General features: G+C 39.3%; 2 protein-coding genes and 1 long non-coding RNA gene across 8 annotated transcripts; 2 read left to right on the plus strand and 1 right to left on the minus strand.

Annotated features, from left to right (window-relative positions):
* Positions 1 to 6221: 6221 nt before the first annotated feature.
* DSE (dermatan sulfate epimerase) lies at positions 6222 to 81454 on the plus strand. 5 transcript variants are annotated; one of them, XM_044757130.2, is made up of 7 exons: positions 10636 to 10764; positions 11995 to 12178; positions 34794 to 35262; positions 70170 to 70423; positions 73327 to 73566; positions 76427 to 76634; positions 78756 to 81454. In XM_044757130.2, exons 3-7 carry the CDS (start codon positions 34847 to 34849, stop codon positions 80515 to 80517), a joined length of 2880 nt encoding a protein of 959 aa, XP_044613065.2. In that variant the 5' UTR covers positions 10636 to 10764; positions 11995 to 12178; positions 34794 to 34846; the 3' UTR covers positions 80518 to 81454. The 5 variants fall into 5 exon arrangements, with proteins under 5 accessions (XP_044613067.2, XP_014721630.3, XP_044613068.2 ...); XM_044757132.2 differs by lacking the exons at positions 10636 to 10764; positions 11995 to 12178 and adding an exon at positions 6222 to 6308; XM_014866144.3 differs by lacking the exons at positions 10636 to 10764; positions 11995 to 12178 and adding an exon at positions 9355 to 9859.
* A 3141-nt stretch (positions 81455 to 84595) lies between these two features.
* On the minus strand, positions 84596 to 104952 carry LOC123280335 (uncharacterized). 2 transcript variants are annotated; one of them, XR_011497840.1, is made up of 5 exons: positions 104814 to 104952; positions 101145 to 102176; positions 99462 to 99635; positions 95471 to 95602; positions 84596 to 93079 (listed from the first exon to the last, which is right to left on the minus strand). It is a non-coding gene; the product is annotated as an uncharacterized lncRNA (long non-coding RNA). The 2 variants fall into 2 exon arrangements; XR_011497839.1 differs by having other exon boundaries at positions 99462 to 99746.
* On the plus strand, positions 104553 to 107126 carry LOC106847033 (calcium homeostasis modulator protein 6). Its single transcript, XM_014866146.3, has 2 exons — positions 104553 to 105302; positions 105995 to 107126. Exons 1-2 carry the CDS (start codon positions 104754 to 104756, stop codon positions 106490 to 106492), a joined length of 1047 nt encoding a protein of 348 aa, XP_014721632.2. The 5' UTR covers positions 104553 to 104753; the 3' UTR covers positions 106493 to 107126.
* Positions 107127 to 108900: the final 1774 nt, after the last annotated feature.

Here is a 108900-nt window from a genome sequence, read left to right on the forward strand (position 1 = left end):
AGGCCAAAAATAATTTATATTTTCTGATTTGTCCTTCATTAGAACTATTCTGCTCATTGGGGAAAGGAAGACACGGACACATTCTGCTATCAGTTCCTGGTAAAGCTGGCAAATAAGACTTTCTTATATATTGCTGAACTAAGAAAATACTTACAGTTCTAACTGACAATGTTTCTTTCAATAAAAACAAAAAAAATTATATTTAGAATGGTATTTTAGCAATTTCTTCACTGAAAGTGAACAGTATATTTTACCCAGTTTCTCAGTAATAAAACACAATTTAACAATAACCATTTTTATCAGAATTTTATGGATTTCAGTAGTTGTTGTCAACCATCATGATCAAATTTGAAAGTATTTTTCTTCCTATTTGTAATTTTAGCTCAGCTACTATAGTTTTATGTCTTATTTCCTACAGATAGCAAATACCATTTTAATATTAGTGACGTTCAGAAGCTTCTTGGCTTTCAGAGAATGACATCTGACAGATTGGGGACATATGAAGGTTAGTACTATTCTGTCACACTCAGAATAGAAACTCTGTAATACAAATCTTTCGTTTCAATACAGCATATATAACAGGTGATGTGGTTAAGTGGTAACAGCTGGGAGTTTCACAATATTATTACAAATCAGAATTCCATAATACTTCCTTTTCTCTTCCAGCATTTGTTAATCTCAGTTCACCTATGGTTCGAAGTGTTATGTAGCTCACTTTTCTTGTCAAATGAGATCCGTTGACTTCTGAGGCAACATCTCTTAGGTTAACTTGCTAGGCCGTGGTCATTCTTAGTGGCATCCAAGAAAAGCAAAATTCATATGGGAGCATTGTTTTGAAACAATTCCCCACCAAATTATGTTTTACTTATTAACTTGCTTACAGAGAAAGAATATTGATCAGAGAAGGAAGTCAGATCTTGACATGTGTTCTAATGTTTCATTTGCAATTTGCCTGGTAATGGTTACTTGCTGAAAATGTGGAAAATATCTGAAAGCTAGTTTTTGGACTTGTTAATAAAGGTGACACCATTATCCCCCTTTTTAATAGAGCATAGATTTTTTGAGTGGATGTACCAATTTGATGTTAACTCCTCAGTCACTTTGTGACCGTTAGTATAGATATTTAACAAGTCCACATGTTTGAAAACGTTGCCACCTTGGCCTCATCAGAACAGTTCTAATTAAACCAAGTGCTCGAATACCATTCTTAAGAACTCTCCCAGGACTATTAAGAAGATTGTTAGTTTTGATTCATTAGTTACTTGTTCCTCTCTGACAAGTTTGAAGTTTTCAAATGTTCATGTGCCTGAGAGAAAAAAGAAAAAATATCAGGGGATTGTGTTTTCCACTTTCATGTGCTAACTTCTGTGCTGATAGTATTACAATTAAATTTGCTTGTCAGAGCTCTGATAATTTATTTTAAAAATGCCATTTTTCTACAATTATTATTGTAAATTTTGGGGAAAATGGCCTCTACAATTTTTATCCTAGAGTCATTTACACGCTGGTATCGAAAGAGATTTTAAAGTTATATAATTCTGAATGTAAGTTTTAATACTGAGAAATACTCATGATTCCTTTATTTATTTGGAAGAATGAACATTTTGGGGATTTACAAAATAATCACATTATGTTTGTTTTTTAGAATTATCCCTGGACTCCACATTTGCTCAATTCTTTTAAAATATCTTGTGAGCCTCTGGCTACTATCCAAACACTCGTTCAGATTTATATGGTGGAAAGACACTAACGATCAAATAAATCATTGATTTTTATGAAGAATAAAGCACCATATATCTAGCAAATGTACCATCAAAATTGTAGTTCTCAAAAAAATTCTGTTTAATGTATTGTACCATCTAGTGATTAATGAAAAGGGACTAACAAATGTGTTTGTATCTGAAACTACAAACTAGAAAGAGCTATCTTATCACTTTCCTTTTGATATATATCTAGATTATGTATATTATATTACATACATTATATATATGCCATTATATTAAAATATATACCATATTAGGACTGAAAAAACTCTTAGAGATCTTCTACCCCGGTGGTTCTCAGATTGGATGCCCTTGCAGAGCTTTAAAACTTGCTTAGAGTGAGCATCTTGTAACAAATAGAAATCTCTGGGATTGGGCCTTAGCCATCCAAGGTTTGAAAATCCCCCAGTGATGCAGTGTGTGACCTAGCATAAGAAGAAGTGCCTAGGCCAGTGATCTTCAAACTTGACTATGCATAAGAACCACGTGTAGAGTTTGTTAAAACATAGATTCCTGGTCCTTACTGCCAGAGAATCTAATTCAATAGATCTGGGCTTGGGTCTGAAATTTTTCAGAATACCAAGTGCTGTGGACTTAATTGTGTCCCCCACTGACAACGCTCCCACCCCACAAATTCATATGTGAAGCTTTAACCCGCAGTGTGACTGTATTTGGAAATGGGGCTTTTAGGAGGGAAAGTTACATGAGGTCATAAGGTGGGTTCATAATTCGATAGGACTGGTGGCCTTATAAGAAGAGGAAGAGAGAGAGAGGGAGAGATTTATTTCTTTATGTGTACATGCACCAAGGAAAGGCCATGTGAGGATGCAATGAGAAAACAGGAAGAGAGCTCTCACCAGACACTGAATCAGCCAGCACCTTGATCTTGGACTTTCCAGCCTCTAGAACCATGAGAAATAAATTTCTGTTGTTTAAACCTCCCAGTCTATGGTATTTTGTTGTGGCAGTCCGAGCTGACTAATATACCAAGTAATGCTGATGCTGGTGGTCCATGAACCGCATTTTGAGTACCACTAGTCTAGGCCACATCCTCCAGAAACTCTGTTTTAATTTGTCTGAGGGTAATGCAGAGCATTATTATTTCTTCACATTTCCTGGGTGATTCTAATGTATAACCAGGATTGAGAACCACAGATCAAGGCCAGTTTCTTCAACTTATATCCAAGAATGCTGAGATTCAAAGAGGGTAAGTGGTTTGCCCTAGTTATCATGTATGCTATTGTTGAATTTTCCAAATTCATAGGAGAAAAAAAGGAAACAATTTCTTCTGGGGTCACACTGCTGGTATGAAAGACTTAGTCCTAGAACCCAGCACTCTGTATTTCTGGTACTAACTCATTCATTTCCTCCCAAACAACATTAAAATTTGTTTAATTCAGACAGATGCATTTTAAGTGACTTTTCTATTATGCTGCAATCCAAGAATGTTGATTCCGTGTTCTGTCTGCTTCATAATGGTTGCTATTTGTTGCAACATGCTTAATGACTGATCAGAAAGTGAGCTTTTATCTATATATGTGGCTGATCTTCACATTGTAATATTAATCTGCCTACAATGAACACAAGCACTGCTATCCAGCATTATCCTTCTTGTTTAACAGCAGAAAACTTAGGAAATTGATTCATGCAATAAAAAGATGAGAATTTGTTAAGACTTTTGAATGCCTTAAAAATCCCAGCTATAGTAAGGATAAATGACTCAAGATGGATAAAAGTTTATGAAGATTTCACCTCAAGGACAGGAGATTGGTTAGGTAGCACTTGTAAGTACATGGTGATGAGCTTTCTTTGCTCATAGGCCATTTGAAAATTATAGATAACACACACTATCAAGTTTAACAGTGCTAAACAAAAGCTGCCATCCCATTTACATTTTGAGTAGATAGTTGATTTCCTCCAAAAATAAAGTTTGTTTCTTCTACGCATTGATGTTTTGTTAATGAAAAGAACACATCTTTATATTTTTTTATGAATTGCCACCACAGTTCATATAAAAGATGTAAACCTCAAAAGGAGAAGTTAGCGGCACATCCTTGGCCAATGATGCAGCATGGGGAAGTGGGAAAAAGGAAGTTTGGCTAGGAACTGGGAAGCTTGACTTCTCTTACCTCTACCAGTAATTAGCAGCAGGAACGGAAACAATCACCACCTATGTTAAACTTGGTTTCTTTGTAAAAAGAAAGGGTTGGCAAATAATTATTCTAAATTTCCGTCTACCTTTCTTGCATAGATGATAGGTGCTTCTAAGGAGTGTTGTTTTTCTGTTAGACTGTAGCTGGGCTTTTAAATTGTTATTTTAGCATTTTTTAAAAACAACAGTGTTTTCCATTTGGCCACAAAGAGTAAAAATGGCCACCAAAAATGGCATTATTTTTAAAAAATCATAAAAATTAAAACACTGAAGACGAAACAGTATGTATTCTTTGGAATTAGGTTAGAAAAAGATATAGAACAATGTCATTGGATTACGTACTTAGGTTAACACCCCAGCAAACTGTCAATTATTTCTCATATAAAAGACACTGTAAATGCAAAACAGCGAAGATTTTCTCTGCTTGATACAGTTAATCTCATCAGCAGCAGAAGAAATGTGAATAGCCTGGTTGTTAAATGTTTTATGGGAATTCATTATTTATAATACTTAGGCAGAAGAAATTTGAAGTGAAATATTAGCTACAGTCTAAAAGCAACTTTTGAGCTCAGCTCATACCGAAATCAAGTATTACCTCCCCAAACTGCATATTCAACAAAAATACTTATAAATAAATATATTAGTGAACTGGTGTAAATGAAAACCAATCTTCACAATATTTTATATAATATTAAACAAGTACAAACGTGGCAAATAAACATATTGTCTAAGTCAAATGCATCATTTGGTTCCAGTGCCGGTTTAGTAAGATTCCTGTAGAACGCTGGTTCCCAAACAGTCTGTATTGGCATCACAGGGATTTAAACACCCTCATCATTATTCTTTGTTTGGTGCAGGCTACAACCTGGGCATCAGAAGTTTTAAAGGCTCTTCAGATTGTTTGAGTGTGTGGGAAAGTTTGGGAACCACTGCAACGGAGCATTGGTTCTAACTCAGGCTGCAGCCTGGAACCATCTGGTAACTCTAAAAGCATATGGAGCACCTGGGCTTCATCCTAGAAAGAACTGAATGAGAATTTCTGAGAGTGGGCCTGAGCATTGGTGTGTTTTAGGTCTCCCCCAGCTAATGCTAACATGCAGCCAGGGGTCAGCATTACTGCTACAGAACATTGCCGGAGCAGCTCCTTATAGCCTCCTGAATGTGTTACCATAACATCCCATAAGGCTAGGCTTCCAAACTAGTGCACACCTGGTGTAATCTCAACTACTTTTAGCGGGGTTGTGAGTGAGCGGGGTGCATGAAGAAAGAGGTTGGGCTATCTCTCGGAATAACAGAGCATTACAGCACATCGACATTGGGTGGATAACTGGGCCATGAACCGGTCCTCAGAACCTTCTTAACACAATTCTTCCCTAACTGCACTTTTATGGAAAAAGCCAGAATTTGGTAAAGAGAGGAGGATTAAGTACTATCCAAGCACCTGTTACAAGGACTCACCAAATTAAAACAAGCTTCAACAAACATTCATTTTCTGAACTCCTCAGTGATGTCCACAGTTTCTTACAGTTCTCAAAAGCCATGTTTAAGAAAAATATTAAATGCTTAAACTCCTTTTGGTCCATTTTGTAACTCTGAGAAAAAGAGCAAACTCCTAATTTCATTCATTTATGTGGCAAATATCAATAATCATTTTTGTAATTTCACAGAATAGTGCTGTAATTTGGTAGGTGTATGGGACATCTTGGATGGTTTAAAATAAATCAGGAGGTGATATAAAAATCAGCCACTTCAAAAGTCAATCGAGAGTGAATGGAGAATAACTTTTGTCTGAGGCCAGGACACTCAGCCTATAAGTGGGGCTAAATTTAAATATGAAAAGGCTGAGTGGTTCAGTGCAAAGGGCCTAGATTTGATATCAGAAAACTTAATCATATGTAGTCTGAGCCATGTGTATCTTGGGGAAATTCACTTCAACTTTCTGAGCCTGTTTCCTCCTGAGTCAAATGAGCATGCTAATGCCGACATGAGTGCCTGTGAGATAAAATGAGACATATGGAAGTGCCTGGCCTACTTAATGGTCTGCTGGAAGACTGAGAGGCCAGGAAATATGTACCTCAAGAAGAATTACGTATAAAAGCCTCCAGCGGTGACGGAGGGCAGAGGGAGTGCAATTCAGTTACGAAGAAGGTAGGTAAGTGTTTCTTTTTGTTTTAATGATGAAAACTACATTCAGGAAGCTTGAGTCATCTGGAGATGAAGCAGTAGCAGCAGAACAGTCTAGATAATGGGGGGGAGGAGCAGGCTGCTGCTAGAAAAGCCAGGGAGGTGGCGGGCCTGGGTGAGGGAGGTTGGAGAAACATGCGGTGGATGTGTGGTCAGGACTGAACGCTCAGGAGTGGAGGAGGAGGCTGAAGGAGTTTATCACTGAATAAGTAAGTACAAGTCTAGGGCATCGGGCTTGAGCAAGCCCAAATGATCATACTTCTTCAGTAACTCAAGGATGAATCTTTTCGGTGTAGGATAAGGCAGTTTTACAAATAGACTAATTTGGCCTGAGAGAGGAAAAAAAAGCACTTGATCAAATTAAATTGTACAATTGTACAATTAAATTGCACAATTGGATTGAAGTAATTGTACAGTCATGGACCCACTGGCTGGGTAGTAAAATCTAAAAGGGAAATTTGAGTTTAATTTAATGAATTAAACTAAACAAGAGAATAGAAACCATGAACGTATAACAGCCCTATGAGATTGGGGTCTGTTAAGCTAGAGCCAAGGATAAACTAAAGACAGCAAAAAACCTATACATTTTTGTTTTGTTTTGTTCACACAAGAAGAACATAAAAGGGATGCTCCTACTTGAGACAAACCAGAACTAATTCTCTTTTATTCTTCTCTATCATGAAAAAATATCCATTCAACTGAAAGAGTAAAACGAACTTTGCAAGAGTTCATTGAAAACTAAGATAGGTGAAGCGCTTGTGTAAGAAAATACCCTAGCTCTCTAAGACTTAACGTCTCTTGCCTAGAAAAATTACATCTCAGCAAGGAAAATTTACACATAAGGACTTTCATCTGAAATCAGCACACAGGGAGAGGAACACTAAGGGGCTGGAGATGGACAAAGGGAGTTCCAGTTTTCAAAAAAGAATCAGCTGGATTCCTGAAACCAAGACAAGGGGATTTTCACAGATCCTGAGCAAAATTCATAAACCTATTGTTAAAGTACTATCTGTGTACTTAGAAAAGGAAGAAATTCAGAAGTTAAGAATCCACAAAGCAGTCATTTACACTTTTTGGACAATGTTGCTACACTGGTAGGGCAAGGACATCAAACAGACAAGGCACATCTGGTGTTTAGGGCTGTATCTGGGAGGAGGGGGTCACCTTTTCCTAAGCCCTCAGACTGGGTTAGGGTGGTGTACCTTTTTCCAATTTCTACAAAGATGCCTGCATCCAGGCATATTAGCTGCTGCTCTGGGACAAGGAAAGAAAATATGACTAAGTGACACGTGGGTCCTCAAGTGATGAGAATATTCATCAACAGTGTGCTAATTCAGTGTCAGTTGGCAGTGGAAGGCACCTGAGAATGAGAACTTGAACGACGACATGGCATACAGACCAAATTAGCAGAAGACATGAACTTGGGAGGTAGAACTACTCAGTTACATCAATGATATCCAACATGTTGACAAGCTAAAAGAAGAGGCCTAACTTAGCACAATAAAATTCAATAGAGGGGCCGACCCAGTGGCACAGCAAAGTGTGCACATTCCATTTCAGCGGCCTGGGGTTTGCCAGTTCAGATCCTGGGTGCAGACATGGCACTGCTTGGCAAGCCATGCTGTGGCAGGTGTCCCACATATAAAGTAGAGGAAGATGGGCACAGATGTTAGCTCAGGGCCTGTCTTCCTCAGCAAAAAGAGGAGGATTGGCAGCAGATGTTAGCTCAGCATTAATCTTCCTCAAAAAAAAAATCCAATAGAATCACATGTTAAATGCTGAACACCAACTGTAATGAAGGTAGGTTGGGAAGGCGTGTTTGGGAGCAGTTGTTAAAAAGACTTTACTGCTTCCGAGTTTCAATAGATTCTAACACAGGAGTCAGTAGGGTAGTATTGCTGCCATAATAGCTCCCAGGATTTACTTGGGAAATACTGTAATTAGAACAAAGCCAGTGAACATCTTTTTACTCTGTGTTATTTGGATGAAACCTTGAATTCAATTACTGTGATCAGATTTCGAGAGGGATGATGGCAAAGTAAACCACCTTCCAAGGACTTTCAGAAAGGATGAGGAAAAGCTGATGGAACAGGTAGGTATCCAGCAAACTGAAGCACTCTTCTGTGGAATCAAGGCTAGATGCATACTGGAAGACTCCAGAGGTCAGAACTGCAGATCTTTCTTCTTTTTCTTTTGCTGAGGAAGATTAGCCCTGAGCTAGCATCTGTTGCCAGTCTTCCTTTTTCTTTTTTTTTTTTGCTTGAGGAAGATTAGCCCTGAGCTGCTAACATCTGTGCCAAACTTCCTCTATTTTATCTGTGGTCACTGCCACAGCATGGTTGATGAACGCTGCAGGTCTGAGCACCTGGGATATGAACCTGCAAACCCAGGCCGCATAAGCAGAGTGTGCCAAACTGAACCACTGGGCCAAGGGGCCAGCCCCTAGAACTGCAGATCTTTGAGGCTTACTGTATGGGGGCCCTTAGCAAGAGGTGGATGTTATCCAGAAGCAGATTTCTAGGTTGGTTGAAGCCAAAACTGAGGGTGAAGGGAAGCAAATGACAATGGGTACTGTCTCTTTTGAAGAGCTTTCAGTCCTGGTTGCACATTATGATCCCCCAGGAAGAAACTGTAAAATGCTGATGCTTAGACTCTAGCCCAGAGATTCTGATTTATTGATCCTGTGTGGGGCCCCTATTAAAAAAGTATTTTTTCAAAGTTCCCCTGCTGATGTAATGTTCTAGGTTGGAGAATCACTGAGCTAGATGACTACTTGTTGGGAGGTAAAATAAATCAAACCAGGTGCTCTTTCTAAAGTCTCTTCCAAATTTGAGAAGATAAATGGAAATTAATACTTACGGGTTACATACTACAGGAAGGCACTTTTACAAGTAATCCTCTCTAGTAATTGAATTAATACATGTAAATCCCTTAGCACAGTGTCTGGCATGCAGTAACTCTCAAATATTAGCTATTTTTATTGTATCCTCTATAACTGTTCAATGGAGGTATTGCATTTCTACATTATAGATGGGGAAACTGAGGCTCTAAAGCTAGTTTTCCAAGGCCCCTAGCAGTAAATTGCAAAATAAGGATTTAAAGCGGATTAAAGGGAGTTCTAAACTCTAGAGCCCCCGCCCCTCTCCTCCACAGGCCACCTCTAAAACATCTGGAATTTTACGCAATCAGTGGTTTACCTGAGTGAGCATTAAAAAAAATTAACAAAACCACTTCCTCTTGACTTGTGAGAATCTTCTCTTCAAATGCAATATCTCAAAAAGAGAAGCAAAAAAGTAGACATCCACATTTTTTTCTAACGCTGTCTGATGGAAACTCCTCTGCAGGTCTTGAGAACCTCTGAGGACAAGGGGAAATGGATGGAGGGGGGCCTTTAGAACTCAGACAAGGCACTTTGAAGGAAATGGAGAAATGCCCTGCTCTCAGGTAAAACATCTCCACTTCCAAGGAGTGGGTAAACATCTGTCACTGCTGTACCAGCGAGCTTTGGTAGATTAATTACACGCTAACACGGAGGGTGGCCAAGTTAGCCCTCAGATGATGGCCCTGGTCACATCCAACACCTCCCTGGAGCCAGGTTGGACCCGGCTGTGTGCAGTGGCTGCTTTAAGAGAATGGCGGGAACTTTTCCAAGGCGGCTGTGACTACTAAGGTTGCAGATTCTCCACCTGAAGAGCTCAAACGGATGAGGGTTCTCTTCCCTCCCCGTCTCCAGCCCATCCACACAGACCTAGGAGATAAGGTAAATGAAATTTCTTCTTGTAAACTGCATACATCAAATGCTCTGCTCCCGACTCTTTCCCTTTGATGATTAAAATACATTCAGTTTTCAGGATTTGGTGCCTTTGTATTTCGTTAGTACAGCTGAGGCTAGAACTGCTTCTAAATAGGTGATTTCCTCCTTTCTCTCTGAGAAGAGAGTAAAACCGAATGTGGGAGAAAAGGAGGAGTAACTACTTTGGAGAAGACGAGGGGAGAGGGTAACAGCCTCGCTACTAAGGTTCTCCACGTTTTCCTCGATTTCCTTTCCCGGGCTATCCCAAAGCATCAGCTCCTCCCCCTTGGCCTCTAAAAGTATCTTTCGGTTGGGGGCGATTCCAGAGTCGACCCCGAAGCGTGTGGGTCACCAGAAACTAGAGCGAGCTAGAGCTAAAGAGGCCTGGCAGGACAGGGGTGCATGGAGTCGGGGCCCGAGGGGAGGCTAGGGCCGAACGCAGCTCCGAGCCGCGAGTCCCGGGAGAGGAGGAGGGGAGACAGCGGGGCGGGCCAGAGGTCGGGGTCCGGCAGCGGGAGAGGGTCCCCGTTTCCCCCTCCCCATCCTCGCCTCCCCGGGCTCTGGTGACGTTGCGGTTTCCTCCTCCCTCCAGCCGAGCCTCAGCGCCCGCCGCGTCCCGCCCTCCTCCGGTTGCCCACACCCCACCCGCCCGCGCCGGCCCGGCTCGCAGTAGCGCCGCCCGAGGCTGCAGCGCGCGTCCCGCGGCGCGGCGCCCACCGGCACCCATGGCGCGGGGGGCGCGCGGAGGGCTCGGCTCCGAGGGCGCCGGGGGCCCGGGCGCCCTGCAGTGAGGGGGGCCGGGAAGGGGCTCCAGAGCCTGGGCCGAGGCTGGGGAGGCAACGCCCGAGAGGACGAAGGCGCGGCGGGGAGCGGTAAGCGGCGGGGCGCGCGGTGGGCGCCGCTCTGGGCCCCACGCGGCGCAACTTTCTTCCGGAGACTCGGCCGGGTCGCCGGCCCGGCGCGGGCGGGAGGCGGAGAGCCACGTCCCCGCCGGGTGCCGCGCCCGGGCCGGCTCGGCTGGGCTCCTGGAGGGCGCAAGGCGTGCAGCGGGACCGTGGGGGCCAGCTTTTCGTCCCTGCGCAGCCCCGGAGCGCCCAGCGAGGAGCCCGGCGCAGCGCGGGGACCCGGAGGGAGCTTTCGGGGCGTCAGGTCTGGCCGCGATTTCCCGGACAGCCCGGGGGGCTCCGGCTTCCCTCTGCCCAGCTGGGTGGAACGGCCTCACCCCCTCCTTTCCCTGCGTGTCCCCGCTGATTGCGGGGGTGGGGGTCGTGGGTGCCGATCCCGGCGCTGGCAGCCAGCCTCTGCGGCTGCGGAAGCCCGGGAAGCACATCCCGAGCGAGCCTCCCCCAGCGCCGGATTCCAGCGCCGCCTGGCTCGGCCGACGCTCGGAGAAAGTGTTGGTAAACCTCACAGCGAGGCAGCCCCTGGGGGGGTGGGGGGCGCCTGACTCACAGGCTGGGAAGCTCTGTCAGCAATGCCACATGGATGGGCTCAAGATCTGTCGCGGCTGGAATCTGGGCTAAGTTTGTGACCCGAGAACTTTCTCATTTTCATCGCTCATTTAAGGCAGCAGCCCCCACTTAGGCCGGCAGGCACTAAAGATTAAAGCCAAATCCATTGCGTAAAAGCAGGAGATGAACCTCATTTACCTGCAATTCCTTAGATCAGGAAATGACACTTTTAGTTCCTAGGGATCTTCTTGTAATAAAGTTCTTCAAAAATTTTTTCCGTTAGTCATGATTTAGAAAGTTATGCTTTATTTAATGCTACATTAAATTTGAAAGTGGACATTCTCACTTAGAAATAGTTTCAAAACAGTTTTCAATATTTTAGATTTCACATTATAGAATTTAATCTTTCAGGCATTTTCTTTTCTTCAGCTTTTTAAAATTTCACAATAAGTGATAACCTCTATGAAATATGATAAGCAGTATTTTGTAGAATATTCAGACAGTACTGCTAAAATGAGACCCCTAAAATGTTTGTAATGTGCATGGAAGAAATAAAAATACAGGATTATCTATGTGAGTATTTTTCTGTCATGTACTACTTTTTGTTTTAAGGTCACCATACAGATATAAGTTCTTTTATGAAATGTGTAGGTAAGAAGTGTTCTAGTAAAAACAGAGGAGAGTGAAGACGGAATCTGATGTCGCCATCATCTAGTGCCCCCTCTGTGTGGGTTCAGCAAAAGGAGAAAGTGCTGGTTACTTCGGAGAGATGTAGATGTGTGAGCAACTGCCCTGGCTCCTTGGAGCTGCTGAGATTGAAAGGGAGAAAACACAAGTAAGCAGCACCTGAGGGTTTGAGTTTGGGAAGCGTCCTATGTCGTTGATTGAGATATGCTGTTAGTGTCAGTTTCATCAAGTTTAGTTAATTCAATAAAAACAGTGGCCTCAAGGACATTTTTACATTCAGGTTAAAGAAATGTTGATAGTACAGTCACCACGTAAAAGGGAGTACTTGGATAAAAGAACGTGGACAAAGAAGGAAATCTGAACAGAAGATGGTATAGGCCTTTGCCCCCGAGGGGATTGCCTCCTTTCTGATCCTGCTGGGCAGAGGCTGTTGTAAATTCCTCCCTCTGAGGTTAGGAGCCTGGTTGCGGGAAGACACCTTGTCAGAGGTCAGCTAGGTTGGCCACGTGTGGTCAGGACCATCATTTGTGTGTGCATCTCCTTCAGTATTTATAGAATTAGTCCACAAATTAGCTAATACAGGGTTTCAGTGAGATTTGTGGCCTTTCCAGTCCAATGTCCTACAGCCCTGCTTTGAGAGGACTGGTGGTTATCTTCACAGATGTTGCCCTGCCTTTCCCAAGGCCTCGTTATAAAGATTTTTTAATCTCCGAAAAAGTGTTTTAAAATCATGGATGAAAATGCACTCTGCAATTAAACAATAAAGTATTTGTTTACACATTTTAATATGTTATTTGTGATAGATCAGTTTGGTGTTTATTTCTACTGCCTTGGATCACACTGTGTTGCGTGAAAGAAAATTCCATATTATGATTTCAACAAATGATTGGAGAGGAGTAAAGGAAGATAAAATATTTAAATTTGGGTTTTAATAGGTCAGTAATCTTTGTTTTCAAAAGGGGTAAAGAAACTAGTAATAAAAGACTAGCATTTTGTAGGTGTAGCATATATTGAATAGTACTTAATGATTAGCATTTTTGAGTTTTAAATGCAGTAAATATTCTTATCCTTTTTCACCCTCCCATGCCCAATAAAAAGAGAAATGTTGTTGCTATCCTGGGATGTGCTTGTGGCAGGTGTTTGAGGAGATCCAGGAACTATGTAGAGGGAACTTCATCATCATAGTGGATATTGTTATTCCATTTACTGAGAGGGTCTGGATCCTTATTCTGAAGGAGTGGATCAGGCAGCTGATGAGATTTGATGAAGAGCAGGCTTCTGAAAGAATGTGTCTAAGCAGAGGACAGGACAGACCTTATTGCCTTAGAGTTTTCTCATCTTGGAATAACATTACCTTCTCTTATAGTGATTTACAGGATAAAACTCTTTGGGGGTTCAGCAAATTGCCAGCAGATGCCTGGATGACACAATAAAATCCTCTAAACCCAGAGTCAGTGCCCAAAGTGGGAAATAGGCAACTGTATAAACCCAGAGTACTGAAAAGAGAAATTATTTTCCCATGGAATTCATATAGTGAATTCGTGGCAGAATGGAAAGTAAAGATCAAAATGCCAGATTCTTGAGTCACTGATCCATGCTTCCATTTGGTGATAGCAATATGTAGAAGTGGATGACTTTCATAAAGTCTTGCCAAGTCTAAGGCCCAATTCTAATAGGAAATTCCCTTTTAAAAATTAAACTTTGCATGAAGTGGATACTATTTTTAATTGAAATAATTGTTTGTTAAAGAAAATCTTTTTATATATGTTAGTAAATAAATATAGGCCCACATTCTGATCCATCTAGACTTAGTGCTTCACAACTTCTAGTTATGTATAGAAGAGTGGCTTGGTTAGCTGATGGTGGAAAAGTGTTGCAGGAAAGAATCAAGCTAGAAAGACAAATGGGAAATACTGTGGATGGATGAAGGGGGGTCATTAGGATTAATAAGATCTTGCTTACAAATTTATATGTGTTTAGACAATTGAAGGAAAGGAAAAGTCCCTGAGAGATCATTCAGCTACATGAATACTTGCATTTTAAAATTGCCTGGTACTTTTAAAATTTTTTTCAAGTAATTCTATTTTCATATTGTAGCCTAGTGGAAATGGAGCGTGATATAGGGCAGGTGTCTTATGCTCATTTTAGGGCTGTGGAAATGGAACTACTGTGAAGGTAAGAGACATCATTTTACAAGTAAGTAGGGCCTACCTTAAATATGAGGTTAACCTAAATTACACATTTAATTCTACTTTTCTCCTGCATGGCTCCAAATTCATGTTTATTAAAGACTCTTACATTTCGTTTTCCTACAGATCTAGTGTATTATCCCTTTTACTACTCACAACTGTCTGTGAACTGTCAGCTCCCTGGCACACTTATGTGCTTCCCAACCTTCTGGAAACTGGCCTCTTATCGACCCCCTTCTCCCAGCTCCCTCCTCGTCCACTCTGCTGTATCTCTTCCTGGCCCTGGAAGGATTCCACTGTGGGGCCTCTTCTAATGCTTGCAGAGTCCTGGGCTCGTCACTCAGTTTTCATTAGCTGGCTTCAGGTCTTTGGGTGCTGTAGCTTACTTCTGCCTATGTAGGCAAGCTCCAGCCTGTTGAGGGTGTGGATTCCAGATTCTCTTTCAGATGCCCAGAAGAGTAGGAACCTGTAGGAGGCAGAGTGTTCAGAGACCCTGTTGGAAGTCACAAAGAAAAAAAGGGAACGATTTTAATTTGGAAAGGGAAGAAAAGATTGTTGAGCCATCTGTTTATTTCTTGAATGGAGTAGTTTGTTCAGTCCTTAATTCCGAATAATACTGTGAATTTTAATGTGCATTAAGATTACCCCTGTATTTCCTTCTATTTATTTCAACTTCCTTGGAATATTCCATAAACTTGATCTTGGTAAGTGTGGCGTCAAAGTTTAGTAAACAATTCCTGAAAGAACAGAATTTGCCTCTTGGGTAATATGTAGACGCTATAACATATTGATAGTAAGCATGATTTGTTTTGGCATTTTATATTTGGGCATAGTTATGACCATCTGGTAAGTGTAGTCCTGTTTTTGAAAATGTAACAAAAGACATATATGCAGTTAACTCTCAGTTATGTGTAACATATCCATTGTAGGTTATTTGTGTCCATTTGGTTTGTCCTAGACAGAGTCAGAGAGAATTTGCAACCAAGTATAAGTGTCTGCATGCTAAAAATTTTTGGGGGTATCATTTATGGAATAAGCAATGCCTCTCTTCTCCCCAGTTAATGTGAAAAATAGCAGGATAAACATAGTAAAATTCCCTGTCTGAGTTTAAATTAGTGTACATGCTCTTTTAGTAGAAATGGAATAGGTCCATAGTCAGTTAAAGAGCTGTCATTTAAATCTTTCCATTTGAAATATTTGTTGCATACACAGATGCCATCAAGTTGTAAATTTGCATTTGTTGATTAAATCAAGGCTTTTGCATTTTTCTCATGTGTAGCAAACTGAGCTACTAAGCAATAGGCATTTAATGCTTGCGGATGTTACACCACAACAAAGTTGAATCAGCGTTTCATAACTCTTAAGAGGAATTTGTAGAGGAAATGGGCTTACCAAGCTTGTGGGTCTATAATGGTTTTATTGACGAAGTACACACGCAATATACTGGCTTTACTGTTGGAGTCTAATGGCTATTGCAAGAAAAATGAGAATATTTGTTAGCAATTCCTGAAGTGGGAGGTAACAACATTAGGTTGGTTGTATAAATTTTGGTGTAAAATACAGTAATCTGCAGGTTATGCTGTGAATCTAGTAGAGATTACTCATTTATGGAAATAACAGTACGAATTGACACTTTCACTTCAAGCAGTCTTTTTAGATTGAAGTATTGAAAGGGTTATTGCATTTCTAAAGTTAGCTTACATCCAGAAAGTTGCGTCAGTGACAAGAAACTCAAGAACTGCTTGATAAAAATCACCAAGTAGTTTAAAAATGTTTCATGCCGAGATGCACTCACCATGCTGACGTACAGCGTAGTGTAGGAGTGAAGACCAAGATGGCCTGGCTGCAAGACAACACCACTTACCTTCTTTCCAGTTCTGACTGTAAACTTTTCTTCTTGAAACTGCACTATTTTTGTTATTTGAATGTGTCTGAGGACAGACTATAAGCAATGGATTTCTAGAATTCCACAAATACTGGTAAAGAAGTTTTCTTGGAGCCTTTGCAGTTTAATGATATCATTCTAGGAGGTAGGAATGGGGCCAGGCTCACCAGCCCCGTGGAGAGTCAGCATGGGACAGCTGGATTTTGGAATCACCTGCAGTGTTTACACTTCTCCCATGGGGGGAGTGGGCCTGGCAGGAAGGAAAAAGTAGCCTGAAAGGGAATGTTGAACAGCTGTTTTCCATCTTCCCTGAAGAAAAAGAAGAGGAAATGGACTTAGAGCAAGCATCAAGGGGGATTTATACTAAATACGGGGAAGTTTCTCTGAATGTTTTAACCTTTAGAATGGATTTCTGAAGGAGGCCTTTGAGTTCTTCTCTGTTTAGAAAGGTTTAAGTGAGGATGTCTTGAAGGGATGTTAGCATTTGACTTCTGGGGTTTGAATTTTATGACTTCTGCTCCTCTGTATTTGAAAGTCTTAGAAATTAAAAATGATTTAATTATATGGATATAGAAGAAATGACCAGTTTTAGTGTTTGTAACACAAGTTGCCTTTACAGCTTCTACTTAGCATTTTAATATATTACAACAATGTATTTGCTAACTGGTTAAATATTGATCATATATAGGATTCCTCCAGACTTTCATTCAGGTACACATTGCAGTATCTGAAAACTCCTCTCCTCTATGCTTAATCTGTTTTCTCCCCAAACAAGTCACTTTTCTCCACTTTTTTTTTTATTCTAGAAAATCTTAAAGAAAAAGTCTTGGCACCAGACGATCATGTTCCATTGGACTTTGAATAATATCTTTTACATTTCTCTGCTCCATTTTTTATAGTAGAACTAGACTGGCAACAGTGGTCACATGAACATATGGGGCATTCATCAACCATGTGGTCAAAATATAGAGGTCGCCCATGTCAGAAAGAGTCTGGAAATTTCTCTCATATACCAAACTTCTTGTAACAGTATTTATGGCTAATAATGGTGTTTATAGAAACAGAATGTGAACTTTGTTTCATTTTTGTTTAGAAAGAGAGAATCTCCAGGAGAATTGATTGTTTGGTTTCAGGCCAGTGGTTCTGTTTTTTCTCAATATTAAAATTAGGCAGTACTCATGATATAATTATCTTAAAAGCAGGTTTATTTTGATGCAGCAAAAGACGTTGGAAACTTCACTTTCAGCCAATAGTATTGGGTCAGTGGGCTTAGAGAATGCCAAGAAGTGGAGCCCAACAAAGTAAATGACTTAGGCAATTGGAATTAAGTGTTTCAACATAGTTTTAAATTTTTTGTTTAGCTTAGTTTTACAGCCCACAGTTTTAAAGCAATTTTGAAATGCTTTTCACAATTACCTTTCTCAAAGGAAACTGATTCTTGGAAGCACTGAAAAACCTGCAGTTATCTTGGGTAAGAGTGTCTTTGGCTGGCCCCTTTAGTTGTGAGGTTAATTTCTTCTTTTCTTCCTCTATCTTTACCATAAGTTTTCTACAAGTTAGAGCCCATTGGTTCTAATGAAAACCCAGGAGAAGTAGAGAGCAAAATGGGAATCAATCTGTTGCTTTTATGCAATACTTCAATTTATCCTTTCTTAAATACTAGTGTGAAACTTTAAGATACACCGTTTTGTTCTAAGGAAACCAATATTGTTCAGATCAGATTTATCCTGTTGACTGTGTGTTATGTTAGAGTTCTAAGATTTTCACCATTAAAACTTTTAGACTTACTGTGACTTGTGTAGAATTCTTCCATACAAAATTCAAATTAGCAAATGGTATTTGAGTATCTGCTGTGGGAACTTTAAAAATTCAATTTCAGCTTTACTTGTTAAATTTCATCTTAGAAGTTTTAGGTTAAGTTGGACCACTTCCAATATCTCTTTCTTGGGGAAGAAATGTGTGGCAGTATTTATGCTACTAAATTGCCATAAAATGATAAATCTTGTGCCTAAAGAAGTTGAATTGAGCTAGCAGTGGTAGGGTGGTTATATAACAGATCCTTCTTTGTATGCTTACACCTTTTTTTCTTGTTGGTGAAGCCATTGCAGTTTGGTTCAGTGATTGCAAGTTTTAGGAAAGATAAATCTGTGTTACTTGGGAATTAAAGCTTTGATGTGTAACTTTTTCCAGTGTACTTTTGAACCTGGAGAGTCAGATGAAAGAACGTTATACTTCAGCAATACAAATACTGAAAGGATTTAGTCATTCAGCAAGTATTTGCCAGGTACTTCTGTGTTTGAGGGGGTGTCTGAGTGGAGGCGAAGAGGGGAGGCATGCAAAATAAATATGACATGGTTTCTACCTCTGGGGAGCCATGAAATCTGGTTGGAGGAGGATAACTGAGTATGGAACTTTATGAGAACAATTAAGTGCTGAACAGAGACCAATGCATGTGGTGGGACTGCAGGAAGGAAGAGATCTGTGAGGGTTGCATGGGCAGAGAAAACTCAGCTAGGAGGGGAGAATGGATTGGACCTCAGAGGATATTATGCCAAAAAGGGAAGGGGAAAAAGCATTGCAAGCAAGTGGCCAGCTGAGCAAAGGCACAGGAAGAGGCACAAGCAGAGAAATAGAGCGACTGCCAGGTGGAGGAGAACTTCTTGGAAAAATCCTAGGAATTCACATACCTCCTTTTATGATATTCTCTTCTTTCTTTCTTCCCTTCTTTATATATTCTTTCATATTTTTCACAAATATTTTTTGAAGCCCTATAATTGCATGTAATTGGTGATGCCTGACGCTGTAGGAAAGACAAGGCTAAGACCTCGTCCTCCCAGCAGCTTATACCCGAGGAGGTGAAACAAGTGTCAAAAAGTCAGATAACATGTACCTTCAAGTAACTCATGTGTTAATTAGCACTAAATGCCAATTAGTACTAAATTAGTAGAGACAGTTAAAGCTGTAAACATTTCTGTTGACCCCTTTCTAAGGCCCAATTCAGATACCGCTTCCTCAGTGCGTCCTTCCTTCTTCACTGCAGCCAGAAGTGTTGACTTCTGTAAATTTCAGTAGTACTTTGCCATTCTCATGCAAACTTCCTTTTATTTTGGTAAATATTTTATTTCTTCTGCCATCTTATAAGATGCTATAAGCACCTTCTTGGCTGATGTCTTCCCTGTGTTCTCAAAGAAAACTGAGCATATATGTGGCCACAGAGAGACTACTTATGGATGGAATTGCCAGGGAAGGCTTCATAAAGAGCATTGTAGTTTTTGAGAAAGGTAAGAGGTTGGATGTGGAGTAGGTAGAGGGAACCCCAAGGAAGAGAGTAACCATGGGAAGGAAGGACAGAGTTGTGCTCAGGCAAGGATGAGCATGTAAATGTGAAGGGGGACTTTGTATAGGGAGGAAGTAAGTGATAAAATTGAAAAGGTAGGCCAGAGCTTAGATCGCGAAAGCTCTTGGATGTGGAAAGTTATCCATTTATGTGGGAAATAGAGCTCTTGAGTAAGAAAGTGATATGATGATGGTGATTTCTTTATTTTGAGGAATTTATGATCTATAAAGATATTTATTTCATGGATAGTATTAGTTAGACTGCTAGGTTTGTATCTTGGCTCCTTCACTTTCTATGTGACTTTGGGTAATGTGCTTAATCCTTCTATGACTCAGTTTCCTCAGTTGTGAAAAGGATATGAGATTAGTATCTATATTATGAAGCTGTGGTAAAGATTAAATGAGTCAGTCCATGTAAAGTACTTAGCATAGTTCCTGGCATTTTATAAGCACTATATTTATTGTTTACAGCAGCCTCTGGTGTATATATAATAAGAACCAATCCCTACTTTAGAAATGAGAAAATAGTAGAAGGAGGACTCTGTATTAGTTTGCTAGGGCTGCTGTAACGAAGTGCCTTAAACTGGGTGGGTTAAACAACAGAAATTTATTATCCCACAGTTCTGAAGGCGAAGTCCAACATCAAGGTGTCAGCAGGGTTGATTTCTTCTAAGGCCATGAAGAAGAATCTATTCCATGCCATTCACCTAGCTTCTGATGGTTTCTGTCAATCTTTGGCATTCCTTGCCTTGTAGATAGTTCACTCTGATCTCTACCTTCATCTTCATAGGCATTCTCCCTGGGTGTGTTTGTCTGTGTCCAAATTTCCCCTTTTTATAAGGACATCAGTCATATTGGATTAGGGGCCCATCCTACTCCATTCTGACCTCATCTTAATTAACTATATCTGCAATGACTCCGTTTCTAAATAAGTTCACATTCTGAGGTATTGAGGATTAGGACCTCAGTGTATAAAGGTTTGCAGGACACAATTCAACTCAAAACAGATTCCAGGTCAGACCTTTTGAGTCTACAACACTATGGCCATGGTGTGCCAAAAGGATTTTAGAAAAGAGGAGGAATCTGTAGGTTTATATGAGAAACGTTAATGAGCTGTCCTTGGCTCTTCTTTCTCCTGTTTGCTTGGACCTGCACCATTCTCTGAAAAGCCACAGCGATGGCCATGTCACGGAGGGCCTTGGGATATTGGTGTGCTCCCTGTCTCCTGAAAGGCTCTTTGGCCTTTTTTCCTTCTTTCCTGCATGGCACTCTGGGTGACTTCTTGCTACTTGGGATTGGAGATAAAGATACGAAGATAGGTTTAGGACATTATACCTTCACTGAATAATTTGTCTTCTCTGTAAATTTGGATGATATATCACTCTTCCTATGTATAAGTAATAAAGGAAGGATTCAATGCTTTTGGAAAGAAAGAAAAATCTAAAGTGTCAATAGTAAGGATTTTACTGGGGAGTCAGTTGGAGACGAGTAAGTGGGCAGATGTGCAGCTGTGAGGTAAGATAGAAGTTGATGTCTCCCAGGTTTATAGTAGGGATTGAGGTAGATGGGCAAATATGATTGAGGTTCCTAAATCACAGAGGAAGTTGGAAATATCCCCAAAGCAATAGAAATTACCTGCGAAGATTAAAAAGAGTACATAGACATATGTGATGAAAATTCCAGGAGAATCACTCCTAGAGAGCCACTGAGAGAATGGAAGTGGCCACGGAATTGAAGAGCTGGCTCCATCTTGCTTGTGGGTTGGGGAGAATGTGAGGTTCAGCCTCCATGGAGAACACAAGAAGAGCTAAGGTGTCACTAAAGGAGTCAAAGTTCCTTCATGAAATCTTTAATCTTAAGCGACGTCTGGTCTCTCTGCCCTACCCCATTTAACTCAGGAATCACCTGACAGGTGTTCGAGTCTCCACATCCATTTAGAACAAAATATGGGAAGAAAGTTTAAAAATAAGGTTACTACAAAAGGAGTTTTCTCCAGCATGGATGAAGCAGCATTCCATCAGTTTTGACCAAAAGAAGTAGCTAGAGGGAATCTGGCTGTGAGCAGAGACGGGGTGAAATGGGTAGGGTAGATGTGAGAGGTGTATGCCTAGATGGAAAGAGGCAAAGACTGGGGCCAACACTCCCAGAGTAGGACTGACATATAGACATGGATTCACCAAGACAAGGATATAGACACTAATTAAACACTTAGGACCTTGAACAGATACACAAACATGCAGTATCTGGCCATGTTTCAGGCCCTGAATTGGAGTATTTCTTGCAGGAACATGTTCTTTGTCCTGTGGATCTGTGGCCATCAATTCAGAAATTCTTCTCTTATTTCTGCACAGCATGCATAGTCCCCAGCAGTCTAGTAAAACTTTTCCTCAAAAATTGTTTCCCGACCAGTAACACTTTATAGATGGATCTGTAAAAACCCACCATAATAAGTTTTTTTAGCACAAAATAACAGGAATGGTATAGATATAAAAGAAAATAATAAATTCATTAGAAAGCATCCTTATTGCTTTGAATTCTCTAGGTAAAAGAAATCCTAGCAGCATAGAAAGATTTTTTTAAAATTTGCAAATAATAATGCCTTTAAAATCCTTAACCAAACCATTAAATAATAATAGTAATCCTTGGGAATGTGGATAACAGTGGGGACATGAAGGGAATCACTATACATTTCAAAAAAGAGCAACCTCAATAAAAAATCTTAGCATTGAAACAATCACCCAGCAGAAAGGGAGGCTGGGCTGGTCTGGGCATGAGTAGACGAGAAGAGTGGCGAGACATCTAATCCCATGCAAAATGGGCTGAAGGGTGTGAGGTGGCGTTTAGGGAAAGCCCTTGAGAAAATCTGTGAAAACTAACCGTGGAATGTTGGGAAACAACAACGGATGTTCAGAGAGTGGACTGCGGTCGGAGGCAGACCAGGCACGTCAACAAGGGAGGCTTGGGGTAGAGCAGCCAGCCAGCACCCTGGGGCAGACACAGGGAGAGCTTTGTGTCTACGGGGGATGGGAGGACGCTGGGTATGGCGGCATCTCTCAGTAACAGTCAACTCTAATAATCATCCTGGGCAGCCTTGAAAGTTTCAAGCATTGAAGCACACTTTACTCCAGATGGTTTATCTTGGTACACAGAGACTTTTCTTGCTTTTATGTAGTTAAATTTATATTGCTATATAATTAGACGTATAGTTATCTCTGAGTTTTTGAAGATTTACATCTTGACAATTAGTTAAATTAATCTATTCAATAAATATTCTCTGAGTGTTTATTCAGTGCTGGGCACTCTTCTGGGTGCTGGGGAGATAGCAGAAAGCAAGGTGCCCTCATGGAGCTTATGTTCTAGAGTGGGGAGCCAGGCACATGAAAGATAAGTAAATTACGTAGTAGATTAGAAAGTTGTAAGTGCCATGAAGAAAAATAAAACCTAGAAGAGAGTTAAGGAATGGTGGTGGTTGTGTGTGGTAAGGATGTAGTTTAAATAAGACACATGGACACGGCCAGCCTCACTGAGAGTGACATTTGAGCAAACACTTAAAGAGGATGAGGGGGCAAGCTATGTGGATGTCTAGGGGGAAGCATTCTAGGCAGAAAGAGCAAGGATCCAGGCTCTGAGGAGTGAGCACACCCTGTGTGTACAGGAATAGTAAGGAGGCCACCCGGCTCGAATGGAGAAAAGAGTCAGGCGAGTTGTAGGACATGAAGGCGGAGGTAACATGACCAGGCCCTGTAGTGCCTTTGGAGCTATTGTCGGCACTTTGGTTTTTACTCTGAATGAGATGAGAAGCCATTGGAGGGTTTTAAACAGAGTGGTGATATAATGTGATTTATGATTGAACAGGATGGCTTAGCTCCTCTGTTGAGAATGACCATCAGGAGGTAAGGGTGAAGATAGGGAGACTAGGTGAAAGGCTATTGCAGTAATTCAGGCAAGACGTGGTGTGGCTTAGGCCGTTGGGGTGGTGGTGAAAGTGGCTGGATTCTGGATGGATTTTGAGGATGGAACCAACAGAGTTTGCTGATGGTTTGAGTGTGGAGACAGAGCCGGGCAGGGAAGGAGGGGGAGTTTGGGCCTGAATTGCTAGTGGGATTGGCTGCCAGTAACTGAGCTGGGGGAGTCTGGGAAGGCGGTGCCTGCGTCTTTGGGTTAGTTACATCTCTGCATCATTGTTTTACAAACCCAGTCTGTGGTATTCTGAGTTTTGATTATGATTCATAGGAGGACATTTGGAAAGTAGTCAGGGATTTTGTTGCCAAAGAACTGTGATCTGTGAAACAAAAATGAGAATCAAAAAAAGTACATATAAAATGTTTGAGAAAGTGAAAGTCAGCAAAAAAAAGTAAATTTTATCATTGGTGAGTATTTGAAGATTGAACAAATGGAAGAATACTTGGATATACGTAAGGAATAAAAAAGAACTGGATGTTTGGTGGTAAAAACATCATTCTGTATATATTCATCCAATAAATGAAATTTTCATTTCAGTCGAATGAACTGGAATTGTAGGTTTAATGCCAGCAAATTACTTTCCCATGAAATTCTTGTAAGCCTTTTGCCTAACATCTGTATATTTCATTTTTAGACAAAATCTAAAGCTTTTAAACAGTCTGTAAGTTCAGTATATTCAGCTGTGTCCTTTGCTTCAGCAGTAGCATCCTTGGACAAAATCACTTTTTCTGAGTATAAGAGAAAAATAACAAAAGTTAAGCTAAGAGAAAGATTTGGTGAAAAGTATCACAACATTTGTTCTAATGGGACAAAGTGTTATGGCAAGACTCTCATAATTCTAACAGGAACTTAGATGATTGGACTAAAATGAAGGTCAGGGATCCTCACGACCATTGTCAGTCTCAGTGATTCTCTAGAAGGCCTTAAAAAAAGCTGGTATAATCATGGTTATGGTTTAGTACAGCCAAAGGATACAGATTAAAATTAGCAAAGGGAAAAGGTGCAAGGAGCAAAGTCCAGGAGAAACCAGACACAGGCGTCCAGGAGTCCTTTCCTAGTGAAGTTGCACTCCTGCAATGATACGCGACAATGCGTGCAAAGTTGTCAGCCAGAGAAGCTCACCAGAGCCTTGGTGTGCAGGGCTTCCTCTGGGGTTCAGTCATTTAGACATGCATGACTGACTTCAGCTATTCAGACTGGCCCCTGGAGCCAAGACAGAAGTTCATCATAAATCACATTGGTACTGTAAACTGATCAAACTGGTACCACATTGGCCCAAGGCCTCAGGCATATGAACAACTCTTTTCAGGCAGAATATTACAAGGGCTCAGAGCTCATCTTCCATGAGTCAGAGAAGGGCCAGTCCTGAAGACAGGCCTTTCTTGGAAATGTGTATGGTTTGAGCAATCAGCTTGCTGAGTTAACCCTTTCCTGTGTAGGGTGGCAGGGCCTTGAATGTGGTATTAGTGCTTCTTAGAGTCATTATCATTAGAGGGTAAACTTATAGGACCTCATGCTGAAGGAGATGATATAAGGACATACTCAAAATGTACGTAGTTTTAGCTAAATTTGTAAGTGAGAGAATGATGGTAGATTACATACAAGAGTTGACATGTTTTGTGGTGGTTTACCTGAAAATCTATAATTGATGTCAGGACTCATCTCATAGAAGTTTGTAGATACTGGGCTAGAAGAACAGAGAAACCGACCTGTAAGTGTATGTGATATTGACTGGAATCAGGAAAGAGGTAGAAAGGAGGAAAGGTGGCCTGGAAGTTGGTGGTGAGCCAGAGGAATTGGCTCATGGGACTCTGGAGGCTGAGAAGTCCCATGATCTGTTGTCTGCAAGCTGGAGCCCAGGAAAGCCGGTGGTGTTAGTCCCAGTCCTAGGGCAGGAGAAGACTGTGCCCTAGCTCGTGCAGTGAGGCAGAGAGAGAGCCTGAGAGCGAAAGAATGAGTTCTCCCTTTCTCTGCCTTCTTGTTCTATTCAGACCCTCAACAGGTTGAATAAGGCTCACCCACATCAGGGAGAGCAATCTGCTACTGATTCAAATGCTAATCTCTTCTGGAAACTCATCCAGAAATAATGTTTAACCAAATATCTGGACACCCAGTGGCCAATCAGGTTGACACATAAAATTACCATCACCACTGGTAAGAAAAGAAGTCATGTATCTAAAAATCAAAGGGAGAGAGTTGGTTACAGAATTAAAGATAGTTTTATCCACAAATTCAAGGAGTTGCATTACCGACTGAAAGTTAATGTATATTGCCATTTATGGGAAGTAGAAAATGTATTTTGATCAAATGTCAGATTTTTTAAAAATTATATTTAAGTTCAGAAGTAATTTTTTCATCTTTTAAATTTCATCTTTCTACTGATCTTTCTACGTTTAGGATGTTTTTCTGTGTAAGCAGATATATATCAGTATGGTGTATCAGTAAGTTTCCTCTCTCTATATAAATTTTGGTTGATGAAGAAATAGTGCTAGATTTAAAGACTTCTCTTCTCCCCAGATGTGTTCAGTTACTTGGACCCTGTAGCCTAAAAGTTACAAATGTGTAGTTGAGCAGGAAGGAGGAGAAATCTCTTGGCATCAAATACTTTATATTTGTCAAAATATTTGATATTTTTAGATTCTTGAAGAGTCTGCAAGGTCATGAACACACAGTGCATTGTCCCTATTTTAAAAATAACTTTCCGTGAGTGATAGTTTTGTGAACACTCCCTCCTGATGTCATGGTGCACTTCCTCTCCGTTGGGCTGACCTTGGTGTTCTCATGGAGAAGATGATGATGCGTGCGAGCGTTTATTGAACACCTTTTAAAACCTAGACACTCTTTTAGTGCTTTATGTATATTGGCTAATTAAAGATCACTGAAACCCCGTGAGGAAGGTATTATTATTTTATCCATTTTACAGAAGAGGAAGCAGGGACATAGCTAAGGATGTGGCGGCACTGGGATTCAGACTCAGGAAGTCTGGCTTCAGCTTGTGCCCTCAAGCACTAATCGTGTTCTGAGTGAACGATGATAACTAGCATTTTTGGGGACACTTACCAGGAAGTGGTAAGTGCTTTATAGGTGTTATCTCACTTAATCTCCCAACTAGACTATGAGACAGACACCATTTTGTCTCCTTTTAAATGAGAGACTGAGTTCAGATAGTTTGTCCAAAGACACAGAGTGTTGAAAAAAGCCACTCTGTCCCCAGTGCCAGCTCCTAAACCACCTCACTGGTCTGCCCTCGTGAATCTATGGCAAGAAGGAAAATTTTACTTTAGTTTTCATGAACATTTCATGGTTTAGTTTAACTGTTATTTGAAGCTGTATGGGGTTATATTTAGCTATTGGCTTCATTATCTTTATTCATCTTCTTTTCTATGCTTTATTTTTTTAGCTAGTAATGCCAGACAAGAGTATTTTCATGGTGAAAGCTATTGCTGAGAAAGCCATAGCTGGTTTTTCAGACCTTTTCAGAAAATCTTTGGTTACTTACTGTGGAAAAAAATGTTGAAAGAAAAGATTGCTAATTTTCTTTTGGGACCAGGTGCAGTAAGTTAAATAAATTGCTTCGAACTAAGGGAGAATTCCTATTTATCTTTATGGTCAGACAAAGTAATACAAGTACTGCAATTAAAAAAAGAAAAAAACAACCTCAGAAACTCCAGTTTCTTAGATTTTCACCGTATAGTTGTTTAGGGCAGAGCATAGTTTTTCTTGTTTACTTTATATTCTCATGCCTAGCATGGTCCCTAGATTTACTAGCTGCTCAATATGTAGCTGAATTAATTAATTAATATTTATAAGAAATTCTTCCCCCCCACCTGGATAGGGAATTGATACTCCAATTCTGGAAAACAATGCATTGGAAAACTAAATACACATAAATTTCTACTTTTTAAAAGATTTGGAATACAAAAAAAAATACACTTAATTATACTCAGCATTCAGTTATTCTGAAAATAATATCAGAATAAAAAGTTCTGAATATACTTTAGAATATTGTATTCCAAAGCCATCATTAAGAAAATCAACTAAAATTGCAATAGAGAAGTGCCAATCAGAAGATATCCAATTGTTGGATTGGTAGATACACCAGAATTTACTTATAGCTTGTCTTAGTATAACCATTTCATTTTATCTTTTAACCTTTGTGTAAAGAAAATTAAGTACTCCAGTGTCTCCTCAGTGACTTTGTAGACCCACCACTCCTGACCTGCTTTTTTTGCCTCCATGAAAATGATACAGATTTTACTTCCTTTCTACGTTATGTAAGACAACCACTTTCTCAAATCTGGATCTTAATGGTTCTTAGTTTTGTAGTAATGTGCACCAGGCAGAACACTACTACTAAATTATGCCTTCGGTTTGAAAGCCACTAAATTTCTCATTTAAGTAGTCTCTGGTGAACAGGAGATGGAGCCTTCAGACTTGACATCAGAAAATATCTACGTCCATTTGAAACATAATTTAGATTAATTCTTCTCATATAAGGAAGTTATACAATTATCATTGTTGGTGTAGGAAAGAAGTGATCTTCAGATTATATTAGGAGAAAATGTAGTATCTTCACAGAAACTTTTCTGGGGACGATGAAGAAATGTTCTTTGCACAGAGCTGCGCTTGACATATAAACCTAACCTAGAGTTTTTCCAATGTTGAATGTGAAGGTGGTGAACACCATTATTATACACAGTGTGGTTTTGCTCTGTGGGTTCAGAGCTACAATTACTCCCTCAGTAGTGTCTGTAAATTCTTGGGGGTTCAATATGCTGTAATTTTGTATTGTGGATTTCTGTTTGGAAATGACTTTTTGGGGAGATATTTTTCATTTCACCCTTAAATAAGGAAATAATAAGCCCTCAGTAAAAGGAGCTTTCATTTTGATTAAGAGCCCTTGGTTTTTAAAATTTTCTTTTTTGGCTGAGTCCACAGGCTTTACACATCAGGCAGTATAATTTTAGGGAATCATTGTATAGTACCAAAACCATATGTTTTCTTAGGATTTGATGTATTTAAGAATAATGTTAGATTTGTTTCACTACAAAAATTTACTAAGGATATATAAAATTTTAATTTGATATTAAGAAACATTTATTTTAAAAAAAATCATCCTAATTATACATTTAATAAAGTTGAAATAGAAAAGTAAGGAGAACTCTAAAAATATGTACATTCCGTTAGTTAAAATATGTGGAAACAGTGAAGTAGTATGTGTGAGACCATGGCAAGATGTTTCTCAAATACTTGGAAATAGGTTTCTTTGAGAGTTAAGTCCTAAAATAGTCAGAGAAGGAAATGTGCAGCTTTCTTAGGATGTATTAGTGCTCTCAAGGCGTCAGAATTTGCCTAAAACCTGATTGGAGGCCTAAAGAGGGAGGGTAGTTGGGTTTCAATGGAAGCATGAACAAGAAAGAGTCATAGTTGCTTGCTCTTGCAGTGTGTTCATACTTTTCCAGAGAGAGGGTGTGACGTCAGTGACATCCAGTTGTCTGGTCTACTGGACTGTTTTAGCCCTTCATGAATATGGGCACATCCATTTATGGTGTGGGGACTATTTAACCACCCTAATCATGTAACTAACTACTAGGCCCATCCTTTGGGTTAGGCAAACTGAAACAGCTACTCTTGGGCTGAGCTTGGTGGGGTCGGTGGCAGGAGCTGTAGGGGGTGTACATTTTGCTCTTCTTTCCTAAATAATATTACAATTTAATTTTTAAAATTTTTGTTTTTAATGACATCCCAGGGGCATCTGTGACAAATGCTGATAGCACAGCCTGCTCTCAAGTACAATTATGGCGGTGATCTTGACTGGTTGAGTTGCCCCAAGCTCAGGCCCTTCCCCTTCCCTTTGTTCTGATTCCTTGTGCACCGGGCAATTATCTAATAATTTTAATTCCTGTGCAGTTTTTTGATGAAGACAGAAAATATTTCCCAATCTGCTTGATAGTTGTATTTCTCATAAATGAATGCACTGACATTCTGGTTTTATATATGTTGGAGAAGGAGGGTTTTAGTTTTATTTACATCAGATAGTATCTCCTAGGATGATCAGCTGAGATACTGATGACATTGACTGAGCCAAGGCCAGACCCTGGACTGAGGTTAACTTATCAACTCTGGCAATGGCAGCAGATGTCCCCCGAGTACTCATGTATCTCTTCCATAACATAAATTTGTTACTAGGAAACAGCTCCCAAGTCAGAGATTGTACTTCCCAGCCATTAGTGGGAAATACACCGAGCCTTTCTTTTGAAAGAAGACAGTAAGAAGCAGTTACCATTTGGACACCAAGAATTACCAGCCTTGGGAAGCCACCAAATTCAGATAATAGTTTATTTAATCATTATTCTTTTCTTTGGGAGCAAAATACCCAACAAATACTTGAAAAATTTTGAGAGTCATATGTTTTCCATTCCAGTGAGTGTTGAACTTACTATGAATGATGTGTCAAGAATCAGGAGCATTATGTTCAAGGTTCAGCTAAGTCTCCAACAAGTGGCATGATCATGCCCTGGTCAGTTAGTCTCTGGTTCTCATTATTTTGCTTATAATATTTAGTTTTGTTCAAATAAAATATTTTATGGATAGATTAATATAATCTTGCATGTCAAACTTTTTCACTTTTATTAAAAATAAATGTTTAAGGGGCTGGCCCCGTGGCCAAGTGGTTAAGTTCGCGCGCTCCGCTGCAGGCGGCCCAGTGTTTCGTTAGTTAGAATCCTGGGCGCGGACATGGCACTGCTCATCAGACCACGCTGAGGCAGCGTCCCACATGCCACAACTAGAAGAACCCACAACGAAGAATACACAACTATGTACCGGGGGGCTTTGGGGAGAAAAAGGAAAAAATAAAATCTTTAAAAAAAAAAAAAATAAATGTTTAATGAGTTCTTAACTCATCTCAGGTTCTGTGCTAAGTGCGTCGCATAATATTTAGTCACCCCATGAAGTTGGGACCATTTTATGGATGAGAGAATGAAGGCTTTGAGAGCAGAAGTCAGTTGATCAAGGCAGAGCTGGAATTTATAGTCATGTCTGCCCAACTCCACATCCATAATGTTAATCATTATTCTGTGCTCCTTAGACTTGGCACATATTCTAAGAGGGTTTTTAATCCATCTTAATTTGGGACATGTTTTACTTTCTACAGAGTGATTTCTCTCTTCCAGACTTATACTTTCTATATTTTCTAAAGCCAGAGGAATTGAAAGAACTTTTGTACGACCTTGTATTTCATTTATAAACAGTCTCAGACCATTTGGAAACCCACTTCATTTTTGAACCTCGATGTGCTAGTCTAGTTTTCAATTCTTTTCCTTCCCAGCCAGCATACTCTTTCTGTGCTTTCTTTGTGTAAGGACGGCAAAAATGGGACCTTTAATGTTAAAAATTTGGTTAAAGGAAAGAAGCTTGGCTTAGGATTTAGGAGATTCGTGTTCTAGTTCTGCCTCTGAAGTTTACTCTAAGATACTGTGAGAGTAACAGTATCAGTAAGTCTTAATACTCTTTTGCCACATTAAGTTATTGTAAATAAAAGATCAAAACATGTGAAAAGCATGTCATACAAAATATCTCCGTGTGTCAGCAATCATAATAACTGGAGTGGATTATTGAAATCAGAATGAAAGCAAAATAACTTTAGGCTTATTATTGCTTTGTGAGAACCTACTTAAGATAATTAGAATTCAGGCATCTTATTAAACACTTTTTTGTATAATTTGGCTTGGCCTAAGCATAATGCCAAACTTGGGCTGCTGCAGATGTACGTAGGGCATAGAGGAGAGAGATGATCAAATTGCTGTTTGAATTATCTCGTAGTGACAAGTTGTATCTTGTAGTGACAAGTTAATTCTTAAATGACTGTAGCGTATTCATTGATTAGGTCAAAATTTAGGAATGTTTTCTCTCTGAGCTGTGCAGAGTGAGACAAAAGAATGAGAAGAAAAACTGGATTAGGCAAGTCAGTGTATTACAGCAGAGGAGAAAAGGCAAGAAAGACTTTTAGGAGAAATGGGGGGCTCAGTAGAGTCATTCAGAAACGTCCTGAGAATTGAATTATGGGTAAACTGTGTATTATTTGAGGCAGCTGCTGAGGGTAGCCCGTGATTTTGCCATATTGAAAATGCCATACTCTTGAACTGGGCCAAGTGCAACTTAAAGATTTAAGGAAGCTGGCAGTGCTCTGCTGTGTCTGCAACACAGTGACCTAGGGGGAGAATGGCTTGAGAGACCATCCACAGATGGGGGAAATTACTGACTTGTTTGTCTAAGGTGCATGTGTGTTTTGTGATAGGGGAGTGGGAGAGTCAGAGATGTCCATTCTGGTAAACTCATTAGCCTTTAATGGCCGTTGTTTCACTGAGCATTTTAGCATCTCCCAAACTTCAGTCATTTAGGCACTGCCTTCAACAATTTTTGCATTATCCATTTACTTTTTTTTTACTTACTTTTAAACTTGAATGTATTTTAACCAGGAACTTTATGTACTTTTGGAAATCTCGGGTTTGATGTGCTAGTTATATTTTTTCCTAATGTACGTTGAAATAAATACATAAAATTAGCATCAAATCTGTATCTGTGGTCTACCTAAAACTATTTTAAGAAATACTCCTTTCATCTAATTTTAGACCTTCTCTTTATAGAGTGGGTACGCAGAATGCCAAGGGTAGAAAGTTAAAGGGGAAACTCAAAGACTGGAAATAGAGGCTTTTTGGTGAAATTTTCTAGACAGATTTAAGATGGTAGGTGGAATTAGGTCTCCCTGTAGATTATCAGCCTTAAGCAAAGTTGGGTTGACTTCAGTTAAATTTAATTTCTTTCTTTTTTTTGGAAAAACTACTGAACAGGTTTTAGGCTACAGGAGTTTCTAGGCCTTTTGAGTGTTTTGTGCCACTGTGAATGCCATGCTCCTCTCCCCTCAGGCAGTTCAAGTAGATGATTGTTCTGAAGAATTTCTGTGGGTTCTGCATTGGTCCACATGGTATTCCAACAAGAATTAATGTTATAAATGTGTGGTAACTCACAGCCTTGCTACCCTGACACCGTTACGTGAATTTGAAGCAATAACTAGGGAGCCTTCAATAACAGTTGGCATGCTGGGGTGGCATCATTCCCAAAACAACATCCTAATGAGGTTCCGTGCTTCAGGAGCAACCCTTCTTATTTAAATACACTCAGGCACATCCTACGCAACTGGAAGCAATTTGGCAGAAGTGGCTGGGATCATAGTATGAGTGCCACATTGTGAGGGACTCTCTGGAGCAGCCCTGACTATCTCAGTGGCTCTGGCCCTGGGTAGGAGGATGGGATGTGTAAGGGAAGAGAAAGAGACTAACGCAGATCAGCCTTGGCCGCCTTTAGGGAATGTTTGCACAGAACCTGAGGTGGAGAAATTCTAGTCTCCACTTAGCTTTTTACCCATCCCCCCATAATGCAAGTCACCCCCTATTCACCTAGAACTTGAGCTACATATTAAAAAGCCAGTAGTTAAGAGAAGATCCTTAATTCTATGCATGTAGGGGTCACTTAAGGGAGAAACTTCCCACCCACCCTCACCATGGGTACCTGAAACTCCCTCACTGTTAATTGTATTGATGGCTGCATCCTTCTTAGACTTTTGGGGATTTAATATATGCAGACTTTTTTTTTTTTAATTGTTAGCATGATTGTTCTCTGAAAAGAGCAAGAAATAAACCCGGGGGGTTGGGAGAGACTGAGCATTACTTCAGACCCAGCCATATCTCTATGTTGCCAGAGACCACACCCCTCCTCAGACAACCTCAGAAGACTATTTGTTTTGGCTGGGTCTCTGACCTTGAAGGATGCAGCCAGCCGCCTTGAAGCTTTGGGTGCTAGACATAATATGGGTACAGTCCAAGAGTTATTTCTATTTTATTTAGCATAGCTACACTAATTATCTTTATTCATCATAAGTTCTACCCTTGAAGTAAATGTAAAATGCTTGAAAAGTGGCTGCCATGGAGTTTCATATATATAGTCTAAAGCACATTCAGAAAGCTAAAGAATACAAGAATTTATGGCAGCATCCACAGTGACGCCATATTGCCTTTTTCTTGGAGATCCCACAAGTTGAGAATGGATTGATCTCCAATGTGTGTTACATCCTTAGTTTTCTTTCTTCTGAATGTGATGAGACAGTTTTTTCCTTGGAAAAATAGTTCGTGTTCAGCTGGGGAGGTTGATTTTTCTCCTTTATTTCTCCCTTTAATAATTGAAAACTACTGTTCATTATTTACATAAAACTGTCTTTTTCTGGTCTGCTTTCTATAACCTTTCCCCTCTGAAGAATTTTAAGAATTCCCTGACTTCCCTCTGGGGGATTTTATGCCTGCTTTATCCCAGATGTGGGACATAGACTAGGCTGTGGTTTTTGTTTTTTTTTTAATGTTCCTACATTTGAAAGACGTTCTTTTTAACCTGTGAGCAAAGCTGCCACTGAAAAAAGGATTTTTGAGAAAGTTAAGTAGTTAAGAAAATATGTGAGGTTGGTTTGAATGTCTGACTTACTGAGTGACACCAAAATCCCTTATGCAAAATGAAAAACTAGACAGTAGTTTCAAATAATAAGGGGAAAATGCACATGTGTTATTTCAGCCTTTTGATTCGGGGATTTTATTTTCTGAATGAAGGCATGTCAGTTTCTCGTTCCAGCAGCCGTGGCTGATCTTTCACTGGACACTTGCTGATGTCAGCCCAGGGAACCCATGGGCTTGGCAGATGTTTATTCTGCTTTTTGTCTTCTCTGCCCCACCTTCTGCTGACACAAAGAGGATGTTTAGCCTTATTCATAGTATTTTGTTCGCTTAATTTCTTATGGATGTATTGATCCTAACCTCTGGGTCAGAATGTAGAATGCTAGGAAGCAGCGAACAGTTAGTTGTTTAAAAGACAGGATTTTCTTTTTTTCCCCTAATATCCATTCAGATTCCCGGATGACATTTCACCACCAGCTTTTGGTTATTGTGGTTTTTATAGTAATGTCTAAAAAAATACCTAACGACTAAAAAGTCAAAAAAAATAAAATCTAAACATTTTTGCATGATAAAAATGTGAGAAGGCAGCCCAGGGCCTACTTGAGCAAATGTTACACTGTTTCCCCAAGTCTGAAGTTCTGTTTTCTACAATGAGTTTGTGTCTGATGTATGATGTTTACTTAATCAGTCAATTAATTAAATTTTGAGGTTTTAGTAAGTTTCTTCCTAGTTCAAATTTTTGTTGTATTTTGAAAAAATCTAAGTTCATAAGCTGTATTTTTCAATATTTAAGCCTTTTCCTATAAGGGAGGTCACTGCCTACCATATGTTTTCTACTTTTGCACGTTCCCTTGGTTGACATATCCTCCTCCTTTTTTTTTCCTCCTATAGGATCTTTCGAAGATGGTTTGGCTGCCTTGGAGATTTGGAGATCTGATGCCACGATGAAGACTCACACACGGGGGGCTCCCAGTGTGTTTTTCATATATTTGTTTTGCTTTGTATCAGCCTACATCTCCGACGAGAACCCAGAAGTCATGATTCCCTTCACCAACGCCAACTATGACAGCCACCCGATGCTGTACTTCTCCAGGGCGGAGGTGGCGGAGCTCCAGCTCAGGGCCGCCAGCTCGCACGAGCACATTGCTGCCCGGCTCACGGAGGCGGTGCACACCATGCTGTCCAGCCCCTTGGAGTACCTCCCTCCCTGGGATCCCAAGGAGTACAGCGCCCGCTGGAATGAAATTTACGGCAACAACTTGGGTGCCTTGGCGATGTTCTGTGTGCTGTATCCTGAGAACATTGAAGCCCGAGACATGGCCAAAGACTACATGGAGAGGATGGCAGCTCAGCCTAGTTGGTAGATTTTTGTCTTTTTCTTCTTATTGTATTAACTCTGTAATTTATAGAAACGAATTTGCATCCAGACGAAATCTCAGGCCAGTTTTTCATATACTTGTATGTGTGCGCGCGCAAGTGCCGGCGAGAGTGAAGGAGAGGGGTTGCTATTTGCCTTACCGCTGGCTTATGAATGGTCCGTAGTTTCAAAAGACGTAGTAACTTCCTTGTTTAAAGTTAGAAGGAAAATATTTAGATACAGCTTAACCAAAGAAAAAGTAATTTGCTGAACTGAGTAAATAGTATCATTTTAATTGTTGAGAATTCTTCTCCCCTTAAGAATCATATATTACCATCACCTGGAGTTAGGTTCTGATTGAGCTCCAAGTGGCTAAAACCTTTTTCTAGGAAGAGATTTCAATCAGTTGATTTATTTGTGTTTTATGACAATAAGGAGCTAAAAGTAAATGATATGATTAACTTGCAATTTATAAACAAAAGCCTAGCCAATAACCAGCAAATTGCCCAAACCTATTGGAAAACCAGTGTTGTAATTGTGTGAGGAATTCTAATTGTGTAATAATTTACTTTCAGAAGTTCAAGATTTGAGAACAAATTTCCTGTCTTTTTTTTTTTGCTTAGTTTAAATTTATTTTGTTTATAATGAATGTGTCTACCTGCTTCCAAAAACATATGGGATGCATTGATTAAACTAGAGATCCCATGGGTATTCTTACTTAAATGTGTTTTAATACACATTCATGGTTCTGTTGCACTAAAAACAATTACAAACTATATGAAATATCCTTTTAAAATTACGTATGCTGCTACATGTCATAGGGCTAGAGGGAACTCATTTTTAAATGCTTAGAAAAATCAGTGAATGCATTTAATGCTATGACGAATCACATCTTGCATGAATTACATGTCACGTATCATGGGGGTGAAGAATGGTAGTTTATAAGCTTCCTGAATTCTGCCAATATGGTAAAGAAATTTAATTCTTCCTAAATTTCTGCTGATATGGTAAAGAATACTGTTTGCTTATAGAGTTTGAAGGATTTTCTGGAATTTCTTTATGAAAAAGTTGACATTGAGTCCATATCGGAGCTGATTTTTAAGGCTTGTTGTTAGGTATGTATAACCATTTTGAAGCTTACAATATTTTAGGCTGAAAAAAGCCTTTTTATTTTGTTTGTTTCAAAGCCGAAACATGTATGCAGTAGTTTCTGACTGACTCTAATTGATCTTATTTTATTCCTGACACTAAGAAAGAAAAGATGGATGGAAAATTTCTTTGATATTTAAACTACTAGACTCTCTTATCAAGTGTTACAATTGCTCATTTGACATTGTGCAACTAGTTAAAAATGGCAACCATATTTACTTTATTTAGAAAAAAATCTTTGTTGTCTATAAGAGTACTTTTTCTTTTAAAGTCCTTTCTGTTTTAGGTAGATAAGTGAAATTTGACAGGTTAAGACACTGATGAAAATGTTCCAGAGTGATAGTTACTGTAAAAAGCCATCTATTTCACCTCATAAAAGAGTTGCTGACTGTGAAGTACCATTTTTTCAGGAAGATTTTTTAAGCGCAAATACAATGACATTAAGAGAATTGCATAGGACTAGTATAATTGTATTGTTACAGTATAAAACATTCAGGCATATAAATACCAACTTGAATAATGCTGTCATTAGAGAGAATTAGACTCCTATAATAAAAGAAGGAAAATAAATAACTTCAAATAAAAATGATTAATTTTCATATAGTTTCTACAAGTTTATATTTACTGGTTATTGGAGATGTTTATAAATTTATGGGAGGACTAGTGCTTTATTCATGGCAATATTGGTGAAAATAGGTATAACTCTATGTCATTATCCAGTAACCCAAAAGCCAGTTTGTGACATCATAGAGCTGAACAGTAACTTCTTTCTCTTGACCTTCTAGAAGGTTGAAGGTCAGAAATTAAGAGTTTACCTTTACATCTGGTTTCTAGTTCCAGAAGTGATCCCAGCATAAAAAGTTGAGCTTCTAGAACATTTTGTCTTGGCAAGTACTGTTTCTGGGCTGTGCTTTTTAATGATTTTATGGAAATTTTAGCTTTTTAAAAGCTACCACACCCAACTCCTAGACTCTTAATTTTCATTTAGATTTGTAGTTGAACATAATCACTTTTTGACAACTTAAAATACTGTTAAATGTCATTATAGTTCAACCATCTCTGTTTAAATTAGCTAAATTGTATGTCCCCACTACGCACAAGGAAGTATATTGTGGGTGTTGTCATTGTCTTAGGATATAGTTCACCTATATTTGGTTTCAGAGGAAAAAAAAGACTAACTTTTATTTACAAAAGAGGTCAATAATTAATATGATGGAATTTTTAAAAAAAAGCTCCCCTTAGTGGCTTCATTAGACTGATACATTTGCTATTTTCCTTGAAGAGTATTTCTACTCTTTTGAAAACCAATGACTAGATTGTGTTCATTCACTTATTCAATCAACAAACATTTATTGAGCATCTATTGTGTGTCATGCACTGTGCTTGGAATTCAAAGATGAAATAGCCCAGTAATTTTATAATTTGCACCTGGGGTAAGGGGTGCAAACATTGGATGTTTGAGACCTCAGCTAGAGATATGTCCTCAGCTCAGAAATGAGTGTAAGGATTGCTTAACGAGGAGTTTCATTAGTTTTTGTTTATGACTAACTTAAAGGTTTGTATCATGCTCCTCTCTGGTGCACTAGAAAAGCGCCACCTCTGGAGTCACACTGTGTGGATTTGACTCCCTCCTCCCCACTGTTCATATGTGTTACTTCAGGCTAATTTACTTAACTTGTCTGAGCCTTAGCATCTTGAAGTGTAAAGAGGCAATCACAGCAGGATCTACCACATGGGGTTGTTAGGAGGATCCCATGAGATTATGTAAAGTGCTTAGCACAGTTCCTGTTACACAGTCAGTCTTCAATAAGTAAGAATAATGATAGTTACCATTACTACTTACCTAGTACTTTAACTCTGCTTTATAATTTCGTATATGTAGGCTCTAAGGAAATAGTATTTGTTTGGAATTTATTTGGAGGTTTTACTCATCTTTGTTCAAGTTGTTCTGAAAAGTAGAGCATCTGTTTAACTCGTAAAATTTTACTTTCGTCTTTGTTCCAAACTTTCAGTGACGCTCCCTGGGCCCTTTTTTATGCATTCAAGAATCTGATGATAACACCAGTGGAGAATCCTTAGGGGAAAGTAAAAGTGATGTGCCTTTTGTCTGGTGTTAAAAAGATGTACTCTGAGATATAGATGCATACAAATTTATTAATGTGGTTCATTTCATTTGAGTACTTTATAAACAAATAACTAAAAGATCACATCTATAGGTTCACTTATTTAAGAATCTTGAGCCGTTGTAAAAGAAAAGTTAATTTGAAAATATTATCTAATTCTACTGATCTTGTAATGTGTCTGTCTGATAAAACATACTACAAAGTAGAAAGGGGATGTGATAGATAATGTTGATGGTGGTGATTGAAAAACAGTGACATGCAAAGCTCCTTTCTGCTTTTTGCGTTGTAATTGTGTGTTTCCTAGTGCCTAGACGGTTGGGTACCACAGACAGATGAGACATCTCTATGTGCTGTATCTGCCTTTGCAGAAATGCCGCATCCTCTCTCAGAAGCTCTCTCTCCTTTGTTCTTCTCCTTTCTGTTAATGCTCATACATTCTTCATGACAGTAAAAGTAACAGAGTCATTTAAGCTTCTTTCGTAACTTAGTTCTAAAAATCAAATTTAAAAAGATGTTTTTTAATCTATATGTATAAAATGGTAAATTATTTTTAACATCACCAATAGTGTTTTTGACCTTTGAATTAAGCCTTTTTTCCCCTATGGAGCTCATTTTCCAAATGAGCTAGGATTTGGGTTGCAGTTGGCTCTCTGGTGTATAAAAGCTTGATTAGAACCTAATATACAACCACTTTAAGAAGGTTTAATGAGCTGAGAGCATCAATCTAGGGCTCGTAACAATAGCAAATGCATTTTATTGCACTTAAAGTGTATTCATTTTTTATATAACATCACCTAGTCACTAGAGCAGTTTCCCTGTATACCAGTTGGCACACGGGAGTATTCTCATTTATAAATGGTTGCTTTCTGCATTGAATCCTTACATAGTTAAGAAAAAATAAAAGAACACAATTGGAACTCAAATAACTAAAAGTTCATCAGTTTTTTTTTTTCCTCAAGAGCTTAAACTTTAAGGTAGGAAAATAACAAAAGCAGTTCTTAGTAGAGATTTAAAAGATTTCCAAAAAGTCAACTTTTAGGATGAGTTTTTGGTGTCAGCACATATTACTCTACTTTCCTAAAATTTTCATAATACATATGTATATTTTTATTTATTTATACTTAATTCTACTATACCTTTCCCCCAAAAGGTTAAGGAAACATAAAATACAAGATTCAAATTAGAATTAGTTGAGAAAGTAAAGACTGGAAGAAAAGGTTGGGGGCACCACCTGGTCTAGGAATGGGACAGCTGCTGAAATGCATCTTCCATGAGCCGGCCACAAGTGGGCCTGGGCTTTTTTCATAGCAAAGAAAGTAGTCTCAGTCCATTTGGAAGTATACCATGTCCATGTGATTAATACAGATCAGTTACTCTGTCAAGCTACTACTCTTGACCCAAGGATCAGAAAGAAATTTCTCCTGGAGTTTTCATGAAGAACCTTCACGATACTCATGAACAGCCTTACAGTGAATGTGTGAGGAGTTGCACAGTGCTGTTTTTTTTATCCAGACTAGACTGAGAGCTGGACCATGTCTGTTTCGCTCATGTGTGTATCCAACCAGCACTTAGCACAGCATCAAGTACGTTTCTGTGGAATGAGTGAATGAATACTGGAGCATCCCTGGATGCAGGAACTCCAAAGTGAGGTTCACTAAAACTGGGGTGGAGGTAGAGGGGACGCACATATGGCTTAGCCCCAGGCCACATGTTTTTTCCTAGTCTAGCTTAATCTTTCAGTAGAATTTTGTATATGTAGAAAAATGAGATGACTGCTTATCTATCAGGCGGCCTCCCCATACATGTGTAGCTCACTGGAGCTCGGGATAGATGGGTTGGTGACCTTGGCATTACACTCCTCTGCAAGTTCTTACAGTGATCTTCTGTAGCTCAAAGAAAATGAAAAACTCATTCAATGATTATTGGAAACATTGAAGAAAGATGCAGTTGACTATATTTTACTTAATAATATGAAGAGATAAATGCACTTAAAAGAGACTTAAGACAGGATTGTAACAGAAAGGATTTGTTATTCAAGCTCTCGTTGATGGCATGTAGTTATCCCATGCGCCTTTCTGAGCAACGGGCTTTTTGAGGCTTTTGTCTAAGCGTTGTAAACCCTGGGGAACGGGCCTGGCATAGCGGTCTTCAGAGGCAGAGCTGCGCCTGCATCTTGACTGTGCTGTTGTATTAGCTATGTGTCCTTTGGCAGGTTCCTTAGCCTCTGTAAACCTCAGTTTCTTCATCTTTAAATTGTGGACAGTTCTTCCCATGCAAGCAAGCTTGTTCCAATGATTAAATGAGATAAGGCATGTGAAGCTCTTAGCATTGTGTACCTGATGCATAGTTTTACTAAAAAGTTTACTATTATTACACAGAAATAGTTATGAATATGTAGCTTTATTCTTAACTTTCTTGATACACAGTACTCCATTTTACCTACTCTGTCACTCTGGAGGTGTGTTTTTGAGAAGTATTCCTTGCGAATCATTCTTTCCTCCTTTCTTTATAGGATTTTTTGCTTACTTATCGTCAGAAAATAAATCACAGAGGAAAGAAATTACTTCACTCTTGCTTTGGAGCCAGTTAGCTACAGGAAATCAGAACTGGTGAGGGAAACAAAGAAAGTTGAACTTTTGGACAGAGAAGTAATTGTAATTCTATTCACAACAGAATGTATTAAATCCTTGCCTGTAGATTGCAAACTTCTGGAGAGTGACATCTGAGGAAGTATTTGCAAAATAAAATATAATAAAATAATAAAGTAAAATAAAGAGGAAAAAAAGGAAAAGGAAAGAAAAGCCTGTGGCATATTGAAATGAACCGATCAGTTTCATTCCTGTACATTCCAAAATGAAGACAGGGGGTGCCTGTCTCTCTCAGCAAAGCCTGCTATGCTCCAAATGCAATTCCCTACAGCTGTTTCACAGGCTTTTTACTTTTCTACCTTGCATGTTAAGGCTGGGGATCAAAGTGGGGAAGGATATAGCTGGGCCCCAACATGTGGAGCCACAGCATTGTGAGTAAAAAGATCAGGTTTTCCTCATGACCTTACAGTGGTAAAGACTGGCAAGCTTAGCCCAGAATGCACCTGGAATCCATTGGATTCAAGGAAACAAATCCAGTGGACTCAAGGAAACAACGGCTGGGCTCTCAAAAAACCCAGCCCCAAATTTCTGGGTTTTTTTCTCATTCATGTTTTTTCTTCCTTTTGCTCTTTCCCTTCCCTCTCTCTTTCTGCTTGTCTTTTTCTCTGTTCCTTTCATTCTATAACTGAAAGAAAATTATCCCCCTTTACCCATTTCAGATCCTTGGAAATAGAAGGCTAAAATTGATGACTACAAGGAACCTGGCCATTGGGAATTCCCTTCTTGAGCATCATTTAATTAGCAGGTTGTTGCCAGCATTGTTCCAAATGAAGATGTTAGGCAAGAATCAAGGTCAGATGACCGTGGCAAGAGGAAGCATGTGAAGATTTGCTCAGAGAGAGGCGAGGTCAGATGTGCAGGTTAGCTGAGCATCTCATTTGGAATGTGATTTTTCAATACATGACAAGTAAATGGTTCTCCATCTATTTCAAATGCAAGTGAGGATAAGATAGTTTTAATAATGCTTCTTTCTAACAACAAATTTAGGATATTTTATAACAGCTGTCATCATACACAATTAAAAGAAATCCAGAGTTAGTTTTCTTTGTGGGATCTGTTTGTTGTTTGACTCTAGGATTTAGTATTGGTACAGCCCTCAACTTATCTCCATGATGAGTAAGACCTTCAGCTTGTCTCCACGGTGAGTGAGGCCCTCAACTGTCTCCATGATAAGTGACTTGCTGTCTCCTACCTCCCACCCTTTTAATGTCCTTTGTTGCCTTTTTAAATGCAACATGGGCTTTGGAATTGCCAGAGGGAGCTGAGCTTAAGGCCAGAGGAATCCTCACCCTACTTTTGATGGGGCTCTAAGTCACTGCCCTGCACCCCATATATACAAACAAAGAACATGAATGTATTAAGTTCCACACAGTTTTACAATCTGGCTCTTAAATTTTTCTATTAAAAACTTGCCAAGCATGATCTTTAAATTTTGTGCATTCCTTGCTCCATGTCTTGAGGGAAAATGTTAGTTGGCAAGTGCTACATATATATCCTGTATCCTATTTCAATAATGCTTCAAAAATCATTGTTTATAAGTTGGCTTTATCTATTACGTGAAATAACTATTCAGTTCTAACGCCTCTTAAGATGTAGGGTCTTGTGGACATTAAGTTCTTACTAATGCTCTATAGAGATTTATAACTAGTAGAGAGCAATAATGACATGAGTATGCTTGTGGAGTCTTCCATAAAGCTGGATAGCTCACTTTACCTCAGTTACCGTCAGAATGGCTTTTTACTTCTTCATCTCCTTCTGCCATATCCATGAAAGGAGCACATCTTAGCCATACTTAACACAGTCTCTCTCATCTCTCTTTCCTTTTCCTTTCCAGTGTCAACAAGCTGGCTTAGGACAGCAGGAGGAGACAGAGTCAGGGGCCAGATCATTGCTTATCCCACATAAGCCTGGGGTTTAGAAACTTTGTGTGTGGGACGGCTTGGCGGGGAGAAATCAGGAGGAGGGGGGCTAGGTAGAAGTTTATAATAGTAGTCTAGGAAGGAAGTGAGACCACAGCTAAGACAGTGAGGGTGCCGAGAAGAAGGAATGGATTTAAGAGACCTTTAGGACAGAGAATCTACGCCGACATTGATTAGATATGGGACACTTTCTCAAGGTGTGATTTTTTTCATCAAAATCATATAGGTATTCTTAAAAAGCTAGAGTTCTGGGCCCTAGCCAGACTCAGTGAATCACCTTTCTTGGAGTAGGCCAAAGAACCTGCCCTTTTAACAAGTTACTGTGTGATCTGGAAGCATGCTGAAATTTAATAGTACGGGAAAGGGGGGTGTAAAGAATGGTGCTTGGTTTTCGTCTTGGATGAATGGCTGCACAGTGATGCCCAGCTGAGATAGGGAATATAGGAGAGAGAGGATAGTTCACGTTTTTACTTGTCATTTTGTGTCACTGTTTCTTCCCTCCACTTTATCTGTCTCACTTTGTCTCTGTTGAGATCACCAGCTGTGTGGACAGATGACTTTCAAAGCCCTCTGCCCCTGTTATCATTACAAGGGCTTGTAGATACCCTTGGCAAATCTCTTGGTGTATATTTATTATGATCATTTTTAGGACCTCCTGAGCATTTCTGTTCATTCTTACATGTTCCCCCTCTTTCACTTTCACCTGTTCTGTGGCTTTTGCACTGCTGCTGCCACACTCTTCACCCCTAGCCATTTTTCTCCTCCTTCCCTGATCTTCAGGTCTTCACTCTTGCTACTCTGTGAATGCATTTTGCTGCTGTTTGTGTCATTGTTGAATGTGGGTGAGCACTTCAGGAAAACGTATCTTTAGGTGGTAAAAAAAAAATAAAATAACGTCAGCCTGTCATCCCTGTCACCATAAAACGTGTCCCTATCCAGAGCTTACAGATTTTTTAATGTCTTTATTTTCCAAGACTGTTGTGATTTTAGTCTTTTAAGCTTTTCAGTGACAGGCATTGACGTGTATCTCCCCAGTGGTCCACTTGGGCCATGTGTACTGGCATTTTCAACTCTGCCCTGAGTCTGGTGGCAGTAAGTTAAAGAGCAGCTCTGAGCTGGCCTTTCTACCTGCAAGGATCCTGGACTGATTCATCTCTTTTCTTCCTCCTTTTCCTCCAACACTACCCAGACTTAGGATCAGTTTAACTTCTCCTATAACACCTTCTCTAGCTCCTCATCCCTGTCAAGTCCCATAGTTATTATTTTTCTTGGGACTCACTGGTTTGCAGTAGTACCAGAGTTACTTACCTGGTTCTCTGATCAGAAGTGTGTCTTCAAGATGCAGCCCCAAAGAAACTTCTTTGTAGAACCCTCCTGGACTCCAGCCTGTACCCCTGCCCTGGCCAATGTGATTCAGACACACCAAGGAACCCAAGCAAAACTCTTACAAGATGTTTGGCCTCCACTGTAATTCTTGGTTTATTTGTTTGCCTCTCCCACTGGCACATAAGCTTACTGAGGGTAGCACCATCATCATGTTTAATTTTGTGTCCTGAGAGCCAAATATGGTGTACAGGCCACCAAGTCACTCATAAGTCATACTGAATGAATGAATGGTCTTATTTTGACTGAGAGGTTAAGCTTACAAAGAGTGGAAGTCCTGGATCTGTATACAACTTTGAATCCAATGAGTTCCTTGTACACTGTGGATGCTCACTTTGACTCTGAAGACCTGCCTGTTTCAGCCTGTAATCGCATTGGTATTATACCTTTGGCCCACTTGGAGGCTGGGAGGAGGTATGTCAGGATTTGACATCTCCATGCCTAGTTTACCAGAGGTTCTTGGATTACCCGCTCTTTGAAGTGCTCCTCCTGCACCTGGTAGTTTCTCCTCCCTAATCCCTTGAATTTTGGCATCCATCATCTCAACATGTATGTAATATTCATGGGTGCTCCTTCTCAGGTAACTTCCATAGAATTTTGTTTTTATTCACTTTAAAGCCACCTGCTTCAGTCTTTAAAATGAATGATAGCGATGTTAGGTGGTGGGAGGTGATACTTCATTGGAACTAAGAGCAAGGACTATGGAGCCAGAATGCCTGTGTTCTAACCCCATTTATGAGCTGTGTGACCTGGAACATGTTACTTGCCTTCTCCATGACTCAGTTTCTTCATCCGTAAATTGGTGATAAATATAATACCTGCCTCATAATGTTTGGAGGATTAAGTGAGTTAATGAAACAGTGACTGGCATAAGATATTAGCTCTTATGGTTATCTTTATTACTTTTCTTATATTTTGTGTTCATATAAATTGATGCAACAAAGGCGATTTTTCATTTACAAATAAATGTATGCTCTTTTTTTGTGTGTGTGAGGAAGATTGACGCTGAGCTAACATCTGTGCCAATCTTCCTCCATTTTATGTGGAATGCTGCCACAGCATGGCTTGAAGAGGAGTGCAAGGTCTGCACCCAGGATCTGAACCTGTGAACCCTGGGCTGCCGAAGCACAGCACACGAGCCACCAGGCCGGCCCCATCCACCTATTTGTTTTATGTAAATTTATTGTGTACTCACTCTGTCCTAGGCATTTTGCTAGGTATTGGGGATATGAAAATTCGAGGACAAGTTATACTTCTTGGCTGGAGTTGTTGATACATGGAACATATGAACTAATAGACAATGCCAACAATAAATGCTGTGATTGGGAAAGCACAGTGTGTAATGGGAAGGCAGAGGGGTAGGGTACTTTGCCCAACACTGGAGCATCAGAGAGGGCTATCCCTATTGAGGCCTGAAGGACAAATAGGAATCAGCCAAGCGAAGGGGAAAGAGTGTGTTTGATTGTTCCGAGCAGAAGTAACTGATTTTCAGAGGCTGTGACATAAGAAAGCAGAGTGCTTTTGAGGAACTGAAAATTTAGCGTAGGGAGGAGACTAGCAAGCGTTGAGGCTTTGAGTAGAGATCCCAGTGCTGCAAGGCCTTGTCCACCATGTGAAGGAGCTTGGACTTTTATCACAAGCATTGGGAGGCTGTTGAAGGGTTTTAACAGGGCGGTGACATGGTCAGATTTGTGTGTGTGTGGCTTTTTAACTTTTGCATTGTAAAATAAAAGTAGAACACTATATGAAGAAATGTGTAGCCTAGTAGAGTATTTTAAAGCAAATGCCCTGGTAACCACAGCACAGATCAAGAAATAGAACTTTGCCAGCCACCACCCTGAGTAGCCCCTCCGCGGGCCCTGTCCCAATCACAGCTCCCTCTGTCCCCACAAAGAATACCCTGGCTTCCACAGTCATCACATTCTTGTGTTTCTTTATAGTTCATTCAGGTGTGCTTCCCAGGCACAAGTTTAGTTTTGCTCATTTTTTAAAATATCTTTTAAGTCTTTTTTATCTGTGGTTTCCCCTCCATCTCTGTATTTTCGTTACAATTTATCTATGGAAGAAACTGGGCCCTTTGACCTGTGCAGCTTCCCACAGTCTGGATGTTGCTGATTGCGTGTTCAAGGTACAGCCCTGTGAGTTCCTCCGTCCTTAGTGTTTCCTGCAGACTGACAGCTGGATGCCAAGGCTTTATCCAACTCTGTTTTGATCACTTTGACACAAGCGTAGGTGGTGGCTATTCTCTCATCAGGAGACATAAAATGGCTGCTGGTTTCTCCATGTGACAGATTTGTGTGTTTGGAAGAATCTCTGACCACATGTGGAGAGTAGACTGTGAAGGTCAAACTAGGAAGACCAGTTAGACCTTTTGTGTTTATCCAGATGAGAGCCTGGAATAGGGGCTCTGAGAGTGGAAAGAAATGATAGGTTCCAAAAAGGTTTAAGAATTAGCATGTATTAAGACTTGACCATTGTATTTGAAGAAAAGAGGACAAAGAAATTTCATTATGGGATGCTGAGAGGGTGGTGGGAACTTTCAGTGAGACTGTTAACACTTGAAACTGTTAGAAACGCTAATAAAGGTTTTGGTTTGGGATATACCTAGTTTGAAGTGCCTGTGGACCCAAGAGGAGATGTCACGTTCACATCTCAAGCATTATTTATAGCTACTTCCTATTTGGCAGTAGTGTGTTGTGACTTTAAAAAAAAACTGTTATCTCCAGAAGAAAAATGTTTAGCCAATATAAAATATGCGTTCAAGTACAACATGCACAGTTTCTGTTGATGATAGAAAATTGTAGAAGGAGAGTTCAAGGAAGGTCAGCTTTAATTAAAGTAGGCCTACTACAATAAATAAATGAATAACAACCAGAAGAATGAAAAGTTAAGATGCTGGTAGAGCATTACAGCCAATGGGTGTCCTTAAATCACTTTCTGGAGTTGAAGCCAAAAATGAAACATTGCACAGGTGGCATTCCCGGAGAAAAGCATCAACTTGAGTGAATTTTTCTGTTTCTTCTGAAATGAAAAAAAAGGAAAAGGAAAAAGATTCTGGATGAAACATGGATAGCGATTTGGGCTTGTAACAATGTAGTGAGCAATTTTAGTTCATTTCTGTGATTTGTGTACAGTAAATTCACTATTACAAGAAAAAATCTGAGGAAAGGAAGAGATAAGAATAAATCCACATGTATTGCTACAACCTTATATTAACTTAGTATCATCCTGCCCTAAACTTCTGGCCATAATTTTGAAAAATGACATGGAATTTACTATTTTGCTTTCTTTGGAGAGGCTGCTGTCATGGGAAAGATTTTGAAGTATTCCTGAATCCAGTTTGAATCTGTTGCTCTCTGCTTTTCTACTGTGGCTTGTCACTTGGTCCAAGAAGAGGGAAAGAATGTGGTCACATTCAGCCTTTGGGGTGGGGTCAACTTCTATTTTCAATGTGACAGATAACTCTAGATCTGAAACTTGGGAGTGCTTAAAGCCCACGGCATGTTGAAGATAGCTAACACGTTTGGCTCATGATTTAGTTTATTCACTAGTTCTGTTTTGTGGCAACATATGAGATAGCACATCCTCCAAATTTTTGGTGATTCACAAAGAATAATCGTAAAATGACTTTTTCCATTTTCCTGCCAAATTACTTTTTAAAAAGTACTCTATGAAACTGTGACCCCAGGACATGAAGTAAGATAAACATTACCGGTACAGGGTGCCATTCATAGGCATTATTTCATTATCTCTCTTGAATGTAATTGGCCTCAAAGCCAAACAAAATGGTTTTGAGGGGGCATGAGAGATGTTTTCTTGTTTTTCTGCACAGTGATAAATTACTTTTCGCCCCTGACTTGACTGCCTGGGCCCATTTGATGTCCCACATCTGCCTCCGTCATACCGTACCTTCTGCCCTCTACTTTGAACATTCTGAACTTCTCTGGTGTGCTGGGTTCCTTCCTGATGACCTCACAGTGGGAGTTTCCCTCAGTGCTGGCTCCAGACCCTGTGTGGGAAAGTGCTCGGGGCAGCCTGGGTCTCAACCCTGTTCCATGCACTGAAGCAGGCCCTGGACCTGGCTCCTCTCTGCCTGCAGGATGTATCCGATGGGCTGCTTGTTTGGTGTCACATTTACCCTCTAAAACAGTGGTTTTCAACTCTCTTTGACTGTGACCCACAGTAAGAAACAAAGTGTACATCACAACCCTATATATACCCACAACTTTAACGCTACATGTGTAAATATATAAGTAAAAGTTGCACGAATCAGCCCTTGTATTTAAGTCGTGCTTTGCACTCTATTATTTTCTATTCTAGTTCATTCCATTAAATTCCACTAAAAATATGCTGGTTGTAACCTGCTCTGTTCATTTCACAATCTATTAATACTTGTGATTTATAATTTGAGAACTCTGCCTAACATTGTGATAAACACGTGATTCCCTTTCAGCGAATCCCTTCTTAATATGCCCCTTCTTGAACATCACCAGTTACGGGACTGCTTCTCTTTGAGGTGGCCTCTTTATTCCATAATTCTAATGTTTAGAGTACTTGGTCCTAAAATATATTAGGACGCATCTTTTTTTCATTAGGAAACAGTGCAAGTCTGTGATTAACGATTGCATTTCAGGTTTCCAGGGCTGAGTGGAATGAATTCTTCAGCACATTATTTCCTATTGGTCCCCAGGACAAAATCAGCCACAGTTCATTCACTGCTTTAAACAGGCAATATCAGCAAAACCTTTAAAAGGTGGGCTGGCCCAATGGCACAGCAGTTAAGTTTGCACGTTCCGCTTCCTGGCGGCCCAGGGTTTGCCGGTTTGGATCCTGGGTGTGGACACGGCACTGCTTGGCAAAAAGCCATGCTGTGGTAGGCATCCCACTTATAAAAAATAGAGGAAGATGGGCATGGATGTTAGCTCAGGGCCAGGCTTCCTCAGCAAAAAGAGGAAGATTGGCAGTAGTTAGCTCAGGGCTAATCTTTCTCAAAAAAAAAAAAAAAGGCATATTGTAGAAGAGAAAAATTTTGATAAAGCATTAAAAAGTGGGAATCTTGGGTAAATATAAACCTGACTGAGGAGACCATAAGAGAAAGTAAAATATTGTTTCATGTATCCTAGTCTCATTTTGGTTTCCATATTTTTCTACCATTAGGGCAGCAAGATTTAGCAATTTGAGTACAATTTTTGCCATTGTTAAAGTGCCTTTCACTTTTTAAACTTTTTATCACAGATAATTCTTTGCCCTTTTGCATGTTGTATTGTCAGAATATTAAGAGATTGCCCTTTAAAATAAATGGGAGTAGGGGCTGGCCCAGTGGTGTAGCGGTTAAGTTTGCACATTCCGCTTTGGCGGCCTTGGGTTCGCCAGTGCAGATCCCCGGTGTGGATCTACACACTGCTTATCAAGCCATGCTGAGGCAGGAGTCCCACATATAAAGTAGAGGAAGATGGGCACGGATGTTAGCTCAGGGCCAGTCTTCCTCAGCAAAAAGAGGAGGATTGGCAGCAGATGTTAGCTCAGGGTTAATCTTCCTCAAAAAATAAATAAAATAAATGGGAGTAACTGCATGTTCAGGCAGTGGCAGGAAGAGGGAGGGTACAAGATGGCAACGATGGCAGGTCAGATTCTTTAAGGTCAGAGTATTCATTCCTAGGGCAGCCATAACAAAGCACCACAGACTGGGTGGCTTAAAACACACAGAAATTGATTTTCTCACAGTTCTGGAGGCTGAAAGTCTGAAATCAAGGTGTCAGCAGGGTTGGTTCCTTCTGGAGACTCTGAGGGAGAAGCTGCCCCATACCGCTCTCCTAGCTTTGAGTGGCTGTAGGCACACCTTGGCATTCCTTGGCTTGTAGATGCAGCCTTCATTCTCGCACATACCATCCACTACCAACATGTGTATGCTTCTTATCCCTCCATCCTTCCAAAGTAGACATGCCGTAATTTTCATTAGATGAATGTTGTGTTTGCCTATTTTAACAAGGCAAAAGCTATTGACAGCTGGACCATATCGTATACTATGATCACTTTTCAATTTGTATACAACTTTCACTTTCTTTAGGATTAATAACAGCTTTCTTGTTTTATTTGCTTAGTCTCCTATATATTTGTCAGTAATTACCAACCAGACTCTCACTGTTATGTAAGTCTTCACTCAACCCACTCATAGAAGTTCTTAATAAGACGTTATTCTTAACAATTCATCTTCTTGAGGAAGTCACCGCCAGAGCCTTGTGACGTGCTGTGATCTAGATCTGCGGTACGGCTGCTGACTGGTTCTCCTTCTCTGTCTTGTATTGGATCCCCTGTGCTACAAGTCTCATGTTGTTTTCTTTTTTGGTCTATATCCTAATTTGGGTGGAGAAATTCTCCACTGGTTTCCAGAGAAAGTGTTCTTGAGAGGTAAATTTTGAAAACTTGGATGTCTCTGTGCGTTTATTCTGCCCTTGTGCTTAAATGGTAGCTTGGCTGGGTATGGAATTCTAGTCTGGGAATCATCTCTCTGAGTGTTGGAGGCATTGCTCCGTTGTCTTCCGGATTCTTGTGCTGTTGAGACGTCTGATCCCACTCTAATTCTTGATGCTCTGAATGACATCTGATTTTTCTCTCAGAAGCCTTCAGAGTCTTTTCTGTGCCACCAGTGTTAGGAAATTCTGGGCTGACATGTCTTGGTTTGGGACGGTCTGTTTTCATTCATGTCTTATCTTACTCACTTGATGGACTCTTTCAGTCTGGAAACTCGTGCCTTGTAGTTCTCTGAAATTTTCTTGATATATTGGATTTCTTCCCCTTTTTTGTTTTTCTTTTGGTTCTCTTCTTGTTCAGATTTTCAATCTCTTGGGCCAGTCCTCTAATTTTCTTTTCCTTTCTCTCCTATTTTCTATTTCATTGTCTCATTCCTCTCCTTTCTTGAGATTTCTTCAGTTTTCCTTCAGCCCTTCCATTGAGCTTGTCTTCTTGCTATTTTGTTTTTCATTTTCAAGACATCCTTTTTGTTTTGAAATTTTTTTCTAACTGCAAGATTTAATTTCTCGGGGCTGGCCCCGTGGCCGAGTGGTTAAGTTCGCGCGCTCCGCTGCAGGCGGCCCAGTGTTTCGTTAGTTCGAATCCTGGGCGCGGACATGGCACTGCTCATCAGACCACGCTGAGGCAGCGTCCCACATGCCACAACTAGAAGAACCCACAACGAAGAATATACAACTATGTACCGGGGGGCTTTGGGGAGAAAAAGGAAAAAATAAAATCTTTAAAAAAAAAAAAAAAAGATTTAATTTCTCCCAAGCTGCATTTATCATTTTGTTAATTTGGGCCTCTTTTTGCTTACTGTGGGATTTCCTTAAATGTCCGATAGTCGTTGACTGCCTACTCATACATAAGAGTGGGGTTTTATTTAGTTTCCTATTGTTTTTCTAACAAATTACCAGAAGCGTAGTGACTTAAAACAACACAGACTTACCTTACACATCTGTAGGTTAGCAGTCTAACATGAATCTCACTGGGCTAAAATTAAGATATCAGTAGGACTGCATTCCTTTCAGGAGCCTCTAGGACAGAGCTTATTTCCTTGACTTTTTGCCACTTCTAGAGGCCACATAAATTCTTTTACTTTGGGCTCCTTTCCTCTGTCTTCAAAGTCAGCAATGTTGTCTCTCTCTAATTTTTGCTCTGTAGTCACATCTCCCTCTGACCACAGTAAGGAGAGATTCTTTGCTCTTAAGGACACATGTGATTAGCTTGGGTTCACCCAGATAATCTAGGATAACCCCCCACCACAAGGTCCTTAATTTAATTACCTCTGCAAAGTCCCTTTTGCCATGGAAGTTAATATATTCATAGATTCTGGGAATTATGACGTGGACATGTTTGAGGGGACCATTATTCTGCCTACCACAGATTCTAAACAGCTGATTGTCCACTCTGTGTGTGTGTGTGTGTGTGTATTGGGGGGTTCTGTGCACTGTAAGGTTGATAACAATCTGGCTAAACCTTTTTCCTTGGGAAACCCTTGATGTCAGAATCTTTAGAACTTTATTCTTGGTCCTAGAGTACTTACTCTTTATGTATCATGTTATGTTTGAAATAGCATGTTTTATTTTTTTTGAGGAAGATTAGCCCTGAGTTAACATCTGCTGCCAATCCTCCTCTTTTTGCTGAGGAAGACAAGGCCTGAGCTAACATCCATGCCCATCTTCTTCTACTTTATATGTGGGACACCTACCACAGCCTAGCTTGCCAACTGGTGCCACGTCCGCACCCAGGATCCGAACCAGCGAACCCCAGGCCGCCGAAGTGGAATGTGCACACTTGACCCTGCACTACCAGGCCGGCCCCAGATAGCATGTTTTTAATGTCACATGTTATAAAATTTATATTGAATTTTAGGAAATAAATATATAAAGGTACAAATAATTATTATAACTGGTCAGTTACTGTCAGAGCCAACATTTATAAATTGTCATTTTTTCCTGAAATTTTTAATTTGAAAAATTTCAAACGTGAATATAAGTTAAAGAACTATGTAGTTAATATCTATGTATGTACTCAATTCCTAGATTCAAACATTATTTGTATTTTCAGAGAAACAATTTTGCATTTGTTGATTTTCTCTTACTATTTGTCTGTTTTGTATTTCATAGATTTTTGTCTTTATTTGTTTCCTACTATTGACATTGGATTTAATTTGCTCTTCTTTTTCTAGCTTCTTAAGGTGGAAACTTAGATCGTTGATTTTATACCTTTTTCTTTTCTGATATAAAACTTGTTGTGCCGTAAAATTTCCTCTAAGGACTGCATTAACTGCCTCCCACAAATTTAGACATATTATGTTTTCACTATTACTTGCAGTAATTTATAATTTTGCTGTGATTTCTTTTTTGACCCATGATTACTTAGAAGTGTGTTGCTTTTATATATATTTGACTTTTCTAGCTATGTTGTTATTGAGTACTAATTTAATGTCCTTGTTGCAAAAGCATACTAAAAAGATTTCAGTCCTTTGACATTTATTGAGACTTGTTTTATAGCCCAGCATTAAGTAGATTTTGGTGGATATTCCATGTGCCCTTAAAAAACATATATTCTTTCTACAGTTGTTAGATGTAGTGTTTTATAAAGGTCAGTTAAGTCAAGTTGGTTGATAGTGCTGTTCAGATTGTTTATATCCTTACTAATTTTTTGTCTTCTTGTTCGATCAGGTTAGAGGACAAGAGTATTAAAATCTCCAATCAGAATTGCAGAGCTGTCTTTTCCTCCCTTTAGTGCTAATGATTTTAACTTTATATGTTTTTGAAGCTCAATTTAGTAGGGTGCATAAACTTTTAGGATTGTTATATTTTCTTGGTGAATTGACACATTTTCATTATAAAATATGTTTTTCTGGTAATACCCCATCTTGAAGCCAACTTTGATGTTAATTTAACCATTTGATTTGACATTAATATAACCATTCTTGCATTTTTATTCTTAAAGTTTTGCATGGTTTATCTTTTCTCATCCTTTACTTAAAACCTGTTTGTGTCTATATGTTTAAAGTATGTCTCTGTAAACATATTTCCATTTTCCTTTTATTTAAAAATCCAGTCTGGCAATCTCTTTAGGTGGTAGGTTTGTCCATTTACATTTATTGTAATTATTGATGATTGGGTTTAAATGTACTATCTTGGTATTTGTTTTCTAGTTATCCCTTCTGTTTTTGTTCTTTTTTCCCCCCTCGTGTCCTCTTTTGTGTTAATCAAGTATTTTTTTTTAGTATTTCATTCTATTGTTTCTCTTGGCTTTTATCTACACTTTGAGTTATTCTAGCAGTTGCTATGAATCACAATATTTACAATATAAAATCATATTATACTACTTCAGAAAAGATGTAGAAATCTTATAAGAGTATAATTCTGTTTACTACTCCTCAGTTTTTCTTTCTTGCTCCTGTCATATATTATACTTCTACGTTTGTTATAGACCTCACAATACATTGTTATTGTATTTGCTTTAAGGAGACATTAAACTTTCTAAAAAGTTTGGAATGAGTGAATATGCACACACATGTGTAAATATAAATATTGAAGGAAAAAAGCCTATTATATTTGCCCGCATAGTTATCCTTTTTTGGTATTCTTGATTCTTTGTATAGAGTCTGGCTTTCATTTGGTATCATTTCCATCAGCCTAAAGGAATTCTTTTAGCATTTCCTGTAGCACAAGTTTGCTGATAACAGATTTTCCCTGCTTTTATTTATCTGAAAATTAAAGCTTTATTTCACATTCAACTTTTTTCAGCTTTACTGAGGTATAGTTGACAAGATTGTAATATATTTAAAGTGTACAACATGACAGTTTGATATACAAAAACATTGTAAAAGGATTCGTGGCATCAAGTTAATTAACACATTCTTCACCTCATGCTTTTTTTTTTTTGATGAGAACACTTCAGTTCTTAGCAAATCTCAATTATACAATACACTATTATTAACTATAGTCACCATGTTATACATTAGATCCTCAGACCTTATTCATCTTATAACTGAAAGTTTGTATCCTTTTACCAGCCTCTCCCTATTTCGCCCACCCTGTACACCCTGGCAACAACCATTCTACTCTGTTTCTGTGAGTTTGACCTTTTTCTTTTTTAGATTCCACATGTAAGTGATACCATGCAGTATTTGTCTTTCTTTGTCTGACTTATTTCACTTGGCGTAATGCCCTCCAGGTTCATCCAGGATGTTGCAAATGACAGGATTTCCTTCTTTTTATGACTGAATAATATTCCATTGTGTATGTGTGTGTGTATTTTCTTTATCTACTCATCTGTTGACAGATGCTTAGGTTTGTCCCATACTTTGGCTATTGTAGTCAATGCTGCAAAGAACATGGGAGTAGAGATGTCTCTTCAAGATCCTGGTTTAGTTTCCTTTGCATATATACCAAGAAGTGAGATTGCTGGCTCATTTGGTAGTTCTGTTTTGTATTTTCTTGAGGAAACTCCATACTGTTTTCCATGATGGCTGTACCAGTTTACATTCCCACCAACAGGGTAAAGGGTTCCCTTTGCTTCACATCCTCTCCAGCGTTTATCTCTTGTCTTTTTGATAATAGGCATCTAACAGGTGTGAGGTGATAACTCACTGTGGTTTTTACTTGCATTTCCCTGATGATTACTGAGTTGAGTACCTTTTTATTTACCTATTGACTGTTTGTATGTCTTCTTTGGAAAAATGTCTATTCAGATCCTCTGCTCATTTTTTAATTGGGTTATTTTTTTTCTATTGAGTTGTGTGAGTTCCTCGTATATTTTAGATATTAACCTATTATCAGATATGCGGTTTGCAAATATTTTTTCCCATTCCATTGGTTGCCTTTCATTTTGCTGATGGTTTCCTTTGCTGTGCTTTTTTTTTTTTTTTGGCTGAAGCTTTTTAGTTTGATGTAGTCCCGCTTGTTTATTTTCGTTTCTGTTACCTGTGCTTTTTGTGTCAAATCAAAAAAATCCTTGCCAAGATCAATATCAAGGAGCTTTTTTCCCTGTTTTCTTCTGGGAGTTTTATGGATTCAGGTCTTATGTTCAAGTCTGAGCCATTTTGAGTTGATTTTTGTGTATGGTATAAGATAGTTGTCCAGTTTCATTCTTTTTCATGTGGCTATCCAATTTTCCCAATACCATTTATTGAAGACACTATCTTTTTTCCATTGTATATTCTTGGCTCCTATGTCAGAAATTAATTGGCCCTATAAGAGTGGTTTTATTTCTGGGCCCTCTGTTCTGTTCTATTAATCTATATATCTTTTTTTATGCCAATACCATACTATAGCTTTGTAATGTTTGGAATCTGGAAATGTGATGCCTCCAGATTTGTTCTTATTGCTCGAGATTGCTTTGACTATTCTGGGACTTTTGTGGTTCCATACAGATTTTAGGACTATTTTTTTTTCTATTTCTGTGGAAAAATGCCATTGGAATTTTGATAGAGCTTGCATTGATTCTATAGATGGCTTTGGGAAGTATGGACATCTTAACAATATTAGTTCTTCAAATTCATGAGCACGGAATATCTCTCCATTTGTGTCTTCTTCAATTTCTTTCATAAATGTTTTATAATTTTTAGCGTATAGATCTTTCACCTCCTTGGTTAAATTTATTCCAAAGTATTTTATTCCTTTTGATACTATTGTAAATGGGATTTTTTCTTAATTTCTTTTTCCAATAGTTCATTGTTAGTGTATAGAAACACAACGGAATTTTGTATATTGGTTTTTTGTCCTGCAACTTTACTGAATTCATTTATTAGTTCTAACAGTTCTTTGTGGAGTCTTTAGGTTTTTCTGTATGTAGTATCATATCATCTGCAAATAGAGACAACTTTACTTCTTCCTTTCTGATTTGGATACCTTTTCTTTCTTCCTTCCTTCCCTTTTCTTTTTTTTGCCTAATTTATCTGGCTATGATTTATAGCACGATGTTTCATAAAAGTGGTGAGAGTGGACATCCTTGTTTTGTTCCTGATCTTAGAGAAAAAGCTTTCAGCTTTTCCCTGTTGAGTATGATGTTAGCTGTGGGCTTGTCATATATGGCCCTTATTATGTTGAGGTATGTTCCTTCTGTGCCTTCTTCGTTGAGAGTTTTTATCATGAAAGGATGTTGAATTTTGTCACATACTTTTTCTGCATCTATTGAGATGATCATATGATTTTTATTCTTCATTTTATCACATTTATTGATTTGTGCATGTTGAGCAATCCTTGCATCCCTGGAATAAATCCTACTTGATCATGGTGTATGATCCTTTTAATGTATTACTGAATTCAGTTTGCCAATATTTTGTTGAGGAGCTCTGAATCTGTGTTCATCAGGGATATTGCCTGTAATTTTCTTTTCTTGTAGTGTCCTTTGTCTGCCTTTGATATCAGGGTAATAGTGGCCTCATAAAATGAATTTGGAAGTTTCCCCTCATTTTATGTTTTTTGAAAGAGTTGAGAAGGATTGGTTTTAATTCATCTTTAAATGTTTGGTGGCATTCACCAGTGAAGCCATCTAGTCCTGGACTTTTCTTTGCTGGAAGTTTTTTGATTACTGATTACATTTCCTTGCTAGTATTTAGTCTGTTCAGATTTTCTATTTCTTCATGATTCATTCTTGGTAGGTTGTATAATTCTAGGAATTTATCCATTTCTTCTAATTTATTTAATTTGTTGGTGTATAATAGTTCATAATATTTTCTTATGATCCTCAGTATTTCTGTGTTGTCAGTTGAAGTGTCTCCTCTTTCATTTCTTATTTATTAGAGTCTTTCTCTTTTTTCTTAGTTAGTCTAGCTAAAAGTTTGCCAATTTTGTTTTTCTTTTCAAAAAACCAGCTCTTAGTTTCATTGATCTTTTCTATTGCCTTTTTAGTTTCTATTTTATTTATTCCTGTCTTTCTTTGTTATTTTCTTACTTCTACTAACTTTGGTGTGTGTTAGTTCTTATTTTTCTAGTTCTTTGAAGTGTAAAGTTAGCTTATTCGAAATCTTTCTTTTTTCTTAATGTACGTATTTGTTACTATGAAATTCCCTTTTAGAACAGCTTTTGCTGCATCCCATTGGTTTTGGTCTGTTGTGTTTCCATTTTCATTTCTCTCAAGATATTTTTTTATTTTCCTTTTGGTTTCATCTTTGACCCATTGATTGCTTAGAAGCATGTTGTTTAATCTCCACATTTTTGTGAATGTTCAGTTTTCTTCTTATAATTGATTTCTAGTTTCATACCATTGTGGTTGGGAAAGATGCTTGCTAGGATTTCAATCTTCTTAAATTTATTATAACTTATTTTGTGACCTAACACATGATATATGCTAGAGAAGGTTCTGCATGGACTTGAGAAGGATGTGTATTCTGCTGCTGTTGGATGGAATGTTCTGTATATGTCTGTTAGGTCTATCTGGTCTGATGTGTACTTTAAGTCCGATGTTTCCTTATTGATTTACTGCCTGGATGATCTATCCATTGTTGAAAGTGAGATACTGAAGTCTCCAACTATTATTTTATAGCTATTTATTCCTTCAGATCTGTTAATATTTTCTTTATATATTTAGGTGCTCTTATGTTGGGTGCATAAATATTTATAAATGTCATATCCTCTTGATAAGTTGACCCCTTTATCCTTATGTAATGACTTTCTTTGTCTCTTGTTACCATTTTTGGCTTAAAGTTTATTTTGTGTTATATAAGTATAACTACCCCTGTTTTCTTTTGGTTTCCATTTGCATGGAATGTCTTTTTCTCTACCTTCACATTCAGTCTATGTGTGTTCTTAAAGCTGAAGTGAGTCTCTTGTAGGTAGCGTATAGATGGGTCTGTTTTTTAAATCCATTCAGCCTCTCTATGTCTTTTGATTGGAGAATTTAATCTATTTACACTTAAAGTAATTATTGATAGTTATGAACTTGCTATTGCCATTTTATTAATTGTTTTCTAGCTATTCTGTAGTTCTTTTGTTTCTTTCATCCTCTCTTACTTTCTGATTTGATGATTTTCTGTACCAATATGCTTTGATTTCTTTTACTTTACTTTTGCATACCTAACTATAGATGTTTTGCTTTGTGGTTACCATGATGCTTACATAGAACATTTTATAGTTATAACAGTCTATTTTAAGCTAATAACTTAACTTCTAACACATATAAAAGCTCTATTTTTACACTCCTTCCCATCACGTTTTATGTTTTTATGTCACAATTTACATATTTTATATTGTGTATTCATTAACAAATTATTGTAGTTATAGTTATTTTAAATATTTTCTTCCTTTAAAATTTGTACTAGAGTTATAAGTGATTCATTCACCGCCTTAAAATATTAGAGTATTTTGAATTTAAGTATATATTTTACCAGTGAGTTTTAGACTTTCGTATGTCTTCATGTTACTAATTAGTGTTTTTCTGTTTCAGGTTGAAGAACTCCCTTTAACATTTCTTGTAAGGCTGGTTAGTGCTGATGAACTCCTTCAGCTTTTTGTCTGGAAAACTCTTTATCTCTCTCTCAATTCTGAAGCACAGCTTTGCTGGGTAGAATATTCTTTTTTTTTTTTTTTTTTTGAGGAAGATTAGCCCTGAGCTAACATCTGCTGCCTATCCTCCTCATTTTGCTGAGGAAGACTGGCCCTGAGCTAACATCTGTGCCCATCTTCCTCTGCTTTATACATGGGATACCTGCCACAGCATGGCTTGCCAAGCAGTGCCATGTACACACCCGGGATCCAAACTGGCAAATCCCGGGCCGCCAAAGCGGAACATGTGAACTTAACCACTGCACCACCGGGCAAGCCCCCTGGGTAGAATATTCTTGATTGGCAGTTTTTTCTTCCAGCACTTTGAATATATCATCCCACTCCCTTCTGGCCTACAAGGTTTCTGCTAAAATATCTGCTCAGAGACTTATGGAGTTCCCTTGTATGTTACAAGTTGCTTTTCTTTTGCTACTTTTAAGATTCTCTCTTTATCTTTAGTTTTTAACAATTTAATTATGTTTCTTGTTGTGGGTCTCTTTAGATTCATCTTTTTTGATACTCTTTGGGCAACCTGTATCTGGATGTCTGTTTCTTTTCCCCTAGTTTAGGGAAGTTTTCAGCCATTATTTCTTTGAGTAAATTTCTACCCATTTCTCTCTCTTTTCCTTCTAAGACCCCTATAATAGGTATATTTATGCTCTTGATAGTGTCCTATAAGTCCTGTAACCTATCTTCACTCTTTTTCATTCTTTTTCCTTTTTGCTTCTCTGATTGGGTGAATTCCACTGCCCTGTCTTTAAGTTTGGTGGTTTCTTTTTCCTACTTGATCTGGTCTGCTGTTGAATGCCTCTGTTGAATTTTTGAGATTGTTATTGAATTGTTCAGCTCTATGGTTCCTGTTTGGCACTTTTTTAATATTTTCTGTCCTTTTGTTGAAATGCTCACTTTGTTCCTTCATTGCCCTCCTGACTTTGGTAAGCACTTTATGACCGTTATTTTGAACTCTCTATCAGGTAAATCACTCATCTCCATTTTATTAAGATTGGTTTCTAGAGATTTATTTTGTTCTTTTGTTGGGAACATTTTCCTTTATTCATTTTATTTTGAATCAAATCCCAAGTCATTTTATGTCACTATTTATTTCTGACATACTTAAGATTAAATATTTGAAACATTTGCGTAGTTTACAATATGCCATGTCACAATCATATTACAAATAATGCCATGATAACCTTATGCACATGTGGTTCTGTATTTATGGAGGTATATCTTTGGGGTATAAGTATTGTAAGTTATATTACTGGTCAAAAGATGATATGTTTACATAGTTTTGTTAAATTTTGCCAAACTCCACAGGATTTTTACTATTTTACACCTGTAACAGCATTTTAAGAGTGTGCCTGGTTATCCACAGCTTTTGCTAGAGTGTTTGTGATACTTTGATGTTTTTATTAATCTGGATGTTACCTGTTGTAGATTTAATTTACATTTCTTTTATTATAAGTAGAGATGAGAATTTGGGGGGAGTATTTACCTTTCTTTTTTGTTAACGGTCTTGTTTATCCTTTGTTCATTCTTTCTAATGAGATTTTCATGATTTTTATTAAATTTTAAGAGCCTTTTGTATATTAGGATAAGTATAGCTGTATTTGAGATAAATGATGCAAATATTTTTCCCAGTTTGTTATTTGTGTTTGACTTTGCTTGTGGTGTCTTTTTCCCCATGCAAAAGTTGTTTTTAAAGTCTCATATGGCCAAAATGATCAGTCTTTTCTTCTAGTGCTTCTTGTTTTTCAGTCATAGTTGGAATTCACAAAGGAATTCATCTATATTTTCTTTTAATAATTGTATTCATATTTTAATAATTGACTTCATATTTTATATTTAGATGCCTAATTTATGTAGAGTTTATTTTATTGTATTCTGTGAGGTTTGGATTCAATTTTATGTTTTTTCAAATGACTATCCAGTTGTTCCAATATAACTTGTTATTGATTCTTGATGCTGCCTTTATCACATATCAAATTTCCAGGATTTGCACCTCTTTCTGTTTTGCTCCATTGGTGTTTCCTTCTGTTCATACATCATACCAGTCTGTTTTGATTAGTGAAGTTTTACAGTATGTTTTCTTCTCTGGCAGAGCTAGCCACTCTCCATCATTGTTCTTCTTTTCATTGACTTCCCTGGCTGTTGTTGCATGTTTAATTTTTTTCTTGCAATCAGATTGACTAGTTCCAGGCATTGCTTCTCACATGATCACTGGATGCTTGTAAAGTCATTGACTGAAGCGATGGCATCAATAAGTTGTCCAATTGAACTTTTTGAAACATATTTTATATTTTACACATATAAACATAAAGCATGTTAAACATATAAAATACCAAGCCACTTTTTTAAATGGCCAAAAATAATGTGATTAAGCTTTTTGAACAGTAGAGGCAAGTCTGCATTATTTTCTCCTAGCACCTTTCCAGCTTTCAGAATTTCTCCATTATAACAGATTCTTTCATAATTTGTCATAAACATTTGGTAGGTAAGCCTGTTTTTAACCCTAGTCCTTTGAGCTCTGCCATTCTGACAAAACAGAGATCCTGTTATCAAATTTGAATCATCTTACCTATCATGTTTCTCCCTGTTACCTTTTAAGGCTGGACACTAGCCCAAAGCACCCTTGGTCAGCTAAAAGGGATAACAATTATAAATGCTGTTTGATTCCATTTAAATGGATTGTACTTGGATTGCTGTTTGATTCCATTTAAATGGATGCCAATACTTGGATATTTGGGTAAGACTTGGTGTCAGTGAATTAAACATTGGAATAATGACATGGCTGTGCCTTCGCATTTAATAACACTGCTCCACATTTTATTCACATTAGCTTGCTTTGACATTCAGATAATTCATTTTCTCTGAAAATCATCTAGAACATTTTAATTTAAAAGGAATATTTTCTTTAGTTTCTGCTTTTGCATAATTGACTCCTCAATATTCTGCTTGAGTGGGGCCAAACTGACCTAAATTTTTATATATTAGAATTTAATACTTGGGATATTGAATTCTTAGCTTTAAAATGAAATTAAATGGTAGTGTTCTGCTATCTTGAAGCCAATGATTTAATGAATATAGAAATCTAGATTGTGGGAGAAATTGGTCTTTTACATTTCAGGGCTGGTATGTTGTTTTCCCTGAAGGTATCTTAATATACAGTCAGTTCTTATTCTATCTTACTGTTATCCTTCTAGCAATTGTTGCCAAGTAGGGAGCAAAGTAGATGTTGAAAAAGGAAAGCTCATTCATTATCCATTTCCCTGTCTTCTAGCCAGCTAGCTTAAGGGCTAAAGTTTCTGAGCATCCAGGTTCAGGTCCACAGCTCCTGGACCCACTCTTCATAGAGCAGTACATTAGGAGCCCCGGGCTCATTAGAAGTCCGTGGGGAGAGGAAGAGTTGTTTCAGGAATTCTACATAACTGGTATCCCATGTTCCTTGGGTGGACCCTAAGCAACCATCTGAACACAGAAACGTGTATCTCTTCTGATATCTGCCCCTTTTCTCACATCTCTTGCCTTTTATCTGTCTTGGTGTCATGAAAATGGCAGAGCTTGGAACCCTGTGTTGTATTTCAGCGTAAGTGTCCTTCTGCCTAGCTCTTGGTACGTCTGCTACCCCTAGCACTTTCTTCTGGTTGGGTTCTTATTCCAAACTTCGTGACTTTCTTTGAAAGCACAGTGCATTTCCTCACCAGGAAGAAGTAAAAACAATGCTAGATTCAGATAGTCCTGGATTCCATTCTTGGCTTCACCATTTACTTAACTAGGTGACCTTGAACAAGTAATTTTCTTATCTGAATAGCACTTTTACAGTCTGGAAAATGGGCATGCGATACCTAAGGTGAGTCTTGAAGATTGAATGAAATCACGTATGTAAAGGACTTGGCACATACTATGTACTTAATTAATATGAAGTATAACTTCTCTCTTTCCTCCCAGCTATAAATAGTGAATTTTGCTTGACACATCAATTCAAATGCCACCCATTCGCTACCTGATCAAACATGTAGAATATGGACAACAAGCCAGGCCAGAGTTTAGTTGCATATGCCCCTTGGATAGCTGGCCACCCACTCAGAGGCCCCTAGATCAAGTTTCTCTGTATTCCAGGCTTACTCTGCTCTTCTTGGCAAATCAGTATCAAGGCCCCAGGGCACTTCACAGGCGGGGCTACATGGGTTAGAAATCCACTTCCTTTGGTTAAATTTTATAGGAATTACTTACAAAGTTTAGCATATTACTGACATTTAACATTCATGGCTAGTTTTCCCATTTAACTTAACGGAGGGAAAAAAGATGAATCACAGCGCCATTAGTCATCTTTTTAAAAGCAGTGGTAATATATGACTCCGAACTTTCTGGAGGTTGTTTCCAAGCACACAAAGGCATTTGGTTGAAAATTGAATGACTCTCCGTCAGGTTAATGTCTTCAGGAGACTTTTAGAATGAATAGGCTAATTTACATTTTAAAAATTGAATTGACCTTATTTTGGCATATTTGGATAGTGTGACAAGTACACCCTGTAGGCAGAGGTGTGGCTTGTGTCTGGTAGACACAGCAGGAGGGAAGCTGGCAAAGGGAAAGTTGTCTGTTCTACCCTGTAAAGTCTAAACTTGGGGATTTCTAAAGAGTTCATTGCTGTGTTCTACATTTAAATTCATAATTCTTTTAAAGCTTGTTTCATTTTCTCTTAAATTTGCATTTACATAAATATCTAGTGTCTAAAGTAAACCAGATTTTTAAACATGAATCTTCTACTTTATGAATTTACTAAGTAAATAATTTATAGGTTTATAAAACCATATGTTAGCTCAAAATGAGAAAAAGAAGGATTGATTTGAGTTCTGCTGCTTTTTGGAAAAGGTTTAATAAGCAGCAGAGCCTCATTTAAATGTACTTTTTTAAATACATAGATTTGTCTATACCATGGATCAAATTATGACCTTCAAAATATAGTTACATATGGAAAAGTCTGGTATAAAATTGTTAGGCTGTAAAAAGTGCTAGGAAACAGGACTAATAATCATAATAACATGATAAAGAGAGTTATGAGTTGTCTCATTTTTCCTAGTATTTAGTTTTTGTATATTGCTGGTTCATTTAAATAAGTATCAGTGATCTCTTGACACCTCTTAAATTTTAAATACACAACTTCTCTTCTTCCAAGTATATATTTTAACAGTATTTGTGTAAATGAAACAGTATGAAACTTTAAATAGTACTATGCAGAGTATTCTGTGAACTTTATAATACTAAGTATTAATCTTTCCCCAGATAATGATTTTCTGCAGACTATATATCTTTTAAAACTATATGAAAAAATTTAAATATAGTCATTGGATCTCTTTTTAAAAGTTTATTTTATTTTTATTTTTTGGTGAGAAAGATTGGCCCTGAGCTAGCATCTGTTGCCAATCTTTGCCTTTTTGCTCAAAGACTATCATTGAGCTAACATCTGTGCCAGTCTTCCTCTATTTTTTGTGTGGGATATTGCCACAGCATGGCTTGATGAGCAGTGTAGGTCCACACCCAGGATCCAAACCCGTGAACCCCGGGCCACTGAAGCAGAACACTCGAACTTAACCACTATGCCACCAGGCTGGCCCCCATTTGATCCTCTTAAACTCAAAACTATACAAATAAAAACAGATGCCAACATTGTTATCAGATTTTTTTTTATGATTTCATCAAGTAAGCTGTGAAATATTGACTAATACAGACTTCTTAGATTGCCTGCCGTTGTACTCTGTACATAGTTCAAAAAGCCTTTGTGATAATGGAAGTAGTCTGTCCATATAAAATTGTTATAAAAATTCAGATTAATGAAGCTACTAAACTTTGGAAAGATTTTTATGCCTCTTTTCTTCCTTTTACAGTCACAACTTGATTCATGGAAGCAGCACATTATGATAAAATCTATGTCTTTCCCCACCAACACCCTACCCCTCAACCAGTCAATTAATAATTTGTTTCTTTGTTCAGTTCATTCTGTTTCACATAAATTCACCTTTGAAAATATTCTAGGGGCTGGCCCCGTGGCCGAGTGGTTAAGTTCATGCGCTCCACTGCAGGCGGTCCAGTGTTTCATTGGTTCGAATCCTGGGCGCGGACATGGCACTGCTCATCAAACCACGCTGAGGCGGCGTCCCATATGCCACAACTAGAAGGACCCACAACAAAGAATACACAACTATGTACTGGGGGACTTTGGGGAGAAAAAGGGAAAAATAAAATCTTAAAAAAGAATAGTCTAGACAGCACTTTTTAAACTTTTTGGCCTCTGACCTCTTTTACATTCTTTACAGTTAATGAGGACATCAAGGAACTTTGTTTATGTGGGCTATACCTATCAATATTTACCACACTAGAAATGAAAACTTGGAAATTTTAAAAATATTTATGCATTCATTTGAAAAATAAGTCCATTTCATAGTAACAGATAATATATCTTTAGAAAAAAATAACTATATTTTTGAAAACAAAAAGTATTTAGTGTGAAGAAGGTCATTGTTTTGCATTTTTGCAGATCTTGCATGTCTGCTTCTCTATTCAGTCTGTTGCAGTGTGGTGTATGAAGAAAATCCAGCTTCATAGAGATATGTGATTAAAGAAGGAGGAGTATTTTAAGAATATTTTCAGATAATGATACTTTTCTAGAACTTGACAAGTGGTAGTTTTGAAAAAGTTAGTTTCAGGGCCAGCCTCAGTGACCTAGTGGTTAAGTTCGACATGTTCTGCTTTGGGGGCCATAATTCAGTTCCTGGACACAGACCTACACCACTCAACTGGCAGTGGATACTAGATCAGGGCAAATCTTCCTCAGGAAAAAAAAAAAAATTTGTGGAATCTGTTTCATAAAAGTTAGTTTCAGTGTGGAATCTGAAACCATGTTAATGAGTTCCTCATATTTTTTAATTGATATCTTTACCAATTAATTGGTAAAAAATCCATTGGTATATTTTGCACTTCCAATGGCTCTTTTATCTATTATACATGGTTTTGTAATATCATGCCATTTTATTTTGAATGTGGTTCGCTGAGTTATTCCAGTCTTCCAAATGTTGACACATTTAGTTATACAGTATAAAAATAAATCACACTTGTTATCACTGACCTCATCAGAAAAGTCTTTAAGTACAGCATTTTTAACCCATTAGTGCTTTTGTACCATCAATTCAAATATCAACATATAATATCTTGGTATTATTATGGAAATAATTTTTAATTGAGGATCCCCTAAAAGAGTCTCAGAGACCCCAGGGGCCCATGGACCTTACTTTAAGAACAGCTCTCTAAGGGGAGAAATAATAGCTTATAAAAGGAGGGCTACAGTAAAAGTTTTCCTAACTCACCTGCTCTTAACTGACTTGCCGGTGAAATTAACCACCGTTCCTTGGGTAACCTGGCAGCAACTCTAACAGAATGCTGAATGTCAAGGTTGGTAGGCTCCCTCCCCTATGGCAGTTCATTTCTGTTCCCACCAGTTGAGTTATGTGCTTAGGAAATGTCAGTTGTATTTGTTCTCAAACCAGTTTTTGCCACTTTCACTAATACCTGTAATTACACAATTTTAATAATATTTTATAAATAGAGTAAATGTGAGTTCAAAAAGAAAAAGAACTAATGTTTCTAAAACCAACTTAAATGCCTTGGAATGAGTTACTATAGAAATTGATGTCATAATGTAGTGTGGATGAGATTTATAAAGGTTTAGGGAAAAATTCACAAAAATCTAGAAGGATTCTACATTCCTTCATATGTGTCTTTAATTTCTTCCTATGTTATAAAGAAACCAAAGCTGTAAATTGTGATGGTGTGTTATATGTGTTCTTTGCAGGAAATAACAATGAAACTGATCTGTAGACCCATATTCAAAGAAAGGGCCTTTGGCTCACCTTCAAAAGACTGATGAATATGTGTACATATAGATATTTTAAGTTGAAATAAAATTCATAAATTAATACCTGTATCATTTTTTTATGATTCTGCATTTAACCAGCTTTTCCAGTAAATTTATTAACTCCTAGTTAGGATCACATTGAGTAAGATGGTTTCTTTGCTGCCATCTATTGTGCTAGAAGCAAATTTCCTTTGGTTTCCATGACAGTAAAATATGCTCCCATCCATTATTGCATTTTGCATCCAAGCCTGGGTGAGATTGTACTGGTAAAGGACTTAGATAGCCTTGGAGCAATATAGCTATTACAGATCAGATTTCATCATGATATACTGGTGAATTTGATGGTACCATAAACTTTTTTTCTTATCAGTGTGCTAGTATTTTGTTGAATTGAAAACTGCTTGGAATAAGCAGCTGTGTGTAGGAACTTGGAAATTTTCGTCGAAATTGCATAGCAATATTTCTGGATGGATGAGAATTATATTAAATGTTCTTTTATCTATAAAAATAAGTTGATTGGTTAATCAGATGTGTCAGGGTTCAGTAGGTGGTAGCAGTTCATTGATGTCAGCTTTATCGTGGCTAGGTGTGTATGCTGTCATTGACAGATGCGTTGTGACCTGGTGTAGAGGCGCAGGACTAGGAAAGAAATGACTTGGATTCTCTGGCTGGCTCACTAATGAGACCACGCGTCTGTGAAGACTCGATTCCTAACACCCTGGCAGTGAATGTGTAGTGTGAGTTGTTTTTTTCCTAGAAGTAGGGAATTAGTTCACACTCTTCAGAGTCTGTTTACAACCAGTACACACACTGGCAAGCTGACTGGCAAAGGTAGCTTTGCCTATGACCCAATGGTTAAGAAACTCATCAACCTTAGTCATTTTAGTACCAAGCTGTATCAACAGCACAGCTAACCAAACCCTGAAATTATTATTAGTACCAAGGGGTTCCTCCAAATTCCTGATTTCATAATGATCACATATTCATTGTCAACAGTGTGGCCTAGTTTTATAGGCTTGTTCCTTCATTTATTCTTTCTTTCCAAAAATATTTATTGAGAGTCTACTATGTGCCAGACACTGTTGTAGGATTGGGGACCCGATAGTGAATACAACAGAGGAGAAAAGAAAACCCTGCACTTGTAGAACTTGAATTCTAATAGGGCATACATATGCGTATATGTATGCATATACTTATACATATACATACGTAAAAGCTAAGAGGACAAAAAGGAAGGGAAAGCAGATCTTGTTGTTTTGGGAGTGATTTTGAAATTCTGACAGAGTGACCAGATCATGTCTTTGATAGAAGCTCCTAAAAGAAGAACACAGTCTAGAAGAAGCAGTCCCTTGGAATATTTTTAAGTATTCTTAACCTGGGGTCTCTGGGGTTTGTTTGGGGAAAATATTGCATCTTAATATTCACTAACTCTAACAGAAATTTAGCATTTCTTCCAAATCATGAATGTCGATAACCAACTATAGTAATATTGGGAGAATCTGTAACTTTGTCACAGACAGGTCTCACAGATATTTTCATATCATATTATGGTTATTGTATACATCTCAGAACATTGTTTATGCTCATTACTATTTATAAATTGTGGTAGTTACTATCCCTGCTGTCAAATCTTGTTGTTTAATGCCTTAATAAAGAAACACATATATCACAATTTTTAAAAATATCTATATTGATAGTTATATTTCAAAGTCATAGATTTCCTTGTATCCCTAGGTATTGTATCTTATGAATTTTAAAACATATTGAGAAAGAAGCTAAGACTTCACTATATTGCCAAAAGAGGCTCATGGCATAGAAATGTTAAACTTTAGTTTAATCCCTAGTTGAAAGCTTTCTTCCACCTCCCACAAGTACAGCACACTCTTCATTTGTTTCTCTCTCTTAGAGATTACTCAAATACATCCTGAACAGATGGGGAGGGTTTTCTGGATAATTCCATAGAATTGTGATTGTGAAAGATCCTTTTTAGCTTCCTGTTTAACACTATTAAAATACTTGCAGAACAATGTAGCAAGTCAAGCAGAAATTGGGCTTCCTGGAAAATGACGGTTTAATACTTCACAGATCAGCTTTTATACTTCTATGAAAAATATCCGAAGGACCCGAAGGCTGTGCCGTTCATTTTATGAGAAAGAGTGAGATGTAGAAATCTGAGTTAGAATCAGCTCATTTTACTCACTTATACTAGTTTTTTAGCCACTCACTTCATCATGGCTTTGGCTAAGAGGGTCTGTACAGATTGAGAGGCGATAAACTATAGACCATGGTACCTTCACCTTGACCTAGGGGAAATAAGATGGGATATACATGTTCAACTGATTTAGCAAAGCAGCTGTCAGAATAGAATGAGAACCTCTTATACAGGTGAAAAAGAGAGGGTGAGCACTAACTCAATGGGTACTCCAGAGAATTTTGCCCTGCCGCTACACGTTAGGTGCTTCAGATCTCTTTGAATATATTCTTCTACATCTCATCAACAGTAAGAAATCAAAAGTAAAAATTCTCAACATCTTGATGTTGCCAGAAGCCTGAGGAAAAAAAGTGTTAACACTGTAATTTTCACATTAGACAAACTTTACGCTTGGGTCTCATATGGAAGGAAGTCGATTCTGTGTCGTTAAACCTCTTGGATTATATGTTCAGTTGTGCCCTTTACTTCTGAGAAATAGAGATTTAAAAAGTGTGATGAAAGCTGTGAGCCTTCTTTGCACTCATTTGCATGGTTTATTTTCCTTTACAGGTTGGTGAAAGATGCTCCTTGGGATGAAGTCCCGCTTGCTCACTCCCTGGTTGGTTTTGCCACTGCCTATGACTTCTTGTACAACTACCTGAGCAAGACGCAACAGGAGAAGTTTCTTGAAGTGATTGCCAATGCCTCAGGATATATGTATGAGACTTCATACAGGAGAGGATGGGGATTTCAATACCTGCACAATCATCAGCCCACCAACTGCATGGCTTTGCTCACAGGAAGCCTAGTTCTGATGAATCAAGGTGCGTGGACATGGCCGAGGGGAGGCCCAAGTTGACATCAGTCGTAGTAGCCATGTTGAGAGCAAAGCATTTTTATAACTAGTCTTAGTACATGTTCATACTTGGATCCTAACTAAGCCCATGAGATGAAGTAATATCTAGGGCATCTCTTAAAGAATTGAGAGACACCTCTTTCCTCATTTCAGCTAGTTACGTTAATCTGCAGGTTATTTATTTATGCCCTTTGATTGTACCAAGCCATATCCTTATAGCACAGGATCAGTGGTGGATATTCATTTTTCCAGAGAATTTTGACAGTGAAGAGATAAATGGAACTTTCAAAAGCCAAATAGGTGGTTTATTATTTGAAATGAATGTTTGTCAAACACAGATGTGTATCCTTATATCGCTACTTTTTTTTTCTCTCTAAAGACTTTAAACCACCAATCTAGATCATTTAGGTCAAACTTGGAAGTGACTTTTGTGGATTGCAAAGCTATTTTGCCTTAATGTATTATGTAATTGCTAATATTGCATCTTCTTTGTTCTTGTAATTCTGACTTAATTACAACTCCTATGGAAGTCTATAAATGATTAAATAAGATTATATTTAAGAAAATCAGCCCCCATATCACAGTGAATTATTAGAATATTAAATATATACGTGAAGCTGGGAAATCTAAAAGAATTTAACTCTTGATTATATTCCCCATAAGAATTAGTAGGCATTTTTTAGATTATCCAGCATCAGATTTTACCCAATTCTAGCTTTCTCCCTTGTCACATCAACCAACTATCACTTTTAAGTCAGTCTTAGAGGAAAAGAAACTGATACTAATTGAGCACATGACGTGTGCTAATCCTTGTCAGTATTTTATCTAATTCTCACATCAACCATATAAGTTGCCTGGGATTTGGATCCAGTTCTGGCCAAACTCAGAGCTCAGTCTCTTCCTACTATATTTTGTTGCCTCTCTTCGAATAGAATTTAATTTACAGTAATTTAAGGAAAGCTTAATGAAGAGAATGAATTTTCATCCTAGCTCTCATATCCTAGGATATGGATAAGTGGGATAATAGAAAACATTCCAGGCATGGTATATGGATGGTAGAAAAATGCAGGGCATGGCATCAATAACAATATCAATACCTCATATTGACAGATGTGAAGTTTAAAAAGGTGGTAGGCCTTGCCTCATATCTCCTGAACAGGGTTGCTGTAAGGAAAAAATAAGGAAAGTCAGGTAATGTGATAGCCAGGGAGAAATGCATAGCAGGCCAGATTTTAAGCATCAGTCATATTGGTATCCAGTTGGAGATGGAGGATACAGAGAGGAAGAGGTGAAGATGATTGGAATTTTAAACCCTAATGACTAGAGAATGGAAACTGAAAATGATCCAGAACAGTGGCCAAGGTGTGGAGCTGGATGGGAGAAGGAGCCAAGGTACAATTAACAGTCACCTCTGCACAGCCACGCCTGAGAACAGTGCTGCCCCCATGAGGTGGGAGCTGGATCTTACTTAGCCTAGGACCTTGGACTTTGGCTGGGAGCTGGTGGTACCTGGGCCTCGGGAAGCCCCCCACACCCAGCACACCTAGTAGGCTGGGGTAGAGTGTTCAGCACTGATGATCACACACATGTCTGTGGGAGTGAAGCAACAAGACTCCACCCACATTAGAAGGCAATGAGCTTAATTTTATCTCCATAGGTTGTATGTTTTAATACAAGCAAATAAAACAAACCTTAGATCTAAAGGCCTAGGTTCAGACCAAAGGTCTGTTCATTTTTAGTCATGTGCCAGAGGTCTTGAACAAGTCAACCTTTCGGTAATTTTGGAGTAATAATGCATAATTGAGTTGTTAAAAGGATTAAGTAAGATTGTGTTCAGTGCTGTGTAAATTATAACTGTTATAGAAATGTGAGTTGTTGTTACCTAAATGCTAGTCTCTCAAGAATTATAGAAAGCTAGCATTTCTGAGTCAAAAGGATTTTACAAAAATTTTTAGACTTTTAATTTCCAGTTGGGGAGGTTGAAAAATGTGACAGGTTGAAGAAGTGCTTGAATAAAATCATGTAGCTCATTTTTGGCAGATTCTGAACTCCTAGTTGATTTTTTTCACCCTTAGATTGTTACACCCATGGTCTCTCCACCCCACTGTGCGGGCTTTTCAGATCCTAAGGAATCGAAACGCACAAAAATGATGAAAAATTGTCTTCTAATGATCGACCAAATTAAAGACTGTCCATTTAGCCTTTGTACTATTTACAGCTTATTACAAATCCTATAAAATAATGGTGAAAGTTTTGTAAAGTGATAAACTAAAAAAAATATTTTCAGGGGACAGCCTGGTGGCATAGTGGTTAAGTTCATGTGCTCCACTTCCACGGCCTAGGGTTCGCAGATTTGTATCTCAGGCGCGGACCTACACACCACTCATCAAGCTATGCTGTGGCAGCATCCTACATACAAAACAGAGTAAGATTGGCATAGATGTTAGCTAAGGGACAATCTTCCTCACACACACATACAAAAATTCAAGTAGTAGTTCTTAGGAAAACTGAATAAAAGTTTCAATATACAGATCTTTTCCTGAAGACATAAAGTTATGTGCAATTTGTAATCTTAGATGTGATGTGGTTTCAGTTTGTTAAAAATTGGAAGATAACTGATACTCATTTAAAGGTTTATTTTCATTTAATTAATAAATGACCTGTATTCAAGAACTTCTTAACTTATATAATGGACCCATCACAAACCTGGAACAGCAGGATATTATTTATAATGTTGATACGTGAGAGTTTTACAAAATGCAATTTGTAATGCAACTTAGCCAGATAACTCAGAGGGTTTTCTTTGGCTGTATTTTTGTTTATGTTTTGTTGCAGCCTCAGTCATTGTTTCCATGTGTTTTCATCTTTTAGGGTATCTTCAAGAAGCTTACTTATGGACCAAACAAGTCCTGAGCATCATGGAGAAGTCACTGGTCTTGCTCCGAGAGGTGACGGACGGCTCCCTCTATGAAGGAGTTGCATATGGCAGCTACACCACTAGATCACTCTTCCAGTATATGTTTCTCGTTCAGAGGCACTTTGACATCAACCACTTTGGCCATCCATGGCTTAAACAACACTTTGCATTTATGTATAGAACCATCCTGCCAGGTATAGTGAGGACTCAGAAGTGGGAAAACATTAAACTATTGGAGTTTTTTTCTGATTATGAAAATGAGCTAAACTAAGAAAAGAAATGTGGGGTTTGAGTCATATTGAGATTAAAGATTTTTTTGAAAAATCAAAGAAGAATTCAATTCAAGAGTATTTTTAAAATATTTTGAGAGCTACATGAGGATTTGTGATTTAGGTATTGTAAAGCTTGGAGCATAATGGTTCAAATATAATAGCCCCACAGTACTTTTATTTTCGTATGTGTACAAACTTGGGTACATATACAGACTCATTTTCATGAATCTAAACATTTATGATTACATGTTAGTTTTCCTTTTTGTGTAATCCCCAGTCAATACTATTTTATTTTGTTTTTAATTTTTTCTTCCAAACTATACAGGCATGATTCAAAATTAAAGATTACACCTACATGTTTAAGTTGGAGCTTTAGTATTTTCCTTAAATATTTTAATGAAATAAATAGTATAAAACATAGAAAATTAACCAAAAAAATGAATTGCTATAAAACTCCTAATTTCTTGTTGCTGTGTAGCTTAGCCTCTTAAGAAAACTGGCTCTACAAAAGGATATATATGATTTAAGAACTTATTCATTTCTAGGAAAGCCTCATAAGTTTCCTTATTTCTAAACAGGACTAAGATATTAGAAAAAGTTTAGGAGGTAGATTTTTATCAGGATGGGTTTTTTCCCCCAATGAAATGCAATTTTTAGATGATGATTCTAGACCTACAGCAAAGAATCCAGTAGTTAAGTCTCTTTGCTCCAGTTCTATACGCATGGATTGAACAGGATCTTCATTATTGGATTAGTTATCCAAAAAATACTTCAGAGCAAGAGAACCATATTAAGATTTAGTTCAGACTTACATTCAGAGGGCTAGTGTTTTATGGCTTATTCTTAGACATTCTGAAAAGTCCTATTTTGTAGTTTATCTTGGTTAAAAAAAAAAAAAGCCCATCTAAAGCAAGGAACCTTTAAGGAATCTCAGAGCTTTGTAATTTGAGCTGAGATCTCACAGCCATCCAGATCAGGGCTTGGGTGTGCTGTGAGCTGTGTTTGTGGCTGCTTCCTAAGCTGGAAAAGACAGTATAAACATCTCTAAGAGGGAGATTCATATATTTGTGTCAATTAATCCAACAAACCTTTATTGAATATCTCTATGCCAGTCACTGTACTAGGCAGGGGATTCAAAGACACATAAAACATATCAGCTGCTTTCAGAGGATTCAGAGAATCACAGTTTATAATAAGATTCACTTGGAAGAGCATTTACTAAACTGGTAAAAGCAAAAACATTAGCTGTAAATTATGTAAGTATGGTCATGATAACATTTTAGAAGGGATTCTGTGTTAAGTCAGTGTGTTCTCAACAACATTTCTCTTTTTTCTCTACAATTGCTATTCTAGTAATGAATACAGTCGTGTCTTGCTTAGCAACAGGGATATTTTATGAGAAATGAGTTGTTAGGTGGTTTCATTGTGCAAACATCATAGAGTGTACTGAAGGGGAACAAAATTTGCCACCCCAAAATGTGCCTCTTTAACATGAAGATTGTTTTAGGGTGAAGAAGAAACAAAAGACTCAGAAAGTTTTTCTTGTTATCTCCCCCTTAACTGCCTAAAAGAATTAAGATTAAAAAATCTGTATCAGGGAGAGAGCTGTCACCTTAGCATAACATGAACTAGGTGGTAGACAGGGAGGAACTTAGAAAAGCCTGTTTGTTGGGCTCCCCTCTGTGTTCTTATGTTTCTGTGTGGCCAAACACACGCTTGTTTTCCAAACATTTCCTCCTTTTCATCTACCTATGAATTGCCTTCCTTGCCTTTGAAACTCCTGACTCTCCCCATCCCCAACATCTTCTTTTGTCTGTAGTTGAAGATGGTATTTAAGGTGAGGGCTTCGGCCATTCTGGTGAGTTTCTTGGGTTTCCTGGGTTTCTCCCACGTATGTATGTTATTAACTTTTTGTTTGTTTTTTTCCTGTTAATCTTTTGCATGTCAATTTAATTCTTAGACCAACCAGAAGAATCTAGAATGGTAGAGGAAAATTTCTTCCTTCCCTACAGCCCTTACACAAACCTAGATAGGAAAACCTACTATACGCCTAGGCTATATGGTACTAATCTTATGGGACCACCATTGTATATGCGGTCCATCGTTGACCAAAACGTTATGCAGTTCATGACTGTATGTAACTAACAAGAGAGTTAAAATACATGACACTGATATCCAGTCTTACCTTCTTTTGTTTTTCTGACCTATTCCACTATTATCTTTGTATTTGCTCTCTTTTCTTTAACTTCCAGCCGTACATACTGGCAAGATCTTCTCTGCGAATTGTTTTCTTCCTATAGAAATTCAGTTTCTCCCCTAAACTTTATAACTTCCAATTTATTGAAGCACCTTATGTTATTATCTTGGCCTATGATGTGAGGTGAGTTGGTGGGAGAGCTAGTGCTCATTTCAGATTCAGGAACTCACCATGCACAAGGGAATAATCCATGTATCTATACAAATATAATGGTATTTAGCATAGACGTTCGAAAATTAGGAAGGTGGGCAATATACGTAAGCATTAACAGTTGTGGCATTTCCATTACCAGTGGCAAGATGCCACATAACAAATACAAACTTGCACACAAGATTTGTGGAAGGCCTTCAACGAGATTCTGATTAACTGGTCTAGGGTGGAGGGTGGGCATTGTAGCTTTGCTATTTTTATCCAAGATACACAATTGATTCTAATTTGCAATCAGGATTGAAAATCATTGTTTAGACCTTTATGGGAGTATGCAGTTTTAAATTTATCTTAATTCTGTCAAACTTCTTTCCCCAGGGTTTCAAAGAACTGTGGCTATTGCAGACTCAAATTACAACTGGTTTTATGGCCCAGAAAGCCAATTAGTGTTCCTGGATAAATTTGTCATGCGTAACGGCAGTGGCAATTGGCTGGCTGACCAAATCAGAAGGAACCGTGTGATGGAAGGTCCAGGGACACCATCCAAAGGGCAGCGCTGGTGTACTCTTCACACAGAATTTCTCTGGTATGACACGTTGGGCTAGCTTTAAAGAGAAATTGTACCCAGGGTACAATGTGCTAGTTTTTTGCACTTAAAAAGAAAAACTAACCTAAAGCACTTTCTAACCCTTTCTCTGTGCCACCTAAGTACTTGTAGCTTCAATTCAATTCATATCACAGTGTTGGAAACTCTGTTAGAAACATTTCCTTACATTTAGGATCTAATTACTGTTTGCGGTTTTTGGTTTCTTGTATTACAAATGTCCTAGGCTCACACTATTTCATAGATATGCATGTTTTGACGTATATCATTTTTGAAATCATATAAAGAGAAAACCACAAAATTTAAACTGGGTTATTCTGAAAATCACACCAACAAAAAAGGTAGTAAAATATTTTGTTTTGTTTTGGTAAATGGAGCATTATAATTTTCTAAAAGCAAAGCTGTTACTAAATTTTCAAAACTATTTAAGTGTTTGACGGTATTTGACAGTTTTACTTTGATAATAAAACAACCATGTAATTTTTTTGCCTTAATCTTTTAAGCCCAGTAGGAGAAGCCAGGGTCTCCTTTTTAAGTACTGCCAAATGTATTGTTGGCATCCAATAAATTAAAATAAAAATTACAGGGAACTGGTTAATCATTAATTCCTGATGTCTTTTCAAGCTCTTGAAATTTGCGTTCAACTCCAAAATAAGCTTCTGTGGTTTCATTGCTTTTCTTCATTGTTTTTTTTTTTAATTTAAACAATTAGGAGGAAAAAAAATTAGTAAAGTGGTAACTGTCTACAGTTCAGCCAGCAGTTTTTAAAACTATTTTTGCAGATGAACTGAATATATTAATGTGCGACCATTCTGACTCCTTTTAGGGGTAGGAAGTAATTATTTAATAGTGTTTTCACTTATGCATAAATAAGCAACCAAGAGAGTTCTGTAAAGCTGGTTGTAGGAGTCAGTTTAATGCTAAGTCTAACTCGATTGAAAATCTGCCTTTATAGGGATATGACCAAAAACTGAGAGAAGGATGATGGCCAATTCAGATTGTATCTGGATTTGTTAAATGATAATAATTAAGCCAACATTATACTAGATCTAAGTAGAGACACAATTTCTGATGTCTTGACACTGAGACTCTTGAACAACAAAGACAAAACAGCCAAAATCAAGCACCAATAAGATTGTCTACCATAGGTGATTGATTCACTTTAGAGAAAAGTATCTAAGAGCTAAGAATAGGGTCTGCCTTTCTTCTCTTGAGCAGCAAATCTCAAGATCTATGAACAGGTTCAAGATCTATGAACCTGTCAAGGCTGTTATCTCAAATCATCAAAGCAAACAGTCACCTTCATTACTATATTTTGAGCCTTTCTGAATCAAAAACCTGTGTTCTTAATCACTGTGAAATGTTTATTATTGTATTACTTCGATATAAACATTTATCCTAAATAAAAATAAGCCATTTATTGTCCAAAAAGCATGACACCATCTTCAGATTAAAATAAAACAAAACCTTTGGATCTGGGCTAGGCAGTGGCAGCCACAGTTGTAAATCCTCAAGTATTAGGTCGTTTCCTGAATTTTATCCATTTTTATTCTTAGATGTAGTATTGGCAGTATGTTATCCACTATGTGAAAGTCAACTCTACTTAATTTTTTATTTTAGAGGGAAAAATGTACTCTACAAAAGTTTCAGTAATATCAGTTGTTACAGAACAATACTTCATTACAACTCAAGGCTTAGAGTCCAGACTCTAACACGAGGCTTCCTGGGATAGGAGCCCCTCAACTAGGCGTCTGGATGAGTGCTTAATTCTGTGAGCCCCAGTCGTTTGGTGGCAGCTCTGAAATGATTAAGTGAAGACTGTCCGTGTAGTAGTTAGCAGCAGCAATCATGTCAGGCTCAAACCCCAGGATCACAGTTGTAAAGATATCTTCCTCTCCCTTTCACCAAGTGCTCCCCTACACATGCTGATTATCCGTGGCTGTGTTCAGAAATGTCCCTAATCCAGTCTCCACTGCCAGTGCTCTGGGTAGCATTTGTGTGTTGTTTTCTCCAGCCACATCACCATGTGGCATCACAGTTCTGGTGTGTTATTTTTACTTCTATCAGACAACTGCTTACTTTTTTAAAAATTAATTCTTTCAGGTATGATGCCAGCTTGAAATCTGTTCCTCCTCCAGATTATGGCACCCCTACATTGCATTATTTTGAAGACTGGGGTGTTGTGACTTACGGAAGTGCACTGCCTGCAGAAATCGATAGATCTTTCCTTTCCTTTAAGTCAGGAAAACTTGGGGGACGTGCAATATATGACATTGTCCACAGAAACAAATACAAAGATTGGATCAAAGGATGGAGAAATTTTAACGCAGGGCATGAACATCCTGATCAAAACTCATTTACTTTTGCTCCCAACGGTGTGCCTTTCATTACTGAGGCTCTCTACGGGCCAAAGTACACCTTCTTCAACAACGTTTTGATGTTTTCCCCGGCTGTGTCAAAGAGCTGCTTTTCTCCCTGGGAGGGTCAGGTCACAGAAGACTGCTCATCAAAATGGTCTAAATACAAGCATGACCTGGCAGCCAGCTGTCAGGGGAGAGTGGTTGCAGCAGTGGAGAAAAATGGAGTGGTTTTCATCCGAGGAGAAAGTGTGGGAGCTTATAACCCCCAGCTCAATCTGAAGAATGTTCAGAGGAATCTGATCCTCCTGCATCCACAGCTTCTCCTGCTTGTGGATCAAATACATCTGGGAGAGGAGAGCCCCTTGGAGACAGCAGCCAGCTTCTTCCACAATGTGGATTTTCCTTTTGAGGAGACAGTGGTAGACGGGGTCCATGGGGCTTTTATCAGGCAGCGAGATGGTCTCTACAAAATGTACTGGATGGATGATACTGGCTACAGTGAGAAAGCAACCTTTGCTTCAGTGATGTACCCTCGGGGCTATCCCTACAATGGGACAAACTATGTGAATGTCACCATGCACCTCCGAAGTCCCATCACCAGGGCAGCTTACCTCTTCATAGGGCCATCCGTAGATGTTCAGAGCTTCAGCATCCACGGAGACTCTCAGCAACTGGATGTGTTCATAGCCACCAGTGAGCATGCTTATGCCACTTACCTTTGGACAGGTGAGACCACAGGACAGTCTGCTTTTGCACAGGTCATTGCAGATCGTCAGAAAATTCTGTTTGACCGGAGTTCCGCCATCAAGAGCACCACTGTGCCTGAAGTGAAAGACTATGCTGCTATTGTGGAACAGAACCTGCAGCATTTTAAGCCAGTGTTCCAGCTGCTGGAGAAGCAGATCCTGTCCCGAGTCCGGAACACAGCTAGCTTTAGGAAGACTGCTGAGCGCCTGCTGAGATTTTCAGACAAGAGACAGACTGAGGAAGCCATCGACAGGATTTTTGCCATATCACAGCAACAGCAGCAGAAGCAAAGCAAGTCAAAGAAAAACCGAAGGGGAGGCAAACACTATAAATTTGTGGATGCTGTCCCTGATATTTTTGCACAGATTGAAGTCAATGAAAAAAAGATTCGACAGAAAGCTCAGATTTTGGCACAGAAAGAACTGCCCATAGATGAAGATGAAGAAATGAAAGACCTTTTAGATTTTGCAGATGTAACATATGAGAAACACAAAAATGGTGGCTTGATGAAAGGCCGGGTTGGACAGGCACGGATGGTGACAACTACTCACAGCAAAGCCCCGTCACTGTCTGCGTCATATACCAGACTGTTCCTGATTCTGAATATTGCTATTTTCTTTGTCATGTTGGCAATGCAACTGACTTATTTCCAGAGGGCCCAGAGCCTCCATGGCCAAAGATGTCTTTATGCAGTCCTTCTAATAGATAGCTGTATTTTATTGTGGTTGTACTCGTCTTGTTCCCAGTCACAGTGCTAGCACAGAAGCTATAAATTGCTTCGTCATTTTGAGGTCACGAGTCTATGCAAAAAAAAAAAAAAATCATTGCCCTAGTTTGTCATTGGATTTTTTTCTCAGATCCATTTTAACAAAGTAAGGGGAAGATATTTTCACACAAGAAAGCAGATAAATCAGAATTGGAACAGGCAAAGAATTTATCAAAGGACTAAGACTAGCTCGGTTGTCACACGGTGTTTCTGGAAGTGTTTGGCTTGTCTAATTTAGCAGTCCACTTAAGACTACTCTAAGAAGAAACAAAGAGTCTGGTTTAAGTAATATTTTTTCTTAAGAGACACAAAAAAGATTTAGATAGAATTGGATTTTATTAATATTAATTTAATGCTATTAGCAATCTCCAGATACTGTTTTATGAAAAGACTGAAGCACACGATTCTGAGAAATACAGAAATTTTTTTTAATGGTGTAGTCATGTTGAAAAATAAATGTTGCTAAGTCCTGGTATGGTGGCATCAACTTCCACGGAGAGTAGTTCATTAGTTAAGTGAATAACAGCACCTGTATATTGGATTACTATTCAGATAACGTAGTAAAATGATGGCAGAAGATCATTAAAAACTTAAAATATATTTCCAGTAGAAAACATATATATATGAATGACTATTTCCTCGATGATGTTGGTCTTTGCACACACAAAATTGATTGCTTTTATGAATCCATTGGTTGTTCAATAAATAAGACAATAATAGGTAACTTAATTTTCTATTTTCCTTATATGGAAAACTGTTGTAGATCCAATGACTAAACTTCAGAATAAAATACTTTATATCGTAAACGTTGATTTCAATACCAAAGAAGATGGGGAATCTGAAAGTTGAATGTGATTCTTATGTTTATTAATAGAAAACTTTCTTCAACTTTATTTTGCTAAATAAACATGATATTTGTGATTTTTCTATAGTGTCTTTCTTCTTTTTTCCTTTACATTCAACACGTATGGAACAATTTTGAAAACTTTGAAGAGACATGTTTATTTGGACATGCGTTAACTAAATTTATGATGTAGTGTTTGAATTGAAAGAAGTAATTTTGCTGCTTATTTGCTTTTTAGTTGCTTAAACATATTTTAAACATTTAAAAGAAAAGCCAACTTCTTTTTTGTTTGTGAGGAAGATTGGTCCTGAGCTAACATCTGTTGCCAATCTTCCTCTTTTTACTTGAGGAAGATTGTCACTGAGCTAACAACATCTGTGCCAGTCTTTCTCTATTTTGTGTTGGATGCCGCCACAACGTGGCTTGATGAGCGGTGCTGGGTCTGCACCCGGGATCCGAACCTGTACACCTTGGGGCGCCAAAGCAGAGCACGTGAACTTAACCACTACACCACCAGCCGGCTCCAAAAGTGAACTTCTGATATTTAAGTAATACCAAACTTTTAAAAACATACAATTTTGGGGGCTGGCCCCGTGGCCGAGTGGTTAAGTTCGCGCGCTCCGCTGCAGGCGGCCCAGTGTTTCGTTGGTTCGAATCCTGGGCGCGGACATGGCACTGCTCATCAGGCCACCCTGAGGCAGCGTCCCACATGCCACAACTAGAAGGACCCACAACGAAGAATACACAACTATGTACTGGGAGGCTTTGGGGAGAAAAAGGAAAAAAATAAAATCTTAAAAAAAAAAAAACATACAATTTTGGTACTTATCTTCAATCAAGTCCTCAGGCAGTAACAGCAGCACCGAGTCCTGGAAACCTATTCCACAGTTATACTTCAGCATAAAAAAATGAGATACTTAAAAGGAACTTAAGAGTAAACTGTCTTACATTCAGCATATTTGAGTCTCATATGTTTCTCCCTTGAAAAGGGAAAATCCATTGGGCTCAAATATTATAATAAGAGCACATTCACTGATTTATAGGTCTAAAGTAATAACGATCTTTTCCTTCTGCTTGTCCTTTTTGTTCGTGGAAATACCAGTATGTAAGAGAAAATAAGAATACTGAGAAACTCTTTGGAGCACCTTTTTGCACTTCTAATTTTGAACCTTCTTACAGAAAGAAAAACAAGTTTGACTTTTAACTGTGCTTTGCTCATTATACTTGGAACCTAGAAAGTGACTTCTGAGGAAGTATTTTTTTTTCTTTCATGAGAAGGGTCTCTAGGGAGGATGTCATTACACACTGTTTAAAAGAATAATGTTTTCAAAAGAATAATGCTTCCGTTTGTCCTGCATGGATGCTGTTACTAGGATTTAAATTTGCTTTATGTGACAGATTCTCCATTTACTTAACCTCATTCAACATTCCTCTCTTCTACTCTTTCTCATTTAAAAGGGTGAATTGTCTGAAATGATCAAAAGAATTTTGAAAAAAAGGGAAAATTGCTCTTTGAGGCTACCCAGCAAACCTGATCTCAGATCCAAAAACTCAGACATACTTTCTAATTGAGATGAAAAGTGCAAGCAAGTGCCAAAGCCAGCTTTCCTTTTGTTTCCATTAGGTTAGGGCAGACATAAATTCGTCACCATAGCATCATCCCATCTAACACGTTAGCTCATTTTTTAAGTAATTTTTTAAAATATGGTAATCACGTATCTTTAAAACAATTAATTAAGTGAAGTTTTTTCCTTCTAATGGACATCATATTTATTTCACTTAATAAGAAATTTCCACAAGTAGGGACTTAAATGGTTAAGTAAAAGAAACAAATTCTGAAACAAATCACAGCTCTTCATAATGAGGCGTGTTTTATATCAGGGCTAGTCCATATTTGAATAAAACTAAGAAACTCTTTGTATCTTCAGGAAAACCAAGCAATGTTATGTCTCTCTTGAAACGGAGTAATCAATTATGGAATCTGTTTTAGTGCTGCTCACTATGAAAGGAGTGTTTCAAGTTCATTGGATAATACGCGAGCTGTTGTTCAGAGGATTGGCAGGACTTTTAGTCCTGGCCTTAAAGAAAATTTGGGAATGATTGGCACACAGAGCTTGTCTGTGCAGTGGAAGGGGCATATGCCCAGGTTGGTAACTGATCAGTTTACAAATAGCCACGCGGAAGGATGAGACCTATCATCTGCTGACAGAACATTTTTTTGAGATCATTGTTGTGATTGTTAATAAAGTCAGATGGAAGACATTCTTGGACTGTTTTAATAATTAAAATGTATTATATCATCTAGAATATTAATTCTCCCACAAGTATTTTAGTCATAACATTTAAGAAGTTCTAAATGTTCTAAGGTTACTAGAAAATAGTTTTAACAATATTATGCACACTGAGTGATGTTTTTAAAAAGAAAAATTTACATTATGACTTACTTTGTTTTTCTAAAGACTCTTGATAATTCACAAACCACCCACAAAGGGATCAGAAATTTCTCCAAATTTTTAAGAGAAGGCAAGTTATGAAATGTTCTATTTGTAAGTTAAAAAGTAAATTCCTATTTTCCCTTAGGAATATAAAACAAGATTAAAATGGATATGGTTGTGAGTAGGACAACCATGTAATTTATCTTCTAACCTGGTCACATTTGAGAATTAAAGGAGGAGCAAACCAAGATTGATGCAAACCAAGACTGTCCTAAGAAAACTAGAATATATGGTCATTGGTGTCACCGATTAATTCAGGAAATATCAGGGAGTAGGGAGCCATTTGAAGGTGTAACTTGAAATTTAGTGCTAAAAAATGAACTTGACATAATCTGATCTCTAAAATCTGCAGATGAAGAAACAGGCTCAAGCAAAGGGGGCTGCCCTCTCTCCCCACATGCTGCCCTGTACTTATTTCATTTCTGTTGGCAAAGCCCACTGGCTTGAATCTCTCCTCTTTACATTCATGCTGAGAAGATGTCAGTTTCTGGAGCTTATTTAGCTTACTTGCAAAGATGACATTTTTCCAGCAATGTTTCAACCAGATATTTGCTTTATGCTATGTAACATGACTGAAGTATGGACAAGTTTTCAGAAAATGACTGAGAGAAATCATGCAAATGACTACATGGTCTAAATATTTAATTTTTGGTCATCTATTTTAATAGACAGGTTCAATTGTGTTAAACAAGACGTAGTCACTGTGTAAAGAGTAAAAGTCAATAAAGTTGCATTATGACTTTCTTGTTCTTTTTCTTGGGTGTATGGCTTCCCTCTTTTTGATTTGAGGGTTTCTTTTGTGTGTTTGGTTTTTTTTGTATAAGTTATAAATATGTATAATTGAAAAAGTAAAATAGTACTAGAAGGTTTGTATTTTTTTAAATGTGCCTGCTCCCTTCTCTCTCTGGATTCATGCTTCCCAGAAGTAACCAATTTCTGTTTGTCTTAGCTGTTGCATCCATGATGTCCTTGTTTATGATAAGGTCTAAAACTTCCTACCAATGATTAGAGGGTTTAGCTCTCTTATCCATCTCCCCTTTCTGCTTACATGTTTCATTTACGCCCAGCCTTCTAACAGAGCTATCCTAATTTTTGGCTAGGTCAGTCTTCAGTGTTTATATATTATAACTACATAAATATGTCTTGCAGGTTAGCCAGGTTGAGAACTATCTCCCTTTCATATACTTCCTTTCATATCAATCCAGAGTTAATGATTGTTTCTTTTTTTTCATTATGCTTAGTTGTCAAGCAATCTCATTTTATCCCCAAACTTTCCAACTTAGTGGGAAGCCCCTCGCTCTGTGTTCAATCACATCTGTGTAACCTGGAGGTTCCTTTTATTCTTGGGGCCAGCCCTCCTTTCCTCTCTCTCTGATCTGAACTACTGCATGTTGGTTGTCCTCAGATCGCCTTTCTCCATCTTCTGAGAATTCTCTATGCCTCTTTTCTGTGTAAGTTTTCCGTTTTCTGAATCCCATGCTTTCCTTTTTCTTCACTGCCTGATTTTGGTGGAGCATATCCTTCCTGAGATTCCTGAGAAAGGATACATGGGGAGTAAATATTTTGCCTCCTTTGGTTTCTGAAAATATCTTTATTCTCCCCCTCACTTGATTGATCACTTAGCCGCACATTCTAGGTTGCAAATAGCTTTTCCTCAGAATTGTGCAGGCGTGGCTCCATGATCTTCCAATTTCTGGTGTTGCTGTTGTGAAGTCAGTTACCAAGTTTTCTTTTGGACAGAGCAATTTTAACCAGAGAGAAAACCTCCCATCTTCGCCCTGGTTAGTTCAGTGGAGTGATGCTGAAGCGGGCAGTTGCTCAATAGACACTCGTTTAACCTCTGATTAAGTATAGTGCTGCCTCTCTCAGCTGGGCAGTGTCCTTAAGTCCCGAATCCCTCTTCTCAGTCCCTCCAGGAAGTCTAAGCCTCATCTTCTGCTGGACTCTGAGTGCACTCTGCCTGCTGTGATTCCATTTTCCACTTGGGTGCGTTGACACCTTCAGAGATACTTGCTGCCAATTGCTGAGCCTCCTTGCAGTTCTGCTGAGTGAACAGGCTTGTTTCTGTCAGCTCCAATCCCATTGTCCTGCTGGCTTGGATTTCAGCCTGCTGTTTGATTACCATTCATCATCCTCTCTCAGCTTCAACAGTCTGGTTCTATTCTCCACTCATTCATTCTACATCCAAATATTTTTTGAGCACCCACTAAGTGTTAGTCATTTTCATCAGGTGGGATATATGCATGGGGGGGTGCAAAAGGGACTTGAGTAACGGGAGGTGACGATGTCACACATCCCTGTGTATGTGTGTGAGGCTTTGAAAAATCCTTGAGGTGGTGCTGATGTGCCCCATTTTCCACACGTTCACTCTAGGGGACAGTTTCCCTCTAGTGGGAAATCACGGCAAGCAATAGGAGCTATTGAAAGGTTTTCTTGTTAAGTAATCAGATTTGCCTGTTAGAAAGACAACTTTAGCTTCAACGTAGAGGAAGGACCCAACAGGAAAGAGATTAGAAGGCTATTCCATAGTCTAAGTAAGAGATAAACAGCTCCTTGGCTAAATCTAGAGAGGGAATATTTAAGACCCGGTTCACAGGCAAAACATGTGACCACAGGAATGTATATTTTGTGGATGTATTGGTTAAAAGAGGATGACTCAAAGGGCCCTCAGTATGTATGTGTCTCTGAGTCCCATGTACTGTATTAGAGCATGGTTGCCCGCCGTGGCTCTGCCCCAGTCACCCTGACTGTTCCTTAACAAGCTTAGGAAATTGTCTAAATCTTCCTGCCATTTCTATTTTCAGCCTGCCTGGTTCAGGGTCTTCACCTAGCTTGGTGCGCCCGGAGTGTAGGGTGTGTAACGCAGGGTGGTGGAAAACGAGACTGGAAGGGTAGACAGTGGGGTGCAGGGGGTGTCCTTTTTGCCCCTTCCATTTAATTTTTTTAAAGTATTACCAATTGTATGAGCATTTTGATGAACCCAGGCAGTTGGAATCCCTTCTAAATGGGAAAAGTAAAAGTGCCACTCCTTCTGCCTGCCTCTAGAAGTTAGTTATTGGGAAGCCTGTGTCTCGGAGGGTCATGTGATGTTAGTGGTGGGTCCCAAAGGAAACAGTAATGATTTCGGATGGGCCTTTGAGGCTTTGGTTTAAGGTAGAATTTCTTAAGGCAAGAGCTTCTAAAAACATTTCAGTCAGAAAGCACTTTCCAGATTAAACAATGAAAAGTGATTCGAGCATATATTTAGGGATTCTTTTCTGAATAAAAAAATTTTCAGAGGTTCAGACACCTTTTTTTTTTTTTTTTTTTTTTTTTGCAAAGAAACAGTAATAACAGGATACTGGAAATACCTTTCTGTGTGAGAGGAACACCTAGTCCATTTTCCCCACTTTTGACTTTTCAGCGTTTGTTGTTTATCACAACAGAGACAGCGACAAAATAAAAGAAAGTCCCATTGATCGCCTTCCTTTGCAGATAATCTTGATTTCTTAGCTCTTTCACCCCTCTCTCTAAGGAATTTGTTTTACTGAAAGAAGGATGGGTCCCTGTCATTTATTAGAGTTCTGAGGAGAATTCTTGGAGTACGGGATATATTTACAGCTCTGCTCTTGATACAAAAATACTGAAGAAATGAAAATGTGATTATTTTGTTGTTGTTGTTGTTTTGTTTTTTTTTTTTTAGAAAGATTAATCCTGAGCTAACTGCTGACAATCCTCCTCTTTTCGCTGAGGAAGACTGGCCCTGAGCTAACATTTGTGCCCATCTTCCTCTACTTTATATGTGGGATGCCTGCCACAGCATGGCATGCCAAGCGGTGCCATGTCCACACCCGGGATCCCAACCGGCGAACCCTGGTCCGCTGAGAAGTGGAACATGCGAACTTAACCGCTGGGCCACCAGGCCGGCCCAAAAATGTGATTATTTTAAAAGATGAATTCACAAAAATTTTTATCTAAGTTGAAATATGAATTTCGATAACAAAACATCGCAGTTACTGAATACTGCCCTTGGGTAACTCACCCTTAGGAGACATAAAGAGATCATAAAAATTGCTACCCCATCTGACGTTGCCGCTAGACTGCACTCCTTGAGGGCAGGGATTGTGTCTCTTGCTCATTCTATGCACATGGTTCTTACAAAGTGCCTGGTACATACATGATATTCAAAAAATATTTGATGACTTGACTGAATGCCTGAATGGAGTGCAGAAGACCGTGATCCCAGAAGACCTTAACCTACAGACCTCCAGGTCTTACAATGAGCTAACATCACTAACCTCCCACATAGTTGTGAACTTTGACCCTAAGAGATGCTCCAGCTAGATCCTAGAGCTGTTTCAACATTGTCACCTCTGGGCTATGGGGTGGTCCTCAAATTCAATCTCCAGGCTAGGGTACATGAGAAAGACAGATGTTAACAAGGTACACATGCAGCTGCAATAGAGCTGTTGTGCATGCAGTGGTCCCCAGTGGGATAGAAAGTCCAGATACCAAAGCACATCTTAAAATAACAGCATTTGCGTGGGATAAACCATGAGTAATCCGCAGACTGTTGCTAAGCTTCAGCAATTGCCCAGGAGAATGCCTTTGGAGGTCACGACATTGTGCAATCCAGCAAGCAAGGCTAGGCTAGCACAGCTGACTTTCTAGAGAACATAGAACAATGTGGTGTGGGTGCGGGGGTGTGGGCGGGCAGTGGCTGGGAGGGTTGGTTATTCAGCTGGCTTTGCAGCCACACCTCCACACGTGGTGGAGAGTCACACCATGGCACCTTGGAGTACACCGGACTTCCTGAGAAACACTCTGGCAAGAGGAGGATCTCATATAAGTGACTGCGTGTTTTCCCTACTTCTAAATAGAGTTTCTGTGTTGCCTAGTGAATGTTTTAAGAGCCTTCTAGATGATGAGAGGACCTTTGTGAATTCACTGCTGAGGAGAAGTCATTTTTTATTTAAAAAAATAATCTTGATGCCAGAGGAAGAAGTAGGGAATGAAAGAATATTTGATAATTCTGTAAAATAAATTTTGTTTTTTAAGTAGGCTGTAAAGAGCCTGCATGCTAGGCTTATTTTATAAAACGTGCTAAAATTCATGAAAACATGGCCCAGTTCATGTTTATGCCATTATTATGTTAAAGAAGACTGAATAGCAATGAGAATAATAGCAACTTCTGCAGGACTACAGAGCAAGAACTTTGCACACATCTGCACACCGATTCTTCAAGGATGTAAGGAAGATACTAGCGACAGCCCCATCTTATAAATAAGGAAGCTAGGCTCAGAGAAGTTAAGAGTTATGACCAGAGACACACAGCCAGCAATTATTATGGGCTATTACATGAAGCTCAACGTAAAACAATGTTTTAATATTTGCTCTTAATTATTTGGAATGTCAAAATGCCGCATTATAATCATTTAAACCACTGAGTTATGAGCATAGTTATATCAAAACTATGAAAGTCTCACTACAGTTTTTTTTACCTTTAATCTTGTGAAACTGAAAAGAGCAAGCAAAATGTTTTTGGTCAAAGCAGATTTTTTTAAAATAAGAAAGACTAAAGGACATCCCCCTAGTTTAGAACTCCTCTGAGGATTTGTCATAGTTCAGGATCCTGCAGCATGGCCCACAGAGAACCAAAGATCCACCATCAGTGCAAAATCGGACTTCTACTTTTTGTTTCTAGTCTCATCTTGCACCCAAACTGTGAGTGACTTTGATTCTTTTAAAGTAGAAGAGTTTCATAAACATAAAAGCAAATTATTCACTAATTTCTTCACATCCATCTCTTATTTCAGTACTGTTCTCTGCACTTTGCCCTTAGCCACCTTTGTGGTTTTGCAGGTGGTTGAAATGAATGACATAACTGTAGAACTAGAATGCTTTCAACTGGCCGGCTGAGACTCTACATAAAATAAGCCAACTTTGTTCAACATCCACAAATCAATCAAGGTGATACACCACATCAACAAATTGAGGAATAAAAACCACATGATTATCTCAATAGATGCAGAGAAAGCATTTGACAAGATCCAACAGCCATTTATGATAAAAACTCTTAACAAAATGGGGATAGAAGGAAATTACCTCAATATAATAAAGGCCATATATGACAAACCCACAGCCAACATCATACTCAATGGGCAAAAACTGAGCGCCATCCCCCTGAGAACAGGAACAAGACAAGGATGCCCACTATCACCACTCTTATTCAACATAGTACTGGAGGTTTTGGCCAGAGCAATTAGGCAAGAGAAAGGAATAAAAGGCATCCAAATAGGGAGTGAAGAAGTGAAACTCTTACTGTTTGCAGACGACATGATCTTATATATAGAAACCGCCCCAAAAATCCATTGGAAAACTAATAGAAATAGTTAACAACTATGGTAAAGTTGCAGGGTACAGAATCAACTTACAAAAATCAGTTGCTTTTCTATACTCCAATAACGAACTTATAGAAAGAGAACTGAAGAATATAATTCCATTTGCAATTGCAACTAAAAGAATAAAGTACCTAGGAATAAATTTAACCAAGGAGGTGAAGGATTTATACAATTAAGACTATAAGACGTTACTGAGAGAAATTGGTAATGACTTAAAGAGATGGAAAGAGATTTGTTGCTCATGGATCCGAAGAATAAACATAGTTAAAATGTCCATACTACCCAAAGCAATCTACAGATTCAGTGCAATCCCTATCAGAATCCCAATGACATTCTTCATAGAAATAGAGCAAAGAATACTAAAATTCATATGGGGCAATCAAAGACCCCGAATTGCTAAGGTAATCCTGAGAAAAAAGAACAAAGCTGGAGGCATCACAATCCCTGACTTCAAATTGTACTACAAAGCCATAGTGACCAAAACGGCATGGTACTGGTACAAAAACAGGCACACAGGTGAATGGAACAGAACTGAAAGCCCAGAAATAAAACCACACATCTACAGACAGCTGATCTTCAACAAAGGTGCCAAGAACATACAATGGAGAAAAGATAGTCTCCTCAATAAATGGTGTTGGGAAAACTGGACAGCCACAGTCAAAAGAATGAAGGTAGACCATTGTCTCATGCCATACACAAAAATAAACTCAAAATGGATCAAAGACTTGAAGATAAGTCCTAAAACCATAAAACTCCTGGAAGATAATATTGGTAGTATGCTCTTTGACATCGAACTAAAAAGGATCTTTTCAAATACCATGTCCTCTCAGACAAGGGAAACAAAAGAAAAAATAAACAAGTGGGAATTCATCAGACTAAAGAGCTTCTGCAATGCAAAAGAAACTAGGATCAAAACAAAGAGACAACCCACCAACTGGGAGAAAATATTTGCAAATCATGTATCTGACAAGAGGTTAATCTCCATAATATATAAGGAACTCACACAGCTGAACAATAAGAAAGCAAACAACCCGATCAAAAAGTGGGCAGAGGATATGAACAGACATTTTTCCAAAGAAAATATAGAGGTGGCCAATAAACACAGGAAAAGATGTTTAACATCACTAATCATCAGGGAAATGCAAATCAAAACTACGCTAAGAACCACCTTACGCCTGTTAAAATAGCTATAATCACTAAGACTAAAAATAACAAATGTTGGAGAGGGTGTGGAGAGAAGGGAACCCTCATACACTGCTGGTGGGAATGCAAACTGGTGCAGTCACTATGTAAAACAGTATGGAGATTCCTCAAAAAACTAAACATAAACTACCGTATGACCCAGCTATCTCACTACTGGGTATCTATCCAAACAATTTGAAATCCACAATCCAAAGTAATATACGTATCCCTATGTTCATTGCAGCACTATTCACAATAGTCAAGACTTGGTAGCAACTCAAGTGCCCATTGACCCAGGATTGGATAAAGAAGATGTGGTATATATACACAACGGAATACTACTCAGCCAGAAAAAAAGACAAATTCTTCCCATTTGCAATAACATGGAAAGACCTAGACGGAATTATGCTAAGTGAAATAAGCCAGTCTGAGAAAGACAAACACCATATTTCACTCATATGTGGAGTATAAACAAGTACTTGGACAAAGAAAACGTTCAGTGGTTACCAGGGGAAGGGGGTGGGGGGAGCACATGGGTGAAAGGGAGCACTTATGTGGTGAGAGTTAAGAAATAATGTACAACTGAGATCTCACATTGATGTTAACTATTATGACCTCAATAAAAAAAAAAAAAGCCAACATTATCACCCTTTCCTATGGAGGACAAAGATTTGACTGAAATAATCATGAACAGGTGTGGAGGTATAGAAGAAGCTAGAGAATGTTTCACAATCAATGCATCTTTCAGACAGTCAATCACTTGTTGTTCACATTGCTTGTTAAACCCCAGCGTTACATGTGAGGAAAAACATGAAACTGCAGGGTTTTTTCCTCTTTGGGCATATTTTTAAAATTCTTTATTTTTCATTTTTGATTGAAGTTTGTCACTTCTTGGTTGAGTGTTTGTATTTTCGGAGATCATGCCTGTTTCTAGAACTGTTTATTAAGAAGATGGTGTAGTTTAACCTTCCTGTTTTGCAGCTGAGGAAACACCTTGTTTGGCATTTCTTCACTTGAGGGCAGGTGAGGGCATCGCCCATCAACACCGCCTGCTTTGACTTTTCCACTGAGAGTTGGACCAACCCTAGGGTGGGGATTAAACAAAAAGGACGAATACAAGTTTATGATGCCATCAATCTGGCTGTTGGATTGTTCTTCCCCCAAAGAATTTCAAGTAAGTTGTAGACTTAAATTCTTGAATTAAAATATTAATTTATTTCATGTAATCAAAATGGCTGATATTTTGTTTACTAAACATCTGATTCTTTCTTTGTTCTCAGATGAGCAAATCAAGCCTTAACGCCCCTTAGAGCAGCACAGCCTCTTATGATGGTGAACTAGCGCCCTCTAGCACATCTCTCAGTCACCACTGTTAAATATCTTTTATTAAATGTAACCGTGAAACTACAATGTTCTCAATACTCTGCTGGGTTCTTTATACTGTCTCACTTTAATTCTCACAAAAATTGTATGACTTTGGTTGAGATAGCTTTGTAAGGAGATAAAGCTAATGTGCAATGTGGTGAGGGCTACTTCAGGTGTGAGAAGAGAGTTGTGGACAGGGAATGACTGACGTTCTTGAGGGATGCCATGATGCAGAGGAAGAAGTCCTGGCCCTCTGGGAGCTTCCAGATCAGTAGGAGAGACAGAATTCTGGAAAGGAAAGTTGCAATAGGCACTTTAAGAACTATTGCCACGTTATACCCCTTCCCCGTGCATTTATTTTATTTTTTTATTGATGTAACATTGGTTTATAACATTATATAATTTCAGGTGTAAATCATTATATTCCATCTTCTCTGTAGACTACATCGCGTTCACCACCAAAAGGTCTAGTTGACAGCAATCACCATGTATGTGTGCCCCATTCACCCTCCCCCACACCCTTCCCCTCTGGTAACCACCAATCTATTCTCTGTACCTATGTGTGTGTTTGTTGTTGTTTTATCTTCCACATATGAGTGAAATCATACGGTATTTGGCTTTCTCTGGCTGACTTATTTCACTTAGCATAATACCCTCAGGTCCATCCATGTTGTTGCAAATGACAAGACTTCATTATCTTATGGCTGAGTAGTATTCCACTGTATACATCAATTGCATCTTCTTTATCCATTCATCCACTGATGGGCACTTTTTTTTAATGTTGTGGGAGCAAAGTAACAGAACCACTAACTCTGCTTGGGAGTTTTGAAGATGGCTTCAATGAAGAGAGGACATTGAACTGAGTATCAAAAAATACTTCTGTAACCCTCACTGTGGTATAGGAATACAACATTGTGAACACCCTGCCCCTCATCCCTACCCCAATCATAATCCCATTTAAGCCCCAAAGACAATAACCACTGACTTCATGATTCTTAACCATTACTTTGTTTTTCTTTATAGTTTTTTGACTTATGTGTACATCCTCAGAAAATAAAGCTGAGTTCTGCCTCTTTCTGAACATTTTTAAAATGGAATCATACTGAATATTTTCTGTGTTTGATTTCTATTGCTCAACATTATATTTTTAAGATTCATCCTTGTTGTTGATTGTTGCTGTGGCAGCATTTATTTATTTACCTTGCTGTATAGTATTCTCTTGTTTGAATATTTCACAATTTATTTTGTCTGCTATTGTTAGATATTTGTTCTTTGTATTTTGTTTTAACCACTTCTTGCCTAATGCAGCAATATTGCTATGAGCTTTTGTACCCTGTATCTTGTTCATATGTACATAACAGCTTCTAGAGCATACTCAGATTCCTTTTTCAGGAAGTTAACTCTGCTAGGACTTCCTGTGTGGCATAACTAGCGTGGGGTGAGGTAAAAGGACCTGGTCCACCTTCAGTGAGGGTGGAGAGGAGAGGTCCGGTCTGAGGCAGATTGAGCTGCGTAGGAAGTCGAGTGGCACCCACAGGTGACACTGAGTTTTCTAGCTCGAAAGATTGATATCCTTAACTGACATCAAAATTATGGAGGAGAAATAAATTTTAGGGGAAAATGAGTTCTCCTTGGGGTTTGAGGTGACTGCTGTATGTACAAGCGGAAATATCTGCTAGGCAATCAGAAATGCCCATCTAGAACTTAGGAAAGGGAGGGGCTGGAGATGAAGATTTGGAAACGGTAACATACAGTCAGCGGTCCAAGCCATGGCAAAGGAGAGTAACAATAATTGACAACACTTTTTGAGCATTTACTATGACTCTAAGACTGTTACATGTATCAACCCATTTAATCTTCACAACCACCCAATGAGTCAGGTAATATTACTATTTTCGTTTTACAGAGGAGAGACCTGAGGCACCCAGAGGTCAATTAACTGGCCCAAAGTTACACATCTAGTCAGTGGTGGCGCCAAGAGGAGATTTTTCAGGAAGAGAAAGCGGAAGGGACTGAACTTTAGTGAGAACCAATATTAGTGGTTGGGGGGAGGAGGAGCCAGGGAAGGGGACTTAGAAGAACAGTCATGGACTCAGGAGGAGAGCCAGAAGAGTGTCACTAATAGCCAGCCTTGAGTTAACTTCGTAAGGTAAGCCCTGCACGTGCCTGGCACTACTGGAGGACGCCAGGTAGCGTGCCACAGCAGAGTCACAAATAGTCAAGCTCTGAGTCTAGGTGTCAAGAAAACCCATTCAGACTTGGTTCATTACGTCCAAGAAAGGAAGTGGAACCTCTTTAAGGAATCGAAAAATAAAATGTAGAAAAATAGTTATTTCCTTTTGGTTGCAGTCGACAGCTAAAGTAAAAAGAAAAATTGCTCCCTTAAGTAATTCAATTACGTGTGGGTATGGGAAAATGGGGAAGGCGGTCGGGGAGATGTGCGCTACTTACCAGACAACTCTGCTGAGCAAACAAGCTGAGCTGGGTGGGAGGGAGGGCAGGAAGAAGTCATGGGAGACGCCCTGCTCTGCCAAGGCCTGCAGCTGCAACATCCCCCACTGTGGCTTGGTGATTCTGATGAAAGTGGGTGTCCAGGTGGCCCTTCAGCTGTACCTGGAACCTGCCGAATGGCCCTATCTTCTCCCTGGTGTTGCCCTGTTCCTCTCTGGATAGACTTACCTACTGTATGTCACAAGATTGGCAACTCAAGATGCTTTATGTTATTCTGAGCTGGGTAGCATGCTCAGACATGCATGACCTCTGCAGAAGGTTTCAAGTTCTGAGCTGAACAAAGCAGGCATGGTGCTGGCTCTGCAGTAAGAGAAGAGAAAATCCAAGTCTGCTTCTCACTCATTCATTCACTTATTATTCTCATAGGTATTTATCGAACACTATGTCCTGGGAACTATGCTAAGACCTGTGTAACCCAATAGGGATTAAATCAAGCATGATCCCTGCCTTTATGAAATTTATAATCTAGTTGGGAAGATGGAAAAAAACAGTAAGCAGCAAATAAAAGGTTATAAAAGTGTAATATGTAAGAAGGAAACAAATGTAAGTCTAAAAAGGATTAAGGGATCGATGGGGGAATTTAGAAAGACTGGTCATAGATGACGTGGTAGAGACCCCTGTGCTCATCCACGTCCAGTTCTCTATACCTTTAAGATCTAGTAGATGACCCTGCTTCCCCTTTTCCTTGCAGTTGGGTGGAGCCTTGTGACTAGTTCTGACCACATATTGGTACCTGAAACAAAAATCATCTCTCATCATCCCCACTAACTTCCCCATTTCTCCATCATCTTCCCGTACCCACACATAACTGAATTACTTAAGGGAGGGATTTTTCTTTTTATGTTAGCTGTTGACAGCAACTGAAAGGAAATGACTATTTTTCTATGTTTTTTTTATAGCAACTTTTTTTTTTGAAGATTGGCACCTGAGCTAATATCTGTTGCCAATCTTCTTTCATTTTCCTCTTCTTCTTCTTCTCCCCAAAGCCCTCCAGTAGATAGTTGTAGATTCTAGTTGTGAGTGCCTCTGGTTGTGCTGAGTGGGACGCCGCCTCAGCATGGCCTGACAAGCGGTGCCATGTCCACACCCGGGATCCAAACCGGCCAAACCCTGGGCCGCCAAAGCAGAGCGTGCGAACTTAACCACTCAGCCACAGGGCTGGCCCCACTATTTTTCTATATTTTATTATTAGATTCCTTAAAGAAGTTTCACTTATTTTCCTAAAATATGTGGCATTAGCTTAGCTGTCCAGTGGCAGACAGCACAGAAATTGGTAATGGAAGCTAGGAAGATGGCAAGTCTTCCTTTGTGGTTGTTGACAAAACTGCATTAGCTTGGAAAGAAGATTATACAACTAAAGAAATGTGGCTCTAGGGAAAAAGATTGGAAAGCATTGTTTCTAGTCTATGTTGGTTCCTACTGGCTATATTTTGGCAAGGCTCTATAAGCTCAAAAAAGAATTGGTTGATTTGTAAGCAGAGTGCAAAAGGAGTAGAGATATTTCAGAGAACTGGGGAGTTGCAAAATTGGAAATCCTGTCAGGTTTTGGAGGTTTTAGACTCTAAACATTAAGAGAGAAGTTGAGAAAGCCTTGAATGACAAAGTCCATTAAAATAAACTGATAGAAGGTCCAAATTAAAAGTATGGCCTCTACACCTATTGGTAATACCTCTCAATAAATTAAGGAACTTCAGGGCAAGATAAAATTCAGGTATTGAATTGGGTAAAGAGCCAGGACAAAGATCAAAATAAAGGTGTGGCTTTTTCATAGAAAACAGTGGCCTCATGTTTACACAGGACAGTAAACATAAAATCATAAAACCATAGCTCCATTTTTACCTATAATGGCAAGAAATAGTCAGACAAATAAATATATGTGGGGGGAGAGAGAGAGAATGAATGAATGGGGCAAGAAAGAAAAAGATAGTAGATATGAGAACCATGTTTAGAAATGAACTGGGAGTATAGGTGTTGACAAATACAGCATACTGAAATCAAAGAGACAGGAAGCTTACTAAATTTGGGGAGAGATTTACAGCCAAAAGAATCACAAGCCCAACTGAACATGTAGACTTCCGACAAAGTACACTAGCACGTGGACAAAAACTACTCAGCCCCCAGGAAGGGCATATGCTCATCAAGTATGTGGCTTAGGAAGATAACAGAAGAAGACCTTCCAGGGGGTGGAGTCATGAGAATCAAGCAACATTCTCCACCCCCAGTTTAGGGGCCTTTATGGGGTTTGACCAGGAGCAATTTCAGAGTTGTAGCAGGTCAGTCAGGGCCTGCTGCTAACTTCCATTTTTCCCTTTCAGAATGGAGTGCTCCCTCTGGTGGTCCTGGCCTTGTTCCTCTACTGTACATTGTCTCTGGGGACAGATTAATCCATCACTCTTAGTTCAGAGGTCTGTAGACCAAAAAGAAGATCTGATGCAGAGACTACCACACAGTACCCAGAGATTCTGCACTGAGAGCTCCATGTTGTGACTGGTTTAGACTTCTGGTTTGTTTCTTTTGGGAAGCAGATTAGTGAGTGCTAGTGGGGGAAGAAGTGAAAACAGAAGAGTGGACTCTTTACACTCCTTTCCTTCTGGCAAATGGGAAGATTGGATGTCCTTGTCCCCTTGCAGCAAGGTGGATCACAAGACCACGCTGAAGCATTTATGGCTGCTGGGAGACCCTCTAGCCCCACAGCACTCTTCCTGCTCTGACAATCATGAAGGAGGCCTTGGGTTGTGATGGAGGTGCTAAACATTCAAAGTAGCACGGAAGACAGGTGCCCTGGAGCATATGTTTTAGAAATTAGAAATCACTGTATTGTATTAAGCCCCATGATTTGGGGATGGTTGTGAAGACAACACAGTCTAACCCAATGCAGAAGGCCTTTCTGAGGATGTGATGTTTAAGATGAATCTTAACAGGTGAGAAGGAACTAACAGAGAGAACATCTCAAGCAGAAGCCTATTTATGTGTAAAGATTTCGAGGCAAGAAAGAGCTCATTCAGTGTGAGGAGTTAAAACATAACTGGTATGGCAAGAGTGTAGTGCATGAGTAAAGGAATGGAGGTTAGCATGGGGACAAGGGAAAGAGGACAAGTAGGACAGCCCAGAGGCTGGAGCTAATAAAACTACTGAAAGCTGGCTGTCTTAGTCCTTTTGGGCTGCTGTAACAAATCCCACTGGCTGGGTGGCTTATAAGCAACAGAAAGTTATTGCTCACAGTTCCAGAGGCTAGGAAGTCCAAGATCAAGGCACCAGCATAGTCGCCTTCTGGTAAGGAGCCCCTTCCTGGTTCATAGTGTGTTCTTCCTGTGTCCGCACATGTTGGAAGGGTCTAGGGATCTCTCTGGAGCCTCTTTTATAAGGCGCTAATCCCATCCAAGAGGGCTCCATCCTCATGACTTAAGCACCTCCCAGAGGCCCCACCTACTAAAACCATCACCCAACCATAATAGCGACCACTCCTTTTCGGGTTAGAATTTCAACATATGAATTTTGGGGAGACACATTCAGGCCACAGCATTGTCGGTAATGAACAAGAAGAAGGAACAAAAAATGCCCTGGGGACAGGGGCTTATAGAGATAGCCAAATCTCCCTAAGAGGCAAATGTTGCCTTGGAGAGGAATGTGGAGAATAATAAAACTCTAAAGTATCTCCTTACCCCTTTTGACTGTTCTTGCAACCTTATAACAGCAGACCCCAGGACAGGGATGCTGGCATAAACTGGAGCTCCATCTAAGAGGACTCAGTCCCTTCTCTTTCCCTAACTCTCCGTTGCTCAGTCAGCAGCAGTTCTCAGCCTACATTAAACAATATCAACTCACCAAAACACTATTGTTTTTCTAGATTTTTCCACATACATAGATGGTTTTTAATGAAACTAAACTAAAACAGTTAACCCCAACTGGGGAAAAACCTGTCAAGATCAACACTTAAAAGAGGTGATGGTGGTTTCTGAACTGCTGGAAGCTGGACTCCCTGCTCCTTTTTCGGGGACTCTACAGCCAGCCACTCACTCACCTCCTTTCTTCTCCACTCGCCTTCCCCTCTGCCTTGTTTCCACCCTAATAATGGGGACACAGAAGATTCTGTAGAGCACAGGTGGAGCCTTCTCTAAAGGAGGCAGAAGGGTCTTGGTTAAACATCACCCATCCGTACCCATCCATCGAGTTTTTTCCTCTTCAACTCCTACTGCTTTTTGTCTCAGTTCTCACACACTCAGTTCTTCATCTTCTGTACTCTTCACAGTTTCTCACTAGGATTTTTCACTTTTGGCAACAAAAAGTGAGTTATTAGGACTCCAGGTTCAGGGAGAAGTCCTTGATCCAAACCCTGTGTGCCAAGAAGGAAGGAGAGGGGAGAGACTGTGAAAAAGCCTCTTCCCACACTTGTTCCTTAGAGCTTCTCCGTGAGATCAAGACATTTCATGTTGACATGTTTTAGCTGAGGAAGTAACATATGCGTAATTGAAAAAATCAAATACTAAAGAAAGATATACGATCAGCCCCTCTCCCTACATTCATCTCAACATTTCCCTACTTCTCAGAGGCAAGCACTTGACAATATTACTGACATGCAGTGTTTTGCTCACCTGTTCCAATTAACACGTCTGCTCTGTCTTCCCACCCGTACTGGCACATACAGATTTACCTCAATCATATGGACCTACTTTGTATTCCATTGCAGAGATGCGCCATAATTGAAAGAAATCGTTCTCTACAACTGGACCTTTCCTTGATTGTGAATATTTTAAATATGCAGCATATTTCCAGTGATATATTCTTTTCGGGAACATCTTCCTTGACACTTTAAGTTCTCCATGGAGTTAAGCGAAATTTGAGATTTTGCAACAGTGTCATTCACAATTTGAAGAAACCAACATTTCCTCTTATTATTTTAAATTTCTTTACTCTTATCCTTTAATCTTACTTGATATTCATTATTATTATCTTTGTAAATCCAAATCTTTGATCATAGTTTATAAACTAGTAAACCAAATTTGAGTTCGGGGGAACCGGGCTCGTGATGAAGCAAAGTCTAAGTGGCCATTGACAACGAAGCTCTAGCACACATTAAAATCACCTTTAAAATAATTTGAGTTGATAGGAAAACATACTCAACTTCCCCAAATTCCTAATAGGTGCAGGTTTTAAGAACCCTGGAAGGAAAACTAGGACCTTTAATAGCCTTCTGGTGTCAGATGATGATGATGGTGATAACACCCATGACGATGACAACAGTGACAACAAAACTGGTCACTTTTAGGTTCTCAGAGTTAAAATAATCTTCCATAAGAAAAAAATATGTTTTAGTGTGTGAATCAGTGAATACTTAAAATTTTGCGAGAGGTTTAGAAAATTCATGCTAAGAAAAGGGGAAAATGATCTGTAAAAAGGATACTTGGAATGTCATAGGAAAGTCATTTAACATGTGACACTCCTCTGTCAGGGAAAGGGCCCGATCTTTTCCTGCTGCTTTATACTTCCCTAGGAAGAACTTTTACAAACATTCAAAAATCTTAGATAATAACTGGGTCAGATTTTCAGACACATTACTTAACCTGAACAATATGTTCATAAATTATAACATGTGGAAAGATATTCTCTAAGATTAAGGGTATTATTTTTTAGAATCTAATTTTTTAAAATATTTTTTCCAAATTTTAATTTAATTTTTTTCTTTTTTGAGGCAGATTAGCCTTGAGCTAACATCTGCCACCAATCCTCCTCTTTTTTCTGAGGAAGACTGGCCCTGAGCTCACATCCATGCCGATCTTCCTTTACTTCTTATATGTGGGACGCCTACCGCAGAGTGGCTTGCCAAGCAGTGCCATGTCCATACCTGGGATCCGAACCGGCGAACCTCGGGCCGCTGAAACAGAATGTGTGAACTTCACCACTGTGCCACCGGGCTGGCCCAGATTAACGGTATTGACTGTCTAAATTTACTTGTTAATTTTGGCATCTAAAGTTGTTGCACATACTGGATACTTGCCCATGGGGGACACTTAAAAGATAAACAAATCTTAATTTGATTTTACTCTCTTGGGTGGGTGTTGGGACCAGCACTGACACTGCCCTAGAATCTAGCAGTCATATTCCAAGCAGGGTCATACCATTAGTCTGAGTTCTCACGAAGCCTACAGAGAATAATGTTGGAGAACTAGCTCACTTGAAGATGCTGGCAAGGAATTTTCAGATTCACAGTGTGGATGTATATTTCCTTTCAAGAGTTCTTTTGCTTTCTGCTCCGAGAAATGTTTTGTGGTTTCTGAAACCCACTCTTGTCCCTGATGAGGAGAGTGCTGAGAAACAACGTACTACAGTTAAAACAAAAAAAAAAGAAAACCAAGCAAACCTCATGACCATTGGTTTTCCAGTGTGTTTCACTGAGAATGTCTCACTCATTTCTTAAAAGCCAAAGTAAATTGGTGTTGTTATAGATTTTCAGGAGTGAAAAGGTCTTTCAAACATTATTTAGTCTACTTCCAGAGAAAATTCTTGAATCCTCTCCACACCGTGAGCATGTTACTCTGTTTCCACTAAGGGCTGTACTTCTGAGCAATGTCTTCTTCGAACAAAGCTGGGTATAAAGGGCTGGGCAATCTTCAACAGACTCAGAACTAGAACCATCCAGTGCTCCAGAGCTGGTGGAGGTGGGTTTCAGGGTACTAGACTCAGCTGCAGGTGCTGAGCGCGCATCAGGCTGGCAGGCCGAACCCGGACTCTCACGGTTATGGAACACTGGAACAAGTGCGGGATGGTCATCAGTCCCTGGTAGACCCTTGAGTGGGGGAGCACAATGGTGGCAAACCCACGAGGTGGTGTTTAGAGACACAAGCTCTCAGGATGATGGGTCAGGATGCAGCTCAGGCTGTAATGAGTTTCAGGGAGGTGATCGTTAACTACACACTCCGGTCTATCAAGCCCCTAAACCTGACCTTCCACCTGCAGCTCTGCCCTCATGATGTGCCACCACCCTCAATGGTCCCATCACTGTGACTTTCTTTCCAACTACAGAATACCTTTGCACCCCAGAACCTTGGTCACTCAGACTTCTGATTAAATGTCCTCTCCTCATAGAGGCTTTCTCGGGACACTGTGTTTCACATGATTCCATTTTCATTCTCTGCGTAACCTTGAGGACCCTCCCATCATTATCTACATCCTCTCCACTATAACGTAAGCTCAGTGAAAGGAGGCTGTCTGTTTGTCTTGCTCCTTATTGTATCCAGTAATCCAGGCACTTTTATAGGTACCTAGCATATTCTCGGTGCTTACTAAACACTTAAATGAATGATTGAATGATCAAATGAATTAACTAATAAATTGGTTAACAAATCAATTACTCTAGCTGGGATAGGGGACTGATTAGATCAAAGTTTCTGTGACTAAACATATTTGAAACCACATCCTTGACTAAATAGCAGAGCTTGGGAGAAGAGGAAGGCCATCACCGGACGCAAACCTCTCAATAAATGAAGGGAATGGAAACAGATGGCAGGAGGGAGGTTGGGGAGGAGGTTGTGCTGAATAGCTTGAGCCTCAGTGGAGAACAATCTATTAGAGGGTGGGGGAAAAGCCCAGATTCACACATAGTAATGGGAGAATGCCAGCCTCCCTCTTGTTTTGAGAAATGTGAGAGAAGAAACAAACCTCACTCAACAGGATGAAAGGGTACACTGTAGTTAGGTTACAGTTAAGGGAGATTTGGCTAGAGCCATGTGCAAGGTTGTGGGTATAGTGGGATCTGTTCCTGATGGATATGGAAAGTGTGGAGGGAGAGGCAACATCTTAGAGGAGTGGGGTGGGGGTGAAGAAGAGTCCAGCAGGAAGAGGAGCAGGGTCACCCGAGGGACTACTTAGCAGAACTGATTTGCCTCAAACATGAAACTTCACTGCAAGTTCCCTGGGAGCCTGGCAGTACGTGGTCTAATCTCAGAGAAGACGGCCTCAACTGTCCTGCATGACCATGGGGTCCCTGATCTGGGGATGGCTTCTTAACACTCACACAGAGAGAATAGCTAATCATCAAAATGCTGTGGAGGTTGGTTTTCTGCAGGCACTGGTGCAGGAGGTTGCCAAGAAGGCAAGTTGGACCAAGAGAAGAATAATACATGTCTCGCCCCTCCTCTCACACTGACTCAGTTCCGTGGGCCACTTATTCTTCCCAGATAAAAAAGGCCAAGCTTGTGGATGAGCACCAACAGCATCCAGTTCACTGTGACCTGCCCACCCAGAATCCATATCCAGAGACCCTCCTTGTAATGAGGCATACAGCTAAGGGCACACTGATTCTCTTAAAGTAGTAGAGTATTGTAGAGTCACTAACTACAATCCTTGGTCTAAAATCGAACATTCATTGGGATTCTTAACTTATGTACAGCACAGTTATTTGTTGCCTATTCCCAAAGTTGCAACATAAGAGGTAATCCCTCACGCTGAGTACTCACTTAATAAGCTCACACCATGTGTCAAGGTGCTTTACATAAGCTATTCAATGCACTCGTCTCAACAGCCCTGAAGAGGCAGCACTACAATCTTGCTTCCACAGATGAGCACACTGAGTCTTAGTGGGGCTAACTTGGCAGACACACGCACAGACACTCTGCACCTGACTCCGATGCCTGTGCTGTTTCAAGTGCACCTCTCCTCACTCTGGAGCCACACAGAGTAAGGCTCAGTTTCACACAAGAGGTTACAGTTTGTGACAGAGCGATGCTGTTTTGAGAAAACCGAAGGTGGAGGAAACAATACGGCAGTTAGAGGTAGCTGTAGTTTGAAATTTTGGGGTTTAATTGGTACATTTTGAACAACCATACTCCCCTCACTCATTAGCTTGGTGGTCACTGGGTAAGAATTTGACACTCCTCCAGCTACGGACAGTATCATGACACACCTGGAGGAGGAAAAGAGGCAGAAGGCAATACAATATATTCAGTCTAGCATCCTGTGGGAGAATTAGGCTGGTGGTTCTGTCCAGAAGGGGGACAGGAAGGGGACAGAACATCATGGACGTCCTAGAACTTGTTTTGGGCATTGTTTGGTCTTACTAGGAGTTGGCTTAGGAACTGGGGCGGCTGCGATAGAGGAAAATCTGGCTGTTCCCCAGTTTGGCCAGGTCAGAAGTATTGTTTCCACTGGGTGGCTGCATTGGGTCAGGAAGGGCAAGGGAATTGTTCTAGTTGTTTGTTAGTCAATTGAGGAGACAAAGGCCACCAGTGCCGCTTCCTCAGGAAAAGGGTGGGTACTGGGGAGGTTAGTGGTGCGTGTGCCTGGGTCTGCTTGTCAGCCAGAGGTGTTTTGGTTGAAATAAGAAAGCGAAAGCTCACAAAAGCCAGAAAGCCCTTCTGTTCCCAAAGCTGCTTCTTATCAGGAAGGAAAGGCCCAGCCCCGAGTCCACCCAAACCATTCCCGGCGCAGGGCAGCGAAGAAGCAGAAAGATCCCGACATGGCCACGACATCCTGGGGTAGCGCCATAGCGAGGTTTGGGACGGTGCTAGCAACGTACCTCAAGCACCACAGCAAGTTGGGCTGTGGGCTGGCGTCCCTGCTGACAGCGAGTGGGGAGCTCATCTTCTCCACCGTGGTGTTCCAGTGTCCCTGCAGCGCCGCCTGGAACCTGCCCTACAGCCTGGTCTTCCTGCTGCTGCCGGCGCTGGTGTTCTATCTCCTGGGCTGCGTGCTGAGGACGCGCTCCTTGTGCCTGCTGTGCAGCTGCTGTCGCACACGGAACGCCGGCATTAACCGCTGCGACCTATGCGACGAGTGCTGCAGGGTCAGCGGGCCCGCCTTGGTCTCGTCTGTCACCTGGGTGGCCGTGGCGCTGCTCGGGGGCGCCGTCTACGAGTGCTGCGCCAGCGGGTCGACCTTCAAGGCGGATAGGCTCTGCGTTGGCCGCAGCTCCAGCTGTGCGGCCCAGCTGCCGCTGGTGCCCTGCCGACAGGCACAGGACCCCTTGGTGCAGGACCTCCAGAAGGTGCTCAGAGCCGAATCTCAGGTCAGGAGCTGGCGCTGGGTGCGGTTGGGAGGAGAGGGGCGGGGCGGACGGTGTGGGGTCGAATTTGGTGCCCTTTCTCCAGACAAATGACATCCAAGACAAACTGGAGAGGCGATTTGCATCTAATGAGCCGATAGGCGAATATTGAAATAAAACGAATGAAGAAGAGGCAGCCAGTGTCCAATAGCGTCAGGCACCCGCTCCGTGCCAGACACCGCGCTGGGACCTTTAAGTCCTACATTATTCTCTGACGTCTTTATAGCGAACACGCTGAGTCTAGGTCATTGTGTGTCCAGCCGGAAGAAGGTAGAAGAATTGTTACGATAAAATCAGTCTGCTTGGCTCTAAAGCCATCATCCCACAACGCTTCTGGGCTTATAAAGCTCAGAGGTTCTTGAAAATGAATGCTTGTTTCATTGGATTTGCCCAAGTCCCATGTTTTGAGTTCTAGAGGAGTGACACGTAGGCTCTTCCCTGGGCCCTTGACATGACTTGGCAAATGACTGACTTGTCAAGCAAGCAGCTGTGCTGAGGGGTGCGGGAGGGTATTGCCGCTTCTTTCTCTTAACAGAGAAAGACCCCAAACTGTTGCTTGTTCATCATCATCACTTTGAGTACTTCCAACTTTATCTGAGGACTAAAATTTCTCATGAAAATGTGACTAAATTGCTACTTTGTTGTGTTGTCCTCAGGTGGTGGGCTGGAGCCTGATAGCAGCTGTTATCCTTCTCTTTTTGATTTTTGCCTGTGTCTCCCACCACCGAGCTGGAGGTAGTTCCCTGCAGCTGAAATTTTGGAAAATCTATTCGGAAGAGGAGCACCAGTGCCTTAGGACGCAAGTCACAGAGCGTGCGACCAAATTGGCAGACGAGAATGTTAGATGTTTCTTTGAAGGCTCACGGCCAACGGGATGCAACATCCCAAGCATGGAATGCTGGCAGGAAATTTCATCACCATATCCTTTCAACCCGGAGGACGAGTACCTCAGCGCATTGCACAGATCTGTTAACGAAATACAGAACAGGCATACTATGAACTCTCCTTCAGGAGATGAAATGCCTTGGGGTAATGTCAGCTCTGCTTCAGGAGATGCAATGCCTCTGGGTAATGTCAGCTCTCCTTCAGGAGGTGAAGTGGTTCGTACTCTTTGCTCTGATTCATCTAATGTGGAGGGCACTGATGAGTTATGACCTTATTAATGAATAAGAAAAAAATTTGTGATACTTACCTGGCCGGGGAGATACCATGATCCCAAAGGTGGTTTGCCCAGGGCGAGGCTTAGCCATTGTACTCCAGATGTGCTGACCACTGCGATTTCCCCAAATGTGTGTTTCTGGTAATCATGGACCTTTCTCGTGGGGCGTTTGTTTTTGTTTTCATAATAAAAGCAAGAAAGAAAAAACAAGCAAAAAACAAAAAAGAAGTTCTGGGGCCAGCTCTGTGGCTGAGTGGTTAAGTTTGAGCTCTCTGCTTCTGCAGCCTTGGGTTCGCTGGTTGGGATCCTGGCCGTGGACCCAAGCATTGCTCATCAAACCAAGCTGTGGTGGCATCCCACATAGAAGAACCAGAATGACTTATAACTAGGATATACAGTTATGTACCGGGGCTTTGGGGAGAAAAAGGAGAAGACAAAGATTGGCAACAGATGTTAGCTCAGGGCCAATCTTCCTCACCAAAAACAGAAAAAGAACAAGTAAAAATTATTTTGAATCATTGCTTCATTAAAAAAAATAAACATTGGTATTATTTATCACTGCTTTTGGTTTTGGTCCTACAAATGGTGGAAACATAGAATTTTAAATCAAATAAAAGTTGAGAACTTTTCCTCTTTACTATATTAATTATACAAAAAAGGAAGCAAGGTTAAATGATTCCTTCAAAGGGACAAACTGGAACTGAATCAGAAGATTTATATCCCAGGTCTAGGGTCCTTTTTCTGAATAATAATGCTGCTTTCAAATAAAAGACTTTAGTAGCAAAAACAGCAGAAGAACAATCGAACTTCAGACCGTTCTTTCAGGTTATCTGATGCTAATGTCAAATTTACTCTCTTGCAGACAGTACATTGCTTACAACTTTAAAATACTGGCATTTTATGGCTCTAATATGGTTTCTAAACAAAAATACAAGAACTCATCATGAAAAGGAAAGTAAATTCTTTTAAACATCATATTTGAAAAGCTAGGATAATTGTTGGCATAAATGTTGTTTTCAGTTTGTAGAATCAGAAGGAAAATTTTAAAGTTGCTTATTATAGTAAATTTAAAATATGCACAAAAGTAGAGAGGATGGTATTGTGAACCCCCATGTAGTTATTATACAGCGTCAACAGAGTGGAGAAGTCTCATAAAACCCACACCGTACAAATACATAGAGAAATAGAAATTGTGATCTGATTTAGATTAGGGGAGGGGGGAGTTGGGGAAGTCTGTAAGAAATTGTTATATGTAGAGTAGAAAGAGAGCATTTCAGTTTGCAGGAACAGTGTGTGCAAAGACTGAGGTGAGAAATCGCTTATCCCAGTTGGAAGCCTTACAGGCAACTGGAAGAATTGAGAAAGAGACGGATCGTGCAGCCCCTTGAAGTCACGCAAAGGATTTTGGTTTTCATCCTGTAAACGTTTTAGGAAGATTGATCTGTTTTTCTTGTTGAAAAAGGAATGGCGGAGGGAAGAGGGAGAGCCAAGGTGGAGGTGGAGAAACTCCTCAGGAGACCACTGCGGGGGAAAAAGGCGGGAGTGAACCTGCACTGGGTGGACGGTGATGAAAATAGAAAGAGGAGAAAGATTCAAGGGAGATTTAGAATGTAGGCAGGACAGGATTTGTTGATGGAAAGGATGCAAGGATTTATTGAGAACAATGCTATCTATAGGCACAAGTCTGTTGAACAATAATGCAAAGATGTTTCAGGGAAGATAAGATTGTCATTCCTGCCCATCCCCCAAATTTATGGCTTTTTGTGCACTTTTAAAAATGAGATAATTAGGGGCCGGCCCAGAGGCCAAGTGTTTAAGTTCGCGCGCTCTGCTTCAGCAGCCCATGGTTTCGCTGGTTCGGATCCTGGGCGTGGACATGGCACCGCTCGTCAGGCCACACTGAGGCGGCATCCCACATGCTACGACTAGAAGGACCCACAACTAAAAATACACAACTATGTACCTGGGGGCTTTGGGGAGAAAAAGGAAAAATAAAATCTTCCAAAAAAAAATGAGATATTGAAAACTTTGAAACAATTGAGCACTGATCGTGTTTAGTCCTCTTCCTCTCTTGGCAGACCCTCCTGCCGGCTTTTATCTACCCTTCATTGCATGGGGCATTAGAAAGAGCTAGTCTGCATGGCTGGATATCTTGTTGTTGAGATCATATATTGTAAGAAAATTGGCAGCAGAAACTACATGATCCCTTTTTTCCTATTCCCTAATCAATAATTTTGAAAATTATATTACAGCTGCTTTCACTTTTGCTCTATTTATTTCACTTTGCAACTTCTTTTATAAATTCTTCCTTTTCAGTGCTTTTTTTCTGGCCTACTATTTACTGTACTTTCATTTTCAATAGGATCATATCGTCTCCATTTTGTTGACTTATGCTTGACTTTC

This window comes from Equus asinus, chromosome 24 (assembly GCF_041296235.1).
Source record: "Equus asinus isolate D_3611 breed Donkey chromosome 24, EquAss-T2T_v2, whole genome shotgun sequence".
Lineage (NCBI taxonomy): Eukaryota > Metazoa > Chordata > Mammalia > Perissodactyla > Equidae > Equus > Equus asinus.

What these genes read in the sequence shown, in the direction of transcription:
- DSE (XM_044757132.2), top strand. Translation starts at nt 34,847, where the DNA reads ATGAAGACTCACACACGGGGGGCTCCCAGTGTGTTTTTCATATATTTG. An exon ending in CCTAGTTCTGATGAATCAAG is followed by an intron (nt 70,424 to 73,326) that starts GTGCGTGGACAT and finishes TTCATCTTTTAG; the next exon opens with GGTATCTTCAAGAAGCTTAC. An exon ending in CTTCACACAGAATTTCTCTG is followed by an intron (nt 76,635 to 78,755) that starts GTATGACACGTT and finishes TAATTCTTTCAG; the next exon opens with GTATGATGCCAGCTTGAAAT.
- LOC106847033 (XM_014866146.3), top strand. Translation starts at nt 104,754, where the DNA reads ATGGCCACGACATCCTGGGGTAGCGCCATAGCGAGGTTTGGGACGGTG. An exon ending in TGCTCAGAGCCGAATCTCAG is followed by an intron (nt 105,303 to 105,994) that starts GTCAGGAGCTGG and finishes TGTTGTCCTCAG; the next exon opens with GTGGTGGGCTGGAGCCTGAT.